This window comes from Lepisosteus oculatus, chromosome 2 (genome assembly GCF_040954835.1).
Source record: "Lepisosteus oculatus isolate fLepOcu1 chromosome 2, fLepOcu1.hap2, whole genome shotgun sequence".
NCBI lineage: Eukaryota > Metazoa > Chordata > Actinopteri > Semionotiformes > Lepisosteidae > Lepisosteus > Lepisosteus oculatus.
Genome location: NC_090697.1, coordinates 71,688,351 through 71,832,529, shown reverse-complemented (window position 1 = coordinate 71,832,529; position 144,179 = coordinate 71,688,351). Strand labels below are relative to the sequence as shown.

General features: G+C 41.0%; 3 protein-coding genes and 2 long non-coding RNA genes across 12 annotated transcripts; 1 reads left to right on the top strand and 4 right to left on the bottom strand.

Moving 5' to 3' along the window:
- Nucleotides 1-13,854: 13,854 nt before the first annotated feature.
- Nucleotides 13,855-34,487, bottom strand: dbnlb (drebrin-like b). Of its 2 annotated transcripts, XM_006625491.3 has the most exons (15): nt 34,253-34,487; nt 28,631-28,686; nt 27,252-27,364; nt 25,619-25,693; nt 24,087-24,233; nt 22,362-22,439; nt 21,314-21,465; nt 20,520-20,574; nt 20,221-20,295; nt 19,645-19,756; nt 18,937-19,053; nt 18,181-18,252; nt 17,755-17,870; nt 16,739-16,826; nt 13,855-15,950 (listed from the first exon to the last, which is right to left on the bottom strand). In XM_006625491.3, the coding sequence occupies exons 1-15, from the start codon at nt 34,333-34,335 to the stop codon at nt 15,814-15,816; spliced, it is 1,476 nt and encodes a 491-aa protein (XP_006625554.1). In that variant the 5' UTR covers nt 34,336-34,487; the 3' UTR covers nt 13,855-15,813. The 2 variants fall into 2 exon arrangements, with proteins under 2 accessions (XP_006625554.1, XP_015196540.1); XM_015341054.2 differs by lacking the exon at nt 18,937-19,053 and having other exon boundaries at nt 34,253-34,486.
- A 2,645-nt stretch (nt 34,488-37,132) lies between these two features.
- On the bottom strand, nt 37,133-53,157 carry ube2d4 (ubiquitin conjugating enzyme E2 D4). 3 transcript variants are annotated; one of them, XR_011183149.1, is made up of 7 exons: nt 52,923-53,157; nt 46,885-46,948; nt 45,291-45,322; nt 45,102-45,179; nt 44,353-44,458; nt 41,190-41,348; nt 37,133-40,964 (listed from the first exon to the last, which is right to left on the bottom strand). XR_011183149.1 is itself a non-coding variant. In XM_006625313.3 (7 exons), exons 1-7 carry the CDS (start codon nt 52,944-52,946, stop codon nt 40,919-40,921), a joined length of 444 nt encoding a protein of 147 aa, XP_006625376.1. In that variant the 5' UTR covers nt 52,947-53,156; the 3' UTR covers nt 37,133-40,918. The 3 variants fall into 3 exon arrangements, 2 of the variants coding, with proteins under 2 accessions (XP_006625376.1, XP_015196321.1); XM_006625313.3 differs by having other exon boundaries at nt 41,255-41,348; nt 52,923-53,156; XM_015340835.2 differs by lacking the exon at nt 52,923-53,157 and adding an exon at nt 52,018-52,419 and having other exon boundaries at nt 41,255-41,348.
- A 981-nt stretch (nt 53,158-54,138) lies between these two features.
- On the bottom strand, nt 54,139-55,402 carry LOC107078714 (uncharacterized). The gene is made up of 2 exons (XR_001479683.2): nt 54,890-55,402; nt 54,139-54,295 (listed from the first exon to the last, which is right to left on the bottom strand). It is a non-coding gene; the product is annotated as an uncharacterized lncRNA (long non-coding RNA).
- A 10,881-nt stretch (nt 55,403-66,283) lies between these two features.
- On the bottom strand, nt 66,284-129,499 carry tcf7l1a (transcription factor 7 like 1a). 3 transcript variants are annotated; one of them, XM_006625315.3, is made up of 12 exons: nt 128,454-129,498; nt 128,253-128,325; nt 128,000-128,127; nt 96,176-96,259; nt 79,817-79,952; nt 78,778-78,880; nt 75,635-75,718; nt 70,985-71,128; nt 70,148-70,307; nt 69,425-69,532; nt 68,656-68,710; nt 66,284-66,894 (listed from the first exon to the last, which is right to left on the bottom strand). In XM_006625315.3, exons 1-12 carry the CDS (start codon nt 128,637-128,639, stop codon nt 66,422-66,424), a joined length of 1,734 nt encoding a protein of 577 aa, XP_006625378.2. In that variant the 5' UTR covers nt 128,640-129,498; the 3' UTR covers nt 66,284-66,421. The 3 variants fall into 3 exon arrangements, with proteins under 3 accessions (XP_006625378.2, XP_015196697.2, XP_015196702.2); XM_015341211.2 differs by lacking the exon at nt 75,635-75,718 and having other exon boundaries at nt 128,454-129,499; XM_015341216.2 differs by lacking the exon at nt 96,176-96,259 and having other exon boundaries at nt 128,454-129,499.
- Nucleotides 129,500-131,517: 2,018 nt separating this feature from the next.
- Nucleotides 131,518-136,274, top strand: LOC107076674 (uncharacterized). 3 transcript variants are annotated; one of them, XR_011184538.1, is made up of 7 exons: nt 131,518-131,668; nt 132,158-132,247; nt 132,335-132,424; nt 132,505-132,555; nt 132,720-132,787; nt 133,230-133,355; nt 135,270-136,274. It is a non-coding gene; the product is annotated as an uncharacterized lncRNA (long non-coding RNA). The 3 variants fall into 3 exon arrangements; XR_001477855.2 differs by lacking the exon at nt 132,505-132,555 and having other exon boundaries at nt 133,256-133,355; XR_001477854.2 differs by lacking the exon at nt 132,505-132,555.
- Nucleotides 136,275-144,179: the final 7,905 nt, after the last annotated feature.

Sequence of the window (144,179 nt, the reverse complement as noted above, 5' to 3'; positions counted from 1 at the left end):
TCGGTATACAGATGGTTACGGTGTGCGACTCAAATAAGGGTCCCCTGCAATAATAACATCATAACCGAATATCAGGCCACAAGTGACAAGGCCACACACTGACATGAATGACAGCCTTCTGAATCTTGGCAAAAATGTGTTGCTCTTATTTGGAGATGTCAGAGCACATGTACTTTGGAGACATGCGGAAATCTAAAATAACTGTTGCAGTCCATTGAAATTCTGAAGACGTCTCTAATGCAGAGTCCTTCTCAACAAAGACTTTTTCCTCATCCACTAAGAAAAATGTATTGCTCAAAACTTTGTTCTGTATTTTATTTAGTTTTAAGAAATACGCATAATCATATATTTATGTTAGGAAATGTATAAACATTTGACAATTGCATGTGTATTTTAAAGGCTTGTGAATTTCAAGTCAATTTGCTTAAAGTACAAGAAAACACATACAAATGATATTCTAAAAATAGAGTATCACCAAAAAAATTAAATATTTTGTAATTATATTTGTTTAGAAATTTCTAATTACTTTTTAATTACTTCCCTGTTTTGAAATTGTAGATATTTGTAAGGTTTTTTGTGCAAACAAAAAACTTGCAGTTGTAATAAACACTTTCAGTAAAACAAACTGATAAGGTGCAAAAATCTGTGGTGATTTTATCTTGTAAAGCACATCTGTTAATCGGTGTGAATGTACAGTAGTTTTAAGAACTGCTTTCAGATGCTTCAGAACAGAGAACTATGATCTCAGTTCTCGTAATCAAATTCCCTGCATTTCCTTAGATGTACCATTAGCCGGATTTTGTAGCTTTAATTCTGCAACCTCTTAAAAATCAATTTCAAATATGATACTCTCCCAACTTCCATCAACAGTGCTGAACAAGTAAATTCCAGAAAGAAGCCTGGACATTTGAAAGGGAAATGGTATTGTCTGTTTGTCTATTGCAATTGTCATGGCTCATAGGCATAATTAAATGTTCAGATTAAAAACAAACCAAAGCTAACCTTATCTTCAGCTAGAGGATTTACCAATGGAAGAAATAACCCATCAATCCATTTTCTTAACCACTTTTGTATAATTATATCACATGCAGTAATGCCTTGATATACCCTCACAAACAATATCTGGACAATCAAAAAACTGAGAAAAGGAGAGCAAATTCTACAAATTGCAGGTGTGTTATTGAAAAATACAAAATGAAGATTTAGCTTTATAACAAAGAAATAATCATCATATATCATGTATAACAAAACATAACATGGACAAATGTTATACTTTAATTACCATATTTGATCATCCTTACTTTAGGATTTTAATTTTAGCTTTAATTTATTGGAGCATTTAAAATGATCACAGTCAACTTGTTTTTTCTTTTAAGTGCACTTCTGTCAGAAGATGTAGCTGTAGAACACAGCATTCCACAATGCACAATATTTAATGTGGAAACAGCATTCACAAAATAAAAGAAAAACATCTCCAACTGCAAAACAGGATCTTACTGTTCTATAGGAACTGACTTGACACAACCCAGATTTTGCAAGCTTTATTGTCATTTATCATTGTGACTGGTGGAAGAATTATCAGTATTCCCGATAAGGCCAATACAGTTTATGCAAAACCCTTGAAGACAATGGGATTATTCAAAATTCACATTTAATTCAAAACGTAAGACTTCATGTGTCAATATAATTCAAATGGAAAACGGAAATGATGCACTACCAAATCATAGTTTGGAGATCAAGATGTTTTTCTTAGCACTACTTGAAACACACAAGAAACCTTCTGAAACACTTGAATGTTTAAGGCAAGTTGTACTTTTCACAACAATAGTTTGTGTAATGATGATGAAGAAAAATCCTTACATTTATATAGCACTTTTCTGGACACTCCACTCAAAGTGCTTTTTACTGGCAATGGGGACTCCCCTCCACCACCACCAATGTGCAGCCCCCACCTGGATGATGCATCAGCAGCCAAAGTGCACCAGAACACTCACCACACACCAGCTATCACTGGGGAGGAGAACACAGTGATGAAGCCAATTCTTAGATGGGGATTATTAGGTGCCCATGATTGGTAAAAGCCAAGAAGAAATTTGGCCAAGACACCAACATAACACCCCTACTCTTTTTGAGAAACACCCTGGGATTTGTAATGACAACAGAGAGTCAGGACCTCGGTTTTATATCTCATCAGAATGACGGCAATTGTTTTACAGTAGTGTCCACACCACTATACTGGGGCATTAACACCCACACAGACTGCAGGGTTAGCACCCCCTACTAGTCCCACTAACACCTCTTTCAACAGCAACCTTAGCTTTCCCAGGAGGTCTCCCATCCAGGTACTGACCAGACTCATACCTGCTGAGCTTCAGCAGGCTGCCAGCTGTGAGCTGCGGAGACATATAGTTGCTGGCTACAGGCAACCGATTCCCCGAATTGACCTTGTGCTCATTGCTTGCCAAGATGGGCTATGGGTTGCAATTCTGAATTAAAGTGGTTAGAAAACGAATGGATGGATGGATTCCCCAAATTGATTGGCCAGTGAAAGGTGTTGTGGAACCTGAATTACTTTCTGTTGATGGTAAACATGGTTCCATGGTTCTTCCATGGTTATGGTTCGTTAGGTCCGAAGAAGACTCTGTGCCACAGACTAATGGAAGCACAGAAGGAAAAGGTCAAGACTTACTGTATGATCTCAGTGGAAGAGCCACCCTGCTGACTAGCATACTACTGTTAGGTTGGGCAAAGATGGGGCAGTTTAACTCTCTTGGGTTGACTCTTCAGTAGGACTTGTTTAACTCTGTCAGAGAGACCCGACCTTGTAAAACACACCAGGAATGGCTTTGGAGTTCTCAAGTTCGACTGACATCATGAGTGCAACATATTGAATCATTGGTTTAGCCCCAGATGTACTTAAATAGAGAAACATCATTTTCCTGTGTCCAAAAAGCGTGCCTTTGAGGAACAGTTCCATACTTAAACCTCCAGCTAGTTCCAATAGCCAATGAAAGAAAATCTTCTAAGAAAAAGGAGCTTCTTTGCGAATATAATGTGACTCTAATAAGCGAAAACAAGAAAGAAAAATATGAGTCAAATTTAAACAAGACGATATTGAGGCTTCAACTAAATTAGAATTTTTCATTTTTAACCCTTTGGAGGAAAGGAGCCTCAATTACTCACAAGCTTATAATTTTGTGCCTAGGGGATCAATTTGGATTTTGTCTTAATAAAACTAATTTGAAGTAAAAAATCATATATATTGGAAACTTTTTTAAATTACTGTAACCAAAATGCATTGGGTAAATACTGTTGAGGTTAAAATATACAGCTAAAATGTCTCACCAGTGACAAATGTGACTGCTTTTTCGATTGCTAAATCATTTTCTTTTAAAGATTATTAAGAAAAACAATATTTTCTCCTCCATTTTAGTTCTATTTTAAAAGCCTCGGTCCGTCCATTCCCCGTGTAGAGCACAGACAGGAAGTAACCGCTGGAACTCACGTGATCTTGTGCACCAATTTCCTGTATCCATTCCAGCTTGGATAACTATTTTATATGTAACTGTGTGTTAAATCAAATTAGAATTCAGTTTTTAATCACATTTTATTTCATAGCTGTGTGATTAAAAATGATGAGTAAGATTCCTGGGCATAAGACGCATCAGAAAATTTAGAAGATACAGAGTTAACTTTGTTTCCTAAACAATGTTTTTGAATAAGACTCGTTTGATTAAGAATACAGTGACAAAAGATTAAGATACATTGGACAATTTTATCATCTTCCGGGTCGTTGTGTATTTAATGATCGTCTGAAAGCCTGGAACGAATGTGTACTCATTGAAGACCTTATTATTGTTGTTAATAATCCTAATGTTTTTGTTCAAGACCTGTTGTCTATTTAACACTGTAAAATCCACATTAAAAATAATTCTGAAATGAAATGTCAGAAAATCCCCTTTCATTATTTTTCATCTAACTGTCACTTCCGACAAAATCTGGCAACAGGAGCTGTTTCAGGTAAAAAAACGGTGTGAATGTATTTTTTCGGGCATATCGTATACCAGAGCTTTAAAAGTCAGTTTCGGATCACTGTAATTAAGAGAGGCCCTCTTTGCCATAACCTCACTGTGACTGACATTTAGGCAGTTAACCTTTAAATGTCAAAATAACCCGCCTAGCCTTACAAAAGGTACTTTTAAAGTCAATTTTAAAATAAAAGATCGCTTCCCTTTGTCAATTACAGGTTGCGTCTGTGAAGTGAATTGAATTAATTTGAATTAACTAGCAACTTTGTGTTAATTTTTGCAATACACAAATTTAAGCTTTGATAAAGTGGTGACCTTTTTCTGCTTAACGGGATAAACCCACCCAATTTTTTTGTGTGTGACCATGAAAGAGATCGGAAAATGTGTTGAAAATTAAATTCGCCAAGCATCATTAAAATATTAAATTGCTCTTTTTCACAAGGATTTCCAATAGCTGGCAAGTTTGGTATGGTTTATTATAAAGTTTTTGATCTCTTCGTTAGTTTCCAATTCTCTCCTTTCACTAGCTAAGTTATCTATAACAGAAAACACTGTGAATGAAGGCTGTGGCTTTACTCTTAAATTCATTCTAAAACCCGTTTCATCTTGCTTGAAAACTTAATTTTAGAAACTTTTTTGGAATTGTTTCATCTTGTCGGCTCGGCTTTCTTGTACAGCTTTGTGTATTGTGGTATGTGTTTTTATACATTGCTTTTCAATGTGTTAATTATACTAAATATTACAATTCAGATATGAAATAAATAAGAAATTAAAAGATAAATTAAGGTAGATTCAATTAAATGAAGAAAATAACCTTCTCAGAAGAAAACTTGGTCAACACCAGAGCTTAACTGAGTAAAAATAAAATAAAAGTCTATGTCTACGTCTTAAAATTTTCGAATGCTTTTTTGCAGCCTCTGCCGCGGACTCCGGAGCTTCTAAATACGGTCACTGAAGATTGAAGCTTTACTTGCCAAACCTTGGTTTACCTTGCATTTTCAAGATACATGTACTGTAGGACCCAGTGTTATCACAGCAGAAATATCTCGCCCTAAACCCTGCACACCATCAGTATGACTCAATGTGTGCCTCTGTGGTTAGTCAAAATATTCCACACACCACAGCATATACTGCAATATCGCATAGACACATAGGGCCTGGTGTAAAATGTAACAGATTAAAGTAGGGAAAAAGCGCTTATCAAGAGAAATGATTGCTGATGTACACCTAATTTAGGTCGCTAGTTTTATTATATATTTACATAAACCTTACAAGAAACTATGACAACTACAGGGCACCCAGAACAGTATGCGTATGCGCGTGCGTAATTAAAATGTCCAAATCTGCACCACACACATCGCCAGTCACCCCTAGGGGTGTGTAACTGCTCAATTGCGCGCTTTTGTTTTTCTGTGGTTGTAACGGAGGTTATTCTAAGTGGGTTTATGACTTACTATCCTATCACATACCTTGAGTTGAGGTGGTACAGCATTAACACCTCGATTTCATACGCTACAGCCGTTCTGGGAGGGCAATGCAACATCATTATTTTAGACACAAAGAAAACTTTCCAAAAATATTTTTAAAAATGAAAGATTCACGCTTTTTGGTCGGCGGGGAAAATACTTCCACAAAGATCGTCGTTTTTCCCCCCAATGCACACAAAAGCTGTAAGGCTGTTGAAAGAATTGAACCATTTTGATTAATTATGCCTTGAATACACTGAAAAAAACACTGAAGATGATCGGTTGAAGACAAGTTAAAATCCGTATAAGTTTATTTTATTTATTCCGCGACTTATTTGAAGAAAGCCGTTCATTAGTTGCCAAACCTAACAAGTTAAGCTTTCAGTTCTGAATTTCACTTACCCTACTTCATCTTGTTTTTGGTTTTCTTCTTATTCCATGGAACATTTATAGATATTGCCTTCGGTATCTGTTTTTTTTTTTGGATGTCACTGTGTAGGCAGAAGAAAAACTTCAGTATTAAGATTACTTTTTCCAGTGTCGAACACAGTATGCAGCTGCTGGTTTGTAATTCAGCTTCCAGTCTTGATAGTTTATTTAAAAATCCTTACCGTTTTAACATTAATACGTCTGTTTATGTGTGATTATATGTAAACTTAGTTGACAGTATGCAAAGGAGAGTGCCGAATGATGACATTTTTGTGCATATTCACATTTAAATACAGATTAAACCACGTCAGGCCTAGATAGAGACTCCAATATCTCCTAATATTGTAGTTGTTTAAATATATCTTTTTAATGTTAGGTGACATTTTCAATCATTCAATTTATAGTATCTTCACATTTAAAACACACAAGACAACCACATTTGAAAAGAAAAACTTGTTCAATCTAGGTAGTCCCATACAGGATTGAAAAATGTGCACACAGGTGATATGTTGATCCCTTACCAATTTAAGACTAAGAATCGGGCTAAATATGTAAGAAAATGTTCAAAAAGCCATGCGTGTGTCGCATGACTCACTGCACTTGGGAAATGCTGGCTGACGGGTTGTGGTAAAACGGGTAAGATGTTTTAAAAGAAGGCTTTGAAGAGGGTAAAAAAATGAAAAAAAAAAGATAGAGAAGGAAAGGGGTTAAAAAAATTCCCGGCTATTCATTTCAGGCTTGATCTGAAGGGGGCGGGGAGCACACTTCTGTTCAGACGTGAAAGAGTTAACCAAAAACCCATGCTCGGTACTCATTTTAGAAAACGGTTTCTTCCAGATTTGAGTCACGAGCCTGGGAGAACATCCACTTACGACTGGCACCTGTGTTTTAATGGGTGGCTCATGTCGACCCGCTTCTGCCTCTATCCCGCGATGATGCCCTGTTGAGGCACTAATGGCAGTTTGTTATTTTCAGTTTCTGCTTTTGATGAAAACCAAGGGTGATGTCAAAACGGAGGGGAGAAGAAGAAAAAAAGACGTCAGACAGGGACAGTAGTAGGTGTTTCAGAGGAATGTGCAACGTGCATTTCTTCCCCTTTTCAAATGTCTCACTGTTGTGACGGTTGCACACCAGAAAGGTATTGTTCATTTTGCGTGTGCGTGTATTTGTCCACACGTGTCTTATTTGCCCATCACAGATCATTTCATTTGCAGAACTAGTTACCTAAACAAAAACATAAATCATACAGCAGACGCAGAATAATGCCCCAGGCGGAAAGTGATTAAAAGGGTAACGCTGATTACATAAGGCACTTCTTTCATCTCTCAAATAACTGTGGTGTATTCTCTGCAAAACATATTGCTAACCAATAAGAACTGACTTGCCCCCCACTGACGTTCTAGCACGCCAACAAAGTGATATCAAAACCAAAGAATGACCAAGCGCAGAAACTGCGAAAGGGACATTCTGAATAATCAGATGTCGACGTTTATAAATTTGGCCTTTCGCAGAATGAATTCGCGATACTGCGAAACAAACGTCTTCACGAAAAGGAAAACAAAAGCTTAACTTTGATTTGGCGTTCTGTGCTGGCAGGGACTTTGCTTGCTAGTTTCACGTCGCGCAACAGTTAATTAAAATCAGCCTGTTTCTAGATTTCCCACATTCGACTTTTTATGAACTGTGCAGCAGTTAAAAGGCGCAAAACAACCGGCCTGCGTCATGCCGGGTGGGCGCCGGCTCTTCAAGGTTAGACCCAGTCACTCCATTCCTACCTCCTCATTTCGCTGGGATCTTACCGGATTTCGGATTAAGTTTATTGCATATAAATGTTAAATGATGTAGAATCCCTCCTCGTGGTAACCACCATTGCCAAGAGCTTTGCGTAGAGTTGGGTTGATGTGCAACCCAATCATAGTCTGGAAGTACACCAGAGTAATATCAAATTAAAATACATAGATGCACAATATCCATATCTAATTGCCTGAACTTTTTTAATATTAGAAACTATAGAACTTTATAAATAGCTCAAAAAATCAAAACGGAAGTCATGGTTTTAAACCCAGCAAAAGCGTCCAGTAAAGTAATAAACTCTACAATGAAAAATACCAGCTGTTGGAAAGGATTTACTCACCCGTACATTTTAATGCCGTTTGATATTCTCTCTACAATGTCAAAAATAAAGAACTGAAATTAAACTAGAATGAACAGTTCCATTATCGTGGTGGGATTAATGTCATGCATATTGTTCTTGATCTAATTTTTACAGTTCCCCTGAGAAAACTTAAAAGCAAACCATAAAACAGAAGACATTTAATTTTATACGATGCAGTACATTCACATTTCTCAGAGTTTCCCACATAATGATATTTTATATTTGCAATGTAAAGGAGCCCCGAGAATGGGGAAAACACGTTGTATTTCAAATACTTTGTATTACGTAATTGTATTTGTAGTCATACTTCTTCAAAGGATCACATTTAAACATACTGCATTGTTAAACTAGTCTGTGTTATTTCATATTTAATATTAATGTTTCCAAGTCTGTGGTCAAGATTTTAGTTTGACTGTATGATTGACGGCAAATGTGAAAATACATTTATCGGTTTCTGGTTTAGTAACGTGGTCACCATTTGTAATTTTTATTCACACTGAATTTAAAACCTTTAACATGTGAATTGAAACGCTCTAGAAGTGCACGAAACTGCAACCCCGATTTCCAACGAACGAATTTTTTTATAGATTACTTTCAGTACAGCCCGAGGTTGCATTTCTCATTTTCAAATTTTAAAACGCCATACGTGATTAATATGGGGGAAAAACATTCAAAATCTGGTATAGCTCCGATGTTAAAAAACACGAAAGATACCAGTACAGAGGCAATAATTCCAAACCATTAAATCAAATGTACAAGGCCCAATTCACAATGTAATTGGATTGGAAATTGTGTTTTTAACTGCGTGGAACATCTTTACTTTTCAAAACATTAAAGTACTGCTGATGAACATTTGTCTTTAACATTAAGAAAGCTGTCAGTTTTTAAAACCAGATTCTTTCCAAAGTCTAAACAAATTAGTTCCGTCATTCAACTATCAGGCCACCAGAGAAGAGGTCATAACCTACACTGTACAGCATGAACCAGGCTGAAAACTATCCCTGGGGACAATGTAGGTCTGTGGTAGTGAAGCTATGTGTGGCAATAAATGCATCATCTGTAGCACTGCCATAACTGTCCCTAATTATTTGGGATTTTTTACAGTATAATTTGAATACACCGATGGGCTGTTCTTTATACTCAGCATGAATGATATTCAAAGGCAGCAACTCACGTGATCATTAGCACTTCCAGCACTTAAACACTATGATTTGAGACAAATAAGGTTCAGTGTTTTTTTCCTTTGAAGTGTTGTTTCTGCTTCGTGCTTCCTGACCACAGCACATAGTACCTCCACATTTTTAAATTATACATTTTTACTAGCCAGAGATTCAAGCCTCAGTTGTCTTATTCTTTAAATCAGCTTCACTGGAATTGGCTACTTGAGGTTTTTTCCAAGTGAAATTCAGGTTAGGCAGGTCATTCGTGTTGTTTATCCCAGCAACATAATTGTTCAGAGTCCAGAAAAGTACCCAGATGTAACTAGGTCACATTTGATAAAATGTCTGTAAAACACTTCAATAACCACAAGAGTAACAATCTTTATGAGCAGGTGTTTTTACCAGAGAGCTAATGAAATTCAGTTCTGATGTTGAAATGAAGGAGACTCGGATCTGGGCTATGGATGTCTTTGCTTTCATTCTTGTGCATTCCTCAAACAATTAACGAAGGAGAGACAAAGAGGAGAGATTTGAGCTCAATCAAGAGATTAACTCTTCACTGCAGAGATGAAACCAGCAGTTTTTCTTCTTTATTCTTGTTGTGAGTCATCAGTGACAATATGCAGAAGTTTCCACAAGTAGGGGGGAATAACCTGAAAAAATACAGATGCCCCCACCCCACCCCTCAGAAATTCTCTTGGCCAAATCCCCTCTCCTCCTTCCATGGCAGTGTCACACACACGGGGACACCTAACAGTTTTACATGTGCATCATGTGTTGTACATTACACATAGCAACACTGCTCGACAGTCAAATTCCATCATGCACACACAAATGCAGCCTTTGATCCAGAAAGCTGATATTTATATGAGGTGCAAAACTAGCACTGGGGGTGTGGGGGGGGGAGGGGACAAATTTGCTCATTTTAATAAGGCTGAGCTTCTTTTGGTTCATCATGTAGGCCTGTATTGCTGGGTACAGTACATACTGATCTTTAGAAAACAAAGGGATGTAACACTCGGATGATAGCATCTAACAGAATTTTGGTTCCTTCTCAAAACTGACAAGCTTTGTTTTGTTTTTTTTGAAGGTTTTCCTGTTAAACAACATTCTTGTTCATCTGCAAAGCAGCTTTATTGCATCACTGAAAGCTGTACTTTGGAGACAAAGAAAAGTTTCCACAGGGATTCAGTCACAAGATAAGCGACGGCATAGGAAGCCCTCTGTTGTACTTCCTGGGCTAGTTGTTTCTGTTCCAGTTCTTAAGGGTGGAAAGAAGTTCAGATGTTTATTTCTACCTTAAATAAAACACAATGGGGTCTAATAGTCTAATAGAAAATAAGCAAGCTGCATGTTGAGCTGGCTGTTTGTCTACAAGAAAAATAAGGTCTTTTTTCAGGTGTTAAACCCAGAAATGTCTCTCCAGTCAAAACAGTTTTCTTATTTCTACCTTTGCTTCCTATAGCGTGCAAGCTGCTACACAGCACTCCATTAGAACCTGTTGCCTTTTACCTTTTCTTTTTTCCAAACTCTTGCTATCCTCACGGCCTGACGTTTTATACAGCGTACACTTGGGTATGCTAACCCAAGATCTTTAAAAAAAAAAAGCAGGACAGGGCAGAGTAGTTCTTATCCTTAAGATACAAGCAGTGTCAATGGAATAAAAGATGAACCAGAGCAATTTAATAAGTGTGTCCCTAATAGATATACACATCCCTGCTATGCCTCCAAATCAAGAGATTTTATAGACAGGGTGACTGCACCCCATGACACTGATATTTCAATTTGAGATCTCATTTTTCCAAAAGTTCTCTTTTAAAGAAATAATAGAATTTGCTTTTTGTCACATCCCAAAAACAGCAGAATCCAGAGGTAGATCTGCATTTCTTGCAAGACACACGTACCAGTCAAGTTTGCACCCAGGACTCAGCCATTCCCTGCCCTGGTGCACAGGACCTGTATACCTCTGTATACCTTATCTATAGCTCTGCACAGCTGCATAATTTACCTCTTAATTGATCTAATAATATAATAAAATCTGAAATTATTAATTGCTTTCAGTTCCTCAACATGTTTGAGGTTGCCTTTTAACTATTACCTTTTATAGCTTAAGGTTTAGCTTTAGAATAGAACAAAAATAACTTGCAATGCAAGCTTCTAATCTATCCACCTGTTAGTTCAATTAAGAGTTTGATTAAACAAACCCAAAGAACTTAAAGGCACGTTAAAGAAAACATTGTTTCTGCCATTGGGAGTTTCGGCACATTATTACAATAAGCGCGCCACGTTCCAAGAACTAGATATACAATTGTGTCCTTGTTGACGCCATTAAGACAGATGCCCGTAAAACAAGCTTCTGTATGAGACCTACAGCGTGTTTGAAACGTTTGGTGTCAGAAATCTGCTTAATGGACAAAAAAACGTGACACTTTTTAGCTGGGCTTCTGTTGAAATGAGGGGAAAAATAAAATCACCTCCGTCTTTTCTTTTAAACTGAAACTAAGGTGAACAAAACAATAAAAATCCCCAGCCGTTGTTATCGTATTGTCATTTAATTCCAGGAAACAGAACCGGGTACGCAGTGTACTTGGAGTATGAAGTTTAATTAACACTTAGTTTAAGACTAAAACTGATACTCACTCCACTTCATTACTGTAATCTTGGTTTTAAACCGTCTTTTTTTCTTAAAGTCCCCGAAATTTACTAAGTATTTTTAATCACTTCGAAATAACAGACGTATAGGAATATTACTGACATAACATGTAAATCAAGCGTTTCCAACTGCAGAAATAATTTTGTAAACTACTGTAATTAACTATCTTTACTCATAGCGTAACATCTAGCCTAAATGTTTAACTATGGAAATATTAATGCGACAGAGTAAAAGGCGGCTTTATTGGAATAGTAGACTGGATAAGGGACAAAAAATATATTCGTTTAAAACGCAAAATTCCCTCGTGCATTGCCTCACTAAACCACTACCCTTCGAAATCCATCTCTTTAACGGGGTCCAAATTTAAGGTTAACTCCACAAAAATATAAAGAACGAAACATCCTGCAAATGTCTTCGAATGACTCAACAAGTGGTTTGTGCGACATCTGCGAACAGACCAGCGTGTATCGAGAGGGCTAGGTGTTACCAAATGTTTCATATTAGAATTAAAATTGACCCCAACGCACTCCTACACACACTGTACACTGCTGCTACAAGGCAAACCTCAATTAATGAATGCAGTCAGATTTCCTGAGCACTTCCGCTGCTCGGATAACTTCACCTCTAATTAGCTAGCAATTTATGTTACTTTCACTTGTTCTTATTATAAGGAATAACTCGCCGATTTGAATACTATATTTGAATACTATACTATAAGTGCATGTTTTTAATTAACTATGCTACATGAAAACTTTACACAACTCATAAACGTTGCTTTGGAATAATTAGACACCTCCAATAATTATAAACTGTTTATAATAATTATAAACAGTAAAGGGGGCACACCTAGTCTCTACTCCAGTCTCTTAATCGTCTGCACAATACCGTTCAGAATATTACATTCAAACGACTACTGTACTACCCAACAAACGCAGATTTCTATGCACAAAAAAGTTTAATTTCAACGGAGTTAAGCAAACGAACAACCTGACTTATGGACTTTTATCACCCACCAACACGCGTCTAGAAAATAAGTAAAATTCCATAAATCAGTTGAAAATGATCATTGATCGTTATGTTAAATAGTATTTGAAAGCTGTGCGCTTTGCAATAGGTAAAGATCTCCCCCTTGTGGATCATTTAATTAATACTCGTGCCTTTGGGATTCCATCAACCTGACCAAATATTTCAAAGGTTTATTTTGGTGAAGACCAAAAGAATTAAATCAATCAATAATTAAATCCAACTAAACAGAGAAATTGCGTGCGACGTTGAAAATAATAAAAAAACATTTACATAAAATATTCCTCATGGATAAAAATGACATTATTTCCAATCCATTTTGGAAAGTCCTGTGCTAGCTGTAATAAGTACATAGTTTCAAGTAGGGAGCTGCGTCAGCATGCGTAGGCTGCAAAGGAACAACTAAAGGTTTATTCCATGCTGAAAAGGGAAGAACAGAAACAACAACACCCAAAGAAGACTCCACAGCTGAAACGTTTTTTTTATTTTCTGTTCAACATGGAATAAACCTTTATATGTTCTGTAATAAGTACATAACTGAGAGAAAAAAAAATAAGCGCCAGTCCTACTGTTGCGTAAAGTAGCGGTTTGCGTATCTTTCTGTAAAACCGACATTCTTATAGGTCAGAAATAAAATTTCGATAGCTGAGCTTGCTGTCACAAAACGGTAGATTCCCTAGGTATTTGAAATCACTGTTTTCCTGAAAAAGTTTGCCCCGAAAAAATTTTTCATTTTATCACCTAGCAGCAAACGCAGGAGACGCGAACAGGATATTTCAACTCATGAACAAAACTGGATGTGAGGTCAGGCAGAACTACGAGCTGTTCAGGACGGTTCTGCACACCAGAAACCAGAAGCCATCCTTCAGACGAGGTCCCCCCAACACTTCCAACGGGATGTGCTTAAAAGGACACAAGTCGAAATAAGCAAAGAAACGTGTTCTTCGGTTTTAAATTCCTTTATTTCCAATCAAAGTGACAGCTTCTCTGAGACTAATCATTCTTTCAAAACTGCTTGATTTGAACTTTAAAAGCAGAAGGTGATTCAGGCAACGGTAACCAGTTTCAATACTGTGGTTATAGTCAAGAGAAGAGAGATAAGGAGTTGAGAGCACTCTAGGATTTAATGGTTCAGAGTTAGCCTTCCTGTAGCACATTAAAAACTGCTAGAAGTCAAATGATTTGCACTGTGACCATCGCATAGTTGTACAGTACTCCCCCGCTAATTCCACACAGTATCCCCTAGTGAAGCTTGATAGGAGCACTCAATGGCTGGGATACTACACTCACAGAGATCCCTTCCACAAGACCCAGAGCCCTAATGGGAGAGGAAAAACTGAAAACCCAGGATCAAGGCCCCTAAACAGAACACCGCAACACTTCACCGCGATCTTCAGCAAAAACAGACAATTCTACATTTCCAAAGCGCATCATTCCAAATGAACAAAAAATACAGAAAAAAGAAAAAAAAAACAGAAATTTAGAATTTTGTAGCAGAGCAGATTTTCTGTGCAAGATTTGGAAGCAAGCATTGATTACACTTTCATTCTTGGTGCTGGTCTTATCGGAAGAACGAAAAGACATGAGGTCTCAATTCAAATAACAGGCAGGGAAAGGATTTTGGGGTCTCAGACAACTACCGATCATCATTCACTCGCTGTCACTACAGATACCAAGTAAAATAACGTTAAACCCAGATTCCACTCATAACTGCACGGCATAGGTAAAACACAAATCTTTGGATGTTAGTGGGTTAGGGGGTGTTGATGGCAGAAACGAGTCAGCCATGGTTACTGGTTTCTCCCACTAATGATAAAAATCAGTATCAATGAGAACAAGTGAAGCTTGAGAGAAATGTGTTGATCCTTATTCCACTAACGTCAAAAGGTTAAGATCTTTCAATATTTACGAAAAGGCAAAACTGGAGCCTGCATTATTCCTGCTGTTTTTAATGGTGAACAAGGTTGCTCTCATTAACACAATTGCCGCTGTTCACAGTGCAGCGTTGCCAAGTCAGTTGCTTTCAAAAGCAAACTGGGAACTCTGGAATCCACACAGAATATCTGTCCTCTCCAGTTATTGCCAAAGGACCTGCCTTTCCGTAAAACAGACTCGGAGAAAACAGATACCAACACCCTATCATCCTCCCGAGCACAGTGACCTCTGCATATCAGATGACAGAGATTTGTTAAAATCATAAGAATTTGTGACGCTAAACCCCAAAAAAGTCCATCCCTTCAGAATTAAAGGCAGAATGAGCCCAGAATCCCAGCTTTAGCACAAAGGACATATTCATAGCTAAATAAGCACCTCAGCGCTGTTTGGTCCGTACACAACTGTTACTTTACATTAGATTCGAAAACATTCTGCACGCTGTGTCCTGTTCTTTTTTTCAGAGGGATACTTGTTTAAGAAGGTACACTGAAGTAGCCAAAGATAAAGCTGAAGAAGGGGAGTTTGGAATTACTTTAAGAATAAGTGTAACTTGCCAAATGATTTTAAACTCAAAATTTGCCCACAAATTTAAAACTTGTTGAATACAGTGTCCTTACATTTTACTTGTCTGACACTACAGGTGTAACATGCCTAGTCTTAATTTTAAAATAACTGTGTATAAGCAGTGGTACAACATACTTTTTAAAAAAAGTTCTAAAATCCAAATAGACTATATTCCATAATGTTATTGTTTAAAGTTCTGCAATCCCACAACTAATATTCAATTGATTTGGTCCTTATTCTGTAGTATTGGACCCTTTGAAATGGCACAACAATAGTCATGATAAGGCCTTAAAGTACTAGTGGCTCCCCAGATCTTTTACTGTAGTCCTGGTAGGCAGGGTTAATCTGCTGGGGATGGTCCCTTCTGGCATTAGTTTCCAGCGAGTAGGCGGTGCAACGCTTAGACCAGCTCCACGTAATTGGCTGGGAACATTCCAAACCGCCCATCAGGCCCATAGCCCCGCCACCAGCCCTCGTCAATCATCTCAATCCCGGTGATGATGTCATCAGGGTCGAAAGAAATCTCGGTATCATCAGCTGTGGAAGAAATGAGAGTCTTAAACACAACTTGCTGTAATTTCATAATTCTCACTCCAGATCAGGGGTTCCCAACCTTTTTTGTCAGCTGAACCCCTTCAACCTAAATTATTTGTCTCAAGTACCCCCTTGAGACTTTAACTAAACCAAACCTTTCAATAAATGTAGATAAATGCTACAGTTACCCTCTTAACATGCTTCTTTTTACTTTGTAAAACACTAATATTACTTCTGTTGTTTTTCTTATTCTTATTATTACATTATTTATTAACAGGAGTATTTAATTTGACATTGACGTTCCCATCACAGTCTCACGAACCCCCAGTTGGGAACCCCTGCTCTAGGTAAAAGTCACTATTGGGTAATGTCAAATCAATAAGATGAACCACAGCTTTGTTTTCAATGGGCTCCTGTAAAATGAGAATTTTCATTGGTTGTATGTAGCACTTCCTATTAAATGCCCAATCACATTTTACGCTTTCACATCAGGCCTAGCGTTACAGATTAAATAAACTTCTTCATGTATTGTCTTAAATGTTTTAGCTTGTACAGGAAACGCATTGGGTCTTATGGCTTGGTCTTCTCTCTGAACTTATGAACAGCCTGATATAACTTTGAAATGGGCATGAATTGAAAATTACTCTAAATGGGATACTGTAATACTGCAGTATACATTTAAACACTTACAAACAAATACTCAGTCTCTTGCACAAATTGTTCTGATGGGATAGGATTATAAATGTCATAAAACAGACAGTATGGACAAAAGCCACAGCGATCGCACTCACCAGCCTGGTAGTCATAGAGGGCTCGTGCACAGGTACCCCTGTCTGCACTGCCCTCAGCAGAGTAGTCATAAGTATTCTGTTCCTCGACCTGGGGGAAACAAGAGACATCGATCACCGCTCTGTGGGACAACCGTGGATCTTGACTGGGTGGAAACGGTTTTGAAGATGAGAGCTGAAGGTTTCTTTTTCTCGGTTAGCACTTTCTCGCCTGATCCAATTTGAAGACAAGCAAGGCTGGGCCTGGTCAGTATTGGGAGAGAAACCCCCAAAATCTCAGATTTCTGTTGTAAGTGGTGTCGTTGGACCTGTATGGGTCACTCTTCCCACTGGCCCACTGGATCAGAAGTTCCAAACCAATGCCCCAGTATAGTGACTGGGGACACTGTGGTCTAGAAGGTGCCATGTCCAATATGAGAGATTACATTGATCTCCCGATGTGGTCATCATATATGGCACCGTTCATAAGAGTAGAAGTGTTACCTCTGTGTCTCGCCTAAAAATAATTGTAAATCAATCTTCAATAAACCTGCTCATCCAAGTGATTCAAAAACCTTTTTAAAACCACCCACCTACGTAGGGAATCTACTGACAACATTTGGCACCTCTTAGAAGATGAGATCCCAGACCCCATGAGTGTTGGGATTTAATGATCCTTGAATCACTAAAGGAGTGAATTGATGTCAAGATCTCCAACACACATTACATCCCTACTACAGAATTATCTTCAAGATGAGCTGAAAACAGATCCCTAGTTGCATAGAAGGCTAAACTTTCAAGCACACTGCTGCATCACAAAAAGACTTCATTTTACCCTCAACGCAAAAATTCCTTTGTTATATATCACTGTTTTGAGTACGTTTTCAGAACGTCATGCACAGAAAGATACTGTCTAGTACCAAGTTTAAATAACATCAAATGGATTTATGAGGAAAACAGGTGAAGACTGTTGCCCTTATGTAAGAATAAATGGCACCCAGGATCTCGACTTCCGCCCTACTGAAGGATCATGTTCATACCTTGGGAGGCTCTTCATACAGGTCAGGCTCTGGGGGGACTTCATAGAGATCGTCCACTGGAGGGCTGGTCTGTTGCGAGTTCACATTGGAACTGTCATCAGCTGCAGGCTGCTCTTCTGTGAGGGGAGATTCAATCACGGGATTTGTCTCCAGTTATAATACGGTCATGAGCCTAGGCCTGTTCTACAGTAAACTATTCTAGCCCAGCATCTGTCTACTGTGAAAATAAAGGAATTTGTACACAGACCTTTACAGTCATTGAATCTAGGAATCCAAAACAGGCAATTTTGCCACATATCAATACATTACCTACAATACAAACCGATAAAAAGGTAGATATTTCCTTCAAGGGACACCTGCAGCAAATCGGAGGCAAACGGGGCCTAACCAGAATTCACCATTTCTTCTCCGTGGAATGAAACCCACCTTGCCACTGCTCCTCACTGGGTGTCTCTGGCTCCTCGTAATGGGACCGGGCCTGTTCCAGGACACTGGGCACTGACAGGAGGAAAAGACACCTGCTCTTACACACCCTGTACACTACAGCTTGATTCCTTGCCAATAAGTGAACAAGTGTGTTAAAAGTAGACCTAGCTTCACTGCTTCTCACTTGTGCAGATCTCTTACTGCCTTTGTATTACAGAAAGGATCAGCAAAAGAATCATTTTTTTGTTCTTTCACTTGTTGCATACTGTCTTCATGCAATAGCCCGGTCAGTCAGGCCTCTACTACTCCACTCGGATGTATTTATCCGTCCTTCGGATGAGACGTAAAACCGAGGTCCTGACTCTCTGTGGTCATTAAAAATCCCAGGGCGTTTCTCGAAAAGAGTAGGGGTGTAACCCCGGCGTCCTGGCCAAATTTCCCATTGGCCCTTACCAATCATGACCTCCTAATAAACCCCCTCTATGAATTGGCTACATTACTCTGTTCTCCTCCCCACTGATAGCTGGTGTGTGGTGAGCGTTCTGGATCACTATGACTGCCGTCGCATCATCCAGGTGGGGCTGCACACTGGTGGTGGTGGAGGGGAGTCCCCATTACCTGTAAAGCGCTTTGAGTGGAGTGTCCAGAAAAAGCGCTATATAAGTGTAAGCAATTATTATTATTAATTATTTACTGCATTTACAGTGTTTCCATTAGGATGTATTTTGTGCCCGTGTGTCTGGGTGGCAGTCAGACCTGTGGCATGGGCAGGAGAGGCGGGCGAGGCAGGCACAGGCGACGCTTGGCGCAGGGGAGAGCGTGGAGGCTCCGGCTCACCGGGCTGCTTTGACAGAAAGGGGCTGTGTAACCGCCCTGAGACAGAGGGGCAGGAAGAGCACACAGGGGCACCACGTTACAAAGCCAGAGAGAGAGAGACAGAGAAAGGAAGGCATGAGACAAGACTGGAATGAGACTGCAGACTCCGAAAAGGCTGATGAACACCTCCGTTTTAAGCCCCAACAGCACACACAGCAGGATGAAGCACCGCATTAGCAACGATCAGCACCAAACAAGGCAGGATCTACATGAAAGAATAGGCTTGTTTTCCGAGATCTAGCAAGAGAAAGACTTCACTACTGTCACGAAACCACTAGGACTGGAAGCATCATCACATTCTGTATACCTCCATGTATCAGAACACTCTTAAGGTCTTCTTAGGCTTCAATTCTTCAATTTGGACATGTAGAGTTTAAAATCTCCTCATTAAACTCAAGTGATGTAAATCTTTGCTAGATGAAGGACTTACTGAAAGAGATACTTACATAGCCATGCTCAAAACTTCAATTGACAGTGATTTTTATTATTTATTTTTAATTTCCTAACTGCTCAAAGCAACCAACTCATCCGATTCAAATTTGAAGCACCCACCCCCTCTTTACTAAAGTCCATGTCCTTAACTCTTACCTGGCTGTGAGCTCACAGAGGTATCCCTGTTGTCCGCAGCCATTCCTCTCTCTCTTTGCTTGAACATCTCCCTGGGATTCCCAGAGCGCTGGGAGATCAAAGCAGCAGCCTCCTGCGCGAGAGAGTACACAATGAGCGCGAGGCTATAATCCGACAAGCCACCTTCATGAGCAGACAGATCGACAAGGAGGACGTTAAATGAATAAGTGGTGAAAGACACTTTCAATATAAAAAGGCCTACTAAAACCAAAACTACGCTTTAGCACCTTCCAACAGTTTTTTTTCCTTAATATTTCAGCAAAGCAAAAAATTGCATCAGTGACAAACTAATCTATACATTCAGCCTACGTAAGATCCTGCATCACCGATCGCAAACTACAGAGTGAGAAAAGCTATTCTCAGCCTTCAGAGTGCAGGTTCAAACCAAATACGAATCTGGTCGGAGGGCAGCCACTGCTATTTTAACTGTGGTCACAGTGCTACCATAGCCTTCCCAAAAATAAACTTGCGAAAGTGAGACAGACATGAGGTTTCCGTAGTATACATGATGTAAATATGGTGAGAAGAACAACTCACATTAGCTTTCTCCACAGACCCACTGCGCTTGAAGCCTTTTTTCTGAGCAGCCTGGAGCTCCCTCTCTTGGGCCTCCTGGGAATTGCAACAGTTTTCACCAGCAGAAATTGCATCTCTGTACTTAAAGCAATCATTAATATTTCAAATTTCCCGCACACCATACAACACAGATAAAGTACTTCTGTCCTGAACTACAACTTAAATCTGACTGGAATATCGGCCAGGAGAAGTGTAACATCAGTCACAGCTGTGATAAGGCTTTTGAGGATAAATGGCAGAGTTACTGCTGATTCACTCACCCATTTTTGTTTCTCTTGATCTGTACTTTGAGCTTCTTGCTGTTGCTGATACTTCCTGTCGAGCACACAAAGTTAGCGGTTTGCGGTGTAAAGCTTTGTTAATGTTCAATCCAGATGTGTCCGTAAAGCAAGGACACAAAACTGATCTCGGTTAAGTCCTCTGCAGCTTGGATCAAATTAACATCACTTGAAATTTTCTGTTATTTCGTGTCTGTCTTCATCAAGGTCTTATTGCATCCACTCCAAATGCTTCTCACATCTGTCCTCTTCAACACTAACCCCTCAACCCCCCCTACAAAATGTGACACCCCCCATCCCCCAAATGGTAACAGGACATACTAATATCAGTGTATGTTTGATTTCACAGGGACTGTGGTTTCAACAAAATGTTCGGGGAGCACAACTCTGAATGCTTTCTAAACGTGGAACTACATCCAACTGCAGAACTGCACATCGCTTACAAGAAGCCTCAATGGTGCTCTTACATTTCACTTCTCCGGTCTGCCAAGTCAGAGTAAATGATAGAGCAGATGTGACTCTTAGAACACTACCAATGCCTCCCACCTACATTGCTGCATAACATGGAGTTTTCAAGATGAGCAAGCTATAGAATCCCTTTAGCCAGCATGCTGGACCTATGATGGGGTTTCCATGGATAAAGTGATGGGATTTCCATGGAAACCTGGAGACCTGGTGATGCTGGACCTGTGAAGGGGTTTCCATGGATAAAGTGATGGGATTTCCATGGAGACCCGTGATGTGGTCTCCATGGAGATAGCCTCTCCTTCACTCACTTCTGCTGCTCGATCTGGCTGGCCCTCTCCCGGTCTCGCCTCTCCCTCTCCTGCGCCTCCTGCAGCTCTCGCGCCTTGCGCTCGTGGTCCAGCCGCTGCCTCTCCTCCTCGGCCTTCTGCCGCTCCTCCTGCCGCCTCTTCTCCTCGTCTTTCTGCGCGAGCGGACAAGCGAGAGGGACGCGAAGAGGCGCGGTCAGGGCTGGCCCCAGCGAGAGGGCCCAGGACGCAGCCGAGCTCTGCGGACGGACCTTTCCGCGAATACCCACCAGGACCCAGAGAGCTACATCCATTTGCAGGACCCAGAAACACGTCTCATGGAGAACAGAACCTGAGCTTCAGCCTTTCACTTCTGTGGTTGACTGAAGCAAATTCAACAGGTTTCAGCAAAGATTACTCTGCATTTTAAGCCCGGGGCACATCATTAAGAAGGACACAAACACCAGCAGCAGTTATCTCATGGCATTTGTGCTTCCTGAAAATTCAGAATTGCCGATTTGTTTCCTACTTCCACATCTCCAATCATTAACAGGTCTACTGCTACAGCCCCACAAAACCAGAACAGGGACAGGCGTGCCAACACAGCCCCTCCAACACAGTCCCCTGCCAACAGCGCGGGCTGGAAGAAAGGCAGCTCTAGCTCTCTCCTACCCCACTGTAACAGTCCTGCTCCTGCCCAGCTACACTCGGAACAGGGATCAGTATCCTGGGACTACCCAGAACTTGTTAACTTGCTCCACTCACTTGTTATTCACTTCACCTTCCCTTTGTATTACAAAGGCAGACTTTCTCTCCCATCTGTTGGGAGATCAGCCAATTTAGAAAGAGAAGTTCTGTGGATTAGTTCATTTTTTAAACAGTAATGTTTGGACACTGCAGTTATCCATTCGTTTTTTTAATAGGAAAGACTCCGGTGACAAATGCCTGTCATTTTCCCCAACAAAAACAGGCACACAAGCCTGACATGTCAGGAGATGTCTCTTAGGTTAGAAAGTAAAAGGAGGCACAGACCCCAAAAAAAAGATTTTACTCCCTGGAATCAAACTCTTACCTCCGCCTGGGCCCAGAAATTGTCCTTGTTGGTCCTTTTAATTTCAGACATGGCGTTGGTCTTCTGATACACTGACCCCTGCAGAAACAATGATTTTTTACAGCATTACACGTTAATTCTACACTTCTCCATCTGTTACAAAGACACAAAGGCATTTCAAGACCATCAACTTAAGAGTTTTGTTCTCTGCATGAACTAAAGAAGCAAAATGTCTGCCACTCTTCACATTTGACAAGCATTTTGGGGGGTTTTGTATTGACCAGTGCTCAAGAAGAAAACGAGTCACACACTGGGGATGCTGGCAGTTCACACTAAAAGCACCGTTTTGCCACTCTTTCAATGTCTACACACATGAAGATGCAACCAATGTTACTTATGGAAAAATAAATATGCAGCATCTTGTATTTTCAGTGTACATTTTAGAACAACTTGTCTGTTTAAAAAGAAATTTACAGTTTGTTCTTATGTCATTTTAAAAATTGCAGTTGTAATTGTACATTATGCCCCCTTTGTTTTAAAAAGAACAGTCAGGATGTCTAGCTCAATACCTAATCACAGACATCTGTAATCTGTGAGAGGTGAGGCACTGATGAGACAAAACCCACAGGCAGCAGAGACGTTCTGGCACATCGTGTTTCAAATTTGCAGATTTAAAATGAATTTCTTCACTGGGAATCGCATTTTTTTGTCATGTGATATCCCTCTATTTATTGAAATTGCACAACACTAACAACATGGTATTAGAAAAACCCAGCTAAGCAATTTTCAAATGCCACGCTCAACACATAAAAAAAAAAGTTATTTTAATGCTACAAACAATCTGCTAGGTCATGAAATCAGTATTGCATTAAATAAGATGAACTAGAGACCAGACATAAACAGACTCATCAACAGTCACATTTTCCAAACACTGACACAGCATCTGGCCACATTGTTCTCTGTAAACAGGCCTGAGCCCAGTCCGGCCACTAGCAATGCTGACACAGCTTTCACAAACCCCACATCTATTACGGAACAGCACAAAAAAGCCACAAGATAATTAAAAATAAAACTGAGTTAAAGCCCATGGGAACTGTTGGCTTGGATCACAGGAGGGCAAAACCCACATTGGGGAAAAAAAACTAAGAGATTTTTAACTCCTGCACTGTTAGCAATGATTACAGCGAGAGCTGTTTTACAAGCAGCAGGACTGTTAAAGTAACTCCTGGTTTAAATAAGATCTAACAGCAGATTCCTTCCTTCGAACTTTCTGCAGACAACAGCCAAAGGTTAAAGAGATCGTAGCATCAAAACTCAACTCTGCTGCAGCACTGCATAGCGTGGCAATTGCGAGCTGTATCAGAGAGCAGCCCTTTCCCCTTTCAACCAGCAAAATCCAAACTAGCACTCGCAGTGCGGCCTCGTGCTGTAGGAGCTGCTAAACCAAAGATCTATAGACACTGCAAAGACTCAACATCGCAGGGTTCAACGAAAAGCGCAAACACTCACCACTCTAAAAGATAAATCTGAATAAGATAAAGCGAGTTATAAAAATCCAGCATCCAAATCTAGCTGAATTTGAGCTTTAGATCAGTTCCACTGAGCTCTTCTCAGTTAAACATCCTTTCTAAAGAAGGCTGGGATGCGTTGAGCTCGGTGGTAAGCAGGGAGAAAGGCTTTCTACCCATCAATTGACTTCTGCGTTCTGGACCTCGCAAAGAGTCGGACGCTCCGACGGGCCCTCACCACTGGTCCCTGAGGTCCGGAGTCCCGGAAACGGTTCGATTCCTTGTGGAAGCTGTAGTTGGCCCCCGATGCCTTGGCCACCTTCTGCATGACGACCTCGGGCTCCACGTCCTCGTCTGCACGGGCGTTAATGGTCACGTGGGCCCCCTGCAACAACACCGCGTCCGTCACTCCTCCAGGCCGAGCGCACTCCATGCTCGCGAAAGCTGGGACCCCCCATCTATCCCACCTAAGCTTGTGCTCCACAGCCCATCGGTGCCAGTTTGATTCCGTGTGGCCCCTTAAAACCATAAAAATATCCCCCTCTTCCTCCCATTTTCCAGCCACTTTTTCCAATTCACGGTCGAAGGGGAACCAGAGCCTATTCCTACAAGCAAGACACCCTGGATGGGACACCAGTCTATCTCGGGGTACACACAGATGGCACACTTTACACCAGGGCCAATATTCCCAGAAGCCAATTAAGCCACCGGTCTGTTGCTTGAACTGCGTGAGGAAAGGGCAGCACCTGGAGGAAACCCATGTTAACACGGGGAGAACATAAAAAGTCCCTCCGGTAACACCCAGGAAACTGAACCCAGGGCCCCAGCACTGCGAGGCAGCAACGGTCACCACTGCACCGCCATGCCGCCACAAAAACATTCCTCAGGTTCAAAATCATTGAAAACTTTTTTTTATAGGCAACGTGTTAGGTACTTCTGGGTGAAAAGAAAGATTTATACAACAAGTCTGGCTGGTTAATCATTGGCTAGATTCCCAGTGGGAGTGGAGGAGACAGCACTGGGGACAGATGAATGGTGGTAATTGATATTAGACTGTATCCTGCAGATCAAAGTTTTTCATCCACATGTGCGAAGAACTGGCTCGCACAGAAGGACAAAGCAACTGTTGCCATGTGGTTTCCACAATAATTAGAATTAGAAATATACAGTGACTATGCATCAGTAGCTACTGCTGAAGAGCTTGTTCGATCAACACATGGAGCAGGTGGATTTGGTATCTGAAAGAGGTAACACACAGTGAGCCCTTGACGGATCCGCACACTCCAAACAAACCCTTTTCCTTAAAGCACGGATTGCTTAGCCTCCCGTCTCCTGTGCATGCTTTGTCTTTTACCCAACATTGGAACCAAGGGCATTCATTATCTGCATTTCGAAAAGTGCACCTTCTGAAATATAGATTTCAAATTTCGATAAAAAAAACCAACAAACTTTTATAAAGGATGAGATCCTGTTTCAGCTGCACCTTCCTTCAGCTTTTACTTTAACAAATTGACCTATATAACCCCGTTTGCTACTGCGGTACCACCTGGAGCCTCAAAGCACTTTCACTGAACTTTTGCTACAGCGAGATGCATCTTAACAGTTTCCTCTTTTGCTGCTCTTTCTACTGTCTCCCTGCAGCAACATCTAGATGTACAAATCCTGTTACATGCTTTCTCAGATTCGTTTTCAGTTCTCCTTAGTCTGTCAGTATTCACTCCTGGTCCTGGAGGATTGCCGTTTCCCCGTGTCAAAACAAGCGGGACTCACCTTTAAGAAATTGGCCATGGTACTGACGTGATTGGCACACAGCCCCTTCCTGGCATCATTCACGCCTTCTCCTGTCTGAAATGCACAGATATACTGGACGTCATTCCCTGGCACTTGAACTGAAGAGTGAATAGCAAAAGAGCAGCAGCCTGGCACAGACAGTACATTCTCAAAGCACTTCAGTACTTTAAATAACATGGAACAGTAAGGATGAGCCGAGGAAGACAACAGCGTCTTGAGTTTTCCTACAACTATATGCAGTTCAGGGACAGTCCTGGACAGCCACAAGCCAGTATGTCTTACAGGTCAATTTTCAGAGTTTCACTTGATAGCTTGGTGAGATATTAGCTCAATTAACCAATTAATTACTGGTTCAGGACCTGACTGCACATTCACTGTGACTGTGCTGTAGTCTTGGCCTTTTCTTTTCAGAGGACTTCTAAACTACTTTATTGAATAAATCTCCTGCTTAAGTTTTTTTTTCTGGAAGCTGGGGCTGAAGACCAGACAGCTAAAAACGACCCTTCTTTCTCTTATTAGTTTTTAATACTGGTCTTTTATTTTGGCTGACATTCAATGTCAGTTTTGAGTATTGGTACGCAATTGGGATGTGGGATCTTCTGCTGTCTCAGTGTTAGATGTTCCCATTGTTTAGCACTCATGGGAGTAACATTATAAAGAAATTAATGATTTGAGAGTGACCTGCAAAACCTACTGGACTGAGGCTGTCCCGGATGAGGACTGTCCACCATTCATGTATACATTTCTGTGGTTAAGGAAGAAAACTCAACTTGATTTCTATGGAGACAACCAGGATAAAGAAAACACATACAGGCAGACACTCGACTAAAGATGGCAATTAAGAAGGAAACATTGAACTGCAACTTTTAATGTAGCATAGGGAACATTTTTGGTTTTCAAATCTTCTGGCAAAACTAGTTTTCAATTTTTTTTTGAAGTTTAGATTAAAATACCAAGCCTTTAGTCATTACGTATTTTGCATCAGTTAAAGAATGAGTCATGTATTATAATAAATGAATAACAATTCAGTTCTTCTGGAATAACATTGCTTGCTGAATCCACCGCCTTAACCTCTCCAATCCAATCTTGCACCGACCTTCGTCTTTTATCCTTAAGTGATGTTTTATATTTGTTCATTTCCTTATGTACATAACTATCTGCAAAAAAAAATGTGCTCCTTCTGTTTCTTGAAGTTGCATATGGTTGAGATGTTCATATTCTTTACTGCAGTTTTCTTTCCAGGTTGGTAATAATTTGACTTTCTTTACAATACGTGCTTCCTCTAACCCCTTTACTCACAGAGGGTAAAATCTCAGTGCAGTAATATATGGTGAAAAGCGTTATTGAATACATCCAAATCTGGATTACAGTTTCCATTTCTCAAACCAAACATTTCCAATCTCGTCAGACGTTTGGACAGTTCTGAAGATTAGACAGCTGGAATTGAGATCCAGGATCTGTAATTGGTTAATTGATTGTTGACAAAGCAGACTTAGAATTGTAATAAGGAACATTACCGTCGTCACCTATTCACATGACATACTGCGACATTAGTTTTCAGACGGCAGGATGTAGGAAGCTTTAAAGAGCAGAGAAGGGGCAAGGCTCTCACCCAGTTGATGAGGACGTATTTGGGAAGGCCAGAGTTGGGGTCCTGGACTCGACAGAAGGCGTACATCACCTTCCCACTGTTGAGCTCTTCCACCAGCTCTTCCAGCCCCCCGTCTGAAACACACAGCCCACACCCGCAGGGAAGATGTCAGCTCACAACCACTGCCTGTACAGAGCATGATACAACTGGGCAGCGCACAACCACTGCCTGTACAGAGCATGATACAACTGGGCAGTGCACAACAGCACACAAACACTTACTACAAACAACACAACCTCAACATCACATGGCATCCCAGTGCAGATAAAAATGAATGTGTTGGCAGCTGTGTGAACAATTTATTTTTTTTTAAAAAGCATATTACATCCATTCCGTTTGTTGGGTTCCGTTTATTGTTGTTTTGTCTTCCAAAGTGGAACTTCCTGCAGGATCTCAGTCGAAGCAATTAAAACACAACTTGGCTCCCCTGGGGCCAATTCTATCCCCTGGAAGCTTGAAAAAAGGGTATGTGCATCTGCGTGTGTCCACGCACACACTAGGTTTATTTAAATCTTTCTTTACTGCTTAGAAAATTCAGTGTGGACAACAGAATGGAGCAAAATAAATCAGCTAGAGTGCCACACAGGAGCCTGCAGGGTGGGAGTGTAATGTAATATTACATCTGGTATTCCTGAGGTGCTCTAAACATATACCTGCAGAAGAACTAAGCAATGCCTCATACCACACATTTTCTCTCAGAAGATATTGACGGTATCCCATAAAACAAGGAAAAACTAATTCCATTTATTTTGTTTAACATTTAGCTAAAAGTAGACATCATAGAATGCAAACTCGATTAAAGTCATGAATGAACTGCTTACTGCTGTATACCCATTTTAAGCCCCTTCCAGAAATAACACCCATCTCCTTTTCTTCAGAACAGACAATGACTCCTCTGATGCTCAGAAACAGAGGAGGCTGCTCTTTTACAATTGACATTTTTTCCACAGTGCAAGTTCCTTCAAATTCTGTGTGAGTCAGTTCACACCTTCATTTTCACTCAGTGGCCCAAATAATGTTGTGACTCAACCGTGACCCTTCTGTTTTACTTCTCTTCCAGTTGTTACCATTATTTTATTTCAAAAGCAAACTTATACTTTATTCAATTATTAATGAGTATGCTTTATTCAACCACATTTTAAATTAATGGCTGGCACTTCAAGGTGGCCTTGAACTTAAGTAACCAGAATAATCAAAATGATTATCTGAAGAAAACCAATAAGAATCAGATTTCAGAGATCAGTATTTCATGCTTTCTTTCAAAATGTATTTCAGAATTTGTTGCTGGTGTGGCCCACCAACCTCCTCCAACTAGACATGTGATTCCAAGCCACACCCACCTCCCTTGTCAGCCAATCGGATGTCATTGCTGTTCCCCTCATAGGTAAACAGAGCCCTGCAAAGAGAAGAAAAACACGCATAATGTATAATTCAGCACCTGTACAAAAGCAACAATTCTTCCTTTAGGCACACAACCATTCCCAAGACAGTGATATAGTATACTATTCTTTTCTATCAAATTTGACAGAGGTGCATGCTAGGCCTAGACTCCCTACTTATATGAGTTAATCAATCAATCAAAGTTTATTTATCAAATGCAAAACAATACAGCATGCACCAGTAGTTGCTGGCAATGAAATGTATTTTCTGCGAGCTAAATACCATTACAGTGATTAACTGAAGGAACTGCAGCTTCGCTGTTTAGCAGTCTTATTGCCGATAGCTGAACTTTAATTGACAAAAACTATTAGACATAACTCACTTAAAGGCAGTGTAAAGAAAATTATGAATAGCTAGAGCTGAACCACCCCTTACCTAAGGCACGTCTCTTCTCATGGCCGGTGGAAGCACTATTTAGTGATGTAATAAAATGGTTGTATTAAAATGATCAAATGCACTAGTAACACTTCCTTTTTAATGCAGTGTACACCACAGGCCAAAAAGATTTCTGCTCAGATGACAATGATCAGATAAATCCAGGGCTGAAAGGAATGTGGCACACTGACGAGCTGTGTGAACTGAACCTTTTTTAGTCTCAAACAGAGAACACAGCAAGAATTCAAAACAATGCACAAAGACATCTTCAAAGTCAACCTAATAGACCTGAAAACAGACCAGGGGTGACAGTCTGTAAACAAAAGGTTGTGAGAATCCATTGCACACTGGAACTCTCATGTCCCTGAATTGGTGGCCAATCTGGCAGTCATTCACAATGCATATGACCTTTATAAACACGCCCCAGTACAAACATGATCAATCAGTAATATCTTCTCTTCAGTATGGTTAAGGCTTTTTTGAACACACACACACACACAATTAACTTGTTCTGATAAAGACGCCCTCACAAACACAGACAGAAATTAAGACAGCTACTTCCTCTTCCCAGCCCTCATCTGCTCTGCCGCAGAATGCAGTCATCTCAACTGGCCACTACCGACGCCTGGCTGAATTTAGCACATCAAACCACAGGTAGTCTTTTTGTTCACAGAGACTTTCATGAGCAGCATCTATAACTGGCGATAGAGCAGCAAGCAATCTCAGTCCACAAGTGCAGTAAAAGTGACGGCAGTGGCCTTATAAACCTTTATGCAATGCGGCTAATACTGCGTGTGTAAAAAAAAAGATTCTGGTTAATAAGAGGCTTATTTCGTGGCTGAAGAGATTTCAACACAATACATCACAGTTTCTCAAGAGTATTTAACTACTTTTCTCATTTCTTATGCATTCGCCTCTATCAAGTACCGAAATGGTGTGTTGCTTTCTATCTTAATTCCATTTAATGACATCCAAGTACGCATACCTAGTGCAAGCAAAAATAAACTAATCCAGGAAATGGTATTTATAAGCAGGGGATTTGAGAAACCATCTTAGTTTTGTCTTTCAAAGCTTTACGATTCCAAAAACAATAAATCTCCCAACAGCCTAGATTACATGTATAAAGAAAGGTTCTTGCTGTAATGACGATTTGTATCCTCTCTGAAAATGGGCACTACCAGGCACTACCAGTTATTTAGCATTTATTCTACTGAAGAAAAACTTACTGCTATTCCTTTGGAACACTTCTGAGAAGTCAGATTTTTGAAGACCTCAAACACACATCGGAACTTTCAGTGTATCCCCGATATCTCACAACATGACACCATCAACAATATGAAAAAACACACCTCCCTGCTCCAGCAGACACATCTCGCAGGTAGCAAAGCCCTGCCTGCAAGTCGTAATAAGCTGGAACGTTCAGTATGCTAAAATCAGACGTGAAAAGTCTCACATCTCTAAACCGAACCGTCAAGGCTGAGAAGACATGCACCGCTTTGGCCTAGTCACCACTGCAGAGGAGTGACTAAGGAAGTGGCAGCCAGCAATTGCTCAAGTTTTGCAAGCAGAACACGGCAGAGACGCAGAACATACACGACACTTCACAACTACATAAAAGGCTAAGGCATGACGCCATACAAGAAACTTAAGAATATAGGTGGGTCTTAATTTGATACGCTGCACTCCTCCAGTCCCTAGGATTCTAAATTACCTACTGTATATACAGGACTGACTGGAAACCAGCATGCATGGAGACGTGAAAAATACTACATCTGAGCTAGAAAAGCAAACTGGGACACAAAAAAAAAAAAGTCATTTACTGGAAGAAAAAATGCTGGACAGAACAGGCGGGACACTCAGCAGTGACTGAAAAAGCCCAAGTTATACAGTGTCAAAGCCAGCTTCAGGGATAGTTTTCAAGAACTCCCAGCACTAGAGCACAAAACCCAGGTGGGTGCACAACAGCGTCAATCAGACAAGGATCAGAGCCCCTGGTACAGCTCTCTCTCTCTAAACAAAGCTGCTACTGATTTCAGAACAGGAGCTCTTAAGATGTCCCTTCTGCAGCACAGGAGTAGCTGAGAACAGTTTTAAAACAGGAAGTGCAAGCAAAGTATACCGAAGCTGGTTCATCATGAAATGCAGAAAATGAAGGAAGAGGAAGGGCTTTGTCTAGATCTTACTATTAGAGGAAATCACAATAATTCCAAATATCGCACTGTCGAGGCTTATTTTAGTGTAGTGAAAATGCCAGCAGCAGCAAAAAGCAGAACTATTTATCAGCTAATTTCAATTAAAAAAAGCTTAAAAAATAAAATCGTTACCTCACATTTAACACTGCCATATGGTGTTACAAGCACATGATACAACTTGTTTTAAGAAATGTATGCACTGATCATTGTATTGAATACAACAATATTTACCTACAGGAAAAACACAATATTTTACTTTTTATAACTTCTATCAAGAGTGCAAACTGCAGATGAGGAAACAAACAAGCAACCAACTGAACAGCCCCTTAGCCAATGGCTTATGAACTTACTTTTTCCCCTGTCTTTTTAATCCAACACTGTAGGTTTTCTTGCGCGACAAGAACTGTTTGAAAATAATTCTATACAAATGAATGTTCTGTAGAGCCAGGACCTTGCACAAGGATAGTGTAACCAGTGTCATTCACTTTGCTGTAATTATTGTGCACTATCACATCGGCACATCTATCACATTATGGTAATGAACCATAAAGTCACTTTGTGTGTCGAGTGGGTCACGAACACTCTAGTGAACTCTGGCAGTGTGAAGCAATACCCCTGATGCTAAGCTGAGGTTAATTAAAAAGGGACGCTGTTAAGCACTCCAGTCAACAGGTTTAATAAGAAGATTAAATTACAACTTCGTGTTGCTCTGGGAACTTGACTTTTCTATATTTTCCAATGGACGTAATATTTTATTTGCAATGCAATTTTCTTAGTAAGCAGCAAGGTTATCAATACAGGAAGCAAACACTTATCCTACCCACCATGAAATTATCACTGTTACTTAAACACGTCTAACAAGCACACATCCATCACAGTCCTATTAACAGTGATGCTCCCCCGACATCAAAATGACAAGTCTGTGAAGTGCTGGGTTTTCACAAAAGCAGCAACACCTCTCTCCCATCTGAGAACTGTCGTCATTTTAAAAACAGCCACTGCTTACTGCTGCAGAATGCAAACACATCAAATAATCAGGCCTTCAATATACCACCTCTTTTATCCCTCCCTCTTTCCAGAGACAGAACTAAGCACCCCGCTCTCTCGCCCATCAGCCACCACCTTGCGTGAGGTGACTCAGCTCTCTGTCTTCCAGCGTAGCGACTGTGTGCCTCTCTCAGTGCTCGCTGCAGGATTAAAACTCTAAAGCTGTACTGTGGAAATGAATAGCAACCTGCAGGCAGAGCTCATTCAGGGTCTGTATGACAGAACACAGTTTCACATGTGCAGAGCCCTGAACATCCCTAGCACTGTGTGACGGTACATGCCCACCAATCCAATATTCTGTAAACCCTAGTATAAGTAAATGTTCTCCACTAGCATGCGTGGTTGTATAGACCGGACCTGCCTGTGTTGGAGCCCACTCCATTTTATGCTAGATGTTGTCAGGCATGTACTTTCAGTATTAGTGGGGAAATGCTTTGGTTATTTAAATCCAAGTGCTGACACTTCTGGGTGCGAATCATTGTTCTTGCTTTTGTGTCTAGGCAGCTCCTACGATAATCTACCCACTTCCTCCAATACGAGACATTTGCAAAAGTGGTAAAAAGGTGGCTTTCTAAAACATAACCCCTTTTTGATGCTTCCTACTTTGAAACCTCTGCGATTGCTACTCCATAAACAGGCAGTAAGACTCAGATCCAGGCATGGCCAGAACAGTACTGTTTTTTTTCCGTTCTGCTGCTGACACACATGAGTAAAAACGATTCCCTCTCCACGGTTTTTGTGGGAGGACTGTAGGCGGTTTAGTTTTAGACATTTCAATTCCAACTCCTCCAAAATAATTAGCACACTGACCCCTGTAGAGCGTTTCGGTTGGGTTTAAGGCTGCTGGGACACATCTAGAGTCCATGGAACCTGGCAAAATGATTTATCTTAAATGTTTGGCTGATGTGGGGGCGTCACTGAAGATTTGTAACTGGCGATTTTAAAAGTGGCCTGGCCTTTATTATAGGTATTCATATACAGAGAGACACACAGGTCGGACAAAAGCTACATCCCAAGAAGTAAATCAATCAAACGAAATGAATTATACTGTAATTCAACCGTGTACTTGATAACTGTATTTTGTAGCTTTATCGTTCCAGCCAGTGCGAAGAGTTTACCTCCTTACTAACCGGAAAGCGACCACCTCTCAGGGCATTGAGAGGTTAAGAGTGATTCATTCGTGATCACTCACGTCCCCAGACTGTCAGACACTCAGTCCAGCGACTCAGCAAACGTCATTTGCAGCAGATACGCCAAATGCTTGTATTTTATAGCCAGGACGGCTGAAATACAAAAACAGGTTGCAGGTACGTGCGAGGTACGCTTTCACAACGCAGACGACCTGACCTCGAGTGAAAAGTCACCAGAAAAAAAATTCTCGTGAAATACCGACACAGGAGGTTTCAAGTTACACAGTTTTTGCTGTAACAAAACTCACGTCTGAATCAGGAGTTCCTCCTTGACCAACTGCATGTTCGTATAACAATATCGCTGTAAACCGTATTTGTCAATTAAGAGCACGTAATGTTAAAAGGCAAGGTAACGGAACAAGTCTGCTGTAAAAGGTGAATTTGGGAAGTAGATGACTTATTTCCAAATATATCGATACGGACGCACTGTTAATAAATCATTCGAGTCTCACAATCGTTCTCGTTTATTCGAGACAGCGCGACTAATGAGCGCGCCTCCAAACACGCACACATTGACATGCCAAGCAGTAAATGAATGCTGACTGGCAAGAACAAATACACAAATCCCGTGTTATTTTCGGAAAGCAGGAAATCAGTGCGGAGCGCCAGCCGCAGGCATGAGGAGACAGTTGGGGGAAATAGCTGCCCTCAGTCTGAATGTAGGACGAAAGCTAAACACGCCCGGGGTGCGTTGCATCACTCCTTACAGTTTTCTTACCAGTTCGTTTTGGATTTCTCGTCCACCACCTCTTTATAAGCTGCAGTGATGGCCGGGCCGTTTTTGCTCAGGTTGACAGACATGATCCCGTCACCGTGTTCCTCCTGGAGACCCTGTGCAACTCAAATTGGCTGCAGCCCGACTTTGACCGTCTGAGCCACCGCGGATGGTTATCGCAGTCCTGCTTTAAACACAGGAAGCGACGAGCCTCGCCGAAACACGTAAGCTCCAAACCGAAATGCAAGCGAGCGCCGCATGCAGCTTACGACTGCCCCCTACTGCTTGGAGGTGAAATTTCCGAAAGTTTTGAAAGGGTTTTTGTGCTGAAGCCCCGCCAGTTTTTGGGTGCGCTTTGTCCTGCAGTGTTCATGGACTGTGCAGTACCGGTACAGTCTGTATGTCCATTGCATTATTACATTTTTATTTTTATACCGATGAAGCAGTATTCAAAATTGTAGCCTAATCTCTCAGACCTTATAAAGTAGTTGGTCTACTTAGTACTAGTACATAATAATAATAATAATAATAATAATAATAAAATAATAATAATAATAATAATAATTATTATTATTATTATACTAATAATTATTATTATTATTATTTATATTATTATTATTATTATAATACCTTACAATTATATAGCACTTTTCAGGACACATGGGACACCAGTGTAACATCCCTATTCTTTTCAAGTAATGCCCTGGACATTTTAATGCCCACAGAGAGTCAGGACCTCAGTTTTATGTCACTATACTGGGGCATTAGGACCCACACAGAATGCAGGGTGAGCCCCCCCCTACTGGCCCCACTAACACCTCTTCCACAAGCAACCTTATCTTCCCTAGGAGTCTTCCATCCAGGTACTGACCACACTCCCACCTACTGAACGTCAGCAGATTGTCACTGGGAGTTGGAGGATGATATGGCTGCTGGCACAAGGAAGGGAGACTTCTAAGCAAAATCCAGTAGTGTTTTTGGTCCAGTAGGTAACAGCTTCTCCCCTGGACTAGAATTTCCAAACCAATACCCAATACTGTAAACAGAATTTCGGCATTGTAGGAGGTGCTGTACTTCGGATGAGAAGTTAAACCGAGGTTAGACCTCTAAACTACTTTGTCATTAAAAAACACAACTTCCTAAAAGTAATGGAAATAGTTAGTGACCTCTAAATGCAGGATGATTTTAGCCTTTATAGCCAACTATGCCATCTATCAATTATAAAAGGTGCTAGGATATTTTTCCCTCCTCAACGGGTTCTTTCTATCTCTCCCAGAACCACCAGTGTCCCCAGGGACCGGACAAGACATACATCCTTACATCATTTCCCTTTTCTATTTCCTTGTGATTACAGTTGTCTATTACGGCCTAGCCAAACAGAATACATCACATAAAAGGCATCTCCGAGGGACACAAGAACCCCACGGACCCCAGTTACCAAACTCCAGTGTGCCAGAGGAACAGTCCAGCAGTGCTGTTCTCTAAAACACAGCTCCAGTCGATGCCCTGCTGTGCCTCCTTTTCACCACAGAGCATGAACTCCACAGGTGTAGTCTCAGGTGCCCTCCTCAGTCCAGGCCGTCCTGAGCAATGGATGCCGGGGCCTTTCTCCACTGCTTTCTGTAGAGTCCCTGGTGTCCGAGTCTGCTCCTGGGTGCTGTGGTGCAAACTGCGTTTCTTCTAGAGTCTTCTGTCTGTCTGCTCCCGACTGGTGTTTTCCAAGCCCCCTGAACCAGGGCTCACGACAACAGAACAGTACAAACTCAAGGGCAAGGGCAGCCTGTTACTACCTCTGCTATCACTTCTAATAAAAAAGCAAAACACTCAACCAGGAATTCATATTATGAAAGCAAAATGGGTGCCAGGAGTAATCCTTGACTTCCAGCCATGGGTTTTACTCCTTAAACTCATCCAAGAAACAAACACAAAATCAGCAGGTTCATTTAAAAGTCGTTGGGCAAGTAATGAGCGTACCTATGAATAGATGAATGTCAAGATTTATGTACACTCCAGCAAGCCGATTAATATATGAGATAGGAAAATGTGGTGCCCCAGTACAATAACACTTGAAGAATAAACTCTATCAAAAGTTCCTTATTATTGGAAGATGTGAAATGTGTTTTTTTTTGTGAATATGCCACTGTTATAACTACAGCAGTACGTGACAAAATGCTTTCAGTATTTTCAGTTCTAATGAAGGCAAACATTTATTTATAAACCGGGTATGAGGATGTTTGTTTGTACAAAAAAAGTTATTTCCTGCAATGTAATTAAATCTAAATAATGACACATCCGTTTTTTCCAATGCTAAAAGCTACCTCTTCCGCTGAAATCAAAGCAATGGAGTCTAGAATGCCGTTTTATGCAATAACCCCAGAGGGCGGCATTGTACTGAGATATCTTTCTACACCCAACATAAATAGAACATATTTGATTTCTTCAAAACATTAAGGCCATGGTTTAAGAGGCAACATATTAATACAGGTTTTGGAGGATTTTAATATTTCAATGCTTTGTCATTAAGCTTGGATGGTGTTTTATACTTTACCAAAAAACTCTAGACTACTGTACAATGTTAGTACTATATTATTATTAGACTTTGGTTAGAGAATAGTGTAATAATTTAATTTATGAATCGTGATAAGAATACAGCAATTTCATGGATACATTTTTGAATGCAAACCCAAAAAAGCACTTTAACTTTGCCCTTTATTCAAACAGATTTGATCATGCCACAGTTTGATAAGTTTCTATCATCCAGCTGAAGAGCTTCCATCTTACTCCCACAATTCAGATTGCTTTTGCAACAGAATCCACTCCTTCTGCTTAACAACCTTGTTGCTGAATCTGTGGAACACACCAGGGAAATAAAATTCAAACCACTTATAAAACAAAAGGAGCTTTATTAATTTAGTGTTGGTACATCTGAATTTCTCTGTGCCAAATGGTATCTGAACATACTGGGAAGGAAGTGTTGGGGCGAAGGGGGTGGGGTGAGGGCTGGCCGTGCATTCAGAATCATTCACGATCGAAGTGAAAATAAGGTGATGCCTGTACACTTAAAACTGGGGCATCCAGGATTTCAAATGAGCAAAACACTGAGTAAAAAAGTTTGCATTAAGATTCACTTTTTATTAGGCTCATGCTGAAATGAAACCACGGATTCCCCTGCCTTGTAAAAAATTCTAAAGCCCTGATTGTGTTTTTACAGTATTTATATACAGGATACGATTATAGTTAAGGCTAAGATTTTGACAAAGGTGCCAGATAGACTATGAATAGTAATAAAATCCCTGAAATCTTGCAAATGGCTTTTCAAAACACTTTCTTCGTCAGCCCATTGTACAGAGCAAGCCACAAAACTGTTCTCCAGATGTAAAGACAATCTCTGAAAAAACAATCGGCAAGATATTGTTTCAGTGTTTGACCAAGAATCGCATCAAAAGCACACAGAGGAAAAGGTCATGACTGGAGACCACTATCAACTCACCCTACACTTGGAATATAATAAATAATGAATAAATTAATTAAATACAAAAAGCACAGATGTGCTAGGTATGCTCTCCAACCATGTCACTGCACAGCAACAATAATAAACAATTCTGCTCTGTGGTAACAAATTGAACACTACCTTCACGTAAATGCATTACATTCAAAAGTATTCCAGTAGAAATTGTAGCTGTAAAATATCCTGTGTTCTGCTTCCTTGTGATCAAAGATTATCGTTTTAGTTCCCTGCAAAGTTGCAGGGACATGTGAACTGGTAATAGACTTAAAAACAGTTTGGTGCCAAAATCGTAGCCTTAATTACACTAGAAACAGCTATGTGTGTTCTTGAGAAACAGAAAAGAAACAAAAGGCAGCCCTTTTTCAGAGTCTGAAAAGAACAGAAGCTGTTTGATATCTAGTTCTGGGTCAAGTGTGAACTGAGGCTAGTCTTGCTGTGAATGGCCCAGTCCAACCCCTGTAGCTGGCCTAAAAGTCCCAAACAGGTAAATACATGACACTGCGGAGATGCTGCCAAAAGAGCTACTTCATTAGCAGCTTTAACTAATCACTAGACCTATGCGTTTGGCAAACATTTGCCTGCCTTTACTCCGTTTCCTTAACCACATCTTTGTTAATCTCTTGATTGCTTTATAATTGTGGAAATTATGACAGTTTTCTAAACTATACAAAGATTCCTTTTTGACAGATGGACCAGTGCATAACTACAGTTAAGTCAATGGATTATATGATTGTAGCATTCAATCTGCAATGAAGAGACTGTTCTAGAAACTCATGCAGAGGAGAAAGGCTTTTAACATTTCACCTTGCTAACACCTCCAACCATTCACTTCAACCTCAGTGTATAGCCACTGAAGCAGAAGGTTCCCAACTGATTAAAAAGAGAGGAGTTGGGAACAGGCGTATATATTATTGTTTCAAGCATTGCTTTTTGAGCTGTAAACCCGAAAATATGCATGCCTGAAAGCAATTCTTCTAAAATGTTGTCGCTACCAAAGATGAACTTTCAAAAATGTGTTTGCTTAATGTTGTATACTATTAGGGCATTAGAATTTACATCTGGCTCTTAATACAATGAAACACTGATCGAAATGTGTTAACTTGAATCAGAACCAGTGATATAATGCAAGCAATGAATAAATAATGTGAATATAAGGTTTATGATTCAAATGGACATCTTCACTTTCACTTTTTAATTGATTGGGATATATATCCCTATAAACTACTGTGTATCACTGTGTAAAATGCCTATAATGAAGACTGTAAACTAAATAAGCAATAATAAAATATAATTATTTTCATAACAACAAATGTATGCCCTTTAAGTCACAGCTATGGTTCTGAATGCCTTTTTTGCACTGAATTTCACTCAAGTAGGGTGAATTCCACCTGTACTGATCACCTTTGCGTTTAGCCTGTCAGCAGTATTGACCTGTAGAACCTAGATGACAATCTTCATGTAAAACAAGAATACAGTTAAAAACAGCTCCATGTCTGTTGCACCATTTCTGATTCTCATGAATGCGGCATGAGAAGATTTTCTGCAAGATGAAAGAAAGATGGAGGTACACGTAGTGAAATATCAGGTCTGGCTTATATCTAAATCAAGTTAACTGCATTTAATACACTTACAGGGAGTTATAGAATTAAGGTGAAAGAAACTTGATTTTTCACAAAATCCTGTACATATAAATCTACGCTGCAGTTACGGTACTTTTGAACTGAACTAACAACACAGTGCATGATACCAAATATCATGTTTTCTTTTTAGCATGAATCTGTTTAAAACAAGTTCAATGTATGCATCCTAAAACACATTATTTAATGTAAACTAACAACTTATATTCAGAAACTTTGAAAATATGTAGTGTGCACACTTGAAGAAATAGTTTAAGGTTTAGTGATGGGCCACAGCTACATATCATAACCAGATTGAGATTCAAATAATATTGCAAACAGTGTTTCAATAGTATTAAGACTGCATCAAAATGACCCAGTTTAACAACTTGTATCCTGCTGATAATGCCTCTACCAAATACCATCCATTCAACTAGGTAAGACTGGCTAGTTCACGATCTGTCCTCTCTAACTTTGAAGGTGACAGCCTCAAAGTGGTCGAGAAAGCGAGCAAGCTCAGCAATCAGCAAGCAAGTTTGTCCAAGTTGAATAGATGGCAGAGGTGTAATTAGTAAGTCTCAACTCGATCAACAGGGCAAATATGCGATCTTAGAACTACCGGAACAGTGTTTGCCAATGCATTTGTACACGTCAAGAGCCAGTCATGGCTTTTCATGGATAAACAGTGAGTAGAGAACAGAGAATACCACTAAGAGTGGTTCATATCCCCACTACAGTCTAGCTCCCTAATTCACAATGACCAAAAACTAAGGCAAGCAGAGTCTGATTGTTCCTCAGATAAAAGGACACTTGCCTGCACATACAACACAAATTCACAACAGTGCATCTCTATGTATGTATATGCACACACACGAGACCCTCTCTCCCAAACCCTTACTCTTTGAGTTTCAAGATCATGTTTTTTGTTCTAGAAAATGTGTTCCTGTACAAATCCTGACATTACAAGGCCATTTCTGCAAACTAATCCTCAACATGGCTCCAATTAGAGTTTTCTTTCAGGGCCCATTAGTAATATTAAACATATCGTTACTGAGAATAACACCAAAGAGCCTGCTTTTAGGAAAGCAAGTCACAAATGTACACATATACATTACATAGCACCCTGTATAGCTTCTGAGGGAAAGCAAGGATAAACTGTATTTCAAGGAGGAGTGTCAGGCAACTGCTGAGGTCCTTCCAAATTCTCATCCAGATACTTCGCATTCAGTATATTAATATTAAGAGTAGTAATAATGATATTAATAAAAAGAAAAGAGACAGTCTTGATTCCAGGTTGGTCATCTGGAGCGATCAGAAACAAGGAGGTTACATCATTCTCTAAAGTGGAGTGTTGTGGCTTCCTCTGCCTCTCCACAGCAGACGTGCAAAAGTCTTCATGAATGGCACATGGCAGCAGGTCACCAATCTTTAACCAGGTTGCACTGGAGCTTGTGTCTCTCTCTCTTTTTCTCTGTCCAGGGTCTGTCAATTTGTTTTCTCTGCTTGTGTTTATGTAAAATGTTTCGCGCTCTCCCCCCCCCATTCTCACATTGCGTATTTTTGTGTCCATTCTCTTGCTAGTCTGTTGTACCTGCAACGCAGACAAAGATGAAATGTTAATTGCTGGTGTTTTGACAACACAGGCCAGGTATGTAAAAATCAGTGCCTCAACTTTGTAAAAATACTTTGTTACACTTCAATGAGTGCAGCTTTTTATTTGATCTTTAACTGAACATTGAGTAAGAGTGAATCTGAAGGTGAATAGGAGAGGTCAGGGAGGCACAATATATAACACCAGGTAAAATGAATGTGGTACCTGTAATCATGAACACAACTGCAAGGCTGAAATGAGGCAGGAGAAGGGCACTTGAGGATACCTACTTTTCCCTGTCAGCTTTGTAGGTGTGAGCGATCTCTGGTACCAGTGGATCATCAGGGTTGGGGTCACAAAGGAGAGAGCAGATGGACAACAGAACTGCACAGCAGAGGGAAATAAATTAAAAATTACAAGCCGCTCTGTAATTCATTTTTATTCCATTTTTCCAATTTTGTTTTCTTGACTTTGCCTTGCAGTCCTCATGCACAAAACAGGATTTCAAGTTACTTTTTAGTAAATACTGGAGGGTTGGGCTTCTTTTCATGCAACCACTCCTGATACGGACATCTGGTTAAAAAATAAGTCAAAATCAATATTGATTACAAATGATAAAACCATTACAAGCAGAACTGAATTGTTAACAGAAGACCCATTACAAACTTTACAGATTCATATCTACTGTAATCAGGAAGCAAACCGGAGCACCAGTGTTGATTTTACAATAAATAGGTTGAATGTTTATTTTTTGTTTCCTGGGGATCCCTGCACAGTCTTTGAGAACTATAATAATCAGCAAACCAAATTCGTAAACTTATCTGAAAAGAGCAGTTTGTTGGTATACAGTAATGTTATCAATAAATAGCATTTTTACATTTTTTTTTCAGTTTGTTACCATCATCTGCTGTCTCCGTTCCATTAATACTTGAGATAATTTCACAAAAATAAGGAATTAAAAGTTTAGAACATTAAAACAAACCACTCTACATCAGACCTTGAACGGCAGAATATTACAGGTTCTAATACTGTGTACTAAAGGTTATATAAAATGAAATCTTAAGAAAACAACCAGTACAGTTGAATAACTGCATAGAGGTGGAGATCAGGCAGTCTGGAAAGACTTGAAGTTGCCCAACACAGCCTTAAATACCTCATCTAGGATAAAAGGCATGTGAAGTGTGAATTGAATTACCCCCTATCGTAAAAGCAACGATCAAAGGACACAAAACGGGTAAAAAATAAAACCAGTTTATCTCAGTTTAAAGCTACTACAAAAGCCCAGGTACTAAAATACAACAGAGCTAATGTGACTAAAAGCGCCTAAAAACGTGGCTGTGTGCTTTTTTCTCCTTGGGAGACATGAAAGGCTCTTGAGACACCTACACAGTGCTCAGGCTTTCATCTCCATTGCCATGACAACGGTTGCTCACTCCGAGCTGTGACTGACCACCTATTTGCTCATCTGCGTGACACACAATGGCTCTGAGACGCACAAGCTCAAGTTCATACGCCCCTCTGAGGAGAACGAGGGACTCAGCTCAGCTGCTTTTGTCCTCTGCTTTACTGGAGCAAGAAAACATAATGATTACTTACTTGTTTCAGAAATGATAGTAAAAATGTCCTCCAGGCCAAATCTGAACCTAGTATCTAAAACGCTAAGTATTCATTTTGATGAAGTTCCGCTCAGTTTAAAATATTGAAAACGGCTATAAACTATTATATATAAAACAAATTATTTGTAAAAATCCATGCAAAATGTAAAACCAGCTTGGATCTACATGCAAGTTAATAATTGTCTTCCAGATGTCCTCAGGTTCCATGCAAAGGTGGAGGTGAATTTATTTTAACACAATATTCAAACCAAACTTTTACTGATTATCTTGTAATTGTCTGATTAAAAAATAAAAAAATACAAATTGTATCAACATAAATAAACTAAATGTTGTGCATAAGGAAAATGTACAAAAAGAGGACATGCTTGAAAGAATTAATTTCAAAAATCACAAAAATAAATGAACAGTACATTGGTCCAGCAAGATTATTTTGCAATCATTAGATTACCCATAAATTTAGCAGCCATACTTAAGCCTTACCTAAAGAACAACGTGTCCTTTTGGTAGGACAACCTGATTACTTCAGGCTATGCATCTATTAATTATGTCCATTATGCCCACACCATCTTTTTGTGCTCAAGTGCCAATTACCACATGTCACTCAAAACGAGTGGGTCTAATGTGCCTACTGGGAGCTATAATGTGCTTTAAACAAGCCAGGTCTGTGTAAGATGCGAAGATGTGGGAACATGACAGAACTGGCTAGTTAGTATAACAGTATTTACAAAAGGTAAATTTCATCATGCAGTTTTTATCTTTAAAAAAACCCATGGGTATTTTTGGACTCTCAGAAGTGTGGCAAGGCCGGACCTGGTCAGTAATGGGATATGAGATCTCAAGACAAAGCAGGGAGGTGTTGGCAGGTCAGTAGATGGTGCTCTTCCCTATGGATCAAAGTTTCCAAAATCAACACCCCACTGTAGTGTCATACCATCCTTTGGGTGAGATTTTAAACCAAGGTCCTGACTATATAGTCATTAAAGTTCCCATTGTGCTGTTCCTGCAAGAATGGCTGCTGTGCATCACCCAGGCTGGACTGCGCTTAGGAGGTGGATGAAGTGACCCCTGCTTTATGCAAAACTCTTTAGGATTCCTTAGGGTGAAAAGCACTACATAAAGTAAATGCAATAAATTATTAGGACTAGGTTATATATTCCCAACTCAAAGTCCACCTACTTTTAAATGTATTTTGAATAACAAGGAGCTGAGCTGCTAAATTAAAAGAACATAATCTCTCCGAAAAGGCAAAGTTTTTTTCTTTCTTTTGTACACACATTAATCCGGGTGACAAAGCTAATGCGATATGTATTTTACCTCACGTCTACTGTTTTTCTGATGTTCAAGACTGAAATCCCTCTTTACAGCTTATATTGAAATCAACATTTACAAGCTTGATGTCCTGACAATAGACATACATGAACAGTTCTCTCAAAAACAGATTCTTCAATGTCAATTTACAGTAGCAATTGACTGATCTTATGATCTCTAATGTATACTGTTAAATCGATTACAGACAGAATTTTTTTCTATATTATATTTAAAAATTGTCTTTTTTTATATCAGGATATGTGTAGTAACACATTTTCCAAATTCCCATTCTCAACCGTAAGAATTGCTCATGAAGATCCTGGAAAAAAAGATACCAAACAGGTTTACCAACACCAAGTAAAGTGAAAAATCTAGGATAGGATGGCGAGTTTTCCACAGTAATACCCTATGAATGACTGTCAATGGAAAATACCAGGCAATTCCCTCTGAAGACCATGACATACCTTTCGATACTGTGAGTGCTGGTGACCACTGTGACCGTAAGATATCAAGGCAGATGCTGCCGTTGCTGTTAATATTGGGGTGGTAGATCTTCGTTGTGAAAGCAACCTAGAACGGAGGTGACATTTTAGACACACTAACGCAGATATATAGATCCTTTATAACAGATGTTGTTGCAGATAAAATACAATTTCAGAGAATGAGCAGCCCTTGAATTGAGAGAGTGTTCTACATCTAAATGTCTTTGACAAAAGTTATCTATATTTGATCATATAAAAAAACTAGATGTTAATGTTAATGTGCATATACTGAAGAATTATTTAAACTTTCCACGGGAGAAAAAGGTCTTATTTCAAAAAGAATCCTTACATATGCATTTAAAAAGCCGAGTTCTGAGCAAAAAAAAGATCTAAAAGCAAAGGATTCCCCTGTGTAACTACATGTAAAATAACAGTAAAATAGGACACATCTAAAACACCACACTGTAAGATTAGAAAATACTATACTTGGGCTCCCAGGTGGCTCAACAAATCAAGGCTCGTAGCTCAAGCACCGTGGCCTTGACATCACTAGTTTGAGCCCGGGTCTTGTTACAAGCAGACTTTGATTACAATTTCCCAAAGAGCATGCTGACGAGCCTTAAAAAACTGGCGATTCCAAACTGGATGGTTAAATAATACATATAACTGACAGTTTCACATTTATAACAGAAAGAAAATCCTACAGTCTGATAAGGACAAGACAAGCTTACCTTTGGTGGTTTGAAAGGATAATCTGTAGGAAAATGTATGGTCAGAAAGAAAACCCCACCTTGGTAAGGACTGTCGTTCTGAAAACGATAAAAAGAGAGGAATAAGAGAACAATCTCTATAGTGAAAATTGAAGGTGCTACAGAAGAAAATGAAATTTGGAATGGGAAAAAAAAACAGCAGCTACGTACCGGTCCCATGATTGTTGCCTGCCAGTGAAACACTGAAACATAAAAAAAGAACATGTCAGTTATCATTTTTTTTTGTTACAGAAAACTCTGCCCTGGCACATACAGTCAAAAACCAAAAACAAGATGGACTGCCTCCTCCAAGTGCTGAACTTTCGTCTGATGCAAGATGCAAGTCTGTAGCAGAAACAATTGGCCTCAAAGAGATTCTTATGCTTGTAGAATACATACAGTTCAAGAAATTAAACATGACAAAAGGAAATTGTTGGACTTCATACCTTAAAAGAACATGGTAGTGACTTAACTGTTAATGTTACTTTTAGAACTTTACTTTTATATGACCTTTTTTTCATGAAGAAAAATAAGATATACAGTATAGCCTCTGGCTAAACAGCATGTGTATGCAGTAGTGTTACCACTTTGTAAACTGAACTAAACAAGGCTCAGACCAGTCACTACATGGATAGGAGGACTCCAGGAACAAATGAGCTGCTGCTGCAAGTGGTATGTTACCGTTTGCTCCAGAATTCCCAATGCACCACCTCAGTGTGGTGACCAAACAGACAGCACTGTTGGAGATGCCATCCTTCAGCTGAGATATGTGATAACTACTTGGACATTAAAGGTACAATGGTACTTTTCTCCCAGTCGGGGTTGATATAGCCCGGCCTTCCTAAAGTCCCCCCTTAATTTAACAGCAAAGGAACTGCTCACTTTTCCACCTGATCTGTTGTGAATTGCCACCTCACCAGCCACCTTGAGTGCATTAGAAAATCCCACTATGGTAAATGGGGATTGGTTAGCTAAGAGCAACCAGCAGAGCAAAAGATAATATCACCATAGATTAGTTTTAGGAATCAATACGAATATTTCTTCTCCCAAAGTCCTTTTTAAACTTCAGACACAACACAGACAATAGAACAGCAAACGGTGTGTGCACCAAAGCTGACTGCACCCCTTTAAGGAAGGAATTGTAGCATCACATAAGAATTTACTTTTCACTAGGGAAAACAAAACCCAAGAATTAAATGTGTAGAAAGATCTGAATGCTTGAGTCACAAAAAAATCAGCAGTACCCTGTGTGGCTGAGGGTAACCTCCTGGCCAGAGGACGAGGAGGTGAGAACCCCTCTAAGGAGTGAGGAAGGGGCAGCTGCAAAGGTGGAGATGGAGGTGGGCTGGGAGGCAAGGGAGTGAATAGGGATTCTATACAATATTTATCTTTTTAGGTGGGGAAATGGCATCAGTAATGTTTTTTTTTTGCTTTAATCTTTGACAGGTACAGTATATTCACTTTCAATTCAATATTTTCAATTTATTTATAAAGTTGTAATGTATTAGCTAATACAGGTAATATGCTGAAAGTTTCTAATTTGTTACCAATTAAACTTCAGTAAAAAAAATATATGGAATAAGATGTAATTTTCAATACCACTTTACACGTTATAATGAGAGCAAATTAAGTCCATGGGCTTCCTGAACCACTTATATTCTGGAAGCAGTATGCTTACCAGATGTTATCTGACACTGTGAACACAGGCATGCCATTAAGAACCTCAGGATCAATTCTTAACAGTGAGACTCTAGCTCATACTTACAGTCATCTCCCACTGGCCCTGCTGAACACTGTGCAGGAGGGTCTCTTTGTAAATCTGTCAACTCCTGTTAAGGCAAAGAACAAAAAAGGGGTTCAATCCCACATCAGCTGCAGTTACCTTTGTCTCATAAAACAGAGAAAGACATTTTTACACCACCTTTCTAAATCAGCCTTGATTTAAAAAAATAAAATAAGACAAAGTCATGATTAACAGGCACAAAGCAATGCATGGTTTAAAATCAGAACCTAATAAGTTGATATTTTTGTGTATTCATTTCTTAAGCCATCTGCGCTCTCCACCTACGTTATGCAAAAGAAATAAATAGCACAAATCTGTAAGCATTCATAAACTGGTGACAAGAAGAATGCTTCACTTTATAAAGCTGAAAAGTGCATTTAAGTACATAAATCCCAGTTAGTCACCAAGCCATGCTGCCAGTGTGAACACAGGCCAGGAACATGCCTCAGCACTTGGGCCTTGGGCAAATATATGCAGGGATAGACTATGAAACTCTGTCACTCAGCCTTTGTGCTGCAGTAGGATTAGTCAACACCAGCATACCTGACGATTAAATTAACCTCAAAAGGAACACCTGGGACGCAACTGTGCATGAGATTTTTTAAAAGAGGCCCAGGGATTATTTCTGGAGCTTTAGAGTGTTCTTAGTTTGTTTTATGCTGCTGCATATTTTTGACTTTTTATCTGTGTGAGTGCCTGGCTTGACAGGTGACAAATTGGGTGTCTGGGCTGAGTTGAGAAGAAAGAGATCTCTCCTGAACACTCGAAGGCAGTGCTTCAGGGCTTGGCACACTGGTTGGATCTCTAATTCTGACATTTCAGATGGAGCTTTCTCTTAGGAGGGGGTAGGCATATCGCCTCTGCCAGAGACTTTACCGAGGGAAGAATGAGGACACAAGACATGTTTTAGGAAACCAAGCATTTTTGCAAATTGATCATATACTGTAAAAAGAACACACCTCCAATAAAGACATACACACCTGTTTCATCCAAACTTAGCCATTCCCTAGAACTTTATAGCAATGCTTCACTTTACCCAGTAACCTTCTACAGCACAAGCGTTACCTACTAACATCTCAATGGGGGAACTATATGTAAATCATATGGAGGAAAATGATTAGGACTCACATTGCAATGCTGTTTGACCTTTTTCCTTTTTAAGACTAATTTGTAACTCCTACTCCACGTGTGGGTCTAGGTAAATCAACCCAAATTAAGATAGGAATCTAGGTTTTAAGCACCTGGTTCTGACTTAGTTAAAATATCCAAGCTACCTATGAAATTTGAAGCGCAACATGCAGTGTTCCTTTGTTCCCAGATAAGGGACAATTAACTATGTTTACTTGGGAAACTGCAAAATACCATTGTGAATATCAAATACTACAGCAGTGATGCTTGTGTGCGAACCCTGGTCTTTTGACAGCTCTGTCCTAGACTGCACAGATGTATAACACTATACCCAACAAATATGGTTAGTGGCATGTTACTGTTACTTGATGTCACTGTAAACATCTAGTTATAAATACAAAAATCTTGACAATGTGATCATTTTATGATAAGGCAGAGAAGTTATTTCAGTTAAATATGAGTGATCCTCATGGAATTCCACTCACAATGCTCCATCCCAGTAAAAAGTTATGATTTGTAAAAATGCTCATGTTTTCTAGCCTGGAATAACCTTTTTTAAAGACTTCATTGACATACTCTGCACTTCACTTATTTTATTTCTGGCTCAGTGCACAAACGGTCATCTGCATGTAACATTCTGATAAAAAAGCTTCTGAATAAATGTTCAGAAAGCTAAGTGCTTGAGCTATACAGCATTAACACAGAACACAACTAAGAGGACTGAGTACCGCATGTTTTCACAATATTTTTCTTCTTGGATGTGAACATAATGGTATAAACAATCCCTTAAAAACAGCAGTGTTTGTTCCACACCAATTCTCTAAGGTACCATCTCCTGTAAACATTACAGGACAAATTTAAAAGGTTTATAACTGAGGAGCTAGAGCCAGCTTTGAAGGATTTTGATAGGGAATGATAAAAGCTTTATTCGCCAAACTACATTTTGAAGATCTTTAAACTGTGCCTTTTTTCTTTAACTAATTAACTTTCTGCAGCATAGCTGTTTCGACGACAGATGTTAAGATCCTACTCAAGCTTAACTAAATTGAATGAAGAATAAATTAGATTTTAAACGCACAATACAAAAAGCGTCCACCTTTACTGTTACCACATTAAGATTAATTTAAATGTCCAAGCTTAAATACTGTCCCTTTCACTTCGGTGTTTGCTTGGGTTTTGCTGGGTGCTCCAGTTTTCACCTCTCATCCCAAAGACAGTCAGGTTGCCTGTACTGTCCTTCCGAGGTTAGAGAGCATTCCCACTTCATCCAGAACTGGCTATGGGACTACAGAAAAAGAAATAAATGAGCCTGGTGGGCTGAGTTGCCTTGTCTCATCTGTGGCCTTTCTGTAATGCCTCACGGTCTGAGTCACAAAATAATTTTGTATTCTGGCCTTCAAAGGGATCCCCTTTGCAAAGGGCTATCCAATGAAACAATATTATACACCCTTAACAGACACAGCACAGTTGATTCTAATGCTTCTGACTGACCTTCACTTTCTCCCTTCACCAAAGCAAGTTTTGATACCCAAGTATTTCCCCCTACTGTATACATTAATGCTATATGTAGAACAGAAACCAGTGTGTGGCATTAATGGCATCAGCACAAGCCAGCTCTCTCAACCTCCCACTCTCCCTGTCAGCTTCTCTCTTCTTGCTATATATAGCACTGCATGCCTTGCAAAATCCACACAGAAAGAGGGACGAAGTTAATATTGATTAGCATATGTTGCAATGAGGGGCAGGATCTGATTGCTGAGCATCAATCAGTAAGGGTTCCAGTCTCAGGGAAGGATCTACTTCAGTTTCAATTTCTGTCACCAGCAATACCGAGAAGTCAGCTTCCCTCACACTTGACAAACTTTCTCTCCGCTGACAGAAATTAACGAAGCGAATCAATTGTTGGCAAACATGAGTAAAGAGCACTGTAAGTATCCTTATGAAAAAACCCTTGCATGCAACTCCAGAAATGTGCCTGCCTTTTGTTTTTTAAACCACAAAGGTTGGGCTTTAAAGGTCTGCCTGTTTCTGAACTGAATCCTGTTTCTGAACTGAAACAATACTGCTGAAAGAGCTGAAGTACAGTAGATGATACTTCTAAAGTCCTCCACCAACAGTTTAGAAATGTTAAAAAAAGCACAGAAAAGAGCAATCAAATGACCTGATGTGACTTTGGGAAAAACAATAGGCCCACTAATGAACTAAACATTCAAAATATTTTTAAAACTGCAGTAAAAAGCACTGAGAAGATAAAGGCAGGCAGTAGAAATTTTGGCTTGAGAAATTTGCTTTTATTATAAATGACTATTCCCTCTGTCTTCATAATAATCCAGATTAAAGCATGCGCTTTCAGTCATTTCTTTTATTGCCTGAAAAACTAAATTCTGGTTTGGAAGGAAGTCGAGTAACTGGTTTGAAACCGTAACATAAAACTGAGTTAATATTCCAAATCCTTCTGTAAGAAAAACAGAACTAAAGTGTTCTATAAATCATACAATTACTTGTTTGATATAGCCTATGATGTGTATATAACTCACATTCCGGTACGGACAGTAAACTGCAGTAGCTTTGAAAGAATGCTACTTTCAAGGATGGTGTCTTATCTATGCTGTGAATTGCAAATATATCTTCATGAATAACGTGTGCAAAAATCAACAAATCTTCATTGTATGGTCGTTCATTTTACATCATTGACGTAGTGATTGTTTACACACCAAAAAGACTAAAATCACTGGTTTTAAGGTACACAATCTTTGTTACAATTATCTATATTCTCAATAACAATGTAACTGTAAACACACTAACACTGCAACACTAATTAACAAGAAAACACATTAACCAGTGGGCCCAACAAGAGAGCCCCAGAAGCTGATGTTTTAGAGATGTATTTAAATTACCACCTAAAACGATCACATTCATCTTGACTAATTAAATTAAAATTAACTCTATAAAAAAAACCTCTCCCTGACCAGGAGTCAGACACTTCAAACACACAGGGGAACAAAATTGTGTTCTGGTAATAATAAACAAGAACTTCATATCATCACCTCTTCTCGCTAGTGCTTTTCACCTATGGCTGCACTGGACTGTGCTATGCAAGTCTGCTTTTCCACAAAAATCTTCTCAGTCTGTATTCCTCGATCTAACTGCTACTGGAATTCATAGTGACCACGACAAACAAATCAAGCCATAGATAACAGCGTACTACCAAAACAGCATGTAGTAAAACATGAATAACATTAAAAATAACCTTATAGAAAAAGGCAAATAGTACGAAGGCTTTACTCCACCATTAACCTGCACATGTATTTGAACACAAACTGGACTCCTCTTCAGGACCTTAATGGAAGGGCAGCTACTGAATTTATAGAAGGTCACAGAAGCCTCAGCCAAAACTACTAGCAGACCTGCAATATGCAGAATAAACTGGATGTGTTTTTGCAGAATTCCAACAAATAGAGAAAGAGAATAAACGATAAATACGATAAATTAGTGCCATTTTTTGATTAATTTAAAAGCATGGCACAAAATGCAACAACTATCATAAAACAGGAAGTGAAGTGAATATCCTGATTCACTGTTGAAGTATACATTAATCTGGGCTACAGCAGAAATCGGCCCGGTGTCACGTTTTCCTGTAAATGAAAGACACAGAATTTTGGATTATTTGAACGACTAAATTGTTTTTCTCCAAAAAAAAAAGATATTTAAAACATTTAAATTGTACATAATAAAAAACCTACACTAGGTTACACTAGGTTCAACCTACACGACATAATAAAAACCAACAACTAGATAGAAAACATGCAAATTAATGCTCTTTGGTTTCAAAGAACCTGAGATTCAAGTCAAACCCTGGGAAAATAAAAATGAAGTCCAATTACACTCTTAGATCAGTTTCAATTCTAACCACTGTTGGAAGAGCACACCTGGTGCCTTTATGGTTAGCAGCACACATTGGAGAGACACAGTCAAATCCAACCCTACCATTTCGGACATACACTGTGCAGGACACCCTGGACTCACTGCGTTACATAGCACTGGCGCAGATCATTTCAAGACACTGCAGGGCTCATACACCGACTCGCGTCAAGACTCTTCAGATCACCAAGTAAAAAGTACTCCGCGTTTTTTTTTCCATTGTGGGAGCTGGGCTATACAGAAACCATCTGCCACTTGCTTGAAACTGTGTTGGCATTCACTGGCATAGCTAAGGGGCTAGGTGAAGTGTTAAATTTAGGAGATTTAATCACGTTTGATTTTACATCAAGCCAATGGAAACAGCTGTCAAGGACAGATTATAGCTGCTCCCTTTTGCTTCTGCCTTGTTCATCGTGGTATTCCACACTGCTGTCACCTAGAGCACACAGCACAAAGGCTGCGATTTCCTCGTGTTCCCAAATGGTCTAATCCGGGATCTGAAAGGACTGTGTACACGAACACTTTTTAATTCTGTTAAAAATACCCTCGCCTGCCACAGTGTCCCATTTGCTACTCCATATATGGAAGCATTGACATTGGGGTTCAGTATTTGGCAACCTGCTCCCAGCTGTCACACACTGAGCTTGCGCACTAGCCTCTCTCACTCATTCACAGCCGGCCAGGGGGGGACACGATTTAGCAACACTCCCCCCTCCCCCTCTTATACCACTATGCAATAAGTCAAATATTTAAAACACCAATTCACGCTTTAGTGATGTATGAACTCCCACAGTCAAACATATGCCGTTTGTAAAAGGCTAGGTTAGTCCTTATGAGAGCGACCGTTGGTCATTTTATTTTCTGCTGTTCAGATAAAAATAATAATGCAGCGAAACACTAGGGCGAGAAGGATCGATTCAATAAATTAAATTGTCAAAAATGACCGAACACTACAGAAAAAAACCACTCACCTTTTGGATTCTTTTCAACGCCATTGCTGACTTGTTTTATTTTTAATAAATCCCAAATAGGCTCAAATTGAATGAATAATATGTGGGAAGGTTAAATGCGTCTGTTTTAGGGCTCCCGTATTAATGCCTCTTGTTCAATGGTAGCGTTATATCGGATTAAACTGCGGTTTCCACAGCACTCCGGAATCTCTCTCGCTGCTCGCCAACAGCATCCAGACACTAGCACCGCACTACCGCGAGAAACCGGATACGGATTTACCGGCTGGTTTTCAGGGGTCGACGGGAAATGTAGTTTTCGGAGCACCTAAAATACTATTGACCCTGGATGACTCAGGTGAAATATAGTTCTTATACCTCAAGGATGTGAGCCCTTTATGGCTACCGAGAAGTCGGGAGCCGAACACACCGCTTTTTTACCTGAAAATGAAAGAAACTCTTCAGACTCCTCTATTCCCCCAGACTGCAAACTATTGGAACTAATTTTGCCTCCCTCTTCCTACCCTGCAACGTCTGATTTTTTTGCCAAAAGAAGGCATGTCAAACAAAACACGATAAGATAACCATTTTCATTTTCTTCTCTCCCCTGGGGTTAGACTATCTACAGAACATCGATATGAAACAATCCCATTCGTTATGAAAAAGCCCCTCTCACGATAAGCCCATCATAATTATTATTGTAACCATGATCATTCTTGGCTGGTATACTGCTTTATAAGGCACAGGTAGGTAGCACTTTACATGTTTCATATAGTTAATTCAATCATAACATAGTTTAGCATTGTAAAACAGTAATTACTATGATAACATGGTCATGTCGTTTTTTGTGGAATCAAAGTTTACCGTCGATTAACACAGAGTAACATAACACAGAGTATGTCAGTGAACTATGGAATACAACACTTTGGATTGGCTTATACAGACGTTTTGATTTATGTACAATTGGGTATTATTCGATTACTAACCAATTTGTTCTTTCACTGTGATTCACAGACTACAAGGTATATATAGCTTTTCTTGTTTCTTCCTGCTCTTACTAGGTTGGGAACAATACTGTTATCTTGAGAATTGCAGGACTGATTATTGCGTTTGTTTATATAAGACTAGACTGCGCACAATGCACTCGAACCTACAGTATGTTCGACGAAATTCTTGCATTTTTGAGCTCACTGTTTCAGAAACAACGTTCGCAAAATCTGTTTCAGTTCATACGCCAAAACATTTTTAGAACTTGTTTTTAATTCAAAATAGTGACTAGTAAATATAGTGAATAGTAATGAATCCCAAAGAGATCTTGCATGTCCTGTATCTTATTAGATATCCATGTATTGTCATCTTCCGGAGGGGGGCAGTCTTCAGCCGTTAAATAAGCAAAGCTATTTATTATTATTATTATTATTGTGGTTGTTGTTGTTTACAGTGTATAAACATTTTGAGCTGCAAAAACGTTTAATTCGAATCTTTCAATCACGTTATCAAAACACTGCAATTACTTTCTTAAAGTTTGACATTTGTGTAGACCTTTCAGTTCATTAACTCGTCACATTGTGTTGTAAGTAATGTTCGTTACATACAATACATGATGCAGCATTTGAACTATGAAAAAAGGAAGTTCATCATTAATATGAGATCAAATGGAAAAGTCATTATTGCATAAGCCTTCAAACTTTTTGCATTGATTAACCTAAATTAAGTTCGCAAAATCACCTAAATGAGCCACACTTTGCCGAGTGTCCTCTGTGTGCAGTTATAGTGGTTCTCGAGATTTCAGAATAAAAAATGCCCTCAATGAGGTTTCTTAGTCAAGTGAATTTCAAGCAAAGATTCGCCCATGAAGACTCAGGGGCTTTCAAAGCAAATCGGGTTTACAGTAATTGTGAAACGTAAATCAGGAGAAGAGTAAAAAAAAGCCCGTCTCCAAATCTCATCACGGTCTACTCTGTCATCACGAAATTGAAAGTGCATCGTACCAGACACTGCCTAGATCAGCTCGTCCCCCAGACAGAGTCGGGAATATCTCGATGATGTCGAAAACAACTTTGAAAGAGCTACGGATTTCAACGGCAAAAGCTGGAACTTGAATGTGTTATGGCAACGGGTTACTAGTGCCGCAATACCAACACAGATTCCTACAGTCCAGCGCGGGGGGGACAGCATCAAGTTGGAGGACAGCTCCTTGGCAAGGACTGGAAAAAAAACTTGCTAGGTTTTAAGGGAAAGCGGATGGAGAAGCAGCTTGACAACTACTAGAGGAAAATCTGCTTCTGTCTGTTAAAGAGCATAATAAACTGAGACATTCCAGATGGAGGCCACACTTATAAAGAGGCTTCCGTGCAGACAATAAAGTAAGCACCTGTTGTCCATCAGTTTGTGAGTCGTGTTTCTCCCTGAAGCGAGAGCTGCACAGCTCCGTTTCTTTCCAGAAGAGGACACTCGCGCCGCTGCTTCACTGGCCTAGGAACTCAAACTTCCTCGCTGCCAACCCTTTCCCCGGAGGGCCTTAACTTCCACATGGGTTTATAAAATGAATGAAAAATGACTGGATCATACAGAGTTTCTGTAACATAACTAAAAAAATGATTTAGACTCCTTCATGATGTTTCCGTAAATTTTACAAATAGTGCAGGTGTTACCGAATGTGTTAAGAGGATCGAATACTGAGCTTCCTCTGTCAAAAGCTGAAAGCTTTTTTTATCCTCCGTTAACCTAACTTCTAGTCTTTTTCAACTCACACGCCAGGGGTATTTTATTATTATAATCGATTATTTTACAACGCCTTGTATTTGTTATGCTAATCGGTAATCGGTTACCTTGTTAATCGGTCTTGTTAATGAAACGCCAACTAATACTTGACAGGACTGATCTAAACTAGCCCAGGAAGTACAGGAAAATATTCTGGATACAGAAACGTTATTGAATATAGTCTACTGTTTATCTTTACAACTTTAGTAAAAGCAATAACATTGGACTGTGAGGGTAATAAATTAGATTTTTTTTTAAAAAAGAGTCTTTGTTGAAGTAATTTTATACAGCACATATTGAAAAAAGTAATGAGATGTCATTGGATCGTTAGGTATCAATCACCCTGCAACTCACAGCTGTCAAGTTCAGTAGGTGTGAACCTGGTCAGTACCTGGATGGGAGACCTCCTGGGCAAGCTAAGGTTGCTGCTGGAAGAGGTGTTAGTTGGTTCATCAGGGGACACTCACCCTGTAGTCTGTGTGGGTCCTAATGCCCTAGTATAGTGACGGGGACACTATACTGTAAAAAGGCGCTGTCCTTTGGATGAGAAGTAAAACCAAGGTCATGACTTTCTGTGCTCTTTAAAAATCCCAGAGCGTCTCTAGAAAAGAGTAAGGGTGTTATTTTGGTGTTCTGCCCAAATTTCTCTTTACCAATCATGGTAATCCTAATAATCCCCATCTATGAATTGGCTTTATTAGTCTGTTCTTCTCCCCACTGCTGTTGCATTATCCATTATGGTGGTGGAGAGGAGTTGCCATTACCTGTAAACTGCCTTGAATGGAGTGTCCAGAAAAGTGTAAAGATTATTATCTTGGGTTAATTTTATCTGGATCATCACACTAGGCTAAAAATTGAATGGCACTCTGGACACGCCATCTCCAAAAAAATCCAACTGTGCAGCATGCCTGAGGTGAAGACAAGTTTAGCCACCAAGTTCCAAACACAACATTATCTACCTGCCTCGAGCTGGCCGTCAATTCAACTTGTTAAATACACTGCGAATATTGTGTATACTTCTGCACATCTGATTCAAGTCAGCACGTTAAGGTTATTTCAGATGTGATGTGCAATTCCTAATGTACCTCTTTACTGTACTTCCTGCACAGCACTTTATTTACATAAGTTGTTTTCCAGAGAATAAAAAGGCTATTTCACACCCACATCTAAACAGAAGGGATTTCCACAATGCAGTTAATGGTGGTTTAAAAGCTGAGCTTTTTGCTCAGTGCACAATGCTTTTAAACACATCATAAATAGTCTCTTTCTAGCTTAGTAGTGATCAGTCTGCACAGTTTTAAAGGCAAAAATGAGATAATAAAGGAGAAGTAAAGAGACAAATATAACAGGATGCAAGAAGACTGGAAAAAATATACCGAAGGAAAAGGCAGATCTTATTAACTTGTCAGCCAGTGATTATTCACCCATTTCTGGGGAGAAAATTCAAGCACCGTCTTGTCTTGTTGATTGGCCGTGTTAAGATCAGTTTCAGTCACAGTGTCCCACATACTTCGAGAACAACCAGCATGCTCTAATGAAACAAAAAGAAACGGTTCCTTAAATAATTCATTTGTGGTTAATTAGCTTATGAGAGCTCTGGAATAACTTTAATAAAGCCAGCAAAAATAGAAATGCACATATTTCTTTGTGATTTATTATTTAATCAAAACAGAAGAACTCCAGGCTGTGCGTTATTCTGTAATAACTGCACTTTCTTATTAGCTTTCGGAAAACCACTGAAAATTTTCTTCAAACTAAAGCTCTTGAAAAACCTGTTCTATTTTTCTGCTTAATGGCTTTTCAAACCCTGCATAGCAGTAAGTAGCTTTTAGCTTTTTGCTGTACTGCAGCATTTTGTATATTATTTCAGTTTCTTTGTTCTTTGACATTTACTCTTATATTCAGTATTTATTAACTATTTGAAAATGACTTTGAAGAAAGTCATTGCAGAATAAGGTGAACTCTGCAGTCGTCCAATAGGGGATATAGCTTGTCAAGTACAGGGGATGTCACTGCTAATTTTCCAGTAACAGAGGGAACAGTCACTAATATCCAGAAGGAGATACACATGCTTCTCTTATCTTAAGACATGACTGAGGAATTAAGGCAGACTTATCTTAGTGAATAACAGCTGTCCTCCATTTTCTAACTGCTTTATCCAATACAGGACCGTGGGGGAGCTGAAGCCTATTCCAGCAAGCAACAGGCTCAAGGCAGGATACACCCTGGATGGGACACCAGTCCATCACAAGGCAGACACAGACACCAACATGCACAGACTCACACTGGCCAATTTTTCCAGAAGTCAATTAACCTGCTTTGGGCTGCGGGAGGAAACCAGAGCACCTGCAGGAAACCCACATGAAGACAGAAAAAATATAAAGAACTTGTAGCAGCCCAGGAATTGGACCGAAAGCCCCACCACTGCACGGCAGCACTGCTAACCACAGTGCCACAACTAAAATCTAAAGTGCCTACTCACTAAAAATCTCTTTAGGATGGTTTGTCATTATTTCATTGTTTCTCAGTTTGCTTCCAAACAGATGTGATTCATTGTTGTGATTCCAGGTATACAGCTGGTGATCCCTCTCACTGGCTGGGCTTGTGGTGCACTGCTGGACAGAGTGAGAGACTCTTCTCCATACACACAGGAAATGAAACACCCAGTGACAGAGTTTCAGTCCTACAGCTGGTACTTAAGCCCCAACTTCCCTGCGGAAAGAATCAGTCTGCCAATAAGCTCAGGTGTACGGGTTGGACCTGAAACGGAATCCGTCATTCAGGATGAACAACAATTAGAGTTGTCAAAATACAGTATGAAATATGTAATTACAAATGCAAATCTCTCTGACATATCTGGACTATCAATAAGGGCTATGTCCTGCAGTCACATTGGATATTGTGGGCAATTTCAGTAAAAACTGTAACAGAATTTCAAACTGTTTTAGTTACCCGAGTTGTAAGCAAAGTTTGTAATTGATGTGCTTTAAACTGTACATATATCACACACATTAAGGCCAGCTTTCAAAGTTTTAAATTATATTAGCAAAGAAAACCTGGTAGTAGCTGAAATGAATATTGAGTATCTACTGTAAGCTAGCTGAAGCAACTGTGTTGTGCTTTCTGAATCCAAAAGGGTTAAATTGGCATGAATAGAAGATCAAAGGAGGACCTGAAAAAGAACCTCAGTGAGCGAGTGGAAGAATTTAATGAGGCTAATTAACATTTATTAAATCTGACCTCTTGCTTTCCAAGCAGATGTCTAAACGAAGAGGCTGAGAGAAAAAAAAGCAGGTGACTGGACAGTTTTTTTACACTTTTTTTCCCCTCTCCCTCTCTTTCTATTATTCCATGATGAGATTCAGCCAAAATGGTAATGAAGTGGTACTTGGAGGATACCAGCCTATGTTGCCCAGAATTTAAGTATGTGAGAAAAGTTACAAATAACAGGCATCCATTTGGCCCATCTAGTCTGTTTGGTTGCTAACAGCTTATCAATCCAAGGATCTCATCCGTTCCGTTCCTGAGAGATGTCAGGGTATCAGCTTCAACATCACAGCTGGGTAGCTTGTTCCAAACTCCCACAACCCTTTGGGTAAAGTACCTTGTGTTCAAACCACTTGTTAAATGCACTTCTAAGCACTGTGTAGCAAGATGTTCATCAAATGTTAGCAGGCATCAGAGAAAGATAGAGAACCTGAGATATTAATATCTGTTGGTTCATCAGTATGGGAGGATGTGTAAATGTGGTTCAAAATGCACCTATCCTGTTAAGTCAGAGTACCTCCTAAGTTTTTACATGTGGATCTCCCCTCGACATTCACCCAATATCTGCAACTTAGCAGAGTGATGGAGTCAAAGACGTAGACTAGACTGGTAAGCAGGGAGAGCTGGAGATCAAAAGCTATTGAAAAGCTACTATTTTTATCTGCTTCCTGTTCTGCTGTATTTGTCAAAGTGTAAGAAACGCAGAGTTCTGAAACTGATCTGCGCTAAAGCTTAACAACCTGTTAAAGGGACACAATTATTTTAATGTGGCAGAATTCATACATGTTCTGACAATGGCTCTTCTGTTCCAACACATTAACAGAGTCAAATCAATTATAATGGAGGCAGTAGTGTGTGTCCTGGTTTCTTAATTCTTAGTAATAGCTTAATAGCTGTCAATATCAAGCTTAGCTTGAAGATGAATAGTTAGAATGTGAAGTGGGACTGTCTGTCCAAAATTAAGGGAGACAATATTAAGGGGAAACTGATTGATATCTAATCGTTATAATTTGTTTTCCTGCTCCAAGTCTTGTTGAGCATGTTATCTGGAATTCTGTTATTTTCTGTATTGCTTGTTGAAGTTCATTTGGGAAAGACCTCCCAAAATAATGGTTTCTTATTTCAAACTGTCCATCCATTTTCTAATCACTTTATCCAATACAGGATTGCAGGGGAACTGGAGCCTGACCCTGGGAGCAACAGGTACAAGGCAGGATACACCCTGGATAGGACACCAGTCCATCTCAGGACACACACATACACAAACATGCACACACTCGCACCAGGGTCAATTTTTCCCAGCAGTTGATTCACCTACTGGTATATCTTTGGACTGCAGGAGGAAATGTGAACACAGGCAGAAAACGCAAACTCTGTGCAGATAATACTTCAGTTCTGGCCTTGAACCCAGGGCCTCAGCTAATCACTGTGCCGCCCTGTTTCTAACCACAGTAGTTACAAATTGAAATAGGCCATTAGGCCTGCCCAGCCAGTTTGGTTGCTAGCAGCACCCAGTGGTGTGTTTTCTTGGGTTATGCTCTGCTGGTTTGCAACAAGTACAAACAGGTAGTGACTACCACGATCCTCTCTTGTGTGGTACGCATTTCATCATTTAGCAATAACATGTATACGACACGTTTCATCTGAAAACAACGAATGACGATTGTATATACGATTAGTTTGGTATATACGATTGTAATAGAATTTTCCTTTCGAAAATAGCCTGCATTATACGTGAACCTCTGGGTTCGTAACGTTGATGATGTAAACTCTGTACGAGTAGTTACATTTAATCTCTGAAATATAACTTTTTTTTTCTTGTAGAAGTTTTTGTTTAAATACACCCAGAACCCCGGACAGTTAATAATCCATTAGGCTGAAAAGGGGACCGCAGCACAAATGAGATCTTGATGGATCCGGCTCCTCATCATCTATCTGGATTCGGTAAGGAAAGTGCCTGCGAATGTGATATTATAACTCTCATCAGCCTGTTACACGCGGTTGTGTTATCTGTGTCCGCGGAGATTGCTTTAATAAGTAGAAGCATTGCCTTAAGGAACGCGTTCGCGGAGCTGCTTTTTGACAACTCATTACCTTTAATTTTGGTGATGGATTGAGTGCTGGCGAAAGGCGAGGGGGGCGATGGCACCGGAGACCCGTTGCCTAGTCTGAGACAGGGCTTACGATGTGGGCCAGCGGAGCGCAAACCGGCAGATTCTCTTTGTATTTAATGATTATGGCGGGGGAGGAGTAGGGGGGGTGTTCGAGAGAGATTGACAGCGCTCCATCTCACCTCAGGGCAAAAGCCAAACGAGTCCTTCGTGTCCGCCTGTTAGTTTTGCCCGTCTCCATGCCTGAAGTGCAGGTAATAATGAACTCCTGTTCTCCAGAAAAAGAAAATTCGCTGTCAGCCGATCCCGGAGCAGCTGAGCATTCGTAAACTGCGCCTATATGGTTAATTGCAGGGCATGAATTTCTGGGGGTTTTGTCTTAGTGTATTCCTATTGGGATTCATTTAGCGTGTTATTATTATTGCCTCCTTTTTTATTCTTAAACATGAAAACGGCTGATACCGTGCTGATAAAGTAGTTGGATAATATTGATCCAATGGCAAGTGTGACCTGAGGAGTTTTTTTTGTTGTTGTTATATACTATAAAACGAAAATGTGGAAACAATTCACAGTGAAAATACAACGTCGTTATTTCTGTAGTGTTTAAAAAATATTATTTCGGATGGCACTTGTTCTTTTCATTGGCCAGGATCCCTCCGTGGCTGACAGGAACTGTTTGGCATCAAAGGAAGACCTGTAAACAGATTTGACACGTGGATGGGGAAAATACATCATGTTATGCCAGAGACCAATGAGAGAGAATCTAGCAAGTAACTCATCTTCCTATACAGGGTGCAGCCTGTGAAAGATCATACCTTCATGTATCTACAGTTACAGTTAAAGATTTCTTCTCAGAAACCGAAGAAAGGCAGCACGGCATGAGAAAAAAACATTGCAAGGAATCTGAATGTAATGTGTCTTTTACATTTTAAAACAATGAAAGTTGTTTTGTTTTTCTGTCCTGCTGCCTCTCTTCTTTTCAAACATATCGTGATGGGCCTGATGACGCTAGCCAGCATGAAATATGGTTTCTATAAAACAAAATGCTTACATTGAACCCTGGCAGGAAGTGGTATACCCGGGGAAGCAAATTACCATCGCACCAGGCTGAAGTATTAACTGGAGAAACATGCTGTGTAACACTTAAGCTTCCCTTCCATAGCACATTTGAGCTCACATAGGCAATAGGAAAATGAAATAAAACAGTGAAACAATGTTAACAGCTCCTTAAGTTTGGTCCTTTGAGCTAATTTCGTGTTTCTCAGTGCCTCACCAAAAATGGGATCCACACGTGGTAAAACTTAAAACATCTCTATTTGCCACCTCTGACTTAATACTTTTCTTATTTTGGATCATTTACAGGGTTCATTTACTGTGTTGTGGTTCTAGACAAATGTTTCCAGGAATAACGACCAGAATCCACAGATAGGCAGCCCTTACTGAACATCAGACTCAATGTGCTAAGTGGCGAGACTAAAAAGAGAACTGAGGACTAAACCATTCTCTCTGACCCTTGAAAAGAATCGATTTAATTTTCGAGACCAGATGAGGGTGTGGAGTTGAAAGCATGGAGGTATTACAGATAAATTCTGTTGCTGCTGCTTGAGTCGAATGAGCTCTCTGGATGGATGGACAGGCTGAAAGTGGCACCTTTGTTAATACCTTTTCATTAAAGAAATAAAAAGGAGAACTTTTTCCCTATGGGCTACTGAGTACAACAGAGAGCTTTCCTGTGTGATGCCTGTAGCCTGGCTGACAATTTTTTTTGGCCACTTATTATAAAAATCTATGTTTGCATTCCTCCCCCCCTTCTTAATCGCCCGGGGGCTCCGGGCCGGTCCCTGAAAGAATGTGTGTCTAAATTGGGGGGTGGTATCCCTATCCCAGCCCCCCATCAAGAGGCTAATTGGTACGTCCCTGGCAGCCTTTGCTGTCCCTAAGCCACTGAAAGCCTTAACCTACCTTGTGTGTTTTTCACTAATTGAATTGCCTAATGAGGTCCCAGGGGCTACCTCCCATTACTGCCGAGTTAATTAAAGCTACTGTGGTGTGCCAAGCTGCAAATAAAGATGCAATAAAAACTGGGGGAAGAGGGGAGGGGTGGGGTACAAGATTTCTGACCTGTTTTTTTTTGTTTTATTTAGGGACTTACCCTTCAAGGATGGACCAGATGTCTGTCTTTTTTGGGGGTCTCACATTTCGATGCCCTAGTGGTGGTGGGTTTTTTTTTTTCTTCAATTCACTTCATTAAAGTTTCAGCCTTAATTATTCTTTTTTTTGGTTTGTTTCTGATGAGATCCAGTTCTGCTTTTCCTAAGTGGTCTTGATTCCCCCCCACCCCCCCAATTGTTTGCCTTCCTGTAAAGTAAAGAATGATGAAGTAACCACACACTAAGAAGTGCCAGTGAGCCAAAATTTCTTGTTTTTCTCCTTCCAGACTTTACAGTTGTCATTCCCATATGCAAGAGCACACATTGCAGACTGCTAGATCCAATGTTTAATTTCAGGATTTATGTCTCTAGGATGGGTCTGGAACAGCACTGGACAACAGCCTACCTCTCTCTAGCCCTGTCTTTAGCTAGTCTCTAGTGTGCAGTAGGAAGGATATTCTGAGCACACGCATTCCTCATGTGCTGTTATCCTATTTTCAAGGAGACAAAGTAAATCAGGTTGAACAGTTTGGCCATAGAAAATGTAGGCCAGGGCAAACATGGTGCTCAGCGTTCTGCAGAAATCTCTTTGTAATGTTGTGCAGATATAGATCTCTAAATGCAAATGTTTGCACTCTCAAAAAAATCTCTAAAAATCATGCTACAATATTTTGTGAATGCAACACAGGATCTGAAAATATATAATAATGGCTGACAATTGAGATATGTTTTCATTTCCTTTACACGGTAGTTTTAAGACCTATAGCATAAGATAAACACTACCTATAGAATATTCTATATGTAAGACCTATAGAATAAGATAAATAATACCTTCCAAAAAATGCATGTTCAGAAAGAGCTTCCTGTCCTTTAACTATCCAACAGGCACCACCAACATAATCTTCATGGACCACCTACAATAAGTTCCCCAGGGGAACAGTGTCTGACATTTATAGATTCCCCTCTCACTGTGTTAGGTGCTAGAGAAGGCAAGGCAGGCACAAATGCACAAAAGCCTGCAGCAATTCAACAAACACCAGCACTAATGTAGCCGAGCCCCTGGCTAGTGAGACAAGTGCCTATATCCTTCTGACAGACTATGGCATGAAAGTGATTTACAATCCTAAATTTGATCCCTCAAGCAAAAGAATCATTCCTGTTTTTTTTTTAAATAAAACAAGGGATCTTGTTTTTGAGCCAGATCCATCTTGCCTCGAACAAAATAGATTAAACATCTTACGTGACCGGAGGTGTGTTTTATAGAATACAGGCATATGCAGTACTGCGCATTAAAATATTGACATTCTCCCGTCTCCAAGGAAACTTTAAAGGCAGAGCACAGCTTTGTCAGTGTACAGCTACTTATACACTTTTCCTTTCATCTCCACAATCTCTGCAATTCGCATTTGACAAATTGTATTTGTAATTCCTCTCAAGCCTCCAGTGGCAGCTCATAAAGTGACGCACACACAGATCAGGGGGATTCCCACTACTCTCCACTTTAAATGACCTTTAACACTGCAGATATATAGCACAGAAACTGTTAACCCATGTTCATTGGAAGGTTAAACCCCCTGCCCTTTCCTTTTCCCAGGCTTGTCTTTCAATACCAGTCTGAACTACACAAATTGCCAGCACATTACAAATTTCTTGGCCCATTGCTTTCGTGTTTCTTCCTCAGTAGTGTATGGTGAACAACTATTTACATGTCTGCACTTAGAGATTTAATGCCTACAGCTAAAGAAGACCTGGACAGATTAATCGTTACTGATCAGGATTAGCAAAAACTAGTAAACCAGCTTTTCTTGCATTTAGTTTCTGAAGGCAAGACGGTGCCTCTGCTATAAGCACCTGCTAGAGAAAACGAGACCACAATGATTGTGATTGTAAGGGAGGAAACCTGATCTTGTAATTAAGTCTAGGCCAAGGTCCTCTCCATTTAATTGCTATCTTACAGGTTAAAGCATGTTTAAAGAGAAATCACAACTTCCTTTAAGCTACCCTGTCTATCATCTTTGGAATCACTAGTGCTTCCAACTACAAACCATATCACTACAGGACCATATCAAGATCCTCCAAATTTGGACATGGGCTAGCAAAGATTTCTGAGCCTACTCCAACAGCAGTTAGCATCAAAACGAAAGAGATGCAGCTCTGACCGACATCATCAGTGGCCCTCAGGCACCCTGCAAGACAATGGGGTGGTGGGTGGTGACTCCAGGCATTTGAGCCGATTCACAATCTGGTGAAGCTTGGTCAACTGACGGCACTTTAATGACTGAACCCAAGCTCCGCACTAGCTGCGTCTAATCTGCATGGGTTAGCCTGCACTTAGAACGAGCACATTTAGTAGGCGAGCCACTCCAGAGCCCTTTAAAATGGGACTTTGTTCTGTAGTATATAAGACAGGTAAGTAAAAGACTAAAATTAAAAAAAGCCATTTGGATAGAGCAACTTTTTTTTTCTACAGATTCCAATTTTTCATGCTATTACTAAATAAAATGAAAAACAGAGCAGTGACCAGTGCGCGTTGCAGCTCAAGACCCCTTCTACATCAGAGGGTTCTATTCTGCTTCAGGCGATATAGCGGTACAGCAAAACACACCGAGATATCACTGCCTTAGAACAATAAGGTTGTGCTACTGCTGGAATTCTACCTATGGTAATGCTCTCCCATTACAATACAGCTCTTCTAAGCTTGCTAGAGGTCATTAAATTATGATGCAGACACACGTGTAATCCTATAGGCCTGTACAAAAGCAGAAAGAGACATTTGCTTTTAGAAATTATTTAAATGTTTATTTAATGTGTCTCAAGGAAGGTCACACACTGGGGTGGGGTAGGAGGAAAAGTAGGAGGAAAGGGGGAGAGAGTCTGTACTGGAAATAAAACTCCAAACTAACATTAACATTAGGTTAAACTAAAAAAGACAACAGGGTTTTTTTTGTTTTTGTTTTTTTAAAAAGAATTTTTATACATTTTCTTTTATACAAGCACATTGGATAAATGCATTGAAAAAACAAAGAAACCAGTTCCGCGGTACACTTTACAAAAAAATACATTTCCCCTCCCTCCCACCCCCCCCCCCCCCAAAGAGAAGCAAAAAAATGCGGAGGTCAAATATTGACCAATAATAACTTTTTGTTCCTTTTAGTCATTCAAAAAATTGGTCTAAAATCTATTAAAAAGTAAAAAGCAATATACAGCATAAAAAAATTGCTTTTTTTTTTATTTAGTCAGTTGATTTGGTTACCAAGGCCAGGGGCTGGGACTGTAGCAAGGCATGATGGGAATGCAGGGCAGCCTGGTGGAAGGTAGTGGGGCTCAGCATGGAAGGGGGCAGGGAGGTGAAGGGGATGGGCCTGGAGAGAAGGGGTGACGACTGACTGACTGGGGAGCCGAGGGACAGAGAAACACTGGGCTGGGTGGAGGAGGAGGAGGAGGAGGAGGAAGAGGAAGCGGAGCTCGAGGGCTTGCCGGGGATTGGGAAGTGGTGCTGCGGCCGCCCCTCGGGTTTCGTTGTGAGCGACAGGGGCTGGGCCTGCTCCGAGTGAGTTGCGGCGGGGGCTGCTGGGGACGCCAGGGCCGCCGAGGGGGTGGCAGGAGAGTCCAGCATGCTGCCGTGAGAGGAGGCTGGGCTGTCGCACATTTTCTCCGGCGGCAGGTACTGTACACACTGCTTCTTGTTTCGCGATGAGAAATTGTCTAGAAGGGAGAGGAAGAACAAGGTCACTCCCTGCTGCATGAGGCCTCGGCCCTGACCGTCCTGGCAGGCCTGTGTTTATGTTACCAGTCACTCACTCTCAGGAACTAAAGCACATTCCCATCCTTTTACCTGTGTTAGATGCTAAAGGAAACAAAAATAGTTGAAATTCAAAGACAGATATGTTCTCCGAGAAATAACTGAGACAGAAATGGTGTGTGTGGGGGTAGGACTGTATCCATCTTGTATTTCTGGAGTCAAATCCATAGAAAAGAGAACAGATGAGTGAATGTTCAGGTGAAGGAATGTTGTTAATACATTAAGGAATTAAAGCTCTGAGGACAGTTGTAATCTGGATGACATTTTTTTTTTATGAGTACTCTATTCGAAAGTGGCTTACAACCAGCTCATATCACCATTCATAATCAGTATGGGCAGCAAGGGCTGTATACACGTTCCTGCGATGAACACACCATCAAGCCTCACAGCTTCCTGAACACTGTAAAATCTGCAGTGCCTTAACAGCCTTAACACTGTCTGAAGGAGAGACACTACTACAATTACACAGATGATTACGGACACTTCCTGTCCACCCTGGCCCAAACTGTCCCCAGTGGGGCAGACGCCCTGGTCCACCTGGGCCCAGCCCGTTCCTAGTGATGGTTGACCAACTGTGTGCCACAGCTTGCTAACAGTTCAAGCTAGAACCACAGATCTCTGGAGTATTTTATTCAGGTCTGAACTACAAGGTTCAATCTATATCCGCAGAAAACACTTTCACTGGTTCAGCCACTCAGAAACCTGGTAAGTACCATTTTAATTTCACATACATATAAGCAATTGCAAAAATACAGAAATATAATTTACAGCCAAAAGATATTTGGCCAGATTTGTTGTATAGTACTCTCACTGACTATTGTTTTCAATCACCATTTACTGCAAAATAAGGCTGGAAAGTGCAGCTATTATATCCAACTGTTATTTGGGCAGTTTTACTACAATAGAGCAGACATACCTGCCACAGCTAGCACTGAACCTCATATGCTGCTTGTGAAAAGAGAGACAGAGTTAGTAAATGTTAGAAAAGAAAGCAAGAAATAGATTTAAAATGTATATCTGCCTGTGGCAGTTGATGGAGCCCTATCAAAAATGGATAGAAGCCCTTTCATTCAACTAAACAGGATATGAAGCAAGGATTAGTTCTGACATCTGCAGATCCTACACATGCAAAGAGGAGATTAATGTTGAGGTTCTTAGGTAAAAAAGTTAAATGAATAAGTGAATTGGGACCTTATTGCAGCTTTCATCTATTTAAACGTTGCACTTAGAGCGCTAAAAAGCTGTCCACTTCTTTGACCTCAAGATAAACTCAGACTTCCTAAAACTATGTTAATGTGAAAACCCAAAGGTCAGTTGCCTTACGGATTGCATTCCATTAGTTTGCAGCTAAAACATTTCTGACAATGTTTGTCAGTTTCTGACAAAAAGGAGGAAATTCTGTATTCTGCTGAGTGACTACGTTTTAGGTTGGCATGATGATGAAGACAAAGCAATATGGTTTCACTTTCCATGAAGACAGATCTCTAGTAAAATGATGTTCTATTAACTGTTTACAATAATTTTAATCTTTTTTTCCTAATAAAAGGTTGGCAATCACAGCCTGAGAGGAGAGGCTAGGATGGATATCCCCAGGTTCAATGAGAAGATACCCTGCAGGCCCAGTGTTCTGCTACCACCAGGTGAAGGGAAGAAAGCATGCCTACCTTCTGCTGTTGTCTCTTGCTGTTTGGACTCTCTCTTCCTCTTTTTCCGCTTGCCCTGGTGAGAGAAACCACCCTATCAGACGACAAGCTGAAAAGAAATGTTTGCTACGGCTCAAAAGCCACTGTTTTCTCTCAGATGTTCAGGGGGTCAGAGGTTAGAAGTGTAGGACTGTGTTAGTACAACACAAGGAAATACTTCCATGACTATTTAAAGCAATGTTTATACTGCAACAGCTACAGTAAATTCTAGAGCTCTATACATGACTCAGAAAAACTGAGCTAGGTGTTTTCATTTCTCATTAGTGTATCTGACCGTGTTAACAGGAACATCAGGGGCAAAAACAACAGATGATCATATCTCAAACAGAACAAATAAAGCTTTTACACCAACAACTAAAGAATTCTGAAGCAGAAACGCCTTTCTTTATAAGGAAGCCCACAAAGTCATCGGATTAAGTGTAATGCAGCTGCTACCAAAATCTGACAGCTCTGTTGATAAAGGGTATTTGTGAAAACACATATGTTGAAATACCGGATTGTGTGGCATGGAGTGGTTCATAGAAAAAAAAGGAATAGGTTAAGGTTTATTCCATGCTAAAAGGAAAAAAGAGAGAATGTTCAGGTGTGTGAAGAAGCCTCCACAGTTGAAACATTGCCTCTCTTTTCTTTCCTTTCAGCATGGAATAAAGCTTTACCTGCTCCTTTGCAGCCTATGCATGCTGATGCAGCTCCCCACTCAAATGTCATAGTAAAAAAAGGCTGTACTCACATAATTATCTCGTGCTGACCAACCAGGGTACAACTGTGAGTGGAGTTGTCGCTCTTTCCTTGCCAGTTCGTAGTACTTGGCCTGTTCTTCCCGTGACAGAGAATGCCACTGTAACACAAACACACAATGCTCAGGGTCTCTTTCCCTCTCCCCTGCTACCTATTCCCCAGGAGCCAGGACCTACTCCCTTTGGAGCAGTGCTTGCTTGGAAATGCCTCTGAAAATCACTGATGTGTAAATCAGCTGAGCTGTGGGTGTCCAGGACTTTGCTGGGGGACTTCAGATCTGTTGGGAGGACTAAACAGATCTTGCTATTTTTAAGAAAGGGGAGGTAAAATCAGGTGGACTTAAATCTTTCTTTCTGTGCCACAATGTCTCCTGTGGAACTGGACTTGAACAAGACAAGCCAACAACCACTGGCAATGAAATGTAATTCTCAAAAAGCTTCAATAGCCTGGCACATCTGAAATGACTTGGCAGTTTCACACTCTCGGATGAATAAGCCAGAGAGTGGGATAGTCACCCATTCGAAAACCAGTGTAAATAACCCTCATTTGGCAAATCCAAGGGCTATGAAAAGGTCAGACCTGAACTAGGAAGCTAGTTAAGGAAATTCACAAAAAATAATGGGGCCCTGACTCCTGTATAACCATGAAGAGTTGTGGAATCAGGACAGATATGGGTGAACTCAAAACGGGCAGCTGTCTGTGTGCCAGGGCTTACCCTCCTGCCCAGGATCTGGTTGATGGCCGCGCTCTCCTTGAGGGTACATTCTGCCACCACCTTGGCCCTCATCTCCTTCATGTAGAGCATGAAGGCGTTGAGTGGTTTTTTGATGTGTGGCTTCTTGTCCTCCTCCTTCTTCACTGGCCCTGGGGACTTCCTGAGGGAGGCAGGGAGGAAGCCGGGTCAGACACAAGAGCCAAACCGAGTCCTTTACAGCATGTCGAACTGGACACCGTCAACACCAAGATTCATCATTTTCACCCCCCTTTTACAAAAACTGCAACTTTCTCCAAATGATGGAACCTATCTCAGAGTAACAAAAAAATAAATCAAAACATTTTTTGAGGCAAATAATGCCCACTGTGATGGCAACAAGAGTTTTCACTTATCTAACAACTGTAACAAGACAATATTGTCTGCAGGGAAAAAAAAAAGTCTTACATTTGCTGTCCTTGGAAATAAAAGCCATCTTCCAACGACCAGAATTCACTACCCCAAAAAACAAAGCTATTATGAATTTTGGGTAGGAGAAATTTTAAAAGTAGAAATCTAGAATTTGTAAGTTAACATGATGAGGATAAACTTTGATTTGGAAAAAAATCACCTTTTTTAAGGTGCTGTTTCTTTTTCTGTACAAGCGGTATAAGGTTTATTTTTTAAATCAAGATGGCTCAGATCACCACGTTAGCAGATAATTTTGTGTTACAATGTTATAACCATTTTTAACAGCACACATTCATTTTTCCACACTGTTCTTTGAGTAATTGTGTGTGTCTAAGTTCACGCTTGGCGAGAGGGGTCGGCAGCAGTGGCTTGTGGGTAACGGGTACTCACGAGTGCGCAGTGGGGCTGACGGTGCCGTGGTTGGGCTCCTGCTTGATGGCAGGGGAGACGATGGCAGGATGTGGGATGCCAGTCTGGTGCAGGCTGTGGGGGGGGTGGGGCACCATGTGTGGTGAGAAGCGACTGGAGACCAAACTGAGGAAGAGGAGAAGAACAGGGATTAAGAAACAGAAGCCAGTCTACACCTGGCCTTCAACATGAGACACTTTGATCTGCTCTGTAACTGGAACAGTCTTTTACAATTAGTGGCAATAAGCTTGTTGGCACAGAATTTTATTGTTTAAGAGAGACACACAACAGCACTTTGGGACAGGGAAGATTGCAGCCTACAAAAACAACATTAACCTTGAAAATTCACTATTATGAACAAATGAAGGCAGATTCATTTTTTTCAGTATGAATGCAATGCCTTAATAGAAAACTGCATTCTCTTTGTGTGAGAATGTTCATACTCTTAAGAACATTAATTGTCAACACTATTGTAAATCTAATGTCTCTTTATGGGGAAAAAAACAGAAAGCAAAACCGATCATACCCATCACAGAATACAAATCTGAAACATTACATTCATTTTGATAATGTTAAAAATGATTAAACAATACCTATGGCATGATGTTCTTAAATGCATTTAACGTTTCGTCAGTTACAACATCAGTTGAAGTTTTAACACAAAATTTGTCAAATACGTTTAGGACAGATTTTAAGAGAAAATTTCAAAAGTACTGTACTTCAGGAGGTACTGTATCCGACAACAGAGTACGAGCTCTCCAGAAATAAAGAACTCCAAAGTCTCTCCCAGTAATAATTTTAGTAAGCAAATCACTGCTACACTACCATCAAGATTCCATGGATTCTAAACCCCTGTCTGCATGGACATTACCTGAACAAATCCTGTGCTGGTCTCATCTTAATAGACAATTACACTTACTACACGCATAAAAATATTGTAAAACAGAACATCAATGCAGTAATATATGAGGTTTTTGTACTTCCTGCTGTTAATTCCTTTTGTGCCATTTATAGTTGTCTACCGTCCATGGGTTTGTCATGGTTGCAAGTTCTTTTAATTAAGTAATTAAGGTGGTTTGGGCAGGAGACTAAATCCATTGGGGCTTTAAGATCCACACTGGCACTGCCTGTGATGCAGAATAACAAACCAGTCTGTATCCTTCCATCAGACAAAGTTTGCAGCTGAAAGTTTGTTTAGCTTTAGGTTTAGGATCTGCTTTAGAATCGATTTTAGGATCAAACACCATGCTGTCAGTTCCCGTTCGCACATGTTAATTTAATCCCCATAGCCGTTTTGAAACTTCGAACCCCTGTCTCCAAACACTAAAAAGGTTTCAGACTTTCACGGGGATCAGTCTCATTAAAATTAATTCAGCCACTCCTGAATGCTACCCACGCAGGCGAGGACATGAAAAAGATCGCATTCGCATCAGATTTCAACAGAAAAATGGTGTAATTACCAGTAATTAAGAGACTTTAAATGATTTGTTTTGAAGCAGCAAACAGGCTGACACTGATGCAACTCCACTGGGACTGTGGGATGGCTTTCTGCTGCGTCTGATCCAGTGAGTTTAACTCAGGAAATAGCATAGTGCCTCTACTACCACTCCAGCCTCCAGGCCTTCTTACTTGAAAGCAGTGGAGTTCTCAAAGACGTGTGTACAGTCTGTATGTGAATGCATGTGATTTTTTTTTCTGCAAATCCTGACAAAGTACCTCTAGCAAAGGAGGCCAGAGTCCCTCTCAACAGACTCGAACAGAGCTGGCCTGGTCTAGAACAACAATGCACATCATCTCAATCTTAACCAAAACTCTCATCTCTCACTCTCCTCTGTGCAAAGTGTAATAGGAGGTGAACCAAAAATGATGCACACCATTTTGGAGTACTGTGTGTATAACGTGTAAGGGTACTTCACTTTTAAATTTTGTTGTATCCCTCGATAAATCAAGCGCATGTCGATTTTCATCTAAGATGTGCTTCCTCAACCTGCTGAGCGAGTGTTTCTTGACCTCACATTGGCTGTTCCCTCCCAAAGAACCTCATCTGATTCCACAGCTGTAGAATCCAGCACAGCTCACCCTTGAACCGCAGAGAGGGCCAAGCCTGTTTTATTAGTGCCAACACCAGTTCATAAAGATAATGCTCAAGAATCAGATGCTTGTGGCTGTTCAAAGAGTATTCTGATATAGTGAGATTTGGCTTAACCCGCTTGACTGAAGGCCAGCCCCCAGGCCATAGGATGAAGAGGCTAGGAGTCTTAACTGCTGTATAGAGTGAGGAATTAACCAAGGGACAGCTGCCAAGGGTGAGATGGGTTAGAGGAGAGATGCATGAGACAAAATGTGTAAAGAGGTAATGGCGTATGATATAGCTCTAGAGAAATGACATCAGGAATGATTATGATTTAGAACAGCTGGAGAGAAAGTGGCTTGTTGTCTCATCCTTCCCAAACTCAGTTAAGATCTTCCAATTTCTATGGAACAATCAGCCCTAACATTAAGAATTATGCTGATTTACTAATATATGAGGTTTTGTAGCTCTCGCTGTTAATTCCTTTTGTGCCATTTATTATTCTCTACTGTGCATGGTTTTGTCATGGTTGCAAGTTGTGTTAATGTAATTAAGCAAAGTGTAGTTTGGGTGGTCTTTTAATTGCAAATTGTGGATCGTCCCCCCAAGCTCAATGGGATAACTACTAGGACTGGATTAGAGGAGAGAGAAAAAATCAGTGTAGGTTTTTCCAAGTTTTTATGCTCCTCAATTCCCTAAAATGAAGCCTAAAAAAAAACCAAGTCCCTTTTAAAATATGCCTAATTAAATCTCTACAGCTTGGTGTAAGACGCACACTTTTTCTTTTAACTTGGCCTTTTTAACAGCGTAGAAGGCTCAGTTAGAGCACACGTCTGTTTAGATGAAGTTCGATTCCACAGATCGATGGTGAAGTCTTTCATCTTCATCAAGAGGCACCTTCTCTCACCACTGAAGCCCAGACACCAAGGAAAGTAGTATTTCAAAGAACTCCAATCCAACTTTGTACCACTTATTCAGAGAGGGAATCTTTAAGGTTACTAAGGAACTTCACCATCACTAAAGAATACTGATAGTCTTTCAGCCTCCCTTTGAGACAATAAAACCCTCTTTGCATTCAAACTGAAACTGCATTTTCTTGTTATTGGAAATGTGCATGGCCACATAGTCTGACAGCAGAAAGTCTGCCTCTCATCCACGACTGTAAAAAAAGTATTTGTCCCATATTTACTTACATTTACTTACGTAGGTTGCTGAAAAAAACTGACCAAAGATTTTGCAACTAATTTCAGTACATATTTCGGATTCTCACATTCATTGCTTCACAATTCTTTATACACTGAAACATGGAAACCTGGGGTTTATTTAGTAACTTACAAAATTTACAAAGCTTGACTTTTGGTAGCAGTTCAGCAGTCATTAGCATCACCATTACAAACATAAATGTAAAATACAAAGAACCTTCCTCTGCAGAACATAGGTTGCATTTCCTTCCATTCATCAAGGTAACACCCACTAATAACACCATCCAGTGCAACTAAAAGTCCCATCTTGTCAAACAGTGACAATACAATTATGTGAACTTTCACAAATGTATTTGACTCCACGTTTGGCTGCACATGTGACAATGGACAATGGTGATTTAACAGTTACACGTGTTTGGTGTGAAAACTGTCAAAGATGTCAAAAACAGGATACAGTGAAACAAATAAATGAGTAGTGCAATCACTACTGACCTACCCTGGACCCTCTCTCGTCCAAGAGACCCTTCATCTGTTTTTGTTTTTCTACCCCCGATTAAATGTATCAAACATCTACGAATTTCTGTCTTTATCAAAGAAGTAAGGAATTGGCAAAAACCCCTGATCTATTGGATGTAAATGAATGGCAAGGGTATGCAATTGAGCAGGATAGTCATCGGGATAGACGATTTACAAAGCCAAGCAGATGTGATTGGAACTTGGACAAACGAATGGTGTAGTGCTGACAAGAGCACCAGGCGGTGGTGCAGGACCTAAACGGTACTGAAAGGTCTGGAAAATCATCAAACACTAAGGATCGGAAGGGAATGAGTCGCAACCAAAACCTGGGCGTGAAATAGGCAGGGGCTTGCTGTTGCCGGTTGTGTCCTTAGAAAAAAAATCTAAGGGAGGCCACCGCAGGACCGCCACTCCAGACATTCTCAATTCTACCAGACGAGTTTCCCAACGCTAGTCCAAAGATGACACTTCTAGTTCTATAACCTGTTTCACCTTGTCTCCTGTGTTTGGGTGATCACTGCACCTTCTTCCTTTAGCGTCGCATTCTTCCACCTCATATGAACATAAAAACAGACAGGACCATTTGGCCTGTCTAGCCTGTTTGGAAGTTAATTGCTAACCATTCCAACGATCCATCCAGCCATTTGTTGAAAGAAGCCAGGGTATTGGCTCCAACCACATGGCTGGGTAACTGGCTCCATGCTCTCTTAAGTGTCTTTACATATTTGGTTCAACACACAAGCCGATATGTTTTAACACATATGTAATAAATCTGGTTCTGCCTTTTCTTGGAACGAATTCAATTAGAAGGGCTGGCAAGAAGGAGATGGTCAAGTGACTCACCTTGACATGGATGCGTTCATGGCCAGTGCAGGATAGGGGTGCCTGAACCCCCCTGGGGGTAAGGAGTACATGGGCTGACCCTGTCTGGCAAAGCATAGAACACAAGAGACATAGTGAGACCTTCGTTACAAACAGGGCAGTTTCTCTTATCCACCTCTTCTCAGCTGCAAGACTGTGTATGTTTAGACCATTAACATGGTACGGCTGTGCTTGGAGAAAATTACCGTTTCAAGCGATTCACATGATGCACATTTTTCTCAAACAACATTTTTGTTTCCAAGATAAACGTCCAAGATAACTAAATCGATTCACTTTGCTTGGAACTAATTGTTCGCAGTGTAGAAGCAGGGTAAATCAATGAGTTTCTATGGAGAAAAAAATGTTTCAATTTAGGCCATCAGCTTTTCACTTTTTATAACAAATGCAGAAAGCCAAATCCTTATACATGCCCTCACACAGACGGACACAAAGCCCTGTTTGCAAATTCGGTATTCCTCTGGCCTGATCCCTACCTCCCCTAGGATCCCTCAAGGTGCTGCCTGAAGCAAAAACAGGGCCAACTGTGCCCAGTGACAGGAGCCATCCCTCAGCCTGACCCCAGTCAATCAGGAAAGCACAAGTCAGCTGTTCGTCCTGGCACCCGTTCCTCAGATAAACACTGGCTACTTTACTCTGCTGAGATCCAGCTTCTTGGGACAAAGACCAGCACTTTTATTCTTGTGAAACCTCTGGTTTTGGTTCCGAGTTCAGTTACTTACCTGGTTAGCTTATTGGCTTAACGTGATCTACCGCCACTGTTTGAACATGCCTGTAATACGCTTAAACTGGGGCTCTCCAGCGTCTGACTTCCATAGCTTAACCAGCAAGTCTATGACCCGATTGACGCAAGGCCTTCTTTCAGGAACAAAAGCAATGGATAATTATTTTAAAGCTATTGACTGCAATAGCTTGATGGCACTCTTATTTGAGCTGCCAAATTAAAAAATAACAATCCGTCAAAATTCAACTCACACCGGCCCAGAAAATGGTCGCCTTGTCTCATAATTCTAGCCTGTACACAGAACTACCTTCGAGCTGAAAAATCTTTCAGTGGTTTTTCTTACAAAGGGAGATGATGCCTGATTAACACTGCACAGCTCTCAGCCCAAATGGAAAATGGCTGTCAATGCTGAAAGAGTTCCAAGAATGAAGAGTGTAACTGCAATGCAATCTCTGAGGGCCATCTGAAACTCTCTTATATTACCACAATATTTGTTTTTTCTATTCCTTTATATTCAGGCCAATCCAAAAACAAGAAATTCAACCCTAGTCCCTAGAGAAAAATGGATTTGACAAAATTAGCTTTTCTTCTCTTTATATCTATGGCCAAAGCAGAGGAGTTTTCTGGCATTAACAATTTCTTTTGTGTCTTATGAACCATTTGGAAATGAGGATGACGATTCAGCTCTGCGTGTGTTCAGAGCCAACAGCAAATCACCGCAAATTTATATTGGGTTTACTTTTATAGTTGACTATTGTTAAATGACCTTTTATTCAATGCATTTGAAAGTTTATACCTTCCTATTCCATTCTCATATTTGGACATTCCACACTTTGTTTGATCATGCACAACCTGTTGTTTATAAAAGTACTTATTCCACCAAGAAAGTTTCCAAAATGACCATTCATAATATAAGGACTGTGTGGCATACAGCACTGTTCAATGAATTTTGTTTTGGTCTTGAGAAATGTTTCACTCAGAATTAGAACTCTTACATGCACACAGTGAAAGGCGCCAGTGCAATGACAGAGGAAGAAATGTAAGAAGTCTGATCTAAGTCTTTACCATCAGCTATGCAAAGAATCCAAACAGGACCTACCCCTCTCAATCAACCCCGACCACTTCTGGACAAAACAGAAGATGATATAAGGAGGGTTACAAACAAGAGGAAGACATTCAGCCCAACTAACCCGTGTGGTCTCCAGCTATTTCTTGAATGAAGCTTAAGTATCATTTTCAACCAAATGGCTGCGTTCCATACTCCCACAACCCTTTGGGTACAGGCATGCATCCTTCCTATTCTCACTTTTAAATGCACTTCCATGTAGTTTCCACTTGTGCCCTCTGGTTCTACTATCTGCTACTGAGTGTATTAGTTCATGCATATCTGAATACTAGACTCCAAATGATTTGTACCGATCTATAACAAGTGGGCAGATCCCAGGTGGATGTGCTGTGAAGAACAGTCAGATCAGCTAGTAAGTGGTGAGTCTGAAACTCGGTAAGCAGTTTGGTACTTGATTACTGCCAACAGGAAGAAGACCCCGTGTCCCGATCCGTCACATCCAAGGTCTCTGTGTGAAACTAAACCCCAGGCGGATTGTACGGGTCTGCACAGTGTGTTACACACACCTGGAAAAAAGAACCTCCGTGCCTCCAGTACCCTGGGGACACTGTGAGCCACATGTTCACTGCCTGTACCGATTCCAAGGCAATCTGCAGAAGATCAGATTGTGCAGCAGGAAGTGTGTATAATTTGCTGGGCAGTCTGGCTTTTAAAACAATTCTGGTCAATTACACTAATACTTAAGTATTATACTGAAGAATCTGTTGCTCCAACCAGGGAAGACCACAGAAATTTAGTATGAAGAGAGAGTCTTTTCTCTCTTTATTTTTTGCAAAGTTCTGATCTTGCACTCACAAGCCAAGCATTAACTTCATTTAATTGTACACGCAAACTTGAGAATGTGTGTTTCAGGTCTAACCGAATTATATAGGTGGAGAGCCAATTGTACTTTATAGATCAGTTCTACCTTGCCAGGGGTTGTTCATCACAGAAAGTCAAATGCACAAAAATTAAACGTGCATTTCTGAGCCTTATTTATTAACAGTGCTCCAAGTTCTGAACCGGACACCAGTTATTCACTTCTCAAAATCCCATTGTTATACGTAGTGTGTCATAACACAAGGTGGAGTGCCCCATGAGTCATAAGGCTCTGGGAGGATCAAACCTCTAGACTGCTAGACACAGAAGATGAGAAACCTGAAACGGAGGTGAACTGACTCTAATAGGGATGTCATGCTGATTCGGTTGAATGTTCTCTGCTGCAGACAGAAGGTGATGAGCGTGTGACAGGCTTACATACGGAGAGCAGGGACTTACTGTGGGACCAGCCAGCCCAGCGGGTGGGGGATCTGTCCAACGGCACCAGGTGACAAAGGGTAGTAGGGTGAGAGTTCGGAGGGGTGGGGCGCTCGGGGGATTCCTAGAGAGAGAGAGAGGGCAAATAGAGCATAGTCCTCTAAACCCCAAAAGACTAGGATGAGTCTCGTGAAAGGGAAAGCCACTGTCCACATTGTAAAATTGTCTATCCTGCACATTTTTCGTCTTCATTTGCTTAGCTTAGTGGCCCTTAGGAGTTTTCAAGTGCTAATGCATACTTTTTTACCATCAGGTAGACTTCAGAAGTTATTCTTTCTACATAGAGTATTAAGGACTAGCTCCCTGTGCACCTTTCCAAGAGATAAGATCACTTTATTGGCCATTTACAATTTCTTGCATAAGGAATTTGTCTTTTCGCATACCCCAGCTTGCTCTCCATGAGACACACAGGCAGGGAGAGAGAAGCTTGGGGTCAGATTGCAGGGTCAGCCATTTATACGGCGCCCCTGGAGCAGCTGGGGTTAAGGGCCTTGCTCAGGGGTCCAATGAAGTAGGATTCCTCTGACGGCTGTAGGATTTGAACCGGCAACCTTCCAGCCACAGACGCAGATCCTTAGCCACATAGCCACCACTCCGCCCCCTTTTGTTTTTTGAGAGGTGACATTTAAAGAAAACCAGAATAAAGATAAATGTCTCAAATGTTCTTAACCTTTAAATTCCCAATCCCTGCAGTGTCACACTGTAAATGACAGGAATTACACTGTGCGCCTTGAGTGTCAAATGCAGTTCCAGTAATGGTATGGGATTCGTTTCAATTTGAGCTGTTTGTTAAGTTTGTTAAGGACTTTCTTTCCCTGTGTATGAACTGAAACATTCCTCCTCATGCTCCAAACCCTTGAGTCTTCTCCACTGTCAGCTGCAGAAGATCCAGGAAGTAATGAATATGGCAATGGTGGAATTTGAGATGGAAGTGTGGCACTGAGTTGATCAATCAGGGGGAAGACACCCGGAGGTCCCATGCAGTTTTTGACAGACCCACCTGTCTTTGGGTCGAGGATCTCTGGGGAGAGGTGTGAAGGAGGAGTCCCAGGGGAGAAGTGTTCATTGCTGTAGGTGATGAGGGGCGTCAGCGGGTGCACGTGGTGAGGGTGCTGAACCACTGGGACCTTGTTTGACTGCAAGAGGAGAAACAAACAACATGCAGAAAGATTTAAAGCCAGGTTTCAAAAACTAAAGGGTCTTCACCTACTGCAATCGGCTTCCAACCAGTGATTCTCCAGTACTGTGTTAACCCACATATGAACGGCTCTGCAACACAAGCCAAGCTTAGAACAGCACCAGCCGACGAGACACAGAGTCCAGCAGATTTTCCAAACTGCTTTGTTAAGGACTTCGGAAGAGAAACGGCCAATAGGTCAAAATGGATCAAAATGAGTTCAGGCCTCACTGATCGTGCTGTGGAAGACTGGAGCAAGGAAAGGTTAAATCCAGACTGAAATAAGAAGAAAAATGTTTTAGCTGCTGACCTTCTCTGGGTGTGAGGGAGAGAGAGGGAGGTGGGAGGAAAACAAAGGACAGAGCAGGTGAGAAAGTGTACAATGAAGGAAGATCTGGGGGAGAGGTGTGTACAGCTGACAACTGCAAACCAATGGAGAGGATCTCAAAAGCAGTCACTGAGTGAAGGGGGAAGGTGATCCATGTTTAAGGATAATATAGGCTTCTGAAGTCCTATAGTACAACATCAACCATTAATATCTCAATGACAAGTCCCGAGCTCAGACCTGCATGATTTTATAATGCTGCTGGATTTTGTTATTGCCGTGGGACACAAACACAAAAATGGGAGCGCCAATTTCTGGGAAATGGGGTAGTAGTGGATTCCTTAGAAGCAGAGCGCTTCCGAGCGCTTAGGAGCAGACGTGCGTGAAAGAAAACATCTCTTAAAATCATGGTTCTTTCCATTAAAACAAATCTGGACTGTTGGCAGCAAACCCGTCAACAGTGTGCTGCAGTGTGCGCAGACACGCCCAAGCCCTTGGACTGTTAAAGAGATTTTCTATAAAGAGAACCAAACAGGAGGTCCTAGTTATGTTTACCTGCTTCTAAATAAAAGGGGGTGGAGGGGCTTTAGCAAATAAGCTGAAACCGCAATTACTTAACAGTTACTTGTGGTAAACAACATGGACTGGTCTGCCACTTGCGTGTGTGAGGCAATTATGATGCAATCTGGAAAGGAACCAAGGAACACCGAAAGAAAACAGCCACTGCCAAGCCTGTTAATGGGCATGAACCACAGAAAGAACTGCATGTTAAACCCAGCAGAGGAAAACAGGGCCGAGAACTGGGGAGTCACAGAAATCTGACCCCCTCCCCCTTTTCTTTAGGCAGCTGTATTTAATCTGTTTACGGGGCCTATTGAAAGCAGGAGATCTTACAATTCCAATCTGCCAAGCTCAAATCCATTCGTTTACAAAATCCCTGATTGAATGCAATCTGTATGACAGCGCCCTCACCTTCTCAGTTAAGCAGCAGTGCTCCTGCAAGGACCAATCTTTGCTTTTGCAAAACGCATAGAAAGTTGCAACACGTTCTAATCTGAAGTCAGTTTTAAAAAAAAGGAAGTAATTTGCCAAGATCAAAAAAGCCACTGCACGGTCTGCCCTACCAACTGCTCAGTGGAGCATTCCAAAGGGGAGGGATCACTCTCTAATATCTCTCATAGCAGCAGTTTACATCAAGAGATCCTGTCCCTTGGATTTAAACAGGCAAACAGGCTGTAAGAAACAAGGGCCACAACGGCTCATGATGTCAACTGGACTGATTTCCTCGCTCCCCAGTCCAAACTTTGCCTTCATTCTAGATCTGCTAGTTTTTTTATCCTCTTCTCTCAGTTACGTCTGTGCCGAACGTGTTCCTTTTCATAAAGCAATAAATTATTTCATACCGCTGACTGCTGCTTGCCCCAATTTGCAACCATTTTCGGAACGCAAAGCCAAACGGGAGCTTGGAAGATAGTCTCCCAGTTCGAGAGCTGTAAGGAGGGCATGATTTACAAACAGGACACTAACAAATCCGGCAAAAGGTCCGACTGGGTAGATCACGTGGAAAGAGCATCTAATCGGGCGGGAGGTGGCGGTATCATTGAATCATGTGCCACGTTCTGTCCGGATTTGTTTGGTTCCGGTTTCATTGCTCAATGGTACGTTCTGCATGTCCCTCCAACTGTTCCTTTACTGTTACCTCTACCTCTACAGGAGCCACTATAGAACAACTGAAGTCTGTATGCACCTTGGAATGCCAGGCACTATTAAGCAAAAACTGAACTAATTGACCGACTAGGTGACACTTGCTCTTCAACCCTGTACCCTCTAGTGAAAAAAAAAAAAGATGTGAGCTCGACATGTACAAAACCACGAGGGGGGTTAAGCCTCCGAACAGGGGAGTCATTCTAGTTATTTTAATAGCCGCCGGCAGTGCCAAACGGCTCACGAAAGCCAAGCCCTTGCAGACATGTGCTTGCAGACCTGCGTATGATGATGATGATAACCAGCGCCTCTCTCTTCATGAGGCGGTGCTCAGCACTGCTGCGATTCCCCCTGGCTGGCAAGGACTGCAGCCGCCCTGCTGAATGGGACGCTTGTTGAGTTGGGATGTCACATGGGAGAGGCAGGGGAGAATGGAGTCTTGTTCCTGCAAGCTAACCTTTTTTTAACTACTTCCTCCCTGGCTCGGCGTCTCCATTACCCACCAGCCTTTGGAACCGAACAATGTTTTTATTCAGCCAAGGAGAGCCCAACACTCCACGAGGCCTGCTTCGTTGTAAACTGATGCAAAATAGGGGCGACGTTTCACATAAAGACGCGCAAACAGCTGGGTTCAAAAGAGAGACGAGAAAACAGAGCCTAGACACCGACTTACCCAAAAATGGAAAAAAAAATGGAGCATGCCCCTGAACGCTTGGAGGGTTAAAATAGAAACGCCAGCACACTCTGCTCTTTTGTGCTTCATCGGTGGCTTTGTTAAGGCAAAGAATATTCATCTGTGTCTACCCTATCACTCCAAGGTTTCCACCATCAGACCTGTGTGCCAGCACTTTTTGGGCAACACTTCAGTTAGAATTGGAAATTACACCCATCAATAATTAATTAACTTGGAATACATAATTTGAGTGTAAAAATCAGAGCTGATAAATTTGTAGCAAGCATTTTAAGTATGAAGAGAAGAGTAGGTTTTCAGATGGGTATCCACAGAGAGAACCTCACCGTACCAAAATGAGTGGCTCTGGCCACAAAAATCGAGCATAATAAAGATAAGGCACAGGAATATTTAGTAGCTTGGCCTGACAATTTTGGATGACGAAGTACAGAAAAAAAGATACCCGATTATGACAATAAGCTCAATTATTCTATTTTAAACATCACTATTAGCCCATTCCTACGTCCTATATTTATTTATCTGATGAAGGGTATCGCATTATTAAACAGGAGCCAAGACTGGAATAAACCTCATTCCGTACAGAAAGATCTGTCGGTTATTAACAGACATTTCCATCAGACAAGAGAAAGATGAACGATTCAGGCTCAGTCATAAAGTCAGGGCTATGTCTGCAACCCATTTTGAAAAGGAGAGCTCAAGCAAAAACATGCAAATATTAACATTCTGTAAAATCAAAAACATTCACAAGCAGACGGTGCTTTAAGAAATTGCGCATACCACCCAAGTAGTCATAATTTCAAAATAATAAATAATTGACACTAACAAAGGAGCATGCATCCATCCAGAATGAGTTAAACACAAATATAACGGACACCTTTATGGAAAAAAGGAAAACAATTCTGTATAGAATGTTTTTGTTGGTAATAAAGCTGAACCAATTTCGATGATAAAATTGTGGAATAAATGTTTTTAAATGATAGAGATGCTCGATTATCTATCTTGGATGCAATTGCACACATAAAATAAGAACTTAATTTAAAACAGTCTTCATTTCGTATGAATTGAACCTGTAAGGACAGTAATGAGACCAACCCCAATCCACAGCAGAGCAATAACTCACATACAAGTATTTAACTACTTCAAACCAAACATCCTTTTGTTGAAAACTTGATTTTGGATTTAAAAGATCAGAGCTCTCTAGGGAAACCGGGACAACATTAATATTAAAGAGTGACCATTTATTTGAGAGAAAAACTAAAAATCATTAAATGGGTTTTCAAAGCATGAAGGATGTACAATATTTTTTTTGTTCTAAGAAAAGTGGGAGTGTGATTATTGAATGAAGTCATAGAATATATCTAAAAATACTGTTTAGCTCATTTCGTGGATAGAAAAGGCATCAGCTTGCAAACTACAAGGTCCCCCACTAGGTGGCAGCACTGAGCTCTGCCTCGACAAAGGAGACTTTGCACTGGGAAAAGGTGCTGCTGTCGTACAGAATGGAATGTCTCAGTCACTCTATGCAGTCTGATTAGGGACCTCCTGCTTTCAAGAGGCCCAAGTGCAGTCCTTGGGATTTGAAAACCTAAACCAACTTTCTGGAGTCACCCATGTACTGACACAGTAAAACTTGAAGACAAGGAATGTACCAGGGTTATGAACTTTCAGGAATGGCAATCTGGGTGGAATGGTTTTCAAAGAAATATAATGCAGGCCAGGAACGTAATTTCTACAATGCCACATCTGTCTCCCAGAACAGAAATAAAAGCTGAAGAAGCTAAAGGCTCATTTTTATAATAGTATTATTCTTTCTAACAATTTACAGATCAATATGACAGTCTTAGTTTAGTACTTCAGACTTCTCAGTCCAGTACTTTTCCCTTCTTTTTCATATCGTTTAAAGCTGGCAATTTCCAGTGTCAGAAAACATTCAGATCGGTGTATAAAATCGGAGGGGGGAAAAAGGGACAAAATAAATCATGAAAACAGAAATAATGAAGAGGAAAAAGGGAAAGTGAAAGGCTACTTTCTGGTAGTCTCCTCCTTCTTAATTGTTTAAACAGGTGATAATCCCACCTGATCCCAGAGAGCCCCAATCAATCGGGCTGTTCGGCTAATGACCCGCACCATGTGACAATGTGGAAACTGAGAATTTAGACACACGAGATGAACAGATGATCGAAATCAAGCTGAGAGTCCAGGGTGGAATAAGGACCAGAAGACATAGCAGGACTTTAAAAGAACACTATCTTAGAAAGAAGGCCATGAAGTGCTGAAATTCACAGTCACGAGAGTGCCTAGGTCTTCCTTACTGGTTGACAGCCAAATGCACTGAAACACATCACTGAACCCAAGGCAATGTGTTAGTACTGTGGTAATATGAACCAAGGACATTTAGGTAGGTGGTAGAAACAAAATTGCTTGATTGCCTGATAGGTTTAAACTGTAACACCTGTGACATGAAATGAACCAATGTGCTTTTCCTTAACTTCCTGCATTCAGGCTTCAAGATTAAACACATGTGCAGTCGCTGCGCTGTGTAACATTCATTGCACCGTGTGGATGAGGATTGAGTGGTGGAGAACATCAGCATGAGAGCACACGTCAGCTGCGGACTCAGCCATCCTGCTGCTGAACTGAGTCCAAGGAGTGCAAGCAGACGAGGAATCAGGGTACCCCGGGACAGAACAGGTTCTGAGCAGTTTCCCAAAAAGCTTGCGACAGCACTGATGAGACCCACGGGAAAGAAACTGGGAATGATGCGGGGATCTGGCTGGGCATTTGAGCTGCTATAAAGGCAATGTGTGCAGCGTTACTCCAATTCACATGTCTTCATGCACACTGATGTCGCGCACAGTGCATGTTTAAGGAACGCAGGCCCTGAATACGCCATTCGAGACATACAGCACGTGTCTTTATCAGATGACTCTCAAAATGTAAAGAACTTTCGTCCTGAATAAAGGAAGGCATAAAAACTCAAACATGCTACATTGCCTTAATGAATTGGACAAAATTTGGGTGATCAACCTCCAGGATACAGGAAAACAAATATTTCGAAACCCCTGTGTGACAATTAAGATCGATCGCAGTTCAGATCTCCTTAATTGGCAGATGTTTAATGCAGTAATATCAAAAAGCATGTTCACAGAAGCTGCACTAGCTTTTGTAATGCCTTTTCAGATCCATATAATTGTACATATAATCAAAACAATGAAATAATATATACAACAAAACAGAGAAACTTTGTTTGGAATTTATATGGCTCAGTGAGTCAGTTGATCAAATCTTGCCAATTGCTCCAGTTACTTATCTGATTGCAATGTAAAAAAAAAAGGAAAACTGAGGGACAATAATTGTATTCAGAAGATGGGTTCTTTCTGTCAGTTATGATAAGAAAAAGGGTCAAAAACAGTCCAAACTCTTTGGCGTTTTAGGTAACAGTGACTGTAGTTAGAGGAAAATAACACTGTGACATACTGCGTATGTACTGAACTTTTTAAGACGGTCCAGGCTGAGGTGTTTGCACAATGGCAAGCTGTTAAACTTGGAAGGAAGCCAAAGAAAGCAAGATTTTTTTGGCCAGCACGGGTGGAGAGGTGGATTTCATTCAAGTAAGCATGTTTTTGGATTCTGCACATCTGAGTTGAATTACTATGCAAACAGTTTACGGGCAAAGAATTAATGACAAAATGAACAATCCTCACAGCCCTGTTTCTCGTCTGGGGGTGCCCTAGTGCTGGTGGGGAGGGGGACAAGTTAGGATCTGATTGGAGAAAGAACTCAGCGTTGCTCAACTCCCCCCCCCTCCCCAGAAAAATGGCATCTGTGGTATGCATGCCGAAGAAAACCGAGCCTTGTTTGTCAATCCCAACAGGAACTGGATTTCGAAGCGATGTGCTTCCTGCAAGCCGGTTAGTTTTTTTCCCCACTCAAGTTTTTACAGGGCAGATTCATCAGCTTCATGTCTGTGACAAGGGCTTCCTGTACTGTAGCAGCACATTCAGTAGGTAATGCCTATGATAACAACCAGACATGTCACATCTAATGCAAGACAGACATTTCCACTAAGTTTTGAGAAGGAATTTAAAATTTCCTTAGGTGCAAACAAAACAGGGCAGCACATGTTTCTGAAATTAATATATGGTGTCTGCAAATAAGTGTTGAGCTATTTACATCATACTTTTTATTCTGTATTTAACAGACTTCATGGCAGTTGTGCTCAAACTGATCTTCCCTTTTTGTGTGTTTCAGATCCAAACCATAGGGGAAGGCTCTTAATTAAGCCTTGTGAACATTGCATTTCTCAGTGCATTTCTGTTAGTGCCAGCTCTCTGACACCTCACCTGAAAATGTGTTTTCTCTGAAAACTAACACTTCACAGTGAACTGCAGACTGCTCTATGTTAAGATTTTTTCCTCTCAGTTTCCCATTTCAGACAAAAATACATTTAAGCTCATCTAACCAAATGACTATATCTTTTTTTTTTCCACAAAAACAAACCCTTCTCTCTCTTCACTTAACCAGTGAAACACTTCAAATTTACTCCTGTTGTTTTTGTGCACTGATATCTTCATACCTCAGATTCTGGAAGGAATGTTTCTGCTTCCGTTTGGATAATTGCCGGGGGATAGTTTAAAAAAAAGCTTCAAATGATATGCAAAATGCCCTAAACTATTGCTTTAAAAGCAGCTTCTCCTTTTAGCAAACAATAGAAGACTACAAAATACCATTAAATATAGGATATTTAGCTATCGCCATTTTCTTTGATAAACAAATGTAGCGCTGCCCAAATAATTGATTTAGACTCTACCCATAACAAAGCTCTAAAACCCAGCCATGACCTCACCATGTTCTACAGTCAGAAATTACAATGATCTAACCTAAAGATAATTCATGAACATTTTCCCTCGATAATGAATACATTATCTAATCATTGCTAAAGCATTGCTGAGGTTTTTGAGGTCAAATATTCACAACATGACTCAAGTCATAATCAGCAGTGCTCTGCAGTGTTCCTTTTTAATGATTAACACTGAGCAGGGGAAGGTGCTTAGACACCTGCGAGTGCCTTGGGAGGGCTCTGTGCCTTTGCTTGGGATAAATAATCGTTTACAGCAACAGATTAATGCCTTCACAAATCAGAACAGCACGGCGTTTATTTACATCGGATCTATCATTTCCTTTTTCCTGGCCAGATCATTAAGAGATTTTGATTTACAACAGTGATCTAGGAAAAAAGGCTTGCTGGCTCAGCTACTTGGTCATTCGCAACGCGTGTCATCTGTGTGGTTGCTAAACAAAATCAAGCACCAGGGTTCACAAACCTGCGAGGCAATGTTGTATAAACAAGTGAGCCAGGAGGTTAAATGGCAGCAACATGCATTCATGCAATAAGCGCGTGCGTTCACAGTAACTCATCCAACATGCTGCAGACGAACTAATGACCATTTCCAAGATATTTAACCAGTTAAGTAACTTGTCTTATTTTTCTTTGCGGTCATTTATGACCCCTGTCCAAAAACACGCAATTGCACTTTCAAAGGTCACTCTCAGCTCCCCATGAGAGGGGCTAAGCAGGACTGAAGACGCAGGACTCTCAGCATGAGCCACTGCAGGTCCTGGGGCTCCGTTTGTGGGAGTCTGGAACAAGCTACCCAGCCATGCTCTTTCAAGTAAAGCCTGGATGAGATTCTCAGATCATTCAGCTACCAAATACCAAAAAGGCTAAATGGTACAAAACAGCCTCCTTGTCTGTAGCTGTTATGTCTGTACAGAGTGTAATACACCCTTGTAAGACTTCACTTTTTTCTGGACAATGAGCTGATGCTTAAGCCACAACTAGAGACCCACATCAAAATGCCGCCTGCTTGTGTACTACGGGTCATTTAGAACTCAGACTTTGTTACAGGTGTGTAAAAAAACAAATTTTCGGATGAAGTCGATTCCAAAGTGTTTAGAACAAAATAGTAAATAGCAGTATACTGTAGAGTGCTAGACTGATTCCTTTTCCATTCCATTTGTGTGTTTATTGAAAATTCAAATACAAAAATACGGTTGCAGTGCGCTCCCAACGCAACCTAACTGAATCAAAACAACCAAATACATTTTCTGAACGCATCCAAACTGAAAAATCCCAACATTCAAATAACCAAAATTCATTCTTCAAGAAGTACACAATGTGTGCTTTTAAATCCTTTGATCACTAACTGTAGCAGTAGAGAAAAATGCACTTTCACACAGACTCTCCACCCATGCTTTTAAGAAGTATATCTTATAATTTAAGATATCATATTATTTCTGCTATCACCAAGGAGAACACCGAGATAATTTCTGAATTACCCCTCTATTGTACAGTGTAATTTACAGATAAATTAATCAAGATTTATCTGGGGATCTTTGTACAATCCATCCGTTATATACAACAGATGTGCATAAGAATGAAAGAAACGGAAAGTCATAATGCGTACATAATGCATAAACTTTTCATAATGCGTGAAATAATTAAAGATAAGGTCACAACCCTAAGATGCCCCCGCAACTGTTTTTTTTTAACCACAGCTGCTTGGACGTAGGCACGACAAGACATGACAGCAGCAGATCTGCACATAAAGATGCAAAGGGCCAAAAAATCGAATTTAAAAAAAAATCAGACTCTGCCCTTTTTCTCACTCGTGCTAAAAATACTCCACGTGATGTCACCCTAAAAAAACTCCCGAGCAGGAGAAAGAAGTGTGGGTTGCCAAGACCACATAGTTTATTGGTTGAGGAGAATAACCTGGCAGGCGGCAGTGAAATCCTGTAGTCACGCTCATTTATTCTGGCCGGTTTCCCAAGATGCAATGTTGCACCCCCCCCCCCAACTCTCACACCCACAGGCCCCTCCTGACTACAGCTGAGACAACTCAGATGGGACCCCTTTTGCTTAATCCGAACGCATCACTGTAACTGATGTCACTCGGGATACCTATTCTATAGATGAGAGTTCTGTAACTTGGTGAGGAATTCTCCCATCGCACTCTAACTCAATCTGACAGGCAGAACGGTGTGCCTGATCTAGGGTGATCTGGATGGGTCAAGAACCCCGGGAGCCTGCAGAGGAAGTATAAAGGATAAGGCAGATTCTGTTCACATATTTCCTAAGGCACTTCTTTTATTTGGCATGTACAGATGCAGAGTACTTCCTGTCAGTGTGCTGACAACCTCATCGACATGGAGGGTCCTAGCACTGTTTTTTCCCCCCAAATCAAAAGCTTCAGCTTCAGGGTGCGAATGTTCTCTAAAGCAATGCTCCAAATTGGGATCAAACCGCCTAGACAGGGATGAATGGACCCTAGAAGACACTGTGACCCTCCAGGACTCAGTTGGCTGCCTGGGGTTAGTGCAGCAGACAGCTCCCAGTTACGAAGCAGGCTAATCAATCAATGCAATGAAAACAAGCATTCTTCAACTCTCCGAGTTGAGTGACAAACAATATGTAGCTCCCAAACTGAATGGATAAAGATGGGGGTGGCATATTTCCCCATGATACACCCCTCACAGAAAAACAGACTGTAAAAAGGACAGAAAAACGGCTTGAGCATTTGTAGTTTTGTTTTCAAAACCTGATTTAGTCAACTGGGTTTGTTAATCAATTAACAAGTACAGCAAACTGATTTTTACAAGTAACTCAATCCACAAGTTTACCAGTTTACCTTTTTAACATAATGCAGTCTGATCATGCTTACTGTGTCTATTGCTTATGAAAGAAAACTCTCTGATTACAGAATCACAAATCGTGCTTGGGCAACCTGAAGAAGCATTGGCTCTAAAATACAAAAACTGGTTAAAATGGTCCCAATTTAGACTGTGGCGCAAATATCGCAGAATTGATTTACACAGATCCAAGACACTTTACTAAAAAAAGGCCTCCAGCTCTACAAATATTGCATGATTTTTTAAGTAGCTCCCCTAGAAAAACCTCTTCCAAATCTGCCGGTTCACACCGGAACCGCCACTATTGTGGCCTGCAAAGAAAAAAAAAATTGGTTGATAAAACTCAAAGTCCAAGTCTGCTAATGGGGGTCAAATGATCCAGCCTGAAGTTTGTGTCTGGCCTGTTCTGAGGGTGTTTGGAAAAACACTGCAAAGCTCAAGAAAGACATACAGGACAGATGGTAGCAGCGGACTCTCTGTGAAACTGCACTGCTTACTGATGGACTGACGAGAGAATCCCGCTCGCTCACTCTCCCACAATGCATCACCTGCCCCCACTCTGGCTTTGATGTATTATTCACGGAGCGGCAGCACCTAGGCTGCAGTTTTGAAACGAGGGGGCTGACAGCACCGACCCCCCCCCCCAACCCTGTCCTCCAAGCAGTGCCAGCAGAATGCTAAACAAACCTGTCTCCTGAATAATTGAGCAGCTCGGACTGTGCCGGCTTCTACAATTAGCATACAGGCCTTCTGGATCCAATCTGCACAGAGACAGGACAGCCTTTCCTAGACTTTTGACAGCCTGTCCCATTTTCACAAACTACAAATAAAAATAACCTAGAGAACACGGCCACTTCATAAGGGCCACGGACGTCTTGAGTGAGAAGCGATCTGGAAAACACAGCTCCGCTACCTGCCTTTTTCAAATGGCTTGTTTGATAGTCAGGTTAATTCACCTAAGAGCATGCTAAACCCTTATCTACAGAGAATCACTATACTACCAAGAGAAGGTATTTACCAATTCATTTTATACTGCCTTTCCAAAAGCTTTCCATACTAAGCAACCAGCCTAAAAAACAGGTGTTGAATTAAGAATAATGATCTCAATAAAAGATTTGTACAGTTCTGCTAGTGACCCCAGGTTTACAATCATTTCAATTAACAGGGGTGGAAAAAGACCCAGGATCAGTGCCTAGTAAAATACAATTTTTATACTGTTTTTCACGGCAAATATTTATTGTAGCTGTGCAATCAGAGCATTAATAGAAGCAACTGAAAAAGTATTACAGTATTACATATTGTGATGTGTAATGAATCCAGATTATTAGAGGGGTATGTCAGAACAGCAGCTGTTCCATTCAGAAGTCCACCTCCCGCAGTTTGAAACATGGGGCACATCCTACCACTGAGCCTCCCCAAAACTGTAATCCATGTGCCACAGTGACTCACTCCCCCCAGTCTCACAGCTCTAATTACTGGAGCAGGGCTGGAAATGGGGGTTGTGTTCAGCCCCTGTATGTGCTCAGCCAGACCAGGCCTCTTGTTTTCTCTATAAATTCCACAGTCTCTGCAGGGAAGCGCCGGGAGGGAGGTGGGTAATTAGAAAATCAGACGGGTGGCAGGCAGGGGAACTTGGCCTGTCCCAGCCATCTCAGATTACTGATCGCACTCTGGCCTGACACAATGCTGCACAGATCTGAACCCCATTCCCAGCCTGGTCACCCTTCTGGGGGTGCATGAGGATTTAAGAGGCTTTCAGTCACTCCTACCTCGACACAATGCCTGCTTTAGCGGTGTGTACCTGCCATGCCCAACACTCTCTCTTCTGTCACATGACAGATTCTTGGGAAATGAGATGGATTTTAGTCTAGCTGAGATGTGATACACTTATAAAGTGCTTTTCAGGTCAAGGGGACTCCTCCCCATCACCACCAACGTGCAGCCCCACCTGGATGATGCATCAGCAGCCAAAGTGCGCCAGTACGCTCATCACACACCAGCTATCAGTGAGGAAGAGAACAGAGTGATAAAGCCAATTTATAGATGGGGATTGTTAAAAGGAAACGAAAGGTCTTCTAATATGGGATTTTTAATGAACATGGAGAGACAGGACCTATTTTACATCTCATCTGAAGGACAGTGCCATTTTTACATTATAGTGTCCTCGTCACTATACTGTAGCATTAGGACCCACACAGACCGCAGGGTGAGCGCCCCCTACTGGCCCCACTAACACCTCTTCCAGCAGCAACCTTAGCTTTCCCAGGAGGTCTCCCAACCAGGTACTGGCCAGGCTCACACCTGCTGAGCTTCAGTGGGTTGAAAATTGTGAGTTGCAGGGTGATAAGCAACCTTGAGTCATCCAGTCTACAGGTAAGAGGACTCTGACTTTTCCAATACGTTTACTCAATTGAACCTCAATTGCTTTATTCACCTTGGTGCTGTTAAGGTTTTGGTCAGTCCCGGTGAAGAAAAGACTAAAGAAACAAACACTCGAATAGCCAAGGCTGCTTAACTCGGGTCTACCTAGATGTTACATCAAGGAGACATCTTGTACTCAGGCCTGGTGCCCTGCTGTCTCAATATCGGCCTCAGCCAATTTCATTTCCAACACTCCTCCCCGCCCTTTTCCCAAAACCTCAAGCGAGTCCAGAAATGTGTCTCTTTTACCCTTTCCTCATGTGTGTGGACCAGTGATGGAAAACAGCCTCCCCTGTTCTCTTAATACGAAGGTAAGCGATACGAACAGCGCATCCCCTCAGCGGAGACAAGCCAGGCAAAGGTTAAGCAAATCAAGAAAGTCTTCAATGGCCCATTCATTCCCCCTAATTCAATTGCAGTTACCCAGCTCCTTCCAAATTCGCTGTTCTTCCATATTGCGGGTGCATGTCTTTCATAATGGTGTGTATTAAGAAAATACAATAAAAAACAGCTTGCCAGCCTAATTTCGTAAGAGACTTGAGGACTTGTTTGCAGAGAGAAATGCAGTGTGGAGGGGAGGTGGGTCAGAGAGAGGTCAGCACTTATTGGAAGAAAATGTATTTGAAAGCAGAGGATGGGGTAGCTCATGGAACTGCTTTGGAATTCCAGAGGAAAACATTTTGTGCCACTAAAAACAACATGCTGGTCTAGACTATCCTTTGGCACTCTTTACTTGATCAACAGCATTAATAAATATACAAATCAGGTCCACTTATATCAACTATGCAAATCATTGTCAAGCACCATTTATCACAACTGTGAGTTGAGTAACAAAAGGTGTGTAAATACCTATACTTGCAACAGACAGTTTTGCAACTGGAAATTGACAGAGTTCCCTCCTCATGGCAGCAAAGTCCAAACTTATTCCTGCTCTGCAGTCAGGAGTGATGAAGTAGTGTGACCATAAGATTAATAAGAACATCTACAACGAACAATTTTTAGGCAATTCCTTGTGTGCATTTGATCATATTTTAACAAAAGCATACTTTTCAGTGCAGTGATTTCAAATGACCCCAAGTAAAGGTACACAAACTTTACATTTCAGTGGTGAAGTTATCTTGGTGAAGACGGTATTTGGTTGCACTTTGCGTTGAGGGAATAACTCAGTGGTGTGCAGACTTCATGCAGTTTACCAGACTCCTTGTGTAATTATTGAGATGCCTTGCCAAGCCACTGCTGCAGCCACTTTGAGTTCTTGCCTATTCTGGGACCATTCCGACTTCAATTTGTTCTACAGCATGTAAACAGCTTGCTCAATTGGATTTAATTCTGGAGATTGGCTTGGCCGGTCTCAAGATTTTCCACTTTGTTTCTCCTGGTGAACTGCCTGGTTGCACTGGCTGTTTGGTGGAGCATGACAAGCATGGAAGCATTTCTTTGCACATAAGCAGACAAATGGTTTCTGGAAACTACAGGATGCTTCTGCTGCCGCCGTCATTAGTTACATCACCAACACATCAAGTGAGGCAGCCTCCAAGGCCTGTATACCAGGGCCATGACATGACCCTCACCGGTCATCCCAGAGGTGATAGTGCTCTTTGGAGCAACCACAGTTGTTTTATTTACCACAATTTAACCCTAACATTACAGTGGCAAAGGTTTATCTTGAGATAAGCTGTCCACTATATTTTCTACTAAAACTCTCCTGGCTCATCTTTTTAGTTCTGAGCAACACCTAAATCTGGCTCTTCTGTGCTTGGGGCTAATGAGAGGTTCACCTCTTGCAGTGTAGCTAACTGTGGATTTTGATACCATCACCCTTACACTTGTTGGTCATGTCATTGACAGTTGGTTTGTGATTTTCCTTGACAGCTCTGATTAATTTGCAAGGGTTTTTCTGGCTGGTAAATAAAGCCTTTGGCTTCTTTCTTCAGAATATTCCATATTAGTTGAGTTCCAAACCTGTTGAGCCAATTACTGCACTGTGGTCCTTTCTGTTTTCTTTCATGGAAATGTATTTGGTTTTCCTTCTGATTTTTGACTACGGACTGCAAAAACTGAAGTCAAAACTAGACAGGTTGATGGGATATTCAGAGCTCACTTAAGAGCAATTGTCCATATAATTTTCTCCTTTAAAACAAAATCAGTTTAATACCAGTCATTTGTTTGATTGACCCAGGAGTGGACAGATGATTAAAAATAAAACACTTAGGAGTTAAAATGATCATGTTTTAAGCATTCATAGTAAATTAATAATCCTTAGCCAACTGATCCTTCTCTATCCTTCATGACACTGAACCAATTATTTCCTCTCTGCTTGTAGAATCTTCAAGCTGATCCGGCACTTGGACAAACACCTTAACTGGTTAAACTCAGGCTGCACCTATACAGAGATCAGAGACCATCAGAGAGTGCCTGATCTTCTGGAAGATAGAGCTGTGAGCTGAAATTTTGAGTGAGAGGGTTAAGAGACGGGAAAATCAAAATACTGCAGCTGGAATGATGTAAGACAGGACTCCTGATTAATTGAGATGAGTTTGAAGCTTTAATCCATCCCAATCCATCCAGCTGGGGCTGCATATTGGTGGTGGTGGCAGGGAGTCCCTGTTACCTGTAAAGCACTTTGAGTGGAGGGTCCAGAAAAGCACTATTTAAGTGTAAGCAATTATTATTATTAAATGACTCAAAAATGATTTTCAGAAAAAAAGAGAGGTTCTGGTTTCAGTGATAATATCAGGGTCCTTAGTAACTTTCATTGTTAATTTTCATATTCACTAATAGGCACTACAGAGCTTCCCTTCATGATACATGAGTTCTGATTTATTGGATTTTTAGATTTTATACATTGCAGAAAATTAGGTTTGCTGGGGAATCTGGATTTACAGTTTTAAAATTGCTGATTGTTAGTTTGCAATTTTTTAATTGAATTTTCCATTTTTGCATTACAGAAAGAAAACATTAAATGAATTATAAAACAAACTGCAACATGCAGAAAGTGGACAAGAAAAGCCACTAATGCTATAAAGGCTTGCCTGCGGTTAGTCTCCTATTCTTTTATGAAAATTAAGTTTTCCGGAATTTATAAATTCAATAAAATCAACTAGGCCTGGTTATCACTCCCCCTAACAGACACACTTTAACAGTAAAAGCCTTTGAGAATGATTGGGGAGTTTGTCATATTCAATTCAAGTTTTACTGGGTATAGCACCCTTTACCACAGATTGTCATGGAGCACTTTCACCAGTCAAGTCAAAGGACTTCCGTCAGTCCTTTTTGCTGAAAAGGCAAATGAGGCAAAGAAACAGAACAGCAGGAGCCCACAAGAGCAGATGGAGAATGATATACTCACTAAGTGTCCTGGGGTAGGAGATCGGGAGTCTTTAAGGCCCGCTGTGCCCGGAACATCAAGGAGGGGCCATTTCATTTGCAGGTACTGTGGGATGAGGAATGGAATGAACAACTCAAAAAAACAGTGAAAGAAAGCAGCAAAAAGCAAACATAAAACGTGAAAATGACAACTCCAGCATTGTACAGAATGTACTGGCTCGCTGTGAAGCCAGCAGGGGGTTCTCAAAATTCTGCTTCTTACTTTTAAGGCCTTAAGTGATCTTAATCGCCAATTATCTGCAGGATTTACTGCACAAGTACATCCTTGTTCACAGTTTAAGATCTACTAATGCCAGGCTTCTTACACCAACGAAAACAAGGCCTCGTTCTGTGGGGGACAACTTTCTGCAGTGCTGCCTCATGACGCTGCACACAACCATCAGAGAAGTTCGAGATTTTCAAATCTCATTTATAACAACCCCAATAATTTTATCTTTTGGATCTGTGCTAACAGTGTTTATAATTTAACTGCAATACACTGCAATTTCCTTTGTCTTGAACGATGCTTCAACTTAAACAAAAGCGCATTGGAATTTAGCCATTTTAGGCTAAAGAATCCAAATTTAATTTCTGCGTTTGCCGAATCTTCTTCAGCACTGAAGAAAAGAGCAAGATCTAAGCAGAGGCCGATTTCGTGCAGAAACACATAGAGCAAAATTAATATTATGACTGCGGAGTCTTCATCAGGTCCGCTCCCCTGCCAACGCAGCTCCCCTCTCAGGTGTTACTTAGCAACTCCTTTAAGGGACAAGTACTCTACTTTGTTTTTCTTTTCAATACAGCATTCTTTTTTGCACTGTAAAGCTCCTTACAAGGTAAAAATCAGAAGTAAATTCTATCTATTAAGAGTCCGATGGCGTGTGTGCAGGTCAGAAGCAAACCGCGACTCCACTAAAGAAATTGCACTGAAAGGAGCTCGCGAAGGTCAGTTTTGATTTCTCACTCCGTTAAAATAACACAACAACTGCCAGGAAATAGGACCAAACAGCACCAACTGAATACAAACTGAATGACAGCCTAATCCACTCAACAGCAGGGAAAACAAAGCATTCTGGGGCAGTACAGCCTGCCCGGCATGCTACGTCAGACTGGGGGGTGTCTACTGAACGCAAGCAAACGGCTAGATCTTGAGCCTTTTCTTGACGATGGCTGTTCTAAGCTTGGGACAGGGCAGAGATTACAAGTCACCAAATCAGGTTACATATGCAAAGAAATGAGCCAATGTAAAGTGGTTGATGAATCAGAAATATTCTACAGGAGCGAACTCAACTTGGCAAAAGACCAGCATTCTACAGGCTGATCTGAACCAGCACGTTAAGAAACAGAGTTTTTCTTCCTATCTTGCTCCTGTCTCCATGCCAGCCAAGCACATCGCTCCAACCGGCCTTGGCTACTTTGCACAGAGTTTGCAGATTCTCACACAGAAGACAGCATCCACATGCAGTGAGCATTTAACCTAAACATGGCGCCTAGCCCAAATATTGATTGAAAACGAACACGGAAGGATTTGCCTTTTAAGAAGCGGATATGATTTTTAACCAAACCACTACCGATTTCAAAGTTGTTGTTTCCCCACATTTTAAAGGTGGCGGTGGGAGGGGGATATTTGATGCTAACCAACAGTGAGGGTTGTAGAGGAAAGGAAAATAAGGGGGGCAGACCAAAAGCCAAGAGGGGGGGAGGGGGAGAGTTCTCAAACCAATATCTCAGCATGCAATACTTCTACAATAAAATTTTATGTCGGGAGGAAAAAAAAACAGATACGCAATAGAGAGGCAGTTTTGCTATGAACAACTGCTAAAGCTTTGACTTTAAAAACGTCTCCCCAAACAGCCCCAGCCACCTGTAAAGGAATGTTATGGAATCTCTGAGAGGGCCAGGGAATAGCTGTCAGTGAGGAATGAGCCTTTGGGAGAGTGGGAATGGTGTGTGAATTCTCCGGAATAGTGGGGACTGTGAAATCAGGGATTGTCAGGGAATGTGGCAATGGGGGAGCACAGCTGTGTGATCCCATCGCAAAGACGGGGATGAGTGTGTGTGTGTGTGTTGAGGGGGGAGGGGATAACAGCTGGAAGGAAGTCTCAACAAGCTCTGGGAGGAAGAGAAGGAGAAGTGGGTGGGGGAGGGCTGCTTAAACCAATGGTACCCTGGTGAATTAGTGTGGCCTTTTGACCTAAAACAAACAAATCTGCTTTCTTCAAAACTTTTTTTTTAGCATAGAAGCTACTTCCATGGCCATTTCAATGGTGTTTTTTTTCCCCCCAAATTTGTCATTCTCTGGAGTTTTTAACCATTAGGTCATTATTCTTAGCTTCCGCCTGCTCAAAATCACAGAGCAGGGTTCTTGTTGCGCATTGCTGTTTTTTTTTATCTGTGACACCCATTGCTTGGCCTTCTGCTTGGCATTATCAGCTTAACCTGCCATGTGATAGGTAATCACTGGAAAAACTTGTACAGCACTAAAATGTGAAAAAAATATATAAAAAAGTTATAAACGTATATACAATGCACAATGAAAGAATTCCTTGAATTTTGATTCCAAGAGTTTTCTATCTTAAAGCTTGCAAGGCCATCACATGCTCTTCTAGTCACCTAGAGTATTTTAAATATGCATCAGATATGACCAGAACAAATGATTACATACCTTGAAATTCTATCCTGTATATCAAGAACAGGCAACCTTGATTCTTCAATTGCATACCATTGGCTTTGTTCTGATCAATCCTTAAGAGTCAAGAGATTAAAAGAAACCCCAGTGAATGGAAGAGCCAAGGTTGCCCAGATACCTAATGGTCAAATTTGCTCAGATGGGATCTTTGCCGAGTTCTGATTATTTTATGGGTTACAAATCAAGAGCTGAAAAGAAAAAACTCCACTGTGGAGCAGGAAGACCACATGCTCTGGCTCAGGTGTGCTCATGTTAAGTGCTGGGGTCACCCAGTAATGGCTTCCACCTGCAGACAGCCGCATTGCTGTCTCTCATTAGGCGCACGGGCTACAGAGAGGGAAATTGTCTGTGACATTAGAGGGCCAGTGTACTCGGCTCTTAAATTCCGCTGCCTCGCCCCCTGCTGTTCTGTGGCTGATGTCATTTCCTGCTCCACAGCACTTTCGCTGGTGCTGTGGGGCCAAATCCAAGAGGCCCACAATCCCCCCCCCCCACTGGCGTGACATTAAAACTCTGGCAACCTGAATGTAGCTCACCAGCTGATCCATTAGACTTGCTCACTGACTCTAAGCGACACCACATCTCCTAAAGGCACCTATTTACGTGTTTTGGGAATGCCCTGTGATCAAGTGCATTTGGCTGTTTAGAGTTCAGCACCATTTTCCCTGATCAAACTGGAGTGAGCATGCTAATGAGCCTTAAGACTGCTCCTACTTGCTGACTCTGTGCTGTCAATTTCCAAAGACGACGGCTTTTGCTGGCAGGTTTCACTGCAAACAACAAAAAAGTCTATTTTGCGGGGCAGGGTGGAGGCTGAGATACCTCTGAGTCATACTTGGTTGCATTCATTTCCCAAAATTTGCATCTGCAGAAAAGTATAGCTCAACTGCATTGTGCTAGTGTAAAAACTTGCCTGTACAGGGGGATTTTTATTTAAAAAATGTAAATTGAAAATCATTTTAAAATGATTAGAAAGCCCCCTGTTCTTCCTTTTTTTTACCTTTTGCCCCCTTAAATACTGTTCATACTTCTCAGTCTTTTTTGCTATTAATTATACTGCATAGCCTGTTATTTCTCCTGCACACTTTCATGCACAGTCACATTCTTACAACTACTTGCATTTATACAGACCTTATTATCCCCAAGGATCTCGGAGCACTTAACCTATGGTCACCATCAACATCCATCCATTTTCTTACTACCTCATCCCATTCAGGATCGCGAGGGAGTCGGAACCTCTCCCAGCAAGGCAGGAAACAGCCCAGAACAGGAAGCCAGACAATCGCAGGGCACCCAACAACACGAGCTGGCTATGTAATTTGCACCCAGCACACGTTTGTAAATGTACCGTTAAAGTTCTAGAATGGCCATCCATTAAATTTAAATCATGAACGTCTATTAAAAGCCGTATGCTGTTTATAAAATAAAAATAACATTTCCAAGTCTGAAGAGTTGACGATCCTCATTTCTGCAGCACATGATCTGCTCTGCAAGAGTAAGATCTATATCTGTTCAATCTTTTACGTTCTAAAAGGCCGATCGAATGATTTGTCGAATGGTAACGTCGTAGAACAGCAAGTCCACAAGGAGCTGCAGGCTCATCTGGCTTTCTGTCCACCTGACTTCTTTTCTGACTCGGAGGAACAGGCTCACCTGCAAACGCCACCATTAGACATGAGGAAAAGGTGCTTGTCTGCTAAAGTAGAGGACTGAACATACGGTCCACCATTCCAAGTCACGTAAAGAATTTGTCCTGAAAAACCTGTATTAAGATTTCAATGTTCGGGTCCAAGAAGAAAATATCAAGAAAATAAGTCAAGCCACAAAACAGGATGGGCAATCTCTATTAACAGTGTACATCAGCCTTTTAATTTATACAAACATGTCAACAAATTTTCATGGACTAAAAACTTAAAAATCTGAAACTCGATAACCAAACTGTTAAAAACGTGCTCTTAAAGTGTTAAAACATTTTTCTTCATGGGGAGAGGGGTTGAGGTGGAGGAGGGGGGGGGTCGAAGCATCATTCATCACTGAGTTTGCTGCGAGGAAGGAAGTTTGGATAAGACTGTGGGTTAAAAATGGAAAAGACATTACAGCAGAAGAGAAAGGGAAAAAAAAAACTCAGGAACGAAACCGTCGGAGCAGAGCGAGCGTATTGTTTCTTGACAGCTGGGACGTAGCACTCCACTAGCACGGGAAAAGCACCCCCTCCACGCTGATTTTAGGGTGTGAATACCAGGATTGAAGCCTTGCCTTCCAACTGGGGCTACATTATCCTCATTCCCCAGGTTCTAATTACTAGGCCAATTCCATAGGCTTTCAGGCCTTGACTTCAACCATTAAATGCCATCGTCTTTCAGTCTCTCAGCTGCAACCATTAAGTCAAACTAATTCCCCTCTTGGTCCCTCAGCTCAAAATTACTAGGCCAGTCACCCCCCACTCCAAGCCTCCACCCACCAAACTACCACAGCTAAAACCACCAGTCTTCCCTTCCAGCCTCTCCTGTCTAACCCGGCGTCTGTACGCCCCTTTGCCCCTGGCACTCAGGGGTTTTAATTGCTACTATGCTACATGAATATCTTGGTAAAAACAATAGAATTGAAAACATCAATTCCACTTCCCCCCCCAGCCTCCTGCTTCTCTTTTTAAACAGAACACATGGTGGGAGAGCCCAGCGACAGAGCCCAGCACGCTCGGCTGCAGGAGACTCAGAAGGATCGCAGCCAAAATAAACAGCCCCAGGGGCTGGAGAAAGGGGTTATGGGGAGGAGGGGGGGGGCCTGTTGTATCGTATGTGAAAATCATAATGCTCGCAGCAGATGCTCGGCAATATGGGGCTCGGCGTTTGGATAAACACACTTATCTCCCATCCCAGGTCACCTCTTATCACCTTTGCCACCTGGAAATTGGGAACGGCTTGGTCCCCACCATAACCGGGTCCACTCACAGACCGGCTTACTTTCAGGGACCCTGCATCTTAAACAAACCCACAGGAAATTCTTTCGGTTGTCCTCCTCTGCAGATGATCAAATAAATAGCAAGTGGAGGGCAACAGTTTACATCCTGGGAAAAGCGGCCGTCTTAACTTGTTTGAGCTCTTGGTGGTTGCCATTCCAGATACCAAAGACGTGGAGGTTACTCCATGAAATAAGAGGAGGAGGTTACACTGGCCTTGGACCCGGATAATCCTTCTGAAATTCTCTTAATACTGCCTACGGTTAAAATAATCCAAACAACACAGGGTACGGGAGGTTACATAAGGAAAAGGCGAGCTTAAGACAAAAAAAAAAGATTTAACTGCATTAAAACTAAGGCCGTCCTTCTATCTAGTCAATCAGAAAGAAGAACTCATTCTTATTCTAATTTTGGTTTCTGGACCAGGCTGAAAAGGACAAATGAAAAACACAAAACATTACCTGGCGGTTATTTTTTTAATGCTGCAGCTGGAGATCAGCTTCTGGGCAGACAAACTGCACAGTAAAACTTGAATGAGATAAGACTACGGTAATTCATTGCAGGCGCGCTAAAACGATCTAAAAAATATCAAAAGCAGGCCTGCATGGGTCACAGTGTTCTGAAAAAGAGCTCGCTTCTACTCGAGATTCTCTCATCGCGCTGAGCTACAAGACCAATTATTTGCAACGCTGTGCGGGGAAACTTAAATGCAGAGTTTCAGTCTGGACAACTCTGGAAATGGAGTGTGATTCGTTACCGATCACTTCATCACTCCCTGTCCTCTGGGGCTTCCAACACTTCATACAAACATCTGTAGAGCTCCACGACAAACTGGGGCACAGATGAGACGCAACAGGCAGAGTTTCCCAGAAGTTTTCCAAAAAGGAACGGAGCCATTCTGACAGAAAGAAATAAAGCACTTTGGTTTTAGACCACAGTGAACAAAACATATGTTCTGGAATGATCCGTGCCAGAATTTGGTTATAATTGTTTCATTTCTTTCAGAGGGGAAAAAAATACGGCCAAGCATCTTTGTCATCTTTGCAGAGTAGGCCCAGCAGACTGGCAGTGAACACTGGAGCATCTGAGTGGGACAGATGCTGAGATGTCACTTGTCAAAACTAAGTCAGCAACCAGGCCAAAGTGCTTTAAAACCAGAAAACTTTGAGCTTTTATAAAAATGGCACAGATTAAACTTTTCAGCTGCAAAATGAAAAACTAATGTCCCTCCCACCAATCAAACGATGTGCAGAATTCACTTTTTCTGAATTGGGGGAATGTTAATTTCTTTGTCGTTAAACAACCTGGCCCCCAAACCTCTCCTTTTTATTAATAAATAACATTTAAGATGCTCTTCAACTAAAAGACATCATTTGCTTAAATGCACACAATGACTTGCCCTGTAATTTCATAAGTGATGAGGATACATTAGTCCCATCTTTTATTTAGATACAAATATTGTTTCAGACAAAATTGTGGTTTGGAAAGCCATTACAGTCACTACAGGGTACATTTGCCCATTTGAAGGCTATTTAAAACAGCAGAATTTTGCAAAAGCATTTTGCAAAACTTAGACAAGCTAAAAAACTGAAAAATCAGAATGCTACTGCATCATTACAATACTGTTAAATTCCCTGTAACACAAATATCTCAGTGATGTGATTCTGATATAACCCCTACCAGAACTCCCTTGATGAATGGACAGCTCATTTTTACTGGAATAGTCAAGTAAAGCAACATTCTCAGGAAAGAAAACACCAATGGAAAGCAATCATTTGTCCCTGCCTTTAAGTCCCACTGATTACAATACCTTGCAAAAACAAACTCTTTAGATCATTTAGTCCAAAATTTTAAGCAATGAAATCTGCAACAATTTCAGAGCCCGAAAGCAAATAAAAAGTTCTAATTAACAAGCGGCCAATGGAATTGAGGATTCAGTTAAGGCCTGAGGTAGGACATCTTGCCTTGAGGAATGCTCCCATGAGGTGAGGCCATGAGATAATGCCAATCACGTATCACTGGGGTACCCCCACCTCCTCCATTGTTGTCTTACCACCCCCGTGCTATAACACAGCCCACACAGCTTGTGTAAATGTTGGGGGTAGGGTCCATAATCCTCTCTACATATGAACAGCCACACAGGACAATGGGCTTTGGAACCTTTATAGGACAGGTCCCTGGTAGCTCTTCCATTGTCCTAGTCTTTCATCACCTATTATGCACACAATTAACACCTCCTGTTTGACTTGCAGAGAAACAATTACCAGCTTTTCAGGGCCAAAACAATTACAATGGCCCCCCCACCCCTGCCTTCTCTCAGTCTTAATTCAAGCCCATTGTTTCCAGAGGACTGTGTACACCAGGGGTAATTGGCGACAATTCTTAGGCAAACGATACTGGTCATTGAGCCAATTAGCAATTAATTGGGATAGGAGGGGGCAGGAGGTGAGTACTCGGTGTTTGCAGACTGCAGACTTACATCCCTGCCAAGATAAGAAAAGGCATTTAAAAAAATCCTGTAAACAGCCACTTGCATTGTAAAGAGAGAGAACATAAATAGGAGCTGAAGAAGTTTCAGCGCAGGAACCAGTTATTTAAAAAGTTCATTATTCTCAATCTTAATGTGGTGACATTTTGATGACGACTGATTCTTACTGAAAAAGGTTGCATATGCAAGTGACAGCCATGCTACTCTGAACTGACACAACAGTACAAACTTAAATGATTATTCATTCAAGGGCAAACTCAATTGAAAGTCCTCGAGTGTTGAAGAGAATCATTTTGTGAATGTAAAAATGTCCATGTGTCAAGGGTATCCGCATGTTATGATTTATTTTTTGGTTTAAAAGGACTGGAGAAATGGAGCTCTGAGTGAGTTGACTCAATGATTTGCAGTGTAACCCATTCCTGTCAGGAATATAAGGTCTGTACTGCAATTCAGTTCACCTAAACCCAGAACTGCACGTCACTACCAGGACTTACTAATGCAACTGAATGTTTAGTTTTGTGTTTTCATTTGACTTGCCTTTCAAAAGCAACACTCATTCAAGGGCAGGGTTAAATCAGAGTTGTTGTTTATTCAAGGTAAACAAGTATTTCTGCCTTGAAATCTACTTTTGATTGCTCTCATTCAGTGGCGTGTAAACAAATCCAAAAACAAAGCCCAAGCTGTATGTCCTTCTCGAACACTTCCAGACGTAGTGGAGATGGTTTAATGTGATTACTATGCCATAACACAATACAATGTGATGCTCAAAACACCACGACTAGGCAGCAATCTCCGTTGGTTTTTAAAGGTTTACTGGCATGCCGAAATGAGTTTCCAAATGACGCGCGCTTAAAAACAAAATTCCTGTTGCTGCAATTTAGTCAATGCCTTTAGTTTGGATATTTGTTCCACTCTAAAAGACGGCACAGCATGACAAACAGAAGAGCAACTTAGTTCAATAAAAAGATTAACAACATGCAGCAGTTCCAGCTAATTCTGGTGAAATTGGTGCGATCTGCAGTGTGATAACCAGGTCTTGAAGAAACACAGGAAGACCTGGATCCTGATCCTTTTAAGTATCTAATAATACTAAGAAAAACAGTTTACACATTGAGGATTATGTCTTTAACTGTTGCCACCTGAACCATGGAATTCTTGCCGTGTACATATTAACATAAGGTCCACTGAAAGGCATAAGGCAATTAAATACTTCATAAATACTTACAACCATTTTCTTCCAATATGTTCCATTTACTACTTTGAATGTGTTTTTGAGGAATACGGGTCACTTTACTCAAGTTACAATCAGAAATAATCAATTACACAGTCCGAAAATGAATTAGGCATCTTTGTAACAGAATGCCTTACAAATTTGTCCATGCACATCTAATGAGCATGACAGCTATATTTATTGAGTGCCAACAGATGAAAACAGCTGTAATTCTGTCCTGAGGCATACCAAACTGCCAGACCAATTGTACCGCGCATCGCACACAAACTCATTCAGCCCATCATGAATTAAGACTGATATATCCACCTTAAGAACAGGAATAGTAGAAAACCTGGATTCAATTTCACTTTTTCTTAGTAGAAAGGGTCAAGCGAGTGGCTTATTTTTTTATACGACGAGACTCTGTAGTAATGGTTTACACATTTTCATTAGTAAATAAACTGATGGAGTTCAGCAACTGAGACAAAATTGCCCCTTGGCTGGCCTGGCTCCATTGTGACCTAGCTGTTTGCCCCGTACTCATATTCAGAGCCTTCAGTAACTAGGTCAAAGGTCAGCTATCCAGTGTGCAGAGGTTTCCACGGAAACGTGGCCTATTTAGGCCAGACACACAGGCCTCTTCACAGGCTCTTGTACACAAAAGAGCTATTAGCGCAGAGAGGGAGAGCGAGTGTATGGCAGGGAGAGGCAGAGTGAGGGAGGTCTGGAAAGGCTGTTTTTGGAAGCACGCTGTTCAAAACCCTTTCTAGGGCTCTCAAACAAAGGTTACGCACTCTGTAATTAACAGTCCATCTAAACCATGTTGTAGGACATAACATTTATTTGAGCTTGCCAACCTCTGGCCATACTGCAGCAGATGTTTTCCAAGATGAACAGAGTTGACCTTAGGCTCGTCTTAGTACTCATTGCAATCAATCGTTTATTAATTTTTTTCAGCCTGACAAATGGTACAATCTGAAACCCAGATACACAGAGGCTCAGAAAGCAATCCTTATTTTTCTCAAACATTTTCTCCACGAGAATCCATAAGTTTCTTCAAGGCTCATAAATATTTCAGAAAATACTAAAAACAGCCTTTGGAGAAACTTATGGGCACTGAAAGCTTAAGTACAACTTGACAAGAGAGGCAGAGCAACAAACATCTTATTAAAGCAAACTTAGGAAGTCCACACATTACAATGACTAACTGAACTTTACTTTTCCTCTGCGGGTTCTAGAAACAGTGCGGTAGTCAATGCAGAGGATGAAGAGTAATAAATATCAAGGTGGTTGGATTCACTGAAATAAACCACAAACTACCGTGGAAAAGTAAGCTAAAATCCTCTCTCAAAAACACTTTAGACCCGTGGCCTAATAGAAGCTCCCCATTTTCATGCTGATTGCTTTTTTGCATGTGTATTTCAATGGCGGCTTTTTGCTCGTAATGTGAGTAAAAAGTTGTTTTTGTGACAGCAGCTGTTTTTCTATGTTTTTTTTTTTATTTTGTGGGGAGGTAACACTTTGGCACACAAGGATTCAGAAATATGGCTGCTCCTGCAGGCTTTTGGAATCTTCACGTTGCAGACTGGATATGCCTTTTTAACTAAACGCAGTGTTGCTGTAATCCTGTCTCAGTTAACTCCTGGGATCCTAAATTTCAATGAACTGTGAGTGAAAAAGAAAAGCACTGTAAAAGCTCGCTGGGACAAACGTTAAGAATAAGTGAGCTATTGTACTATGGAAGACAACAGCAGGTCATATAAAATCGTACGTATAATTAGAACCACAAGAAAATAATCAGGCGTCTGGCAAAGATTCGGCTTTCTCATATGGAGAGAGCAGCCACATTGCTAAACTCAATTATGAGTCAGTTATGTGGTTTCTGTACCTGGAATTGTGTTACAATTCCGATAGTAAAGCACAGGGTAAGGTTTGTAGAGTTTACAATGCTGTCCTAAGTCAACCTCATTTTCTCCCCAAACAAAATTGCTTTTATTTTATTTTTTTTAAAAGGAAGGTAGGAGTGGCTTGCTTAATAATAAGTTATGCATCCAGATCTGAGAGTACAGATTTCAGCTTGGATACTTCCCTCCTATTATATTCACAGCCATCAAGCCCAAAACCTCTTTAGTCATTAAAACCCAAAGGAAGTGGTTACTTGTGAAATAGTTTCTCGATGTTTTTTCCACAAAGTTCAAAACAGATATGAAGCAGCACTACAGAGCTTCAGTCCTCAGACACGGAGCACTTATATCCAGTTAATTCACGCAACGCACTCAGTCTCAGTTTTAACCTTGGTGAAAATAAATCAGGCCCTATTTGGTGTATGGATGGCATAAAGTGTTTTAAAGCTTAAACCAATTATTTTTATAGGACAAATGTCCTATATACAATTGTATATAGGACAATTCCCCTTTTAGGATTGAGAGATTCTTGAGGAAATTCTCTTCATGAGAGGATCGAATGGGGAGCTACATCAGTATGAGAGTTACAAAGGAGCAAGAAGAGGCAAATTCCATGCTGAAGCTTCTATCTTCATGTTCAGTTACAACAGAATCTCCTTAAAGCCTGTCGCTGTGATAACTTAACACTAAAGTACAGGGAAACAAAGATGACAATCTGCACTGTGATACTCAACCATTATAGGTGTTTTACGCTAAAGGCTCTTATACAAATTGAACTGATGAGACAAAAGGTAACATTGCTCAGTACAAAGTTTGAAATATCCAGCACATGTGTTTACTTGTATGAAAACTTCCAACTTGTTAAAGCTGAAATGGATCCAACTGCTGTACAATGGTATTCTGGTTTTCCCTGAATGGCATTTCGCAATTCAAGATCACAAATGAGAGCAGCTAGGCAAAAGAGCAAATAGCATTCTGAGAAAACAGCATAGAATAATACCTTAAGAATTTAAGAGTATAAAATTATGTCATCACAGGGCACTGATTCAACCCAGTAAATTAATCCAGGGACCTCATCCAGCTGTTTCTTGAAAAAAAAAAACAGGGTTTTGGCTTCAACCACAAGACTGATGCTGTTGTTCTATACTCCCACAACCCTTTGTGCAAAGTTATCATTGTGAAGAGTATCGTATGCCTTTGTGGAAATCATATAGTGCTTTCTTTTCTGTTAAAAAGCACTTCCCTGTAGTTTTCACTTGTCTCTTCTTGCTCATGCGCCACTGTTGATTCGGTGCTTTAACGTTACTGCTTGAAATCTTCAACGCCTTAATAAAAAAAAAAGTGATTTTCAGAATTTTCAGGGGAAAACAGAGCAAAAGATGTACTACAGCCCATCTAGCTTATATGAATGTCACTGTACAGTTGTGGGAGGCATACCGTTTTTAGTCAGGAATCAGGGAAGCAATAAGCAAAATCATCTTGAACTGAAACATTCAAAAGAAAAAGTAAAACAAAGTTTTGCTGCTAATTTGATTATGTTCATCCACCAGCCACTAAAAGGACAGTAACCTGGGGCATTTTGGGCTTTTATGCCCCCCCAATCCTAAAGTTTGACTTTCCAAGGCTGAGAGAGCAGCAGGAGGTGGGCATGAAATGTCTTTAAGTCAGTTTTTTAAAAAAAAAGAGGGTGAGGGGGTATTGGGAAAAAAAGGTTTAAATTGAACACATTTGTTTCTGCTCTTGCATACCACGAGTCTTATGAAAACAGAGGGCTGATTGTGTTCTCTCTACCATCAACCCCCCCTCCCCCCCCCCTCCACACAGCTCCCACAACCCCCTTCCTCAACCCCCCCCTCAGTCCCAGGCACCCCCTCCCCCAAACACAGCTGCCCACAGATTCTGCCTGTGTTTGCACTGAAAACACCAGCAGTCCAGATCTCTTCTCCCTGCCCCTGCCCCTGCTCGGTTTTACAGCCCGATATTCAATCTAGAAGTCGGGCCCCCTGCCTCCTCCTCCTTCCCTCTCTTCCATTTCCTCTGCCACCCACATCCACCCCATTCCTCCACAGCGCTTCTAGCCCCAGTAACAGAAAGGTCAAAGGGCAAGGGCAACCAGACTCGTATAAGGTGACCAGACTTGACCATCACAACCTCTTTGGGACAAAAAAAAAGACGGGCACAACTTTTCCAGTGTTGGTCTGAGGGGAGGATGTGAATGAATGGTCAATGTCAATGCTAAAAGAAGTCAGTTTGGAGATTAATCCGATAATACAACAAAGACACTAATTTGTTCAGTGTCCAAAAGCAGCTGCCTTCAAACTGTAATAAACAAATTGCTCATTATGGGTTTCCCAAAACTATAAATTGCTGGACATTTATAACAGTATATTGCAACTTAGAACTGAAAAAGAAAAAAAAATGCTTTATTGAAACTGAGCCAGGAACACTAGGACATTTTGTGCATTTCAACAACGACAATGTGTAACAGACTTCATGATTAGAGCACAAAAGATGTGCATAATTATTGTATAATTGCTGTGGTCATACAGACATTGTTCTTATATTGCATAACAAAGTCAATGGGGGAAGTTTTAAATGTGTCCAAATATAACACATGCAGCGCATAAAGCACCCAGAATCGGAGAATACTGTGTCTCCGCTGGAGACAGAATGGCTTGCTGGCGGCAGGCATCTGATGTGTTTTCATCATGCAAACAAGTTCTACAGCTGCTGACAAGATATGTGAAAGAATGGTTGATGAAATACAGCTCAGGATGTCGAAAGCAGGCCAAGAGGGAGAGCATCTTCTGCAAAGGCCTTGGAGACAGCAATGTTCATGCTAACTCTGTTAGCTCTGTGGGACAGAATACCATTAATCTCAGGGGTACAGAACAAACTGGATTCCCTCGAATCCCCCACCCCCACTTCTGTCCCTGTAGGGACATCTTTTCCCAACCTTGAGTCCTCAGGGGGGGCAGGTTAACGAAAAAAACAGGAAGGACAGGTCAGTGGGTCAGAGATGGAACTGTCCCCCCACACTGCTTCAGGGTCCACTGAACAACCAGAAAGCAGAACGATGCTGCTCAGTGGACATTTCCCCACTTCTCACTCTCAGAATTAACCCCTCTTGCTCCTCCATATTTCTCACAAACGGGGCCACACTCAGCCCAGTCTGTAAATCTCTTTAACTGAACTAGAGGACACCAAAATGTGTTATTTGTCAACCAAACACCTTATCACTGGTGATCCAGATGTAACGGCTGCTGCCCAGAATTCATTGCTGTTGCCCCCGCCAGAGAAATCAGGATGCTTTTCTTGATTCCTCACACTTTAAATACTTAAAGACATCCAAAAATCTTCCCTTTTTTAGCATTTGATTCTGTTTTCTGAAGTGAATTCCAATTTACCCGGTCAGTTTCATCTACCTCTGACCATAACCCTGTATTTAATGCCCAGGTGAATACCAAAGCATTAGAAAATGTGGAATGCTTCATTAGACTGCAAATTTCCAGACCATAGAGGGTCAGTGACGGGTGTGTAGGAGAGGTCAGCAGTGGTGTCTTTGTCCTGTTTCCACCTGTACTGAATATGCAACCCATTGAAATAAGAGTACAGGTCGTAACTCACTTTAGTCTCACAGGCTTAGGTCTGTTAATCCTTTTAGTCACTGCTCACTGTACTGCCTCGGGTAACATATCACACTGTGTAACATTACTCTCCATATCATGGACACCAACTGAAGCACACCCGTTCAGACTTGCCAGCTTATTGTACAGAATTGCATGATTGAACTAATTGCCAGATCCTGGGGTGCACAAGGGAGTAAATGCACGCCCCCGATCTAGGCCTGGACAATGGACTGGGTATAAAGTGACATATAGCAACACAAATCCTCTATGATTCACAACAGAAACACATTCAACATTTATGATTCATTGCAAACTGCACTTCAGTATGAAACACATATAAAAAGCTGCACATACAAGAAATCGGAGACATAAATCATGACATTTACATTAATGGGGGGTGGGGGCAGGGGTGGAGACAGGAAAATGATCTTTAACCTTCCTCATGTTTTTGTTAGCATTTGATCCAAGTAATGAACGAGAAGAGTAAGCCAATCTCAACCCAAAGCTTAAAGCCTTGCATTTAAATTTGTTTTTTTTTCAGTAGCCAGAAGCTGTCATTTTCACACAAAAGTCTTGATTAAGCTTAATTAAGGTTACGGGAGCCCATGGGCACAGAGTAGACAGTCATTGTCTCTTGTGTTTGTGAGAGAGGCAGAAAACAAGGACTGGAAAGTAAAAAGACATGAAGCTGACAGAGGGAAACACACAAACCCAAAATCAACTGAGCTTTCTCCCCACTCGAAAACCAAAAAAAGAGACCACAATCACTACATTTTATTTCACCGCAAAAGGCTGTTACAGGGGGTTTGTACAGCAAATATCAGATTCCCAGGGCTCCATCTTAGCAGAGGCCCCAGCAAATTACACTGCGAATGTGGAGGAATGCAGAAACAGCCCTCAGGAACAGAGACAGCCTACAGCCACAGAACCAATACAAAGCCTTGTAGTGTCTCTATAACAGGACTTTTTTTTTGAAGGGGTGGTGTGGAGTACAGAAAGGGTGGTGAGAAAGTTTGAAGAAGTTGTGTTTGTGAAACCTGGGGGGGGGGGGGAATCTATGATATTGAAGATCCTACCCCAAAACTAGTCCTATCACCCCTCCTAACTACAAGAGCTCTTCCTCGCTATGCGACTCATTCGCTCCTGCAAACAATTAGAGACGGACTGTGGCTGATGTGTGTGAGTGTGTGTGTGTGTAGGGGGGGTGCACAATTACAGCAGGGATTTATGGCCTGAGAAACAATTTATAAATCACAGCGCCTGGTTTAATGCGATCCAGATTGTACTCCATGCAGCTGCAACTGAGGCTCCGTGAAACTGCATAATAAACCAGACAGAGGGAAAAAAATGTTTCTGGTTTTTGGAAGATGTTGAAATTTTAAAAGTGTGTGTGTGTGTGGGGGGGGGTTGATGGGTGGGTGTTGGCTGCTAAAGTGCAGAGGTGTTTGGGACAAAAAAACTTTCGCAGGGCCGGATAATTGTGATAAACGTAGGGATCTGGAGCAGAGGATTTATTTTTGTTTGCGGTGAGGATGACCCCTCTTTTCAAATAGCCTTTTGGCCTTCATTTCAGTTTTTTTTATTACCATTTAAAAACCCTCACTAAAACTGCTTTAAAACGTTAAATTTGCTACAAAAGGCTTATTGACAAAGGATTCAAATTCATGAAACAGTTCATAAAACAGGTCTGAACTGACACAAACCTTATAACATATAATTAAAACCCTAACCATAACCAAACAGTTTTTGCAATTAGTCTTCAAACATACTGTGTTAACGTATTAGAAACTCTAATCATAGTGTTGGTGACAAATGCTTCAGATGAAGATGGGCCTCAATATGCTTGCCAACTTCTTTTGTTTTTAAATAACTGACAAAAAAGAATTCACACATGCTTGAACACTCTGGTTACAGTGCTTCAGATACACTAACGTGCCTTAGACAATCCGTGTATCATTATATGGGACTGGAAAGCACTGCCAGATTTTTACATAGTGTCATAGAGCTTAGGATATTTGATTCCACATTGCCCCTTGTTCTTGTATTTGTTATTTCTCTTAAGCAGGGAAAGTTCTGACCAACTGTAACTGTGTCCTGGAATTCAAGGCTATTTCTAACCACCCCCTCAAGTCTAATTAAAAAAAAAAACAGCAAGCTGTTTACATCTCTTACCGGTCTGGATATAGTGCCCTGACGCCAGCTCAGCTTGGTCTGTCAAGCTGGAATCTATATATAGGCGCCAAGAGCCAAGTTTCCTATTGACAGAGCTTGTTCACACAAACAATAAGAACTGGGGGAGCTATGGACCAGCAACAGTTGTGGGATTGTTCAGGTTACAACAGACACAGCACTGCTGGAAAAATGAGTATGAAAGCAAAACAAAACTACAATACTGGAAGTTTTTGTCAGGGATAGAATTCCATTATTAGACTAGAAAAACTGTTTTTAGACAGTCACAGCAATGGAGACAGAAGCAGCACTATCCATCTCCATCTACAGGCCATTTCAACTCAGATGGTGACCTCTATTAGCAATGTCCATTTACTTAGGTTAAATCCCTTCAGTAAGTATAAACGTGCACGTTGCGACTTGAAGGCACAGCACTGTTGAAACAGACTCACCTCTACAGATTTATTTTTTGCGCGGTGCCTGATGCTGTGGGCCATGGTTGGAATGCGACAGGAAAACCAGGTTTTTGTTGGAATTAAGTGGCCGGCGCTGCCATGGTGCCATCACTCTGGTGTGAATAGGAGACTGAAGAGGTCTCACAGGCCAATGCGCCGAGGAGTGAACTCCAGCCTCCTGGAATCTGAGCTTTAGTGCCCAGTCAACTGTGAGTCATGCCAACTGGCCCTGACCTCTGACCCTTAACCCCAAAGCTCTTAATGCTCTGAGTGATATCTGAAACAGGAGATTCTGAGTGTGGAAAAGGCAATAATTTACCTGTTCTCTCTTAAGATAAGGCTTACAACTTCCTTGTAGAAATCCCACTGAAGAATAGCATTATTTGGCACTAGGTCTCTGACAATTTCTTTAAATGCAACAGAACCACCCTGACAACTGTGAGCACTGCTGTAAACACCAATAGCAAACAAGCTGGCAATGCTCAGTGTATATAATAAAGTGGGGAGTATTTATAATTCAAGTATACATGTTTTTAGATTATTGAAAAATATCAAAACTGAGCAAGGGCACACAAAGCTGTCAAGATACTTCAGCTCCGTGCAAAGCCTGCAGAAATATCAGCCCCATATCTAGGCCACAGTTCACACAGCTCCTCATTCCAAAGTGTATTTGAGTCTCGTTGTGCTTCTTTTTTTGCTTCAAGAATTGTGAGCTGGCTTCAACCTCGGCACCACTTTTCTGATTACTTCACCCCAAATTTCCCCAAGAACAGTGCACAACTCACTGGAGGTCCGCACTTGTACAGTTCAAGAGTTTTAAGGATTCACTTACCCTAAATACTTGGTTAAGAGAAGAAAAAATGCGATAGAAGTGGCTGTTAAGACTTTAAAAAAAAAAAAATTTAAACTAAACTAGTTTCAATTCGTTTTCCTCACATATCCACGTACCTTTTCTTGAAACATTATGTCAATTAGGGCTTTATTTTTTCTGATTAAAGAGGAACACTACAAACAGACAAGGGGAAAACAAAGCAAGCAGAAGACATCTCACTCTCACGTTCCATTTAAGGAAACGTAAGGGAATCGGAAGTTAATTTTACTGGAGGCATGTTTTCCGAAAAGCCCTGGCGATTGCAAGTACAGTGTGCTGGAAAACACCTGAAAAAGGAGAAAACAGGAATGCAAGTGCGCCGTGTCCTGTCAGCCTGGTGAATGCCTGCTGTCTGCAGAATGCAGAAGTACTGGAGTATTTAAATGGGAGACGGAGAGAGGGAGTGGGAGCGCAGGGATGGGCGAAGGTATTCTATGCCTCAGCTGTGTGACTCTAAGCTCCTGCTCTGCGCTCTTTGTCGTGCCTTTCAGCCCAGTCTGAGGCGCTGAAAGGCCCTATTCATCCCGGATGCTCCTCCTGCCAAGGCGTCCATACAGCCCCGACGAGCTCAGCTGAGGGCTGCTATAGACTCCTTACGTTTCACACGAGAATCGGCACAGCCCCCTGCCCTGCCCCCCGCCGCCCTGCTTCAGGGATTTCTACCAGCCAGCCCTCCACAGTTTCGCCAGAAAAAAAAAAGGCTTAAACAAAAGACTTCCACTTCTCCATGCAGAAACTCGATCGGATCGATAAGTTCCCTCACTTCTAGGGAACTAGGTGAGGGGCGCGGGGGGGAGAGTATGAAGAGAAGAAGGATTGGGGCGTACGCTTAGTAAGCACCCCACACGCTGCATATGAACACCCACCAACAGACCTTCTGCCCCATTCAAATGACATCAGTGGGCAGATCTTTAGAACGCAGCGTTTGCCATTTATCGAGCAATTCGGGGGGTTACTTTCGGTGACAACCCAAGTTGCCAAAGGCTTTGCACACAATCGGGACCGAGAGAGCAGATTTAAAACAAACGTCCCGTTAAAGAAATCAAGAATCATCAGGGAGGACAGTTTCAACAGGGGCCTAGTAGAAAGACTCTCTTATTTGTCCCGTACCCACCCCCCCCCCCCCGCCATTCGCAAATAAATAAAAGGAGGTAATGATTCTAGACATTACAAGTGCTTGAACAAAACTGTTCAATTTGGGCCAAGAGGACTGTGTGTGACAATTAATGAAAGTAGAACTGGCTTGGAGACTGCAAATGTAAAAACAAAAGCCTGCTGTCCCCCCCCCACACCTTAAGTGACTCCCTGGTAAAATACAAAAGGGTTGTGGAGTTTAAAAGCAGGACCGTGCTGGAAGAGCCGAAATGCTTTCATTCTGAGATCCACAACTGCCTCCTGCACTTCACACGTTTTGTACAGCATGCAAAACGCACAATTAAGCAAAACAGCGGAGTTGTCAGTGAGAATTCAGTACCGCTCCTACATTGGAAACCCTTTAAGGAAATCCACGACATTCCTCATGGCTTACTAAATTCATAACCGCGGCTTAGGAAACTGGCGATCAATCAGTGAGGGCTGGGTAAAGGTTACACTGACTACATTTAAGTAGGCAAAATGAAGAATCCTGTCTTGCTCTTCTAACTCTGTAGGCCACGGCAATCTTTACTTTTTAAAACGTCAAACTGAAATATTTGACGCGTCTATACCGGAGTTTATCATGTGTCCCGGCCGTGGTAGTCGAGGAGGTTTCTTATGACTTGGTTAGAAATATCGCTTCATCTGGGCGAAGTGTTAAATTGATCCAATTAAGACTTAACTAGACTGGTTTATCCCTCCATCACAGCCTTAAAGCTGCTGAAGATTTAAAGAGACCTCAGGGTCTGGGATTGGAAACTAATAACCTAATCCTTAAAGTAAATATTATGGACTGGGCAAATACAACATGGTTCAATGCCTCAAAGACATACCCAGCACAGGATGGCACCACATTGTAATTCCACTATTACTAATATTAATAGGAAATAAAGGCCCACCATCAAATACCAATGTCTGCCTAACACCAACTCATGTCACACGCGCCCAATGTAGGGAAGACATTAATGAAACTCCACTACTAATCCAACGACCACAAGGACAAATGACCAGATGTTTTCCATCTCCGACTGAATGACACTATCAGACTCTCCCACAGTGAGTCAGTGTTTTCCCTTCTGCTTAAAGTCCAACTGGTTATATTTCTGCCAGTGTGCATGCATGAAGGCAGTCCTGAGACTCACGACTAAGCACAGGGTGTATACCTATAACAAATTTCACTCCGGATTTTTAAGAGCTGAAAGCAAATGTAAAATAAGGTCTCAAAAAGAAAACTGAAATGAATTAGTGTGCGGTTAGGAACTCACTGGTGCGAGATCAGAAGAGACGGGGGTTACCCAGGACCAGAAAAAAGGCAATCAGATCAATTGATGGACACAAAAAGCACTGGTGATTCAAGGCCCAGGTCGAACAAAAACCCGTAGACAGGGGTTCCAGATTCGAGAACCACTAGTGGAAAGTTTAAATGGAAAGAAATGTACCCACGAGAAAAAGGCACGGACTCCCTTACACAACTGCTTGTCATCGACTCGCACAGGGCACTGCTGTCCTGTACGTCCACACAGCTACAACCCCACAATCCCACTGAACTGCGCACGAGAGCTTCCTTTGACCTTCATCAACTCTACTTCACCCATGTCTTCCGCACTGTGCGAACTCCAATATTATGTAAACTGCTACCCCCCACACTTTACAGCAAAACATACTTGAGCTGCTCATCACAATACATATTTACATAAACCTAAAAGGATAGAAGCCTCCTTGCATTAAGGTCTCCAACACTGATTAGAAGGATTGGGGCTCTGGCTAGCTCAGTTCAGCTCTTTTAACACATCCCCATGACACTTCACAGCATTCTTGAGCAACACACCACTGGCTTCCCAGGAGCGCAAGGTTGCAGATCTAGGTTGGGGAGTGTAAAGTGACCTTGTGCATTCACCTGGAGATAGGGGCAGGCAAAACAGACTGAGAAAACCTGGCTTTACTGCTGAGCATGTACCTCAGTTAAACAGGTCAAAGAAAGCCAGGCAGAAAGAGGGAAGTAAAAGGTAAGGATGGGGGACTTTTCTAGGGTTTAGGAGTATAAAATCAGTTTCTCCTGATGACACAATGAGTTCAGCACACAAGCAAAAGTTATCTTCAGTATTCAGGGTTTGTTTGGTTTGATGCCAAAAGTCAAACTTTTAAGGGAACTTTATAAGCTGAGTATAACACACAAACCCTGATCTCTCCTTCTCAGCTTAGATGCCTAATCCTGCTGTGCCCCAGTGCAAAGTTTCCCTGTTATGGACCTGGGCACCCACACATCTGCTGAGCTCTTGACTTAACTGAAACTTAAACGAACTAGCAAGTTATTTTCTGCTCATCAATTTGTTTAAAAGTAAAAAAAACTATTCTCTGAGCCTGTTAGGGTAATTAAGGGGTCAACTATGTGACAAAGCTTGGGCTAACCAGGAGGTGTACAAGCCTCCAGTACCAGGAGTGGGAACCCCGGACACTGTCAGTGGAATTAAAGATGACTGAGTAGTTCTCATCACAAACAAAGACCTATTTAAGTCAGTGTGGGCAACTGTTTGCTCCAGATCTGAAAAAAAAAAACCAAAATTAAAAATAAATTACAAGAACATTAGAGTAAGTGATAATTGAAATAACAGTATACTGGCCAATGAACTCGGTAAGACCATAACTGCAGAAAAGAAACATAACACTGGAGCGCTAAAGCACTCGGAACAAATGCATGCTCATATACTGCCCCAACATCACCCCCAAATGCAGGTGCTGCTAATTCTGTTGTTCTTACTAGTAAACAGAAACTAAGTCCAGTTCCTGTCTCCATTCATCAGGAGAGCCGTTTCTCAGTCGTTTCCATGGTGATGTGGGACAAGGATAATCCAGACAAAACGTCCATCAAATAAAGGCCTGGATGTCTCAACAAAACATTTGGTGCGGGGGGTGGGGTTTGGGGATCTCCGTATGGACTGCAGTCCGGCCGTAAACTCAGTCAACAGAATCCAGCCCAAGTTTAAGTACAACACAGCCCATAGGACAGACTGTTGCTGGGCCTTACTCAAATTCAGAACTGTGGCTTGTCCACATTTGGCCCATTTTTTACATCAGGACTTGACTGGACAGAAATTGAGTTTGTAAGTAAAGAGGAGCCGCATTATTCCTGCTCTGCAGTGAACGATTTAACATGAAGTCAGTATCGAAGCCGTTAATGACTTCCACAAAGGGTAAAAAAAAATCTCCTTCAGGAAAATACTGTGTTAAACACAAAAGTTGGAAAATTTAACCTGAATAAACTGATAAAAGCAGCACTTTTCTGATTCCTTATTGTACATAGTTTAAGACCAAAGTATGCTATTTGCTCAAGCTGCATGTCAACAGATTCCAAAAAACATATCGAATGCCACCTATGTGATTTTTAAAGTTTCAAAGTTCTTGTTTCAAAGCAAAAGTTGCACATTTCCCAAATAACATTTAAAGGTGCAAAACTAGCAATATATAATGGAGGTTTTGGGCGGAAGAGAAATGAATGGAGCCGGAGAGCTTTGTGCTTGACTCAAGACTGTGTAAGAAAAATAGCTGGAGCAAATTCACTGTAGTGAAGTAAAAGCCATAAAAGTCATCCTGGGAATTTTATCTGGGAGTCACGCATGATTCCTGAGATAAGCTCTTCCCAACACCCACGTCAAAGTTTGCGATCTTCCCATGAAACAGTCAAAACTGGAAAATGCGTGGAAAAGCGCAAGCCTGAAATAAAAATTCCAAACAACAAAAAAAATTTAACAACAACAACAACAACAACACTGAGACCCTACCCTGCCCACTGTCACACTAAAAATCCATCTCTGGCCCAAAGCAAGAGATAAATATATTAGCTTCAGAACATCAAAGGCGTTCATTGATGCCACAGTGCGCAGAGAGCGAAGAGGGTTTATCTTTTTCTCAAAGGATATCGAAATGTTCATGACAGGCGGCTGTACTGTTGAAGCCAGCGAGTGGTATAAACGGAATACCTAATGCCAGGCACAGGGGCCAGGACAGCACACTGAAGCAGAATATCCCCACACCAGCAGAGACCAAAGAAGGGAGAGACATGAAGCTGGTACACAGGCACTCCACCTCAAAAGACTTCACAGAAATCCATCTGAATATGGGGGGGAACACTGCAGGGAGGGTGGGGCCACACCATCAATGCTCACATACCAACCTTTGCATTTCAGCTATGTAGGCCAAGGCAGGAGTATCGTCTCAATACTTCCTTGAGCACAGAATGAAAAAGGAGGAAAGCAAAGGATTCTGGCACTTGGACAACAGCCTTTACCTTCAGCATACACTGCTATGCACAGGCCCTTCGAAATCTGCAACCACCCGCGACAAACAGTACAGCTCTCTTAAACATAAAAGCCAAACGCAAGCTTCTGGACTTGTTGGTTTTTCCTGAGAAAATAAAAAATCCGTCTTGCGATATATTAAACCCAAGAAATGCCAGGCATGTTTGCGAGAGGCCGTTTTATGAAAACACTGGCTCGCCAGCTTTTAGGTTTCCGGCAGCACCTCAGCAAGCAGGACACGTTACTGAAGTGTAAGTCGGAGACAATATGCCTTCTGTAGCAGAGCGCAGTTTTTCACGAACGCCACCACCAACCACCCACCCACCCTCCCTCCCCCCCCACCGGTCTCCATCTCGCTCTCTCTCCCAACTGCACAGAGTGAGTGCGGAGAAGGTTTTAACTGTCGACAGGACCACTGTTTGTTTATGTAAGGAGAGGCCTTTTTATACCCAGGGACAATTCCACTGTTTACTTTACATTGTCTCCAAGGTCTTAAAATACCAAAACCAGCAGAAAAAAAAAAAAGATGTAGAATAATTGGACGTGTTCAAACAACTTCATTGCGTGATTTCTCCATGCTTCCAACTTTTCCCACTCCCCCCCGACTGCACCACCAACTACCCTGCCACTAGGACCAGGCGGTGTAATTAGTGTTTTGGGTGAGGCCTGGTTGTTTGGGTGCATGTGAAAAGCACTGTTTATAGAGCTTACCGGGGGCTAAAGCACAATAATACGGGGAGTTTCTGCTTTGGTAAAAGGCTTTTTAAATATTAGATTGCTACAGAAAGCCTGATGTAAGCATTTCAGAAACCTTTCTATTACTGCTCCTTGAAACCCCTTATTAAAAGGTCTGAACGCAGATCCATATTTAAGTGATGCTTAGGCCAGTGTTGTTACCCATCCATATTAAACCAGTTCTCTTAACCATAGAGGAGCTCAAACAACACAACCATACACTGTCCCTGAGCTACTTTGCCCAGGACTGCTGGTCACACTGAGCTACAAAACCAACCGAAGCCCAGTGATTTAACCACTGGATTACTGAATACCTCTGGCAATACTGAACACACTGATGTGTCGCACTCTAACCACCAAGTTACTCAGCCCCTCAGGTCTTAAAAAAAAAAAACAGCCCAGCCTCATCCCTCAACACAGACTGAGGCACGCTAATCTATGGCATCCAAATTGCAAATGATTTCAGCCATCTCTGACAAGTCAGATTTCTTGCCAGTTCTCTTACAGTCGGAGAAAAAGGAAAGCTTAACTGTTTGTCCCACGGACAAAGAACTAACTGAAAGTGCTCACAAAAGCACAGACAGAAATAAAGCTGCTCCTAAACTCTCTGAGGATTACTGAGGAATTTCAACACTGAGGAGCAGGACTTAAAATATGGGAGTTTTTTTTTTCCACTCAGACTCATAATTCTTAAATGCATTACAGCTAAGTGATGGTCTAAAGCTAGAAAATGTGTGTGTGTGTGTGGGGGGGGGTTTGCACATATACACGGGGCTCTCATACTTAAGGCTCTGCACTTTTCAGGCCAGTTGTTCTTCTGCAAGGGTATCGGGCGATGCGATGATGCACAGCCATAAATCAAGATTAGTCTCAATCCTCTGTATATATGCAACCACTTCCAGAACATGGGAGAGATCAGATGAGATAGAGGGGCACTTTAGCACAACCTACTGATTTGGTTACTTAGGGTCTTTCTAATCTCTAGACCTTGTCAAAGTGCTTCTTGAGGGATCACAAGTCTGCTTCTGCAGCATTTTTAATCTTGAAGCTGTTTGTTCCAAAATGCCACGACTTCGTGCCACACGAGTGCCTACGTTCGGGGTTTTCAATTGCGGAAATCAAAACCCACAGAGTCTTCTGTTTTTTGTGAAGGTCTCTACACCTCCCTTTCTGAATTACTCTGTTTGCACATTAGTCAACCCATTCTACAGCTGTGAAGTCCTTTGTTTAATAGTATCATGCTCAAAACGTGTTTATCAAGTTCATTACCTCTACTGGCTTAATTAGTATAAAAAAATATTCCTTTTAATACTATTTAAGTGTGTTTTTGTCATGAGACAAATGAAGAAAATATACAGAGGAATAGAAAATTAACATTCTTTAAGGTAGGCTAGCAACTAGACACTTGTGGAACAGATGACGTCTATTTTAGACATCAAGTGTTTCGTCACAATTAGTTTCGAGTGCCAATTCTGTGTGTTTTATGCAAGGTACACTCTTCAAGAGGGACGCCAACACAAGAAAACAAAATCCACATCTTGACGTCTGTCTGGGTGCATTAACGTGCCTCAAATACATTTAATCCCACAGCATTAATTGAATTGAATTGCATGAATGGAAAAATTGTAGGTCAAAACATTTGTGAAACTACCATTAGGGTTTGTAACAGGGACTTATGCACTCACAATCCCAGTCATGAGTAATCTTCAACGAGTTAAGCCCTGTTTGAGAGCAGATCCAGCTCATTTTGAGGTATATTTCGTTCTTGTTATTTCAATTTTTTTAAGCCCAGTTTGATGAAAAGCAAAAAGAGGGTGGTACCTACAGCTCTGTCCCAAAGAGCCGGTAAAGGGCACCTTAGGGAGTGAAAAGAATCTTTTTCTCCAACCACGAACCATAAACCAAGGTTAGAGTTACATGCAAAACACAGAAACAGCCTAGAAAGGAAACTGGCGCCTATATACACACACAATGCTGCCTCACAGAAGGCTTTTATAAAAGCTCAAAATCCGCCAATCCGGTGCAGACATTCTTATAAGGCTCGCAAAGCGACAATGTAAAGCTTTTCTGTTACACAGACTGGCCCCTTCCATCCTTCCCTCTTGATTTTTAAATCATATCAATCAAAAGAGGTTTAAAGGAATGATAGAAAATGAACAGACGTATTTGCAGATCTTTACAGCCTTCAATCTTTCGAAAGCGGAACAAAAGACTACTACTATCGGCCGAGGTATTTACTCTTTCCTTTCAGCGTCCTGGAGAGACGGCACGACTCCACATCCGAAACCTTGAGTATGAATGAGAAATATCTCAGCACAAACATGTAAGGCCTGCACATTGCTACACTTAAGATAAAGGCGTCTATGACCAAGTACAGTTCATACAGTACTCTCTGCTGGGTTCACGGCTCCACTCAGAACAGAAGGATCAGGCAGACTTGCCAGCAGGCCCCAATAAATACCCAATACCCCTCCAGTTGGCTTGAGCATTTCTCAAGGCCTCTCACTCAAATCATATAGCCAAGCTGTTGAGCAAGCACCACAACTCTTCCAAAGTCAGATCATCCAGAGGCCTAAAGACCTAAATGAAGATCCTAAGATGTTTTGATTTAACCCCAGAGCAAAATTCAAACCCCACCGTTTGCATTCGTAATATATAATATTGATCATTCTAATCAAAGATATTTCTTGAAGACCACGGCTTAGAACTTCAAGTGCTGCATATAATACATATGTTGACGGATAATGACAGGGACTCTTCTCATAGTTTTCACCAGTGATTCAAGTGCAGCTATCGGGGAAAGAAACTGCATCCAAGGCAGTACTAGCAAATCTTTTGTGTCACATCGTTTAAATCACTGGTCCTTCCATAAAAATCAGGGCCAACAACCGAGGAAAACCTCGGCAGCCATCTGACTGAGTACCAACATAAATCTAGAAAACATGCAGTAATTAACATTTTTATTTGATTTGCTGTGCAAAAGCTGCAGCTTTAAAGAGCAGTTTTAAAGCCAGTGGAAAACTAAATATACACAAGTATTCAAATAAGCAAATTTTAACTTTTTAATTTGCTCACGGAGATCAGAGTTTCTTCAAAAAGCTTGCTGATTTTTTCTGTTTTAGAGCAGATCTTAAGGGAGTTTTTAAGAACTTCTTAACTCCAGTGAAGCAACATTTGTTCTTCCCTCTTCTGCTACAAAGAGATCCTGGAGCTCCAGGCCTACACAGCGAACTGCTGGCCAGTACGCAATGGTGGCTTAGGCCTTGTTCTGTAAATAACCCGATCAGCCAGCCATTGTCCTCCTATGTTTTCTAACAGGGCGTGCTGATTGACGGGTCTAACTCAAGGAACATCCCCGTTTTCCTATTTTTGTGGTCTGGAAAATGCTAAATGAGCCTGTTTGAGACACTTGAGAGGGATCGAATGTTTTCATCACCCTTCCCTGGACGGCACCGCCATCTGTTTCCATTTTCCATAAAATCTAAGTAGTCAAAGATTTCTCCATTGCTGCTTTTTATTTCCCTTTCCAGAGCTAACAGCAGAGGAGCAGTGGTGGGGTGTCTATGACGTTCCATCATGACAGCGGTCATTAAACAACACAGTAGGGTCATGCTTTCGGTCGCCAGTATTTTGTTCTTCTCCTCCATAAAAGAAAGACAATAACTACTAAACATGGTATGATGCTTTCCATGTGAAGCTCTGAGATGCAACGGGAGGCTAGGAGGTTAGAGCAGAATTTATTCAAAACCGAATGCATGTAAAGACTTTCTAGACGCTGCAGATCAGAGAGCTCTGAAGTAAAGGAGGGCCGAAAAGTAGGGCTGAAAGACTGAGAACTCCTGAAAGCCTGAAACTTATAAAAGGAGCATACAGTCAATCTGCACAAAGACAACCTGTTGAGCTCAGACAATGTGACATGGGTCGGTTTAAGTAAAGGTATGCAAAACTGTTTTCCAGCAAAGCACAAAAATGCTTGCAAGACATAATAAAGATGCAAGAAGTAAACACTGCCAGTATACCGTATATCTCTGTCAAACAGATAGCCCACTGACAAATCATCTTCTCTCTGCCCCCACTGTCTAAGGAAACATTCAATGGCATCCAAAATCTGTACTTCCAATTTAACCTTTCAGCTGAAAGTAAAATCACATCAATAACTATGATATGCAATGGATTCATATACTTTCTTAGCTGCTTTTGTATACCGGTAGTTTTTTAAAAAGTCAAGATTGCCCAAGGAAACTCTCCTGTTTAGTTCACACCTGAAGAAGCCGAAACGTTGGGTTTTCTTTCTTCCTTTTTTCAGCTTGGAATAAACCTATTACTTGTTCCTTTGCAGCCTACGCATGCTGACGCAGCTACCCACCTGGACTACTATCTCCTGTTTAGTGTCTGGGTGCCTCTATCTTGCAATGGGGAGAACATAAAGGACAAAAGCGCTAAAGACAGCTCAGAATGTTAGCCAAGGAATTCTGCACACAAATGTTCGAAAAGGGTTACTGGCTACTGACACAATGTTCCTGCGCTAGCACACACAGGTATGCACCTTCTGAATGGGAGCAGCCATTAGGTTAATGAGCGCCAATGGGGACCTCCAATGAAGTCATCAAGAGCCTGCTCAGAATAACAATAGTCAACTAACGCTTTTCTGAGTGAATAGAGGGAGGGATAGTTGATATGGAAAACTGGGAGAGACCAGTTAAAGGGGGGGGGGGCTATCCAGCACTGGACTCTTTATCACTTGTCTGGTTTTGATCAAATTATTTGTTTTTAGCAGAGGGAAGAGGCCATGATAGGGATGAGGAAGGGCAAAAACCAAATAGGAACATGTTAGCTGGAATTAAAAAGTGACCACCTGTTCCAAACAATAAAAGATTGTTAAATTTAAACAGGCAAATTGCATTAAGGAATTTTACTAAAATATGCAACAATTCGATTTTTGTTACCTCAGACCAAGCCTAAAAGTTTTTAGTGCTGTCAAGTTAAAAAAAAACTAAAATACTGTGACTGGCTCGATTCTGCAAGAATCATGCCTTGTAGGCTGTAGTACAGTGACTGCAGTGCAAGCTCAGCCATGCTGTGCTGGTATGATTTACTAATGCGTATTTGTCTGAATAAAAATCTAAATCTCATTTCTCTGCCTGCCTCATAGTTTACAAGAACGTCCGCACTCCCTTTTTAACCCAATTCAATTAATCCTGAGGTCTGACGTTAAGTCTAAAAGGGGTGATGACCTCTCCCACTCGCATACCCAGAAACCTGTAACTCAGCCCAGGACTGGCCCACATCACTACGCGTTGCCTGCAAGTTAAATATTGAAGGGATCATTGCAGTGGTTTTGAAAGCCCAAGCAGTCAAACCACAACAAATGCACCAGAAATGTTCTTGTTAAGGTTTAAATGCTCCCCAAAATAATTTGTATTAAAGCATACATCATTCTTCATTCAAAAAATCTGGGACATTTTGCAACAACCTACTTTATGGCTATGGAAAATGGTTAAAGATGGATAGAAAATGACGGTGTTTGAGGGGAGTTTTTGCTTTGACTAATTTACACTGGAACATTTGCTCTACATTGTTCTCTACCGTCATTCATTATGTAGGCCTATTTAATCACAACGCAATTAAGAAGACTCTTGACCCTTGAGAAATAATATAGTTCCTTATCTATATCTCAAAAGCACTTTATATATATATGTAAACTAGCCTACTAACGTCGTTCAATTAAGGAAAAGCTTTTAAAGTTCAACCGCGTATGAGGTTTCTTCATTTTTGAAGCAGCAGACAATCCCTCCAATATGCACATGACTAGTTTTGAAACAAAGTATTGATGGAATTGACGCTTGCAGCAAGACCTATCCAAAAGTAATTTAGTTTTCCGAGATTTAGGGTTAACTACCCTATTCCGATTCATTTCGTGCGCGTAGCGAGTAGTTGAATAGTAAGAACTCCAGACAACTGCAGTTGGGCTGCTGACACAGCCACGCTAACAGTTCGCAGTATTGTACTTCTCCCAAGTGCTGCTGTCAAGGAGACATTTGATTGAAACCACAGCACCACTCCTCGTAATAGCTTTTAACTCGCGAGTCTCCAAAACCCCCACCGAAATTAATCGCACTTTAATTAGCTAACAATAACAACCTTGTCTGGGTTTCATGGCGATATAAGCTTACTCATGACTGATAGTTTCCGAAGCTTGGAGAATAAAGTAGTCTATATACCACGTTACGGCACATATGTTATTACGCGCGACATACAACGAAATGATCCTTCTCCAACAGGAGAACCTTTGTAACCTCTGTCGCTGCGAACTTTAACATTGTTTTATTTTGTTAATGGAGCTCTCAAAACTGACACTTAAACGACATTTTGGGCAGTTCTGCGCGCGGAATTTCTACCCCTGTTGTTGCGTTTCGTGACAGAATGCAACTTACTACAAAAGGCTAGATAAATCGCCACTGTCTGGGCTTCTTTCCAGCTCAAGTGTCGGGTTAGTGGCCCCGTTGTTATCATAATACGCAATTAATACTGCGTTACAGGAGGAGACTCAAATCTCGGGAGTCCAATATTTATAGCAGGTATCGCAAAAGCCCACAATAAAATGTACGATTAAGCTTACTAATACGCCAGTTGAGATTCCCCTTCCCGACTTACACATTTTGCTGCTTAACCATGACCTTCCCCTCAGTTCCACCGGGACCGGGCAAAATACAAAACAAAGACGACACATTTTGCCTAAGTTAAAAACTCTGCATCTGTCCTCCGTCCCTCGCTACACTTCACAATCTTTTGTGCTTGCGTCCGAAAACAAGTCGCACTCTTCAACAAAACAGGACTTCCGTCCTGTTCTCAGGGAGGAGGAAAAGTTGCAAAACTTGCAACTGCAAACGTCTCGCCACAAAGTTTCTCTCCCCATCTTAACAATACCCGCAGATGAACCCTTCACCACACCGCATAAACACCAGACGAGAAACCAAGATTAAACACGAGGAAAGTTTGTATATAGGGCCGTTTTGTAACGTATAAAGCCTCTGCGTTTATTGTATTGGCTTTTGAAAGGACATCCCGAAATGAGCAAAGCACTGGTTGCTCCTTAAGAGACCACTCAAAGGGAATATGGCGCTCTGCTCTGGCAAAGAAGGGCAAAGTTTTTTTTTGTAAACGCGTGTCTGGACCGCACTGACAGGGGCTGGAGAACGACTTACTCATTATACTATAGCGTACAGTAGGTACAGAAATACAATGTAAAAGACTGATGATGGCACTCACCGTTCTCGCACTGGGAGACAGGGACCCGTTGGATAGGTAGGGGTTCGTAAGATCTGGGATCATTAGAAACGGATATCCAGGATAAGAGGGGCTCTTAAAAAAGCCTCCATCTTGCTGTCTTCTTAAGGCTTTTGGGAAAACAGCACCGAAGGCAAAGAGGGAGAGAACGAACAGCATTGTGAGACGCAGGCTTAAAAGTTTTTTTCAGAAACAACAATGCATTAAAACAGCAACAACTTGTGTGAATGGTTACCTTCGGTAAAGTAATCTCGGGGTTTCTCGTAACTTTCCGAGTCTTGCCTTGGCTGGGGACGCCTCTCCGCTTGCTAACACAGAAACACGCAGACAAGAAAAAAAAACATGTAACTAGTTTAAAGTTCCAGAGTATTTTGTTAACTTCAAACGCTGGTTACGCCGAAATAGCACGAAAAATTGTCCCTATATTCATACTTACCTCAGAGTCTGAGGAACTGCTGTTATTTTCCGACTCGTTTACGAGGGATGACTTAACATCGTCCAGATCTCTCTCGGCAGATACATTTTCGGAAATTTTCTCCTCTTGCTCTCCCTCGTCTTTGAAGGAGATCATCTCATCGTTAGCCCCCAAATCATCTCCTCCGCCGCCGTTCAGCTGTGGCATTTTTGTAAGTCACTAAAATTCTCTTAATCCCCTTGAAAATAAAAATATGTTTCAAATGATTTGTAATATCCCCGTCTTCGCGTCGTGGAAACAAGCAGAATCTTGCAGTAGCGCGCTTTCGCTTGTTTCTCATAAACTTTGCCTTTATTCTGTTCCCACGGTTTCAAATCTTCGCGTTAAAATACATTCTGGGAATCGCTCCACTTTCCATCGTTAAAAATCGGAAGATATTTTCATATAATCCACATAAACAGGTTTTAAAGTTCAAAAAGGTAAAAACAAAAAGACACCCAGATTTGCAGTGGCAAGCTCTGCTGTGTTGTTTTTCTACCGCTCTGTCCGAGCGAGGGTTGAACAGTGCGCCTTCGACCCCCTTTACCTGCTGAATTTCAGAGGTAGATACAAAACAAAAACGAACAAAACTGAAGAAAAAAGAAAAAAAAGTACCCCTTAAAAATCATCCCTTAAGATCCATACGTAAATATTAGCCTATTCTCGCTCAGCGAGAGGAAAAAAATTCAACTTTCGGGAGTCTGTTCCTCAAATGTTTTGCACTGCAGCTACATGAAGAAAACAAAACGCATTTAACTTTGCTGGAAAGTTTCGGCGACAAAGTTTCCTGGGAATTCCTGTCGGACGGGAGATTAAAAAAACATTTTTTTTTAATGCTTATAAATCCCGTCCTGGTTTAGTTGCAGTTCATTGTTGAATACAACGTGTACAATGCAGATACATCGTAACGTATTATCGCTATCGAGAATCCTGCATGGTTTGGGGGGAAAAAACAGCTCTTGCAATTCTTTCTACATCGAGTGACGAGGAATGTGCAACTATGCTAGTTTGCTCGCTGAACTGGAAGGAAGAGAGGCTTGATTAAAACGCAGAGGAGGAGTTTGCGATGAAAACCGACACTTCATTCACTAGCGCCTGACGGGGAGTATCCTTAAAGGAGCCCGGCTCGAACAGTGGGGGTTGGGGGGAGCAAGTGAAGTATTTAATCGCTAGAGTCGCGTAGTTTGACTCGAGCGCAGCCAAATCGAACGGTACTTTATCGGAGCGAGAGCGGGGAATTGGCCAGGGCCCACATGTGTTCACGGTCAACTTTTGGGAACAGCAAATCTAATCCGGGATGCTGTCATTGGCACTTGAAAAAAAGAGCTCTTGGTGGACAGAACCCTGTGAACAAATATCCCGTACTCGCAGCATCCCACAGTCCGGGAAGTATAGCCATTTAAGTGAGTTTGAATTGAGGCTCCCGAGGTCTGGCAATAGCAATGTTCACCTCCCAGGAAGGCAACTTTATCGTGATTTGCAAAAGTACGGAGGCATTTCTCCTTACGAAAGTGATCTTAAAGTCTCTATAGAAATGTCCCTAAAGAACTCACTGCGTAGAATTGGAGCGTTTCTATATAAACACGTGGGTCAGGTTTATATTATTTCTGTAAAGGTTTGTAAAGCCGGACTTGCGCATAGGTGTGCTACATACAGTATTAGCAGTTATAAGGAAAATGTAAATTACGAACCTCTGTAGATGATTCTACTTTGTTACGCAAAATATGACAAAAATGAAATAAGTCTGATATTATTAATATTACCGTTAATAGTAGTGTACAACCGTTTGCCAGAGCAGTGGAGATGAAAATGTATAGAACGAAATAGCCTATAGTTACCAATTCTAATTGCCCCAATATCAAAAGCAATTATTAAATTGATAACTAAAATCACGATATTTTAAAATGAAAGACGACTGAAACTTGTTTTCATCTTGATGACTTAACGATGAACAAAAAAAATGTACACGTGTAATTTGACAATACAATGTTTGTTAAATGCTCGCAGGAACATCGCTTTGCGTTTCACAGAAATAAAATGGCAATTCATAACATGCTCCCTTTATAACAAAGACGTCCACATTGTTTTTCTAATTTAAATATTAAAAATGCGATATATAAAAAACGAGGAATGAAGCTCTGTAACTATAACTGTGCTTCAGCACGCGAGAGGCGGGAACTTCATTTGTCCCTCTGCGGGGGTCAGTTTTCCCGTCTCTTTCACATAAGGGTGAAATATTTAGCTGACACATTACAACAGCCCCGATGTCTCCAACACAATAGTGGTCTGCTTCCAACTGTTCCAATACGGCGCAGTTGTCAAAATTAAGCTTTAAGGTTCAACTGGTTTTAAATTTGGAATAAACGCATTTCAACTTGCGCACTTGTTAAAACTTTTTAAAATCTTATCCCATATTGCAGCATATAAACACTGCAGACCAACGTGTGTTTAAAAAAAATTAAACACTAATCGTGTGTATATAAAAAAAAGCTTAAGAATTATATACTTTGTACTTTAATGTTTATTTTCCTAGCGCTTTCGTTTTTGGCAGAAGTGCGTGTGCTCTCAACTGAAATAAATATTATAAATGTGTTTAGAATGTTGTAAATTGCTTAACCGATGCTTAATTCATCAACACTTTCCAGCATAGTGTACCATAAACAGCTTCCCTGTGGGTTTTTGATAGGGAGATAATTATTTTTATATTTTAACTGATCACTTAACATCACTGGTCACTTGTGATGTCTTGATACTATTAACTAAAGATTAAAACATCTAGCCCAGATGTAGGATTTTCTGAATTGCAGGGAGCCTGCCTGTGATCTTCTTCAGTTTCATGTAGACTTTCAACATAATCTGTTTTGATCATCCACGAAAGTTAAGTTAACTTATGCGTAATGGAGACATGTGAGGTCATTTATCTTTTTTTTGTTCCATGGTCACGTTGGAACGTCGAATCTTAAAAATATAGATTCCTTCTAGATCGTGGAATGGAAACAAACATGTGACCCAGCTTTTTTTTTCTCCCTTGCACTTCATTAATACACAGCGGAGCGAAGGCAGGATGAGGGCAAGCTGATTGATCAAAGCTAAAATCTGAAAGCAAAGACATCTAGCATACTGTACAGCAGCTGCCGGCAACTCCAGTCTCTGAAGGCTGTGTGGTCTTCTGCATTTCATTCCACCTCAGGTCTCAGGTACTGGATTCAGCTCATTATTAGCTTAGCTCACCAGATATTTATTTATATAGTTATGTTGCTGAAATAATTCTGCGAAATCTGCAGAGCTGTGGCCCACAGTTTCAGACTGCTCACCACAGAGGAGGACCAAAAGTAAATATGTCATTTCAGTACATTTTATGGTTAGGGCACTTAGGTTAAAAAAGGGTCATTTTTTTAAATTTTAGGAAGAACTCGAGGGTGGGACAGCATTAAAATGGTTGTGATTTTTTATAGTTTTGAGAGGATATCTCATCCACCTAGAAAGCTGATGTTAAGTCCAATTTAAATCAAAAACTCTCACCCCACTTGCTCATAACATGCCACTTTGTGATACAAATACTGGCCAGAGGTGTCCAGGTCCTTCTAATGAGAAAACCTCTATCAGTTACTGATATTGGGATTTGTGAAATAAACAGATGGGTTGAAGTTTTCATTTAATCCAGATGTTTATTTTTATCCACACAGAAGTTTCGGCATCAGACGTGCTCCCCGAACTCCCTTGCACAGCCTATCAGATGGAAAACTGAAAAGACTGATGACTGCCTCTCCCAAAAGGTACTGCATCCCATTCAGTAACAGTTCACGCAGCTGCGCTATCACAGTCCTGCCAGGCCCTGCTCTGTCTGTATCATTTCTTTCCAGGCTCCTATTGGTGGTGGGAAGAAACAAGCCCGGCCGATTGGATAGCGTTTCTGCGCCATACCTGCATTTTCCGTGGGATTAATTAAAAAGGTACAAAGACACCATGTTTTGTTTTTCCTGCAGTAAAATGTAACTAATGTGTAATGCTTAGAAGATGCATTGCTTTCTAGCTCCTTGACTTCAAGAACAGCGGCAACGTCTACAGACCCAGTGAAATTAAGGTGCGAGTATGTCCTGTAATCAAAGACATCATTTCAGTTTAGACTTTTAAGAAGCACACGACTAAAAGAATTCAAAATCCCAGTGATTTAATCTCGTTGGAATGAGAATACAGTCTCTAAGAGACAGAGACTACAGTCGTGGAATTAAAGTCTCGTGATTGCAGGAGAACAGCGTAGAGCAGTGGGCAGCAGTCCGGATTTCAAACTGGAAGGCTGTGGGTTCAGATCCCAGGTGAGACGCTACTGTTGTACCCTTGAGCATGGTGTGTCACCCAGGTTGCCCCAGTAAGATCCTCAGCTGTATCAGTGGGAATAATGTAAACTGCTTGGGATAAAAGGGTCAGCTAGATAGATGAGTAATTTGCAGGTTATTTTTCTGTAGTTGGGGAGATCAGTCTGTAGGGCCCTCTTCTCCCTTGTGTATTTTCTACCTGGGACTCCTGGTATTTCAAATCTGATACTGGCCCTCCCCGAGGTTTGCCAGCTGCCAAAAGCTGTGTCATAATGACAGGGTATGAAATGAGTCTTAATTACACACTGCCACGTTAATTGCATGTTAGCGCATCAGAACAATAGGGGATTGGCAGAATAGGAGAGCTGTGTATCAGCATGGATAAGCAGGTTTGTTATTGGGGCTTTAGCCAGGGCTTTGTGACGAAATCCCCTCTCAATAGGTGTGATCTCTGGCCCTCCCACTTAGACAAGGCCTGCTGGCTGCAGAGTGAGACATGCACTGCCTAAAAAAAAACAGGAGGAGGTGGGAAGCACACTTAGCAGACAAGATTTGTAGAAACAAGAAGGTAAGTGTTTGAATTTCCCTTTTTTGATTTCTCTCATTTTCATCATTTGCATGTATACATTCAGATGACGCTTTTATTGGAAGCAACTTATATCTTGCACTCGTTTAGTGTGTTTAGTAGAGAAAAAGTCGGGGAAAGAAGTATGTTCAAGGATACAATGACAGGTTCCCACCTGCAATTTGAGCTCACAGCCTTCCAGATAGAAGTCTGGAACCATACCCAGTGCTTCACACTGCTGACCAGAAGCAAAATGTGCAATTGTCTCCATACTATCGCTTTATGAAATCACCTTGATTATGCTGAGCTGGGAGCACTGAAGACATATACATGCAGGTCTGCTGAGAATCCATACTGCCTGGCAAGCTGCTTTTGTTTTAACCTGTGTGTCTATGACAGAGGAAAGAGCTTCTGCTGGCACAGTCTAGTTCTGCAAATGCAATCCACAGCACACTGAACCCAGGTCCAGTTAACCATGTGCTGTCACTGAACCTGTCCCTTCAAGACTGTAGGACGCTCTGGTTCACAGCTGTCTCTTTGAAGCCTATTACAAGCAATTTATTGTAGAATTTATAGCACGGCAAGTAATGACGCCTGCACAGATCACAAAGATATGCATTCTTTGGGATATGCAATAGGTAAGGACCAAAATAAATAAAAAAAAAACAACCAGGTGCTTTTTTATCAATGATCAATTTGCCCTCATCTGCCAAAGAAGTATATCTAAATATGATGCTATTTTAACCACGTTCTGACCTCAGGTCTGTATGGGTTCATGAGTAAGGAAAAAAGGAGACAAGGTGGCACAGTGGGAATCCCAGTTTGAAGCTTAGCTTTGTCACTGAGTCAGTGTGTCAAGCCAGGTAACGTCTTTGCTGAATGCTGACATCAAGAGCGTTTAACACACAGTGTGCTCACTAGTAATTGCATTCGAGCAGTACGTTTCTTTGGCTAGAAAATATCTCTTGACTGGGAAATTCTTTATTATTGCCATAAGAAAGAACTGCTGACATGACAGGAGGCACTGTTCACACAAAGGCAGTTCATGCAGTTTGTAAAGTCTCTCTTCCCCAGCTTCACTTTTATTTTTATCCAAGACAGGTAGTAGGTGTCATAGGTTACATGAAAATTTCCTTGTTTGACTAGTGAAATAATAATAATCACATTGCAATTATTATTCCTTCCAAGACAGAAATGTTCCATGTTTAATGCGCCACGGTTTTTGCTGTGTATAATTCAATCCTGTCGCTCTGCAATTGAAATAAATATGAAGGCCAAGGCAGCAGGAGCTGTGCAGAGGGGGATGAATTATTCAGACCCTGATATATTAAATTATATGAAAGATAAATTATTGACATGTTGATTTCTTGCTTTTCCAAAATGGGGGATTTTGCTCCCAATTTCCTCTTCCTACAGCAACTAAAACATAACAGCAGATCCCGATCCCGATCTCTTGAAAAAATAACCCCTTAAGCTGGTATTCGTTAACCCTCATCCTCACTAGGGCCAATACAACCTAATTTGTACAAGGACAGGGTCCTCAACACTCACCCCCCCCTTACAGCAGAAATAGAATTTAAGGAAACTTCCACTGTTGTAGAACAGTTATAATTTCATGTATGTTGTGTCGGACATCAATAAAATCTAAATACTAGTTTCATGAAGCTTTCGATAAGTGTATTGTGACACAGAATAACACCGCAATTTAAATGAATTAAAAATACTTTTGGATCCTTCCCAGAGCCACTTAACACATCCTTATATAATGGTCTGTGTCGGTATTATTTTTTCAGCCTTGACACAAAAGGCACTTGTACTAACCTTTTTACTATAAAGTGAAATATCACATTTTAGTCAGTATTCCTTTACTTCTAGCATTAATCAGCTACATTTTGACTTGTGTGTTTTTTTTTTCAGAATTACCTTTCAAAATGACTCAGTGGCCAGAGACATTTACTTACAATAATATTCGTCTGCCATTGCTCTTAGTAGAGCTGGTAGTTCTAAGAAGACTTCCCCTCTTGTGGATGTAGATTAACGCAAGGGCAAGTGATTATAGCTGCTGAGGTCAGCAACTAACACGTTTTTAACCACTTTATTGCATCAGTAGGTGACAATGTGACTCTACAACAATGTCAATGATGTTAATAGAACACCGGTTTGTTTCCTGTAAATCACCTGATTTCACTCTCCAATGTTTGGAAAGTCTACAGGTGATCATCAATAAAAGGAGGTGATCCTTGGATGCTCAGTGTAAACGAAGTACTGTTGACAGTGATACTTGTTATAGACCTCTGCTGTGTTAATTTTGGTATTTAAAATTAAGGGCAATAGCACAGAGTAGTGGTTAAAAGGGTTGAATTTTGTGTAGGATACTGCTGTTGTGTCTTTCAGTAAAACCTGATGCAAAAGCAGATACTCTCTAAGAATGACTTTTTTAACCTTTTCTACACCTACAGTAAAGCTCTTTGAGATGCAGTTTTATGCATATTATTATTATTATTATTATTATTATTATTATTATTATTATTATTATTATTATTAACAGCTCCAATGCACAGTAGGTAAGTTGGGAAATTACTTCACCTGCTGAATCAAGAGAAAACCATAGCGATGGAGCAAGCTGTTTAGCCACAATGACCCGGTAGCACCTCATACCCTTATGAAATGTGCCTTGGGAATAATATCATTGTTTCTGATTTGTCTTGATTTTCAATTGATTTATAAGAACATAAGAAAGGGTGCAAACAACAGGAGCCTGTTCAGCCATTCTATCATGTTTGGCTGATAGTAACTAATAGATCCAATCATCTCATTCAACCTTTTCGTAAAATGAACCAGGTTATCTGCTTCAGCAAGGTGGCTCTCGACCCCTAACCTAAAAGCTTTTGTAAATAAAAAAGTATTTACTGTAAAAATCCACTCCTGTGTTTTCTACTTGAGGCATATTTGGAACTTTTATTAAATAGAATCTGTACTTTACTTCAACCCTGTGCCTTTTGCAAAGTTGCAGGAATGCCCTGATTCCGGTGTATTACGCAAAATGTAACCAACTGGACTGCAGGAGACAAAAACTCTGAATGTCCGTATGTGTGATACAGTGCCAACCCTACTGTGGGCGTGTCTGATACAGTCACATTCCCACAGTGAGTGTGTCAGATATAGGACCACTCCCAGAGTAGGCATGTCTGATATGGACCATTCCCACTTTGCGTGTGTCTGATACAGAGTCATTCCCACCTGGTATTCAAAAGGTATTCAAAAATAAGGTATTTCTCACACTCAGAAGTGACCAAAACAACAAAACAAATAAAAGTCTAACCAACCAAGCAGATCAATTAAGTCATCAATTAGTACTGGAGATTTAGAGCTTCGCTGGTAAGACAACCATCAGAGTTTCTCCAGGACCAGGATTAGGGACTACTGTTCTAAAATACTTCTCTTGTTAAATAAAGGGTGAAAAATCATGTATTGGTGAATGTGAAATAATAAAATAAGGTCTTAGGAGAGCAGAGGCTATGCATGTACTCTCAGTCTTACTGTGCATGCCACCCAGCCTGGATTTTGGGTTTCTTCTTCTGTACTCTGTGCAGCAGGGGGAAAGGTGGGGTGACAGGCTCAATGGTGTAAGGGGGTCACAGTTTTTTTCATCTGAAACCCAGTTTGTCTTTGGCTACACCTGGAGGCAAATACGGACCCAGCAGCTGATTTTAATATAAAGTCAGAAAGCAGAAACCGTGCTGATTTTGTTTTGTCTCCGCAGTTATAAAAATACACATGTTGTGCTTTGTTAAGGGAGAAGCTAGCCTTAATTCATGATGTATGGAGTTGGGGCCTGTTTCAAAGCAATCCGAATCTCTTCCCTTCCCCATCTTTAGCTCAGGGACATGGGCGTTTGGAGGGTAAAATATGTGATCCTCTTCAAAGGGCGCACTCAGTAGGAGCATCCTCAAAAGAGCACCGGCCGTCCCCCCCAATACTCCCCCCTCCCCACACACCTTCTCCTGGCTAGGTTGTGACTCATTGCCATTTGAACAGAGCCAAGGAACAGCGGCGCGCGAGGGGTTAATCACGTTCGTCTCTCTGAAGATCAAAGGGAAGCCAGAAGGATAGGGGATGTCTTTCATTAGCTACATCTTTTCTAACACATCACCATAACAACCTGCCACCGATATCAGCCCAATCCTGAGAAGTAAAGAGAAAAAAAAGCGCAGAAGAAAGTCATCGCTCTAATCATTGCTATTAGGAGGATATGTGCCACTGTGGCCATGAATATTGCATCACCTGCCACTTTCAGTTTTTTCTTACCCTACTTTTTCTGCACAAAATTCAGCCCTGAGTTTTACCATGGTATCTTTAAATACAGTATGTATTTAAGTATGTAGTTCTTCTTAAGGCTTATATATAGAGTTGCATTAATATATGTCTATGGGGGATCATCATACTGTGTAGTACACAAATCTAAAAAATTACTCTCTTTTTTGTCGCAAGCACAAGGAGTTCTGTTATCAGACACCAAGAAATCAGAATCCTGAAGCAGTTTTTTTTGCAAAGGTAAACACTCTGCCCCACTCGCCTCCTGCCAAAAAAGCTAACTCTTTGACAGCTATGAATCATCCTGATGGGTAGTGCTGGCATTTGCAAAAAACTCTGAATTTGGGAATACAAATTCTCTTTAATTCATTCTATGAAGGTTTCAGTGGTCTTGATTTCTACCTGTCTTGGAGGATCTAGGCCTCAGAAAGGCTAGTGCAGCTTCTGGTGCTCTGGACCAGCCTCCAGGGATGTGAAATATTGACAGTAGTCAGAAAGCCTGTGCAGGAAATTGACACCTTTTCACTGCTCTGCCTCCTGCCTCCTTGTGACACATGAGCAACTGTTTCTCAAGTCAAATATAGACATTTGCCATAGTGCCAGAACTTCAGACATCCTCCATGCTAGTTCTTCCGATGTCCCTTCATGAGCGTGTTGCAAACACCACAAACACACATGTGATAGGGATGCTATTATGAATTCGAAATCAGGAAATTTCCAGCAGAAGCTGTTTAGTTAAAGAAAAACCAGATCCAAGCGCATGTCTTTGCTTACTTTAGTAACATTTATGCCAGCCGCATAAATCAACATGGGAAAAAAAGCCAACAAGAACTTCCAAGATTTCATGTATTTGAGAAGTCTGTTCACTTTTTTAAATGAAGGAAGGGTTCTGATATTCTCGAGGTGCACTCTGCAATAATGAAGGAAATACCAGGTTGTTCAGGTATTAAACCAAGCAAAGTGTACTTGGTGGAAAGAACATATTTTATTCTTATATGTATTCACTGAACGTATGACTATTCAGTGCATGACAGTCACACAATCACTCTTTGTAACCATATCCGTTTGTGTCCGATAGTGTATATGCTTGTTTTCCTGTTTTAGAAATGAGCTTGAAGGTGCAGTGAATTAACAAGTGTCAGTGTGAAATTAATCTGTTGAATTATGAAATTCAATGAACTGTGTCCTTAACGCTCAACATTCTGTCCTTGTTTATTGGACAAAAACTGAAATTAATTTTACTCTATACAGAGTCCCGCATCTTATCTTAATCTCTCACTGAATCCTTTCGCTCCTGTTCAGAAATGATATGGAGGTGAAAAGGCAGGTGGGGACTGATGGCTCATAGCTGAAGACGTGAGCACATAAAACTGGTACTGCACAGTCTCCCGCATGGTATTTTTTCTTTTTGTATTTGTCCGCCCTCTCTATCTGTTGTTCGCCCTTTCTCTAATGCTTGCTTTCTATCGCACTCTCCGGTTTGTCTGCCACGCAAGCCCTCAGTATCTCCTGTGCTCCCCTCCCTTCTCCTCGCATGCAGGCTGACAGGCTCTCTTCTGGAAAATCTCTCATTGATGTTGTCGGCTGAATGTCAGGGAGCTCAGGTTTGACTGACAACCCAGTGGGATCTCCAAGGGCCTCATTAAAACCCCACTCCCCCTGGTGTGTGTGTGTGTGTGTGTGTGTGTGTGTGTAAATATATGTGTGGCGGCGTGACTGTTTCAGAATGCATGCATGATTTTTTTAAAACAATAGTGCTCTTCTGGAAAAAAAAATGTCAGAAGAAGCCAGTATGTGATTCTAAAAACAGATACCTTGCACACATGACAGAGTTTCACTTGAAGGATACTTGAAGTGTTTTGGGCTGAATTTTATTGCTGATTTCTGGGAATTTGTGTGCAAGAAAAGACAAACTAGTTTCTATATAAAACCATCATTGGTATTGCAGATTTGTCAGTTTCTGATTTTCTTTGTTGTACTGGACTGTATCTTCCAAAGTCTCTCCACGGCCCGAAAATCCTATAATCTTCTTGCTAGGCTGATTCTTCCTTGGCTCTCAGCCAGTTAACAGCCAAAGACAATGTTGCGTGTATAACTCTTACAAAAGTTTCAAAAACAAGCAGAACCTAGCAGAGTATTGATAAAGTGCAAATATCGGGGGGAAGTATCACAAATGATTGAGTAGTATTAAAATAATGGGAGAAACTTTCTGTGTTTAACTGACAACACCTGACAGCATTCACAGACATATCATAGGAAAGGTTTTGGGAAGAAGAGTGTGTTAGCTATGTTGTGCTTGAAAGTGTAATTTCACTGGATTGATGATTCACCAGGTTACTGGTTTGAAGTAAACTAACCAGTTACTCTAGCATATTAAAGTCAGGACTTTAATAACAACAGCACAACCACATCCTTAAGACAACACATAATAAAAAAAAATCACATCTAAATTTGAGAACTGTTAAAAGTTCCTTTCTACAAAAGACTGCATATTTTCATCTCACTTTCCTGCACTTTTCTCTCTGAAGGGTTCTGACAGTATAGCACTCACGCTTAGCTAAAAGTCTAAAAGTAAAAGAGATCAAGGCTTGTGTCTTGTTGTTCAATAAAACTTTCATCCAGGGGAAACCGGAATATTCATTTTTAAAGATGGGTGTGTAATGCACTGAGAAAGTGGATGCCTGCAGTCCCTGCTGACATAATTACCTTCACCCTTTTAAGAGTTAGAATGATGAGTGGCAGACCGCTCATGAGAGAGTTTTCTTTTCGTTTCCAACAGAACATAAACATTTACATTTAATTGACACAGGCCCTTTCAATAATGGATCTTGCCAAGGTCCATCTGTTTCTAGATAAAATTTCAAACAATAGTTATATTCTACTGTATAAGAATGCGGGCCTTTCTGGGGGTTTCCATCACCACGCATTGCCTGCATTCCAAATAAAAACAGAACAAGCTCCAATCTGACAAATGTACAGTGCTGCAAGGCCAATAAGGTCAAATCAGATTCTTCAAGCAAAAAGAAGCAACTATGCAAGATGATGTTGGAATGAAGCTTGTATAGTTAATACAGATAATATAAAAGGTACAAAGAAGAGATAATATACACATTTCATAAACTGCTCAGCCTGAAAATATGTGATTCTGTCCCTCTCTCTAATACTTCTCTGGTACATTTCCACTTATTATTTGTTTCCAGCTGTGTCTAACACCTTTTTAGTGCTTGTTAGAATAGGAATACTGGATATTTGTTTTTAATATTCATCCAACTTAAGGTATTGTTTACCTTGGCAGCGAGGTAGTGGGGTTTTCGTCTTACTATGTCTCTACACTAGGCTCCTGGGTTTGATTCTGGGCTAGGGTGCTTTTTGTTTGGGGTTTATATGGATTTTCTACAGGCAGTCTGGTGATGGTCTGCTGCTGGTACAGTAGGTTGACTGGCTAGACTACACTGCCCATTCTATGGGGACTGAGAGTGGGTCACTTTCTTCATTAATCTGTCAGCAACATTTCTACTACAACACTGAACAACAGGTTCAGATGAAGAAGAGAATATATTATTTTGCTCTTGTGATTTCTTCAACAGTCTTTAGTTGCCCATTCTGCTATTTTTTTCTTACTTGGAACACAACATTAAAGAAGAGATTTTATGTTTTTTTTTACCCCACTTCCAATCTTCAGATCTTCACATCACTGTTATGATTTTTTTCCAGCTCACAGATTTTACTTGAGTACATTTCCAACATTGACAACATACTGAACATCATGCCATTTCTCCTCAATTTGCTAATTAAGAATTTGTTCCCTTACTTTTGACTAAAATGCTCTTAACAGGTGAAAATATATCAGACAACTCTCAAAGTGACTGTTTTTTCTGATTATATCAAATTGGTCACATTCCAGCTAATACACCAGAATAACAACAGTTCTGAAACTCACAAATCAGTACAGGATTTATACCAATTCCAAAGCCCTCAGCTTCAGGGTTCCTCAAATTCTGCTTTTTTGAAAGCTGTAAGCAAGCTTTAAAATAGGCCTCAATTATACGATTGATGGGCAAATCCATTTTTCAAGTCTGGCATTCTGTTCCTCTTTCACAGCCTCATTTCAATCATGGTGTTTGCCAATGTCAATTTCCCAGCTTTAGTTAATCAAATCAACTAGGCAAGTGAGAATTTAGGAAGAAGGAATCTAGAAAGTTCTTTGGCCCTGCCTTTTGAAAATACACAGCATTGATCGAACACAGCTTGCTGTTCAAGACTTCTGGTCAGATTATGGTATTCTACAAAGATGACAACTCCATCTTGGGATGTGTTGTAGTAATGTGAAAGGATTATATGCTAGAGAAAGTTATTTTTATATGGGAGTTTAGTTCGTTCCATGTTCACAGATCTAAAAAGGGCCAGTGATAAACCATCAGTAAACCCAGGCAGTAGCCATCTTTCATTCTTCTCTTTTTTTTCCCTCATGTCTCACCCCCAACCTATCCACCTGCCCCTCTCTTTCTCGTTAGTGCAGGCTTTCTGAAAAAGAATCGACAAGAGGTCAGTCGACCCTGGACAGCTACAATCTTAGCCTGGGGCTGATAAACTGGCGGCCTGCGCTTGAGAAACAAATTTATTCACAGTCAGCCTCCCTGCTCCCGCCTCGCTTTGAAGTTTCTCTCCCAGCACCATCTTCTGATGCGTGACTTTGTGGCTATTACTTAATTACAATGAAGTGTGCGTGTCTGTGTGTGTGTCCTTGTCTCAGTGAAAGTACTGTAGGTTCAGCCTTCCCTTTCTGTCCTGCCCAGTGCTCAGGGGTATTTTCTGTGTGATTCCACCAGACTGAATTTTCTTTAAAAAACACAGGTTGCGTTTCTAAAATGAGAGTGATTCCTGGTTTCCCTTCACCACACTCTATTCAGCCAAACTATATCTGACTCTCATTAACATTGCAGCTGTTCTAGTCTGACCTCGCTGAAGAGGACACAATCATATTTTTTACATATGCGACTGTACCGATTCTGTCATGTGTTTTTGACTTAACCTCATCACGAAACATTATTATGCTGTTTAGGACTAATGTGACTGTGGCATATTAGATGACCAATCAGATGGTTTTATAGCTTTTCAAAAGCATGCCACACTAAACGAAACAGGAAGGAATAACAGAAAAAGCCATACTAAGTAATCATTTTATTGAATTTCTGATTGCTTTTTGAACCCTGAGCATTTTTTCCTGAGCCTCTACTGTAATGCGAGTGTTCATTATTCAGCATAAAACCTATCTACATTCACTTCAATATTTTGATTTTCAGTGATTGTTCTACGGATATCTATGAAAAAGGTCCAGGCTTACAGTATATCTGAGAATGTCAGACTGCTTGTATTATTCTAGTTACAGCCTTCACATTACACTCACACCTGTGTAGAAGGCCATTAAGGAGACACAGTTGTTTTAGTAGGTTAGTTTAAAGGGATACAATCAAATCCATTAAAAAATTCCAGAGCAGACATATATAAACCTACAAAAGGATCAAGATATATTTTGTATTGGGACATCATCCATTATTGATCCGTTTGCTCTACATGTGGCTCCACAAGGGGTCCTGTTTTTTTATTTGCATAAAGATTTCCACTTTCCTAGCCCTTCCCGACACTATAGGTCCTTTTAAGGAGCACTATCTCCAAACTTCAAAGCCTGCCAAATGCATTCCACTTGTGAGTACGCTTCCTCTTGAAATATCCTTGTATTTTACAAATGGACCTACAGAAACGCACTCATCTCTGCATTGTGGAGATGTAAATGGACAGGCTGCTGGGATACATCCTGGGGTTGTTTTTCACATAACCTTGATTGCTTTCTTTCTGAAGTAAGTAATATTAAAACTACAATATTAACCCCTCCTATACCCCTGCACAGCCTGTAACCCCTTTATACGTTCCCATTCCCACAATGAAGGTCCCCCGCATTTGTTCTCTGTTGCTGTCATTGAACTGCAGGAAATACACCCCACTATAGAACACCCATCACTATCCATCACCTTGGAAAGTCAGTCCACAAGCTGTTTCTTGCTGAAACAGTCACCAGAGAAAGTGGTCAGCACCAAGGAATCACCAAGGCCCACAAAGGCTATATTGTACTATATAACAAAATACAGCAATTAAGAAATAAAATTATATATGCACACAGATGGTAGGATCTGCTCCTCTTATAACCTCTTTTGTTCCGCTTCCAGAGGTTCATGTTCTAGCTGTCTGTCCACAGACTTGGTCCCTGCAACCTTTTGAAAGCAAAATGTGCACTAAGCAGCACGTTCCCCACATAAATCTTTCACACCCTGTTACATGGTTTCCCTCTCAGACGTGGGTGATTACAGTCTCAGAGTCGGTCGGACAAGGAAGGTGAAGAGAGGTGCTCATTTACCACATGTTCATTCTAGGATGTAATGAGAAGGTCATTATATTCAAACAAGATTATGACCATTAAAAGTATGGCATGAATGTTTATTTCTGCAGGACTGCAGA

Bases quoted from the DNA above. Each gene is read 5' to 3' on its own strand.
- dbnlb (XM_006625491.3), bottom strand. From the start codon at position 34,335: ATGTCTGTCAACCTGAGCAAAAACGGCCCGGCCATCACTGCAGCTTAT. The intron at 27,365-28,630 runs GTGGGTGTGGCT...TGTGTGTTTCAG, and splicing joins CCGATTGGCTGACAAGGGAG to ACGGGGGGCTGGAAGAGCTG. The intron at 22,440-24,086 runs GTGAGGGCCCGT...TTGTTTCTGCAG, and splicing joins CCGGACCTCAGGGACCAGTG to GGGTCAGTGTATCAGAAGAC.
- ube2d4 (XM_006625313.3), bottom strand. From the start codon at position 52,946: ATGGCGTTGAAAAGAATCCAAAAG. The intron at 45,180-45,290 runs GTACGTAGCTGC...TATCGTTTTCAG, and splicing joins AGGCAACAATCATGGGACCG to AACGACAGTCCTTACCAAGG. The intron at 40,965-41,254 runs GTAGGTATCCTC...TCTGCGTTGCAG, and splicing joins TACAAAGCTGACAGGGAAAA to GTACAACAGACTAGCAAGAG.
- tcf7l1a (XM_006625315.3), bottom strand. From the start codon at position 128,639: ATGCCACAGCTGAACGGCGGCGGAGGAGATGATTTGGGGGCTAACGAT. The intron at 96,260-127,999 runs GTGAGTGCCATC...CTCATCCCACAG, and splicing joins TGTCTCCCAGTGCGAGAACG to TACCTGCAAATGAAATGGCC. The intron at 78,881-79,816 runs GTGGGTCTGTCA...CTCTCTCTCTAG, and splicing joins GATCCTCGACCCAAAGACAG to GAATCCCCCGAGCGCCCCAC.